At 40.3% G+C, this 144,179-nt stretch overlaps 2 protein-coding genes and 1 long non-coding RNA gene across 5 annotated transcripts; 2 read left to right on the top strand and 1 right to left on the bottom strand.

Annotated features, from left to right (window-relative positions):
- Positions 1-27,831: 27,831 nt before the first annotated feature.
- TAB2 (TGF-beta activated kinase 1 (MAP3K7) binding protein 2) lies at positions 27,832-110,351 on the top strand. 3 transcript variants are annotated; one of them, XM_074896583.1, is made up of 7 exons: positions 27,832-27,934; positions 88,212-88,401; positions 93,583-95,095; positions 103,979-104,139; positions 104,795-104,888; positions 106,201-106,281; positions 108,305-110,351. In XM_074896583.1, the coding sequence occupies exons 2-7, from the start codon at positions 88,300-88,302 to the stop codon at positions 108,448-108,450; spliced, it is 2,097 nt and encodes a 698-aa protein (XP_074752684.1). In that variant the 5' UTR covers positions 27,832-27,934; positions 88,212-88,299; the 3' UTR covers positions 108,451-110,351. The 3 variants fall into 3 exon arrangements, with proteins under 3 accessions (XP_074752684.1, XP_074752685.1, XP_074752683.1); XM_074896584.1 differs by lacking the exon at positions 27,832-27,934 and adding an exon at positions 38,805-39,188 and having other exon boundaries at positions 88,215-88,401; XM_074896582.1 differs by lacking the exon at positions 27,832-27,934 and adding an exon at positions 38,805-39,188.
- Positions 110,352-116,093: 5,742 nt separating this feature from the next.
- Positions 116,094-129,894, top strand: LOC141969189 (uncharacterized). The gene is made up of 3 exons (XR_012635005.1): positions 116,094-116,256; positions 127,849-128,027; positions 129,647-129,894. It is a non-coding gene; the product is annotated as an uncharacterized LOC141969189 (long non-coding RNA).
- On the bottom strand, positions 125,118-134,862 carry ZC3H12D (zinc finger CCCH-type containing 12D). Its single transcript, XM_074924717.1, has 5 exons — positions 134,480-134,862; positions 129,730-129,869; positions 128,488-128,722; positions 126,773-126,879; positions 125,118-126,163 (listed from the first exon to the last, which is right to left on the bottom strand). The coding sequence occupies exons 1-5, from the start codon at positions 134,860-134,862 to the stop codon at positions 125,118-125,120; spliced, it is 1,911 nt and encodes a 636-aa protein (XP_074780818.1).
- Between the last annotated feature and the right edge of the window lie 9,317 nt (positions 134,863-144,179).

Here is a 144,179-nt window from a genome sequence, read left to right as displayed (position 1 = left end):
AATTCATGCTCACTAGTTTCCAAACTATTGTTAATGGCAACTTCTTTCTGGATGTCAACAAGGCAGGAATAGGAAGGCAGAAACCCAAGAATCACTAAACTGAACTTTAGTGTGTGTACACGTATAAGCATACATCCATGGACATACATATATACACACATGTTTATTTTTGTGAGTGAGATAATGCCATGTCCATTCTAAGTGATGCTTTTCTGCTGTTGTATCTGTACAGAGGGTTCTTAAAGCAATTCTCAAATGATACAGAACACAAAGGGAGGAGCAAGGGAGTATATGACCCAAGAGAAGCGTACAAATCATGTGGACACATACTGCGTGGGCAGTTTGAGCTGGCTCACAGGCAGCACAAGATGAATCTGTCTCACAAAGGATGCCACTTTGTGCTCTATTCCCTGGCTTTAATATTTTACAAACATCCTGCTGGCCCTCAAATGGCTGTAAGAATGGTTTTGAAAATATAAGCTCAAGATAAACAATACAAAGGTGTCCACAGGCAGGCAGAGCAAGATCTTCAAAGATCTGAACTTTTGCCATTCATCTTAATGGCATGTTATTGCTTAAGTCATACAGCAATATATAGTTTAGTATTGTTAACTATTTCATTGCTGGGTAAAACTTGTAAGGACAAACTGGAATTACAAGTAATGGGAAGATAGACACTAGTCACTCTCACTGGCATCTCATTTTGGCCTCACATCACAGTAACATTTTTATCTGAGCTTCATATTTGCATTATAAAAGATTCTTTAAACTATTTGATATTAAACAAGATGATATTCTGGCTGTTCTGTTTACCTGACAACCTGCCTTTATATCACAATTTGACACTACTGTGATCATAAGACAATAAAATTTAAGCTCCCAAGGAAAGAAAGGAAGGCAGGTGATAATCCTGGACTTTAGGAGAGTAGATTCCGTCTTCTTCAGGATATCACAGGAGACTGCCATAGAACAGTCTGAAGGAGGTTCACGTTTGTTTGATCTTCAAGAAGAGTCTCCTTGGAGCACCAGAATGGTCCACTCCAGTGGGCAAGAAAATGAGCGGTCCTGGCAGGGGACTGGCTTAGGAACAGGGAATTCCTGACTGAAACAAAATACATCCTTTGTGGTTTTCCAACTTAACTTTCAGGTTGCTCAAAGCTTCATCCAGTTATCTCTGCTTTGTGCAGCAGAGGTAGGGTAGTCCAGAGGTCCCTTCCAATGTAAATTATTCCGGGTTTTATGTTTATGCTGTGCCTTAATAGGTATGTATCAAAAAAGTATATTATTTTCAGTTAAGTGAAAGACTCACAGCTGTTGTTTGAACTGGATATGCTGTTGACAATTAAAAAAATAAAAGTCTGCCTGATACTCAAATATAATGGTGATGAGCCCAGTACAAATCACTCTGTGTTTGCAGACCAAGGAATTGTGTAGTGTATCAGGTAACAGTAATCATCCTTTTGCCTTTTTGTGCAAAAATAGTATTACAAGACCCAGTCCCTTTCATTTTCTGTAGCTGACTAATCCATTTGATTCATCTGCTCATTCTTCCAATGACTTTTTTTTCCTGTGCGTCTTATTCTGATTCCCCACTGCAACACAATCAAGATATAAATCTTGTGACAGCAAAGATCAGCAAAAGTCATGCATGAAATTTCAGACAAAAAGGTTGATGTGTGCTTTGTACAGTGTTGTATCTTAGTTATTCTGAAAGTTTTGAGCTATATTCTGCGTTCTGTTTCACCAGAGAAAGCAAGTAGCTCTTCCCCAAGTAAAAATGACATGCAGGTCTCTGAAGGTGGGATGTGGGTCTCTGTCACAATATTGCAAGGCATTTTGACAAAGTGTGGCATTTCAAAATGCTTATTTCTTTTTACTCCCTATTGAAATGAATGTGTTCTTCACAACTTAAGGTGACATGATGGGACTTTAAGTTGACTAGAACCTTGACACAGATCTACCAAACTTTTTTCTTAAGTTGGGCACTCCCAAGACTGCAAAAGAGCTTTTAAACTCAACCAAAAGTTTTATTTTAACAGAAACTAGATCCCATAGCTTTTAAAACAGATAGAATTTAAGAGTGAGACAAAACCGAAATGAAAGTATTTGGAAACTGAATTCCTTCTTGCCCACTATGTCCTGGCAGGAAGGGTCCTTTTTTCCAGGTTTTGTCTCAGTTCGGCAGCTCAGGAACTTTCTGTAATGCAAAAAAATCTCTTCTGAGAAGATCTTCTTTGAAACTCTAGGAAATAATTTTCACTGCATCCCCAAGGCCTGGTTATGGGTCTGCTCTTTTGAGCAGTTAGCTAGTCTCTGCTTTGTGCTTAGTGAATTCTACTCACACCCTCATCATGAGTCCTTACCCATTTTACTCACTGATGAAGTATTTTAAGTTGATTGCTATTTAACTGGATTCTTAGATTATACAGTATTTAGAAAACTCACCTGGAAAAAAGAGGCTCTGATAAGAGGGGAACTATCTGGCGAGGGTGTGGGGGAGTTTGGAGGATATAAAGTGTCAAAGGAAGTTTATTTTAAGACCAGCCTGGCATCAAACATATGAGGTGAAAGAACACCATGTAAAGAGAAGTCTCTGGCCAAGTTTTTAGGGTTGGTTTCTTTGTTGGGTTTTTTAATTTTTTCTTTTTCCTTTAGTTTCAATGCTTAATGCCATATAAATTGCACATGGCATGACTGGAAGAACTGGCCCATACAGAAGATTTCTGTGGTTGTCAGAAAAGGACAGAGTAATGAAGATCTTCAGAAACGTCTGTAGGAGACAAAGTTAGAAAAGCTACATGAGGTAGAGAAGCATCGAGTGCTGGCAGAAAGAGAAACTGAAATGGAGAAATGATTTTACCATGTGATAAGATGTTGTTTTGAAGAAATATTGTAAATATCATAAGACATTTCAATCTATATTGTATGTAGTCTCTTCTAGCAAGGTAAATTGCATGTAGGAAAGAAATTATCTGGTAAATATATGTTAACATAAGAAAGCAGCTTTGCTCAAAGACAATTTTTCTGTTTAATAGAAAACTGCAAGACGCATACAGATGTTTTTCAAACACTTCATTCAGTTTAATGCAGTGTATTGTCACTGGTTTTCATAAGGCTATTCTAGCCCCCAGTTTTGGCTCTTACCTATTTTTAATATGGAATTGTGAAACTAAACTATCAAGGAGTCTAACAGTAGCTATTTAAAGCAATAGTTCACGGATGGACAGAGAAAGAAAACTATACAAATACCTTTCTTTTCTTTTGCTTCTAAAAGGACTGTGCATAGAAAATGGTGCAGATAATTTGGTCATTCCACTCTGAGTCACAGACAGCTGTGCAAAGGAGAACCCAGGCCCATCTCTGAGTCTGCTAGCAATAACAGATCTGCAGTTGTACTGCTCACCGGAATAGATGCCACACCATCTGTGGTTGTGGTGGCAAGACAAAGACCTGGTTAGGTCAGGTAGATGGTGGGTTCCTGGCAGTTTACACCAAGATGAAGGTCTAGGTGTGAGGGGAGAACACGGTACCCAGCTGCTGGTCACAGCAGCAGGTTGGAGTCCCATAAAGGGCAGCGTCACATGGCAAGTATGCATGTAGGAAGCTCAGAGAGCTATTTCTTAATGAGTCTGCAGCATGCCAGTCTTTAGATTGGCATGAGTCAACCATTTGGTTTTTAATCTCTTCCTCTGCATGCATAGTGACTATTCATGAGAGGATTACTATGAAGTGCCCTGAAACTAAACGGCATGTTTAGGATCTCATGGCTACATGAATAAAAGTCACAGGCAAGCTTGGATAGCACAAAAAAGATGCAGCCTTGATCACATTTTCCAAAAAGAAATTTAAAAGATCGAACACTCAGTGTCATGCTATTACTCACAATTATCCAAACTCATAATGCAGCATCAGCTGTAAAAGTTCAATTGCTGTTGCCAGTATGTAAGCAAAATACCTCACATGGGTGTCACCTCTTCAGGATCACCTTGTTCTTATGGCTCAAGAAGTCAAGCAATGGAAGCAGGTGAACACATCAGCTGAGAAAGTAGACAAGCCAGTATCTTCTGCAGATCTAATTTTTTTTTAATATTCTAAACAAGCATGTGCCTGCCTGGATTTACCCTGTAAGACAATATAATACCCAGCTGTGTAACTACAAGGTTACTGCTTGCCAGAATAAGACTCCTGTAAATCTGAAGTTTTATGTAGATCCAGGTACTTCAGGCTCATCCTTGTCTCCAGAGCACATTTGCAGTGTTTCATAGTTAAAGTTACCCACATATGCTCAGCAAAACAAGGTCTCTTCCTCTGGGGATGAGGGGAACGGGGACATGGCAGCTGACTGCCAGCCTAAAGAAAGAGGAAAATGAGTCACGGTCATTAAATAGGTCACTTCTACTTTGTGTAAAAGTGCTCTTCTAGTAGTCAGGTTAACCTCTGAAATAAGGAACTGTCTGGGCTCAAGTTTCCTTCTGTGCTTGCTGTTTCTGCTCCAGATAAGTAGGGAAAAGTAAGGAAAAAAATTCCTTGGATAAAAATTGGTGTTTTCAGCTGATGAACGTATGATTGTGGATTCTAGAGAAATTATTTTAACTCCCACTGACTGAACATGTGGTTTAGTTTTGTATCATGCATCTATGTAGCTTCTTTAAAAAAAAAACACTCTCTGTAGCAGCTGCATTGGCTTCTGCTAATATTTGCTTTCCTTACAAAAAAAACCCTAAGCAGTTCAGTAAAAGATGAAAACCCTTTATTTATTTTTATTTCAAATCATGTCTTTGAAACGTGAGTTTCTGCTGGAAGACAGAAGACAAGCTTATCTGTAGTGAGTGGGAGGTTGTAGTATTAGATCTTCTTTCAGGAAGTCTCTTTGACCCCAAACAGAGGGTCAAAGCATTTTGGCCATCAAACCCCCCAAACAAGGGGTTTTACAGCATTTGAAAATTTAGAGATAAGAATGTTTTTTCCAATAAATTTCTCATAGAACAGTGAGGGGTATTATTATTGTTGTTGTTTTGTTGTAGGAATAGACTGCTGTCTGGAGACACTGTGCTTGCTGGAAAATTGATTACAGTTCAGTTTTGAAAAGTGGGTGTTTCCTCTGCTTTTAGTTACCATATTAGGTTTTCATAAGAAAAAAACCACCCTTGTTTCTCATGTTGCTGTTACTTCCCTGAGAGCTCTGTGTCATAACGACTTACTGCACGTGAAGCAAGCTCTGCTTTTTTTTTTTTTTTTTTTTTTTTCCCTCCCCCTCTAGGAAACAGTTGCTTTAGGACTGATTCTGGTAACCTGATACCACTTGATGTATTTTTGCTGGAATATGGAGCCTACATAAATTGCACCATAAGCAAATTTCTTTATAATGGAAGGATCGGGAAGCTGCAGCTTGGCAGGCCATTTCATTGGTGTGGTTTTTTTAAGGTGGATTTTCCAAATGCTTTTTAACAGATGATATTGGAGACTTTTGTAAAAAGTATTAGGGATATGCAGTTGTCACTGTATGTAGAGCATCCCACCTGTAGACAAAATGCTCTACATTTGGAAAAGATCCTACCTGCCTAACAGATACCACTATACGACCTGAAAGAAAAACTGCTGTTATTTGCCCTTCCCAATATGCCTAATTATTTATTAACAGTGTTACATGAGCCCGCAGGCTCCTGCTGAAATCAAGTCCAATCTTAGCACGGTCTCAAATATAGATGAAAAACTAGTCCTCCCCTCCCACAGAGATGAACTGGCAAAAAAATCCACAGAGAGTAGTAAAAATGTATGCATTCATTAAACTAAAATGTCATTCCTTTCTGACTGGAACACAGCAGTTAATACACGGACTTAGTAGATACAGGATGGGCAGTTGCAAGTGACTCTGAAGTGTGGCATGATGCAAACAGGGGCTCTTCCAGTGCTGGTCCTGAAAAGGCGCTGGAACAGAGCAGCTTCAAGCAGGGGAGTTTCCTCCCAGATGAGAAAATGCTCTTGTAGATTATGGCTAGAGTGAGATCAACCAAACCAGCAGGATCCACTACACCAGAGTGCATCCCAGGACTCCCCCTCCATTTAAGCGTGGTGTTCCTCCCCAGTAAGCTGAGCCGATGTTCCCAAAATTTTTCTTTTAAATTGTTTTCTTTGGAAGTAATGTTTATTAAAGGAGTCAGAGACTGCAATCCTTTGAGCATCCCAGGGGCATATATAGCAAGCACAGCTGAGAGAATCTTCCCCAGCCTGCTCTGCCAGCAGATATTTGGATCTTGCAGGGCTTCACCTCTGAGGGAAAAGGAGAAGTAAAGCTTCAAGGCACCTTTATTTCCTTATTCCCCCTTGGGACACTGTCAACAAGGCGCCAGATGAACCAGACAAGATCCAGTAACACTAATGCCATACCTGCTAACCAAACTCATGCAGGTGACAAGGCAGCGTGTAGGGGCAGCAGTCCTGGCCACAGGTCCCCACGGTTATGGGCTGTGCTTCAGCTGGTGAGAGCCTTCCTGTCCTCTTACTGATGTCCTGCGACACTTGGCACCCAGCACCTCCTGCACTGCGAGGGGCTGGCAATGTCTGTCTGAGCACATTAGCAGCAGCATTTCCTTTGCCTCGGGACTTTCTGGGGCATCATGCTGCTGATGCCTGTGTTAGGATTTCCTGACAGTTTTCAGAAAAACAATTCTTCATAAGGCCAAGACTTATTCCTGCTATCAGCAGAAGCTGCCATCCCTTTCTTCATTCAAACAACAGAGCAGGAAACCCTGGATGGAGATCTTGACATGGGAAGCACTTTCCAGAGAGTTTAAAACTTGTGTTCTTTGCTTGGTACCAGGGAACGCTCTGAACTATGCAGATCATGCAACCTCTGTCACCACATCATCCTGGCAGGAGAGCTCCATTACAACTCATTAAAGCTCCCAAACTATTCAGACTTGATCGTGTTGTCATTACAGTATTATCTGTCCCCAAGATATTGCAAAGTAGTGCACCTTCTGCCAGCTTTTCCTCTCGCTGCAGGGTGCGAACGCACGTTGCACACAGCTGAGCTGTTTGTCAGGCTTTGCTGTACGGGAATTTCTCCTGATAAGGTAAACCTTCATGTTCTGCCCAGAAATGGGGCCTAGCCCTTCAGAAGGAAGGAAAGAAGGAGATTCCCACTTTATTCCTTCCACTGGAAAGAATGCTGCCCAGTGATCAGATTGAAGTAAACATGAGATAGGAGGCTGGAATGCAACTCTTGCCTTATCGGCTCCTGGTCCCTGCCTCAGGAACCCTCTGTCATCTCATAACATTCATTATGGACTTACCAAGCATCAGAAAGGCTGCTGGGTTTTGGGCTTCTGCTGCTAAACAACTTGTGTGACGATGAATGAGTGCTTTAAACTTACAGCACATTGCTTCATTCATCTCCAAAATTCTTAGCAGGAATTTCACTGGGCTCCCTGGAAATTCAGTGTTCATAAATTGCTTTAAGAGTCTTTCCTGAAAGGCTGCAAAGACTCAAAATGTATCTTCTTGTTATGTACAAATAGCGTAATAACCTCAACTCCAGTTTATATTTCCACAGCCAAGTGGTGAAGACCAGCTCAAATTCACACTGCTTGGGAGTTTGTCTGCCCTGGAGCAGGGTGACTGCATCAATGCTGTACTACTGCCTTTGGCCTGTGTTTCCTCTGGGTCCCATGTAGCGTAATTGCAGCTGTGAAATTTACCTTTTCTTTTAGGGGTAACTTTTTTGAGTTCAAAGTCTCTGAAATAACCCGATTTCCTGATAAATTACCCAGTGAGGAAGTCCTTCAAAAACAGTCTCAGAGGCTCCTGTTTAAAGGAATGGTTACAAGAAACTAAGCCATGCATCATCACATAATAATTATGATAATTAGGTCTTATCCCTTTGTCTTATGCTTTAACTATTCAAAACTGAGGCTATAGTCTTAAAAAGCCCTCTTTTAAATATATGTTTAGAATATGTGGCAACCTGGTTTTGCTAGACAAAAGACCATTTCTGCTGCTTGCTAACTGCTAAGGAGGAGCTGCTCTGTGCCTGCAGGAAGGATTTCCCAAAAACTTATCACCTGGGAATCCCAGCCCTCAGACACTAACACTTTGCATACACCTCCAGCTCTGGGGGTTGCCCCAGGTCATCTCATCTTGCAGTTATCCATAGCCACTAGTTTCGGGATTATGATTTTTATCTTTCATTTGTATTTTTATAATGTGTAAAAAAGAGGGGGTGGTTTTTGAAACCAGTTTTCCAGATGATGTTAATTTTTCTCCCAAATTCTTAAGTAGTGGCTGCTGAGATCACGTTTTCCTCACAGATGCCTTGCCTCTACAAGGGCCAAATGCTAGATGTGTGGCAAGAGTCATAACTGAGGGGTGAAATGTGTCATTTTGCTGTAGCTGTGAAGAAAATAAGCAGGTGCTGCAAACAGGTATTAGGGAAGCAGCAGAGCTCTAAAGGGGTATATGGAGTCAGGGAGGTAACATACCTAGCATGGAGATACAAGCTCATGCCAGGGAAGTTCTTCAGCTACAGGAATTCCCAAAGATCCTTCATATTTGAAGATCTGTTGCGTCTGTGCTCTAATAGAAGGAGGAAATCACTTTGGAAGCAGTTTGCTTAACTGAATTTTATTCTTTACTAGAATTTTAATTTGGGTTGGGGTTTTGGTTTTACTGCCTTGGTCTATGTGCTCTTGTTACAAATGTAATGTTTATTTTTTCACTTTCATGACTTTTTCTTGGTGTGCAGAATTCCAAATAAGGGTTAAGTTATCCCACAGGGACACACAAAGGAAAGACAGGACAGAATAAATCTAGGGAGAGTGCATTGGTAGAAATATAGTGTATCTAACAACGTATAACTGGCAACAGAAAATTGATCGTGTGGGATTTTTCTGGAGAAGACCTTCCAAACAAGGCTCAGACGCCAGCTGAGGTAGTCACCTAAGGGTGCTTTGAGATATATGTGCTGATGATAGCCTGTGGGAAAAGCATTCAAGTGGCGTGAAGTCCATGCCCACTAGTTCAACTGGTCAATTCCCAATTAATAAATTATTACTGTTCTTGTTTGACATTGCATGGAACAGGTATACAGCACTAAAGTTTAATAAATATGGAGTAAAAAGCAGATCATCATGATATTGATCCCATAACTCTACGATGATGCTAAAAATTCTACATTATTTAGGTATGATAACACGTCCAAGTCTTACCTGTTTCAGATGGAAAACTGACTGAGCAATGTTAATCAGATTGTACTAGCCATTTTCTGTCTTACCAATAAAATATCAGTATGGATATACAAACAATAGGTTAGTTTCCAGACAGAATAAAGTGCAAGTTGTTCATAGTAGAGCTTGTAATATGCTGTGCAGCTATGCTGCTACAAAATGAAGCAATTCCTTCTGATCTGGGGATGGCAGTGAGAGATCAGAGTAGCTTTGTTTGCAAAGGTGCAGTACCTTATTCAGAGTAAAAGACAAGATGCATGTATGTGTATATCAGAAATGCACATAATATTTGTTCTTTCCCATTCTACATATTTAGGATTAACTTTTTCACTTTTTCACATTCAGAGTGCACTGAATGATGGGGGTAAAGTGGCAGATGAAATTCAGTGATGAGAAATACAAACCAGGGACCACAGGGAATGAGAAATTGAACTACCTATGCAGAATGCAGGATACTGAATTACTTACTGCTGCTTAGGAAGGGGACCTTGGAGTCACTGTGGCTAATTCTCTGAAAATTAGACTCAGAAAGAGTCAAAAAGTATCTAAGAAAGGAGAGTGAAACAGAAGACATCATTGTTTCACTGTGTAAATTTATCATCCATCTACACTGTGGTTACTGCAGGAAGTTGTGTTCAGAAGGAGCTGGTCAAATGAGAGAAAGGTCAGGAAAGAGACAGGATGCTCAGAGGTATGGAATGGGAAGGGAAGCTAAAGAGGTTGCCAGTTTTTAGCCTGAGAACAGAGATTATTGTGAGGAGATGTCATAGCTATAAAACAAAGAAGGCAGGGGAGAAGATACATAGGAAAAACTTTTTTATTATGTCTTATATCAGTAAAACTAGGTGTCAACTGAATAATCAGGCATTGGGTTTTAAGTCAATACACACAGAACACAGCTATGCTGTGGAATTTGCTCCCACAGGATGCCACAGCAACCAAAAGGATAAATTAATTCATAAGAAAATACTGGACAATTTATAAGGAATAGCTCAATCAAAACCTATTAATGCAACAATCCAGATGCCATCTCCTGCTCCAGAAATCCTCTACCTGTTGATTGCTGGAAGCTGGAAAGGTGTATCAGGGAAAGGCTCACCCTATCATCACTACTTCTGCTCTGTCTCTAGGCATATGCTATGGTCCATGATGTGAAATAGGGTACTGGATCAGACCACCTGGTACAGATACTCATACTGTCCAAACTTGCACCAGTCATGTGAGCCAATGTAATCTGAAAGTGAACATTATAAGAACTAAATTTTCCAAAGCATCAGCAGGTCTTAACATTGCATTAAGTTGAACAGAAGTGTCAGGAATAATAAAATTAAACACAGAAGCACAGGTCATGTTTTTTAAAGTCTTTAGAAATAATAGTAACCTCATTCAACCAACAGAAGAGTGATTCATTGGATACCTGTTTTCCTTACCAGGTTCTTTTTTTTCTTTGGGGATGCAGAACAAATATTAGAAACTGATCATCAGGGTACTTAATTTACACCCAAATTACAATGACATTATTTATAACAAGGAAAAGTTATTGCTTCACTCAAAGGTGGGAATGTGAAACTTTTTAAAGCCGGTGACCTATTGCACTTCAGGAGCAAAAGCACCACTCTAATAAAGCAGAGGCTGGCTGCTGGGTGGCCCCCACAGGTTTTGCTGCAAGAAAAGCTCCTTAGCAAAGGAGACTGAGGCACTTCCACAAACAGAGTGAAAAACCAGTAACTTTTGTTTCAATGTGGCAAAGCATTTCCTACTTCCTTTTCAAGACAGATGAACTTCTGACAAATAACAAGCCATTTGGGCTCTGTATACATCCGGATAGCCATAGTGCCGAGCAGGTACTGTATTTCCAGAAACTTTGCTTCAGAGCGAGGGCGGTGAATGCTGGCACCTGAGAGGGTCATGACATTTTTCTAAGGCCATGAAACATTTAAACACACATAGGTATTTGCATTTATTTATACACATACAAGAATACATGCTCACACACTTTTGTATGCAATATATTCAAATAGGTTGCAATTTTTTAGCAGAAATTGTGCAACTTGATCTGTGTGGCAGTATTCAGATTTATTAATTTTCAAGGTTTCTTCAGCATTTCCATAATTTTTATTAAACATTTTTTAAAGTCCTCTTTGAATTCCTATGAAATATTTGTATTTCCCTAAAATGGTTTGTTTCAGTAAATTAACATACCTGTGGATTGAGTCAATTTGAGACTCTGGTGGTGTAGAAACTTTTGTGTTTCTGTTGGTGAGTTTTCACTCTGATGAAAAAAAAGAGGCATCTTCTGCTGGAAAAGCCTTCTCACATACAAATTTTTGACTAACGTTAATAAAAAATCAAAGAAAAGAAAACATTTGAGTCTCTTGGTTCTTGCCAGCTCCTGCTGCTGCTGTTTGTTTTTAGTTTATTCCTTTATTTTTATTATTACTGACCATTTATTAGTACTGTAATGGTGCCCAGAGCCTCCCCATGACGATCATAACTACACTCTGCACCATGATTTACAGACAGAAGAGTTGATACCATTTCTCCCACCAAGACCTTACATTCCCATTACACAGTAAACCAACATGGAGCCAGGAAGAGCGACACAATAAAATTGTGTCCAGGCCTTGGGGTATGTGTTTTGAGCAAACACAACCAGGGAGGATTTTGAACAACTGCAGGCAAAGACAGTCTGGGGGACTCAGATCTGCATATGCCGTGGACACTGGTATATCCACCCTTCTTTGAAGAGGAAGGGGGCATTCCTCAGACACAATGAAGGCTCTCGTTCATCCTCCAGAAATGGCCAGTAGCTGGATTCTGGAGAAGGCTTTTCCTGTACCTTCAGACTGCAGATCTGGCTGGACCTGGCAGCTGCAGGTGCTGAGTTTGATGGCCACCCCACAGCACGTCACCCCCTCTCCAGGGACAGGGCCCTTGGCTGGCAGGACAAGGTACAGCTGCCATGCTGGGAGCCTGGGTGCATTGCTTCCCTACTGAGAGCTTCAGTAGGAGTCACCAAAAGGGGAGCACAGGGCCCTTGGTAAGGGAAAGGGTTTGTGAAGGCAAGAACCCATCTGGATGTGAAGCCTAAAGTAAAAAAAGTGAGGAGTTACATAACCAGTTATGGCAGTGGATAAAGTTTGGGAGGGCTTTGAGGAGAGAAGTGTGTGGTCGTGTACTATTTTGACAGTGTGGAGGGATTTAGAGAGGACTGATGACATTTAGTGAAAGGAGGGAAGACACTAGGACCACTAGGTCCACTGAGGCTGGGGAAAGAGATTTCCTCACCTACTCACTCCTGTGTGAGACAGTCTAGTCACTTGGAGGGAAAACAATCTCAGCTAGTACACCAGAAATGAAATCTGTGTTTTTTATAAATACACAGAGGTTGGGAGGAAGGTATTAAGAGGCTGCAGACACCCTCTGCTAGAAAGACAGTGGTTAAAAATGTTATAAAGTTGTCAAGTGGAAGGAATGCAGGTGGAAATGTTCAGGACTGCATAGCACAGAGGGGATCAATGACTTTGCAGTAAACGAAGCACTGGGCAGGACTGGGAGGGCTTGGCTGGTAGCACCTGAACCAACAACAAGGGGAGGAAGTAAGCCTGAAGTAGGAGAAAATGAAGGACTAAAGAAACTAAGGCTACTAGGGCACTGGAGTGAGACATGTCTGTCAGGATGCGGCAGGAGGGCAGACAGAGCTCACTAAGCCTGGCCGTCTCCTGCTATAAATAAAATTCCCTTGAAGCTAATGGACTCAGTTTGACATTCATTAGGTGAGGACAGCAAAGGGATGAAAGAAGATGATGATGATGCAAAAGAGAGCTCTGGAACATAATTCATCTCTAAACCTGCTGGATAATGTCTGGCTTGGGCAGGTCTGTGAAGTCAGGGATACCACCAGCAGGAGAATAATTCTGTGTCTGCCATGGTGGTGAGGCTGAAGGGAAGGAAGTGAATTATTAACTGTAGTTTTATGTCAACAATGGCATAACATTAATCCTGTAACAAGCTAAACTGATAATAACTAGTAAGAACTGTTTATGGCTTATTCAACATAAATTAAGCCAACAATGAGTAAAATATAATCAGATATGCAATAAATGTTAATTGACAAATTAGAGACAATCATTGGCAAGCATGATTATAAATGTTTAAATAATGTAATAGTTGCAGAGCAAGATGTAAATTAAGTTAAATGGACAGCCTTAGTGACAGAGAAGATATATTTAAAAATAGTAAAATCAGCAAGCAAAAATCTTCTGCAGTGGACTCAGAGGATAACACAGGGACTAGGAGAGCAGTATTGCATTGCTATGTATCAGATGTTTTGATTATACCATAGCCATGATTTTTGCCTCTTTATGAAAAAAATGGAAAATAAAACATACATGTTCAGTCTGTGAAAGAAACCATATATGCAAAATTTGCCAGGGCAAGTCTGAAAGATCATGGAAAGTTATCATTCTTTTTGATTCAATAATCTGGAGATACCTGCCTTGAGAAGGTATCAAATACATTATTTTCAACAACTATTAATACTGTATTAAGGGTTAAATCCAAGTAAACTCAGCAATTTAGTGCAAGCAAGGATAAATTGGTATGTTAAGTCTATAGATTGCTTACAGTATTTATATTAGCAGTCTCATACTGTGAAAAAGCAATTTGTTGGAATACATTTTGTTACGGTATGTTTCTTTTGGCTGTTGGGAATTGTCCTGTAACTCAGATCATGCCAACAAAGGAAAAAAGGACTCTACCTGAGGTATTGCTGTAGCTACACAGTATTTGTGTTGCTAATAAACAGGAAAATGTTTGCTCAGCATCTTGTTGTAAGTACATCGTGAAGCAATAAGTGGTTTTTGAAACGGAACTAAGTTTCTGTAGCCTGTATTTTAAGGCTAAAATCTGAAAAAAACTACATGTGAGATAGGAATTTTTTGTTCTTTTAATGTAGTCAGTCTCTTATTCCCTCCTGGCAGAACCAAGCCTCTGTGTGGGAGCTATGATGCTGAAGTCTGGAGCTTTGTACTTATCCTAGTCTTCTAGCTGGGGAGAGATATACCCTCTCACCATCCGAGTCCAGTTTTCACATGGCCACTGCAAAGCTGTTGTCTTTCTGCTTTCTCCCATATCCAAATATTTAATTCCTAGATTATACACTCAAGGATCATCAGTCAGGGTCTTCTTTAAAAACTCCTTTGGGAAAGGAGAAAGAGTTATCTTCCTTACATACAACACATCATGTTCATTTTCCAGAATAAGCCCCTCCTGTGTATAATTTGGTTAAAAATTTAAAAAAAATCTCTTCTGAAGACAGAACAAGTGAAGGTTCCTGGTTTGAAAAATGCATTTTGTATTCTGTATTTTTGGGAGAGATTTTTATTGCACTTTTTTCTGTTTGATTGTTTTGGTTTTGCTAGTGGAGAGGAATTCAAAGGAATGAAATTAAGCCTATGAACTAGTACCAGTAATCACATTAAACATGGGAGAATTGAACTAGCAATTTCCCCCAGCTGTAGGCAGTCTGTGAACTGCCAGGCGATAAATCCACTGCCATCTACCACAGAAAGTACTGTTGCCTGGTTTCCCTTCCCTCTGCCTTGGGATTTGCTTTGCATTCAGTGGATTGTTTCAAATCCTTGTCTGCATTTAGTACAAAGGCCGCAGTCCAAGAGCAGCCGAGGATTTCCTCCTTTATAATCACTGACCAGGCCCAGGCCTTTCAGTATTAAACATGCTTCAGGGGACAGGCACAAAGAAGTGATCAGGTGCTGGGGAGCCTCCTGTGTTGCTGAACTCAGAAAATAGGTCAGCTGTCCTTCAGCTGCCTTGAAAAAAAAAAAAAAAAAAAAAGAGGGGGGTGAGGAATAAACTTGTTTTTCTTTCCTTCCTATCAACCTTGTTCCAAACCCAGAGGGGGAAAAAATATCCATCTCCTCCAAGCTGCACAAATACTGATGTTCAGATTATTGGTTGTTTAATATTTCTTCCACTGTGAGTTCTCTGTTCCTTGGGCTGTTAGGGGGTGTGGGTGCCTAAGCAGTTCTGGGGCAAGCAGAAACAGTCCCAAGGCAGATCTCCCGCTAATCCCTCAGAGCACGATGGTGTCAGGGCACTGCAGTGCTCTGCTCCTACCACCTTTCTAAGCAAAATCATAGCTCTGTAGAAAGACCTACTTTCTCTATCCTGGCTTTAATTTCCTCACTAATCCTGAAAACAGAGTTTTTCTTTTCTTCTTTTCTTTTTTTTCCCCTCTGTACAAAGAAAAACCTCTCTATGAAAAAGAGGGCTTGTACTTGGCATGTACCATAGTAACATGAGCATAATAAACAAGAGTGGCCGTCCCCATAAATAATAAAAGGAATGTTTCTCCTCACATGGCAGCTTTTCAGAGGAGAAAAGGCAGGGAATAGGTAGTCCTGCTCTAATGCACACGTCGCAAACTCTAATCCCCACTTCTGTTGTTTGCTTTGGCAAGCCACCAGCTGGTGAAGCTGGGGGTACCTCTCTGCTCTGCATTCCCTTGTAACTTTTATTCGGTTTCTTATCTCTTGTGCCTTGTGCCTGCTGGAAGCTAGAAGGCTCCTTAAAAACCCCGTTATATTTCTTCCTTCCATGCAGTGTTTTACATTCTCACAACGATGGAGCCACGCTCAGCTGGCGAGGAACTTGGACTCATAATACCAACTCCAAGGTGAAAATAGATCATTCTCAGCTTAACATCTTCCTGATTTATGTTACTGCAGCAAAGGTGATGAGCTTTTGATACAAGTGAATAACTGTATCATTGGAAAATGTTTCTGATGTTGTTTCAGCTGCTTATGTAAAAATGTTAAGCTTTCTCACCATTAGGGACATGATTTACTGGCACATCAAAATTCCCCTTTTCTGGCCACTCAGTTCAAACTTTGAATATATTATAGTTGGCTTCAGTCTTCGGGGCCATGTGTGAGCTACTGCAGTAGCTGAAAATGCATGCAAATTATCCTTTTATTCTGGCTGAGATTACAACATCAGAACAACAACAACAGAGAAAGGCCTGTGCAGAGAGTATCATAAATAATTTAGCTTAAGTGAATGCTGAAATTAGTCAAGGCACCGCATTGCTTGGCTCCAAGCAGTCTATTTGCAGCCAGATATGTAGAGTACCCTCTGGCCAAAGCCTAGCCTTTCAAAAAAGGAAAGGAAGAAAAACAATATGATCTTCTTTTAAAGAAGCATGTTGGAATGATCCGTGGGGTTAAATATACCTAGACAGTCCTCCGTGCCATAGCTCCAGTGATCTCATGAGAAAACAGACCATTTATAAAGAGCCCTGAGCTGGGGAAGGAGATAATGAAATGTGCTCGTGTATTATTGGCAAGTGCTCTGAATGGTACAGGCGAGCTAAGTGCATACAGTATTATCTTGCATAATTATTGGGTCACTGTACTGTAAACTAAGTGGTTACTATACTTAGCCATACTACTGCGCTCACTGACTGATTAAGGACTAGATCCAGCTCTCACTCAAACCCGGCTGTATTTACACTGAGTTCAAAGGATTGAATCGGGGCCTAGCAATTCTTCTTGGGGCGGCCTTCATTTCTGAGTAGCTGAGATGAATGTGGTGATAAAACAGTGACAGGCATTTCTAATCATAGCAGTAGGTATGATCCCACTGCAAGGGTGTCTGGGGAGCCCCCAGGGGTTGGGAGCTGATTGTGGCCAGGCACCGCTCAGCCTTTCCCAGGGAGTCGAGGGCTTGAAGACACAGCGAGACGGCAGGTGGACAAACCCAAAGAGGTGACTTGGAGGATTTCAGAGAGAGAGAACTGATGTGAACTATGGACTAGACTTTTTCGCAGCTACTGCTTAGTCTGGATGGATCAGAAATCCCAGATAATCTCAGCCAGGGTGAAAGTGTGTGTTTCTCTTATGTTCCTTTGAATGTGGGTATTATGTGCAGGTAGCATTTGAAGAGAGACTTCTACCAGCACAGTACGGCAGATCAGGAAGCACTCACAGACTTAAAGACAGCTCTGACAGGCAAAAACTGTGTTCTGTGGAAGGGGAAAAGCTGAATGAGTTTTTTATTATGGGCACTTTCAGAACCAGCCTCCTTAGCACATTTAACAATCCCAAAGTGACTGTGCAGCTGAATTAGCCATGGAGAATGGAGGAGACCCCCAAGAGAGCCCAAGGCAATTAGTTAAGCATCAAAGTAAGTGACTCTGTGTGTGTGTGTGTGTGTGTGTGTGTGTGTGTCCCTGTCTGTCCCTCCGTCTGTGTCAAAACCACAGAGCTACCAGGAGTTTAGCAAGCAAGCTATTTGTAGTGACACAGAACCACGCTAACATCAAGGAGAGAGGCTGTGAGAACAAGGGGTGAGAGCAGGAAAAGAAACCAAGATCACAGACTGAGATGCGATGGCAACAAAGGCCAGGAACTGAGATACAGAAATGGGAAGTAGAAAGTGCAGCAGCAAGAAATGATCTGTGAACAGAAGACAAATGGAGAATAGAAAATGAAAATAAAATTAATATTTCTGTTGGTTAAAGGAAGAATAAATGGATTGAGCCTTGGGAAATATACAAGGTTAGAGAATAAACGAAACAGAAAACTTATGTACAGAAAGTAGTGCAAGAAATCACTGAACAATACTAATGTGGCAAAGGAGATGAAAAATCTGTCCCAAGGTGCTAGTGGCAGTATTTTAGCTACAGATGAAAAATGAGTTAGATTTTATATCCTTATTGCCCTTGACAATGCTTCCACTTTTTCTAAATGGCTGTGCTGCAATATGGCAGGCTCCTACCAGTCCTTACTCTGAAAAGTTTGCAGTTTAAGAGTGAATATAGAGAAGTGTGGGTTTTAGTTCTATACCTGTATTGCCTGACATATGACTAAAGCTTTTCAAGTCCCAGAGAAACATTTGGAATTACTAGATCATAAAGTCAGCTTAAAAAGATTCCTGATAACTGGGTCTTCTTTCAGTTGTGGTTTCACAGGAAAATGTAACAACAAACCCTAAACACTAAGGATTTCCTGCGCATACAGCCATCCCCCCCAAGGCAATCACTGGGTGTATTGCATTGGGTGACTGCTGTAATAGAGAATTTCCTCTGCTAGTCATGCCTGTCCTGTCAGTGATGTCCACCATCCAAACAAGCGGTTCCCTCCTTGGAGAAAGAGGAGATAGTGAATGTGCTTTAGTTAGCAGATAGAGGTTCTTTACCACTTTCACATCTAATGCATCCCTGATGCCACTGTCATGGAGGGAAGAAAAGGCAAAAAGAGTCTGCTTTTATCAGTTCCACATGAAACATTCATTTCTGGGTCAGATTCTTCTAACCATGTGTTTTAAGCTCTATAAAAAATATCTTTTCCAAAGCTTTAATTCTGTTTATAAACAATGTAAAAAGGAAGCCAACATCTGACATAAAACGTTAGAAAAACTTTGTTAAGATGTTCAGCCTTCATATGACCTGAAGAGTAGCAGTGGAAATAGAGACTTAACCCTTTCACCTCCCTTCCTAGACAAGCTGGGACAGGGTTTGCTGCAGGAGAAGCAGCTGGCCCGGCTGCGGGCGTGCACACAGAGAAGTGGCCTTCGCTGCATGATGATGCAGAGCATGCTACAGCTCACCCCTTACCATTGCACTCGGACTGGCTATGAAACTTGTGTACGGATGTGGTGTTGTGAAATACCGTGATAAGTGTGCTTCTATTTCTTTCTTTATCTTTTTTTTTTTTTTTTTTTTTTTTTTTAGCTGAATACTGCTGGTGTTGTCCTTGAGAGCCCAGGAGTATACCATTTTTATGGCACAAAAGTTAATCTTTCAACTGGAGTGAACCAGTCCACCTATGGTGGTTTTAATTCTTTGGATGAGCTTACCTGCTTCAGAGATGGCTAGTTATGAAAAGGTAGCTTGGTTTTTGAGACTGAACCGCGGTGCGGCTCTGTTACGCTCTAAGTGAAGCCTGAGGTACACTAGCAAAAAGCATTTCCAAAGCAACTCTTTCATGAGAGCTGTTTGTTTTTTTCACTTTTAAAGACATGAAATCTGCCTTATGTGTTTAAAAAACTTACCTTATAGCACAGGAATATTTGCCTTATTGTGTTCACCCCATGTATATAACCAGAGCACTGAACAAGATGCCATTAGGGCTAGGTATAGTTATTAGAAACTTGCAGCAAGTCAGAAAATCTCACAAGAGATGAACATGAACTTGGTGTTTCTCATCAGCAATCTTCACATCTTTCCTTGTGAAACAGGAGCCCCTCATGAATGTTAAGGTGAAGTCTAAATGGATGTTTCAACAAACAGAAATTATTTTGGTAGGTTTTTGATCTTCAGTAAGCTCACACATGAAACAAGATGCCATGGCTCAATAATCTTTTTTTTTTCTGAATCCTTACAGGGTTTGTTTGGTTTGTTTTGTTTTGTTTTGAGGAAATTAAATTATGTTTGCAGTTTAAACCTGCAGTGTGTGCATGCAAGGTAGAAGGAGGTTGCTTGGAGGGAAAGGGTTATACATTCAGTAATCTTTGTATATTTATTTGTTCAACATGCTAGTTCTTGTGCTATTTGCTGGGAAGGAATGCTTGCACAAAAGCTACAAGGTGGCTCAAATAAAAAAGCTTAGAATGTTTTGAAAGCCTCCCTCTTGACTTCTGATTGAAGGGATCTGTAGAGGCTTTGGCACGTTATAAATCTGTGTTTACTGAAAAGAAAAAAACCCAACCCAACAGCCCCACTCTGATTCTGGGTTTATGTCTATGAAAGTCTATGTCAGCCCCAGTTTATAGAATGTCAAGTGCTAATAATTCATAATAGATCCAAAACAAAAGGAGACTTTAACTACATTTTGGGTCAAAACATGTACAGTATTAAAATCAAAAAATACTATGCAATTCAATCTTAAGAGAATGGAAAGATCCAAGCTTAGTCAACAGTGTTCCAACTCTTCTAGAAACTTGAATGTAAACTTTGCGTTTAAATATAAACCCACCTCTGGGGCTAGCCTATTCTCTTTATTTATTTTATTTGCCATGCTGCTGAAAAGGTCATGCTCATAAAAAGAATGCCCTTCGCCTAATCTTTTTAAGCTATTGATGGGGTAGCTCATGCAAACCACATTCATTGTGTTTCATTGTGTCTCTAGAAATGGAAAGCAAACTCTCTTTCTAATTCCTCAGTCCCCTTTTTCACACTGCTGTATTTATGTTTTTCTCTCTTACTGATTCTGGCCTTTGGTTACAGACACACAGATTCAGGATGGGGTATAGATACATTTCGCAGTTTCGAAGTAATTTGGGCACAAAACTCTTCTTCTAACAAGGTAAAATTTTTCTTTATGAAGTCCTTGCTAATACCAACAGAATAAGTGGCATTTCATCACACATTGCTTGTAATCCTTAATCCTATCTGCTTCCTGAGAACTGGGGCAGAAGCACTTTGGGAATAGAAGACTGTGTGGTTACCTAGGGTATCGCCAACCTTGTGACCTAAATTGGAGCTCTGAAGATGAAATCCAGCACTCAGGCATATGACTTGTGTCATTTTCTGCACAGTGCCTTCTCATTTTTCCTGAACTTCTGTCTTCTGAATTTTTTTGGACATTTTCACACCCTACCTTGCATATGTGTCCCTCACCAATTGCACACTGGAAGAGGTAGAGCTGTCTGCTCATAATGGCAATGTTTGGCTACACTGTGGTGAACACCTTTCTTGAGGCACTGGATGAATCAAGAAGTTCAACGCTTTGCTTTCACCCTCCACCTGCCTTTTAAAAAATCATGTTTGATCACTCAAATTAAGAGTGAAAATATAATGAACAAATGCTTTATTGTATTATATAAGCATAGGGGCTGAATAAAGCCTTCGGAGCTAGTTTCTCTCACAATCTGAGGAAGGTTTCTCTTGCAAAGGGGAAGGTTTTCCACCAAATGTTGGTATCAGAATACAGCTATTCAGATAGATTTTAGAGGCAGAAGAAGCCTCTAAGACAGATAGGTTTGTTGGCATTACAAATGAGGACAATTTCTTTCACTGACACACAGAAGCTTATAAGCACTCAGAGATAAGCAGAGGTGATACAGCACAGCAGTGTCTCAGACATCCAACCTCCCTGAGACATCTTGATGTGTTCTGCTCCCATTGATGTCTCTATGGCAATGGTTACACCAAGGTCCCAAGGACAATCTTAAAAACCTGCAAGGCTTCTATGTTTGTTGGTGGTTAGTAATTTAGCTGTGGGTCAGAACTAAAGTATCCAGTTTCTCTTTGAGAGAGATGAGTTTAGGGTATCCACTGGGGACTGGACTGCTACACTTGTGGCACCACCTGTGGCTAAAATCCCCCTTGAATGCATGGCAGTAAATGACCTTCGAGGCAGGAGAAGACAGAGTGATACTGCCACCTTATACCTCACCTTTCTTCTGCAGTTCCCAGACTAGGTAAAACCTGCTGCTTGTTTGGAACAGTGCCACATACAAAAAAAAAAATCTAAAATATTACTGAAGTGGAATTTAATGAGCCATCTGCAAAACACACCTTGCTTTTTAGCACCTGAGGAGTCCCAGGCATTTCTAGTTTTCTGTTGACCCTCAAGTTCTGCTGCCACCTGCTCAGGACAGCTGCCCGTTCATGCAGCTGAGCATCTCCACTGTTGCTTCCACCTAATGCCAACCTGAATTCACCAAGTAGATATCCCTGGTCCTCCAAGGGCTTTGTTTTCATAAGGATATGCTGAATTAAGCACACCAGTGCCACGTCAACCTACCTTGTAGATCTTCTGGTCTGTGGCAAGGAATGTGTCTAGTACAGAGGTCAGCTAACAGTGACTTCTACCAGGAATGAAAGAATGTGAAAAGTCTCCTTCATCAACATGCTCCTGTATATTAGAGCATCCCTGCCCTGCCAACACTGCATTTAAATTACAGAATCGCAGAATCATAGAATAGTTTGGGTTGGAAGAGACCATTAAAGGTCATCTAGTCCAACCCCCCTTGCAATAAGCAGGGACACCTTCCACTAGATCAGGCTGCTCAGAGTGCCGTCCAACCTGACCTTCAGAGTTTCCAGGGATGGGGCATCTACCACTTCTCTGGGCAACCCGTTCCAGTGTTTCACCACCCTTACTGTAAAAAATTTTCTCCTCTTTTAGTTTAAAACAATTACACCTTGTCCTATTGCTACAGGACCTGCTACAAAGTTTGTCCCCATCTTTCTTATAAGCCCCCTTTAAGCACTGAAAGGCTGCAATGAGGTCTCCCTGGAGCCTTCTCTTCTCCAGGCTGAACAGCCCCAACTCTCTCCAACTGTCCTCACAGGAGAGGATTCCATCCCTCTAATCATGTGCTGAGGGCTCCAGAGCTGGATGCAGCACTCCAGGTGGGGTCTCACCAGAGAGGAGTAGAGGGCCAGAACCATCTCCCTCAACCTTCTGGCCATGCTTCTTTTGATGTAACCCAGGATACAGTTAGCCTTCTGGGCTGCAAGTGCGCACTGGCAGCTCATGTCCAGCTTTTCATCCACCAGTACCTCCAAGTCCTTCTCTGCAAGACTGCACTCGATCCCTTCATTCCCCAGCCTGTATTGATACCAGGGTTGCTCCAACCCAGGTGCAGGACCCTGCACTTGGCCTTGTTGAAGCTCATGAGGTTCACATGGGCCCACTTCTCGAGCTTGTCCAGATCCCTCTGGATGGCATCCTGTCCATCTCTCGGGTGGGTCAACCGCACCACTCAGCTTGGTGTTGTCTCACTGAGGGTGCACTCGATGTCACTGATGACAGTACTGGTCCCAGTATGGACACATGAGGTATCACTTGTCACTGATCTCCCTCCTTTGGACTCTCATCCCCTGTTCTAATGTGACCAGACAACTGGGAAAAGAAGGTGACCATAAAGCCTGTAGTATCTCAGAGAATGTAGGGAAGGGAATGGCCAGTTGTCTTCCCAGATCACTATGGAGAGGGAACAATTACTGCCAGTGACCACCTTCTAGAAAGGTGAATGGAGCTCTATCTCTCTTCATTTCTCTTTAGATACAATTTGTTTTGGAGTAGATCAAGCTATTTACAGGTGGTAAACTGAGCTGTGTTGTATGTTGTGAGGAAACATCCAGAAAGCTGTTTCTGCATATAGCAGCAGGAACAGGGCATGCATTAAGGGGGGAATTAGAGGTTGGAGACCTGTAAATAAACATAAAGGTAGTTACAAAAGTTGCCAGATTTAGAAGTTTGGAAGCCTTACTGATAACCAGAGCTTTACCAAGTTGCTTAAACAGTAACCCTATGAACTGCTTTATTCAGCTCTAGTGGAATACAGAGGCTTATTTTGTACTTTCTGGCCATTTTATATTTATATTGTGTGGATAAGGCAAAGAAGCTCAAATGAAGAGCAGAATTGAATCTTTAAAGCATGCTTTAAAACATAAACAATGTTTTGTTTATTCCTGCACTTTATCACTGCAAACTCGATCATCTTTGCTGGCATTTTAGACACTCCACAGTTGCTCGACTCAGCACTGCCTGATAACAGGACACTTGTGAAAATGTCTCTGTGCAAAAGAGAAGGGGGTAGACAGAAATAAAACTCAGAATTATATTAGTGGTACATTTAGAGAGAAATAGCTCTTTAAAAGCTCCTGCTGCCTTTGGAACAAATTGGGAGGGGGAGGAAACAGTATTCATTTACGTTGTAAATTGTTCATTTTTAGAAAGAAGGAAAGAAAAGAAATAAAAGAAAGAAGGAAAGAAAAGAAAGAAAGAAAGAAAGAAAGAAAGAAAGAAAGAAAGAAAGAAAGAAAGAAAGAAAGAGAATATTTACAGTGGGGGAGAATCATGTGGTTTTCATGGCAACACTTCACTTTCTACCAGTAGTTCTAGAGTTTCCATTAGACAGAAAAACAAATAACAAGGCTGCCAACCACAGAGATGAAAGAAACAGCCAACAGAGAGAAACAGATTTTTACAAATAGTACAGCGATGACAAAATACCAAGGCTCATTGACAGCATTGTCAAAGCTCAAAATTATAGTTAATGATACAGTAGTGGCTCTCTGACATTTTAAAACACCACCACACATGGATTTCTCACTGTATTTGCGGTTTCCTTCTTCTCTAGAGAGCAACAGACTTAAACTGATCCTGCTGCTAGGTGATAACAGTCAGTGTAAAACAACTACCGTCTCAGGCTATAGCATAAATTGGATCAGGCACTCCTTCATATACTTTGTTCTCAGGCTGCTGGGAGCAAATATAGCACTGTAGTATCAAGAGTCATTAGTTCAAGTCAGGACTTGGGTGACTGAGCAGGTGGAAGTTTTACATGTCAGATGGAGGAAGCTTAATGCAATATTGAGTAGCAGTTACATAAACTCTGCTAGGGTGTTACTGCTCCTTTACAGACAGGCAAGCTGCAGAGGTTAGGGAGTTTGAAGTGTTTAGAAAAGTCAGGTAGTCCACAGCCATAAAGCCTCTCTATTTTCTGTTGGACTCAGGTTTTATCAGCAAATTGTTGATAAAGAAGTAACTTTGTAAGCACCAAAGTGCCTTCATTCGGTTTAAAGTGCAATTTAGGTGTCTAACTGTAGCCATGCAACCTGCAAAACACCCAACCTGCTTCCTTACCGGCCTCTCCATCTAATACTAATACTAATTCACAGAAGTGGGTTTCTCTCCTCCACACCATCAGTAGGCACTGAAATGTGAATGAGATGCAGGAGTTCCCCTTCACTCAGGGTGATTTTGTTGTGGATCTTATCTTGGAGCACTCACCGCTCTGCATCTGATCCACGGAGAGCTGGTATGGACAGCCAGTGCTGTGCAGTACACCACCTCTGAGTGAAATGCACTAACAGCCTGGGGACTACACCTCAGGACTCACCTCTGCTCAAAACCCTGACACTGGGCTGTAGACGTAAACACTTTCTTCCTCCTTCCACTTTTGACCCCAAGAAATGAGTTTCTTAATTTGAACTATGTAGTAACTCAGGTTAACAGATGGGATCCAGGAGGTCCTACATAAGAATTGCCTGTAGTGGGGTGGGTGATCAGAACATGCATGTAGGAATGACTTGGACCCTCTCTGGTCGAGGCGGACTCCACATCCTAGTTGCCTCCTTTCTGATGAGTGCTTTAGGCCACCATGTAAAATGCAGCTAGTCAGAATATTGACTGGTGTCCTCTGGTTTAAATAAGTGCCAGTAACCGACCATTTGAGGAAAGATAGAGCAAGGAAACAAGTAAAGTGAGAGAAACTATAGGTAAAAAATGGTATTGCCTCTAAGTTACTGAGTAATACACAGTTTCAGAAGAAGGGTGTTTAACACCGAGAAACAGAAATGAGCACCCCTGAGATGGCAGCAAAGTTGAAAGACCTGAATGCATTCATTTGAAGGGTGGGACAGAGATAATACATTAAAATAACCAGTATATTGGAAGAACTAGCATGTGAAATGGAATCCAGAGGTAAAGATTTTTAATAGATATCTGAGACTTGGTCAGATATTGAGGAAAGGACATAAATAGCAAATACTGTGCCTATGACTAGGATGAAGCAAGACAACAATATAAGCAGTTGGATCCATTGATCGTATCTCAACCCTATGCAAGGCTTGTAAATATTGAAGGAAATATAACTGAGGATATTGAGAAAAATTAAAAATAAGATAAATTACAACATATACTTTAGGAGTAGATTATGCCATACTGATGAGGTACACCAACTGATCTTCTTGCTGAAAAGGAAAACATTGAATCCAATCCATCTGGATGTCAAAGAAAGACATCAAAGAAAACAAGAGTTAATGGAGCAAAGATGAAAATTAGTAGGTAAAAATCAAAGCTGGCTAAGGGAGCAGCTAAAGAAGAGAAAAAAAAAATAATCTAAAAGACAAGAGAGGATAGAATTTCTGTCACTGGGGGACAGAAAGGAGATATTTAAGGTAAAAATCAGTCCTGGCAGAATAGTGAAGTACTATAAACTGTCCTAACTATTTACATTGAAAACTTAAGTTCTGAAACATCAGAGGGGAGAGGTCTGGAACAGCTGCCCAGTCAGTATAATAGAAGTGACATTTTAACATAGAACTTTGTAAACAAATTTAAGCTTGATAGATTAGAGACTTCAGGGATGACTCTGATAACAGGGACCTGGGCTTGATGACCCAGGAGATCCTTTACAATCCTTTGTTTATAAATTGGAACACAAGAGCTGGAACATTCATGGACAGTCTTCGTAGTGATAATGCATGAGATGATAATTTCTCATACCAGACAGCATTAAAGAATAGTGACTAGTTCCTTTGTCACCTGTTAGTGTGATGGAAGAGATAAAGACGAGAAGTATAGCATTTTGTGAATGGTAGACATTGTAAAAATGAAGATATTTTTTCTGTTTACATTGAACAACATTTTTTGTCATGTCTCACATGGTAGTGTTTTACATTGATACAGGAGTTGATCACAACAGTAAAAACTGTGATAAACTAAAAAAAAAAAAGTTTGTATCTTAATTCAGATTTTTATTGTATAGCCAGAATTGTGTATAATAGAAATGGGCCTGGGGAGGGACTTAAAAAAGCAATTTAATACATCCCCTGTGGGATGAACTATACCCTACAGCATTCCCGACAAATGTTTATACATTAACCTGTTTGTAGAAATCTCCAAAGATGGAACTGTGTGAACTCCCCTAGCTATTGTAATGCTTTTGTTGCACTCACTGTTTAGAAAGGTTCACTTAAGGGCTAGCCACAAACCTTGCAGCAATTGAAAACTTCTTTTTTTAAAGCAGCTGTTCCATATCTGAAAACTGTTATTTTATCTGCCTTCAGCATTTTCTTCTCTTGATCAAACAGCACCAGTTCTTTCAATCTTTTCCTCATAGGTTGCATTTTTCTGACTTCTTGTTGCTCTTCTCTGGTTTCAATAAAACTGATCTAAAGCCATACTGAACTCCAAAAGTCAGTGCTGAGTAGGACAAGATTACTTTCTGTATCTTGCTGACTTTATTCTTGTTTACAAAGCCTAATATGACATTGTTTACTCAGAAGTTCTTCCTGTTTTAAAAAAGGATCATTTCATGAAGGTGAGAACACATGTCAGCCAGCCACTTTCAAAAAAAAGAACTGAAACAAACTAATGTGAACTATGACCAAGAACTGACTCTAGTAAAAATGTTTTTAATAAGCTGTGAATAAGAAAAACCCCTACACAATTAAAAGGCCTAAGTTTTGAGTTTTAAAAGGAAACACAGAAGCACAAATAACAAGAAGAGCTGCTTGTTCATAAGTTTAAATCTAAGAATTGTAAAACTTTGCTAAGGGAGAGTATGCTGGCAGACATGAACCAGTAAACATCAATAGAAATTTTGATTTCTTTTGTTTTAAGCATGTTGGAAACTAAAGGAATTCTAATAATAGAATTTTATCTAATACAAGGCAGAAATGTTATGTTGAGAGTATCATGGAAGAGAAAAAATGTTCATATAATGGAACTGTTCTGTATTTTGAAATACTTCAGTCATGCATTTGACCTATTTCTCAGCTGTTGTCAGGGTGAAGGGGTTCTGTGTTTTCATGTTGTTCTGTGTTGTATGCAAACCAGATGACAATGGCTCCATGCTCCCAGTGTGCCTCCATTCAGCCTGAGCTTCCTTCACGTGTGCCAAGGAACCTGTTCTGCACTAGGGGGAAGGACCTATCCTTTGCTCAGGTAATTCTGCTGCTCTCTGTGTTTTGCGAGAGTTTTTCCTACATGTAGATTTGTTTGTTACAAATCTGTTACAGTGCTGTCCTACATGCTCGCCTTTTAATTAAGACACTTGTCATGTCTCCAGTGTTAAGTGGATGGAACTTTTTTTTTTCCCTGACCACAAAAGGAAATAAATATTTTACAGGTGAGCAACTTCCTACAGAATTAAAATGTTAGGAATTACAGCGCTCAACAAATGTCTTTATTAACAGTGTTTCAGTCATTACTTCTGCCAGGAACCTCTTGCTCACTTCTCATTCTCTGTTTTTCCCACAAAAATAAGACAGAATTATCTCTCCCCATGCCCCCAGCCCTTTACTTTGCCAGGATAGCAATATAAACAGTAGTTCCTTTAGAGCACATGCAAACAACTGCTCTGCCTTATATGTGATTGAAAGACACATTGTACTGCTTTCAGTATCTGCTGATTACACACTCCTAAGCAGGGTGTCTTTACGGCACGTATTGCCATCACGGTCCAGGTACTGTGTGTTGAGTACTAACATGAAAGAACTCTCATACAATTATCTCGATTAATAAGGGATCTATTTCAAGCTGGGCTGCAGAGTCACCTGGGGCTGTAGCTGTGCTCCACAAGCTGCTGTCTGGTATTTCCTTGTGTCCCTCTCTCTACTTCTGCATAGGTTGTTATAAGCCAGATGGGAGATCTTCTGATTGCACAGATTGATTTGACATAGCATTGCATTGCTGCTGGTATGATGCTCCAAACAATTTTGCCTAATTTTGCCTGGAGTTATGTCATGAACACAGGATGTCACTACAATCTAGACTAGTCAGCTCCACAAGGTCAATGACCAAAAGCCTTCAGATTTACATTTGAAATGCTCTCCTAGCTAGTACTAAACTAAAAATTAATGGTGACGGCACCATAGACCTTGTGGCATTTAAAATGTTTGTACCAAAAACACAGTAATGAGGCCTCTTAAAATACAAAACTTATCTGTTAAACAAGTTCTTATTAACCGCTGATCTTTTCCTAAAGTACAAAGATTAAAAGCTATATTAACTTAATGCTTCGCCAGGTAACCAGAGCAGAAAGTATCTCTGCTAGCTGCATTACGAGGACCCTGGAACTGTGCTCAGAAAAACATTTTAAGTGTGCATTTGAACACTCTGATTATCCAATCTGTAGATTTAAAGCAGGGCACTGGATTATCTCAAGAAGATGTAAACTGATACAGATACTGCAACTCTCCTATATTTCAATAGCTATTTTCAGCCTAATTTCAGTGCCTAGAAGTGATACCACCACAATACTGCTAAAAGTACTTCCCAAAGTAATACATACATTTTTTTTCTTAAAAGTTTTATCAAATTATTGCTGTTTCAAAATTATCCACTTTTTATTGTTTCTCTATCATAAAATGGTTAGAGCAATTTCTAGGAATTATTACCAATCGATATGAATAAAAGGCAATGTTTGCCCTAAAATGTCCATGAAAGAGTTCTTCATTTTAGTGAGACAGCTGGAATATGAAACATCTTACAGGAAATGTAGGTGTACTATCTGCAAGCCAACTCCTTTATTGCAATGTATTATGTTTTAATGTTGTACACTATTATTTTATTGCATCATCTATGACAGGATGTCCTTTCATTTCAGCAGAAAATTACATACTGTACTGCAACCTTTTCTCCCTCCCTTTTACAACATTTCTGTTTGATTCATTCTGAAATAATACCAGGTACAGTTTTTTCATCACTATGTTGCTTCAGGGCGACTACATACATATAATTTTCCTGTACAACTCATCATATCTCTAAAAGAAACAGAACGTGCTTGTAGTTGTATTGCCCAGTTACATGGCCATGGGGTCTAAGTCTTTCCTTTTTTGAAGCTGCATTATCTAAGCTTCAAACTACAAATTTGTGTGTGCTACAGGTATGAGAAATAAAGTCTGTAGATTAAAGTAGATGGAATCATGAATCAAAATGAATGGCATTCTTAAGCTAAAAATCGGATACATTGAATGAATGACTTATCACAGATGAACAATCAAAAGGAAACCTGTTATTTAGGGCATCTTGACCTAGACACTTTAAAAATCATCTCTAGCCTCCTCTTGTACAGCATGCTGTTACTTTTTTTTTTTATACAGGTACTTTATGAGTCTCAGCTGCAGCAGCTTAACACTGTCTTAATTGTTTTCCACATCTGTTTTTCCTTCAGTGAGATCTTCCTTTGTTTTCTTTCAGGGTTAGAATAACCATAATCGAAACCTAACTTTCTTTTCTGGGCTCTTTATTGCATGTTGTTTTGGGGAGAGGTTCTCTCCTATATAAGCTGATGGGTAGAAGCTAGTTTAGATTTTAAAATATAGATTTGTAACCCCAAAGTTCTTAAGAGCACTAATCATACTTGAAACACACTTACTACTTGAATATTTATTGCCTTGGGAATGCACAGGTGCTTTTGTAACTTATTGCATTGCCTTTTTAGACCTTCATTATTTGAAACAGAAATCTGTGCATAGTACTGTAGCAAGATTTCTGGGCAGAAATATTACTCCTAAAAACAAAACTGAAACTCTAAATGAAAAACAAAACCTGTTTATGCTGTTGGACCTCAGGTATTTACAAGCAAGCCAACAAGTGACTTACTATAAAAAACCAGTTACTAACATTGGTTTAATCTTCTGTTTTTCTAAGGGTGATGGTCTCACTAAAATAAATGCTCAGTGACAATTATTTTAATCAATAACAGTTCAATGCATGTACAAATTTCAGATGACTACCAGGTATTGGATTTTGGTAGCTAGGAATTTGAACTGTATGAGACCTCTATGGTTCATTGAACATAGTTCTATGAAGCTGCAATAATATGTTTTTATCACATTTTGAAACTAGTTTTCACTCCCCGGTACTGTTGGAAGACTATTTCAGAGCTTCATTTCTGCAATTAGAAACTTGGTTTTAAGTTTTACTTCAACTGCAGCCTGTTACCCAGCACCAGGACTGATTCTGACAAAGATTAACTGAAACGGGTAGGAGTTATGCTTGGAGAAGGGCTGATGATTAAGCTTTAAAATATGTAGTGCATTAGGAAAAGGCTCCCAGACTGGAGACCTCAACCTGGTGGGAGTTTTTATGGTTGTATTACTACAGCTATTTAAAAACACAGCACTGTGTTAACTGTTGGTGAATCTGAACTGTCATTCTGGCCAACTCATATCCTAGCTTGGTATATGGGGCTGGTTTCTACATACAGGTTAGCACATCTTGGCTTAGCTGGCCAGCTTGACTTACCTGACAACAATCTTGCTGCTGTTGCCAATAAACCAAACTCTCCTTTCTCCCACACTTCTGGTCAATACGCAGGTGAGTGCCAAGGCTTCTTTGCAGCACCATCTTGACACAAAATCTGCCCATATGCAGCACGACACAAGTTCAATTAGTACTCAGGTCTCCTGCCTGTTAGTAGAAGATGACAGGCGTACAATGAAAGTGAGGTATGACTGGTATGTACTATGCGTTCCACAGTGCTGATTTCCAGCTGAACAGGTAGCACAGTGGTTTACTAGAAGTGTGCAATTTTAAAAACAATAAAAAACTTTAACCTGATTAATGGTATCCGACTGCATTCACTGCAGAAATCAAAACGGGACTTAAGTGTTGGTGAAAGTGTGAATTTTGAAGAAAAAGCAACCTCTGACATAAGAGGTAGGAAGAATGGGGGTTTTTTGACAACCGCTGCTATTTAGAGTCCCACAACTGTCCACAGGGATTACTGGAGAAAATATTTTCTTGGAGTCATTTTAATTCCCATCTGTGATCTCATAAATTTTATGCAGTCAATAAAATTACTGTTTAGTGCCTGTTTGTACTGTAGGGCATTGGGATGTTGACCAGGTCTTGACCAAGCAGTGGACTGTACAAATAATATATGAAAAGAGGATGAGCTTTGAATCCCAGTGAAATCAGGAATTTGGTGACAGTGGTGTGATGAAATATTTTTTCTGTGTCTCAAGGCTGTTTTCCAGTGGATTCTCTCATGTGTCATAAGAGTGAGGGAAGACCCACCTTTATTCTTTCCTTTGGGAGGGACACTACCGTTTCTCTTTGCACCCCAGACACTTGTTTTCTGAAAAACCTGAGAATTACAAATGTGTCTGCCTGGAACTGTCCAATGGGCTCAGAGGCTGTGGCCAAGAATGAGAATGAGCACAAGCACCTGCAGGCTGTGTACTCAGCATCCTTTGAAAAATTGGCTATAAGGAAGGGGCTACTGAAAATGGTAGAAAAAGCTAACTTGAAAACAAATTATTATGTCTTGTCTTTTGAATTAAGAATTTTCCTTTAGAAAATGTAATAAATGCAATTAATGCACATGCATTGCCTGGTGCTGGTCATCTTCAGGTGTGAAGTAATGTGAAAGGAATAATTGATGATGTTATTCTGAAAGAGTTTAACACATTTTCTGTGTAAGGACATTAGTGAGAGGATTTCCCATTGGTACAGCTCCACCGCTACTGGGAAGAGCCAAAGCTCTAGTGCAGAGGAAGCTGCTGTGACCACTGGCATCTCGATAGACACAACAGAACTGTTCTGAACAGGTCCAGGTATCACTGCACTTAAAATGCCAAAGGAGCTGTATCTACTCTAGAATTCATACTTTGCTGCACTGTTGTTAGCTACAGAATGTTTCTGCTGGAAAAAGAAAATTAACATAGGCAGAGTCTAATAGAATTGTATCCATTCTGGTTTTGCAAATGATGTAAGTTCTCTTTAAAGGCTAGACATACAATACCAAATATTTAGAGAAGTTCTCAGCATTAAAAATTAATGTGTATCAGTGCACAATGCATACAAGAGAATTAGTTAGCTGACATTTATTGTATATATACCATTATATACAATTACATACACTCAAATGAGCAAATTCAGGTGCATGTGTGTAGTGAAACTCAGTGTTTAAAAGGCATGGCATCCTGTCTGTCCTCTTCTCTAGGGAATGTGATGGTATCTCTGGAACAGCCAGGCTGTTACTAAACAGTGAGAAAATTGCTTTTTAAGTTTGTGCTTGCAAAACGTTTTTTTTTCCTTGATGTGTAGATTAATTTGCTTTTGGGGATGCAAGGATACAAAAAAAGTTTTTCATCAAATTAAGAAAAATGAGGGTGCTTCTGTAGCAGACTAATTAGATAGCTATCTAAAATAAATGTTTTGTTTAACGCCTGATTTCTTCTTTAAATATATAAATACCAGCTAGTGTTTTAAAGCTTCTGTAGCTGTGAATGGCTCTGCTGTCCCTCACTGCAAGCTGCATTTTTATTACTTCTTACCAAGAAATTTATTTTGCTGACATGGGCCCTAATCCAGTAAAGTGTTAAAACATATGCTTAATTTTAAGCGTGTGAGCAAAGACAACAGAACTTTCCTATGCCTAAATTGAAGCACAAATTTGCATTTGGCTTAGCTGGGGTTATAGTCATTGAGGATTGTGTGTATTTCACAGAATGGATGCCCTCCTGATCAAAGAACAGACTTCCATGGTTTTTTGAAGGTATTTTGTTATTTATCAGAAGATCTTGAAAAGAGAAAAGTACCAACAAGTAAACAGTAAAAGTTTTGGACATTAATGCATTCCTTTAAATATGCATGTTATCCAACTCCTAAGAAATGTCCTACAATTTCCTCTTCTACCTCTACATGATATTGTAGTAGCTGAAAACAGCCGAGATACTAGCTAATTGTTTTCATGAATGACCACCTGATTTTCTCTATTGGTTTTCCTAGTGGTATTGAGCATTTTAGCTTAGAGATGAGATGACCTTTCTTAATGCTAGTGAGCTGAGGAGTTAAAAGTTCAGTATTTCTTAATATTTTCCTTGTGATACTGAAACATTTTTAACTGTGGGTACATACAAGTGATCTTTCCCACAGAAAAGGTAAACCCTTGAGAGGAGATGACTGAAACACAGGTCAACTTGGAACTTGAAAGTCACACAGGTAGAAAAGGAGCTCGGTGATTTTGACACAGCTAGTAGATAGCTGGTTACATAGTCAAATGTATTCCTTCAATTTTCTCTCCTGTGGGCAATCTCAGACAGACCTAGGACAGAGTGGACCTGGAATCTGAGCTGCCTTCTCCTTACAAGGGCTTGCATGAGATCCAGGAGGAAACAAACTGGTACAGTGCATATATAAACTTATATGACTGATTGTTTTGTTACACCACTGAGTTTTCTACAGAAATGGAGAATCCAGTAATGCTCTTCATGAAAATTTACTGTTTGTAATACATGTCAGCATTAGAAAGCTCTGAGTTACCTTTTTTTCAATATGGGATGGCTTAAAGGCTTTGTGTGTTTCATTTGTACCATGCAAGCTGTCAAGCACCACAGCTGAAGAAAGAATGCAAAGAATCTGTACTAAGCTTTAATTTTACTTAATAACAGGCACAGGATTTGTTCAGAGAGTTTTATTATTGGGTGAGGAGTTAAGGTAATTACTGCAGTGGGGCAGAAGGCCAGAAGATGATGGAGAAATCTAATACCATGAACCATTTATGGTTAGAAGTACCATTTAGGTACTTCAGATTATTTTTTAAAATATACTAGCCACCTCCCGATAACCTCCTCCACATTTGGGGGAATTTAAACACAATATAGTTATTGCACCTTGTGTGTTAACATATATAATAAGATTAAGTGTATTGCGGTTTGCACTCTCATTCTCACAGTTACAAAGTGCATAAAGGAAAGGGATTTGGCTGAAGTCAATGAGACAGCAGAGGTTAAAATCAGTAACTGGAAAATGAAAGAGCTGTAGGACATTCTGCAAGGGTTTTTACTATGAAAACATTCATGCATGCCTGATTTGAATCTGGAACAGGAAAGTCATTTGTTTGGGCTTCAAGGTAGGTTTCCTGTCTCAGATCAGCAAGTTATACCTGTCCAGAAAAACACTTAAGCCCATTCTTTGCCTCAGGCTTCAAAACAGCGTAAAGTTTAAGCAAGTGGTTGAAAAGTAAGTACCTGAATAAAGATGGGCTTTAGCAAGAGACTAGGTGTTTTGCTGAATCAAGACCCTAAAGACATTCAGTGACTATATACTGGTATTATATAAATCTTAATAAAAGTAGAAATTAATTTGTATCGTTACTTTCTATTGCATTTCTCACAAAGCACAGGGAACAGTGGATTTGGGAAGAAACACAATCAGTATTTCTTCTGAAGTATCTTGGATCCTCAAATGGTCTTGGCTTTCTATGTTTTATGTCACTAAGTTATCAAACAATAGTTTCATAAAAGAGGTATATAGTAGTATTAAATAATAATTTGTCTCCATAGTAGGTATTGACTCAACTGTATGTCATGTAAACATATATGAGCTTTTATTCATACGGTTTTAATTCTCTTATTCAGAACACTGAAAGATCTGTAAATTACTGATGCTGTCAACGATGTACTTTTTCTGACTTAGTCAAAAGATCGATTTAATTTGGCGGTCCTTCCCAGTTTTAAAACAATTATTTTTAAAAACTTCAGAATTGCTTTGGCTAGGCTAAGATACTTTCCTTCAAGTATAAACATTCTTCTAAGACACTCATGATCAATATAAATGAGTGGGGTTTTTAAGATACTGGGGAAAAAAAAAAAAAGTTTTACCAAGTCCCCAAAAACATATTATTTCAGTTGTCAGATTAATCCATAGCCTACAGTAACTCTCCACTGTAACACAGCTCACTATGCTTTTAAAGTTGAAATGCCGGGTAGACTGTTTCTCAATGGATTTCCCTTATGGAAAGGCCTTATCCAAATCTTGCAAGGCTGTTAGAACTCGTGAACTACTAAGGCACCTCTTAATCATATCCTTATCTCAAATGTCATGTTTGCTCTCTACTCCTAAATAGATGAGCTGTTAGGAAGTAAAAAAGCTGGTGCTATCTTGAAGAAAGGAAGGGAGCAACCTGGAAAACCAGTGAAGTCTCAACAATGATAGTGGAGCTGTTTGCATGCTGCGGATTGAAAAGAAAAACATCAGGGAGCAACAGCTTTTCGTAACTGCCCACATGTGCAATCTAAGCAACCAGACTTCACTTTCTGAATCTCAGTACGCAGAACTATTTTTCTAAATACACTGCTATTTGATTTTTGAAAGGTGTGAAAAAAAAATATTAAAAAATTAGCCACTATAGAGAAGAGCAGCTTTAGCAATGGGCTCAGGCAGATGAAATGTGGAGAGTTTGGGGAGGCCGGGGGGGGGAAGGACTGTGCAGCTCACTCACATGATCCCGGTGCTTAAAGCACTGCAGTAAATACTGCTGATGGAGCAGTGAGAGATGGTCTTTCACTTTCCTGTGGCAAATCCCTGTTTTAGCTAGCAACTGTAGGCAAAAGGGTCAAATACTTAACTTGGTATTAAATTTAGCAAAGTAAACTCAGTTTCTAGGGCACAAAATGTATTCATGTAAATATACTATCCTATCTGTCTGAAAGGTCAGGTATGGCTTAGCAAAGTTTGAAACAGTTATGCTGGAAGAGTTGAACAGCAGTGTGCTTGAGCAGATGACTGGGCAGATCATGAGTTGCCTACAGCATGGGTCACAAAAGAGAAAGGTTTGATTAATGTACCTGAACAATTACAGAGGAACAACCCCAGTACCTCTGTGATCTGATGTTTCCATTGCATCTTCTTTCTAGATGCCCCATTACCCATCTTTGAGGGTCTATATTAATTTCTGGCTGGGTTTGGGGAAATACTATTTTGTTTACAATTAACAAACAAATTTCAACAGATTCTCAGTCCTGTACAACTTTGACACAAGATAGTTTGAGTAAAAAACTTTGGACATGTGCGTTTCATGTGCTATGCTGCTGACATACAAAAAACCTGCAGACTACTGTAGCTTGAAAATGACTGGTTCTTACTACAATGTATATACACACCTATATTTCCACATTTTGTGAGGGAAAAACCTGTCTTCCTTTTTTCCTTTTTTCTTTTTCCTTTCAGCATAACAACTCGCTATTAGACTCGGTGTCATGTTCTCTCCGTCCTTGCCTACTCCAAGCAAACCTCGTCTCTGCAGTTGCTTACCCTGGGATTCTCTCTGTTTGAGTTTTGACTAAATGCAGTTGAGAGTGGTTGTTTTCACTGTCAATACTTTCATTTGGAAAATGTATTTTCAATCATTTCTGAAAATATCCATTGTTGCAATGACAAAGTCAACTTTATTTTTTGTAACAGAACACTTAGCCTAAATTGTCACAAATAATTTAGGTCCTGCGTAGCGCATGTTAGGTTTTTTTATTAGTTTATGGCATTTTATCTCACAGTTGTCAACTGGCCAATCTGACAGCTGATGTCTTGTGAAGAAAGTGTGGCCATCCCACCATCAAAATGGAGAGTGCAGCTTTGAAGGTTTGAGATAACTATGGCCTGGTAGTTTTGTAGTTCCTTACATACAGTGGAACACACTGGAAACCACTGGTGCCTCTGGGAGTTAGGGTGGGGAAAATACATCTCTCTACTGATTTCTGCCCAGTACCACTGCTGTACGGGAAAATTTGAAAGACCCACCACATCCCCTTCCCTGCCGGGCAGCATTCCAGGTTGCAGGGTTTCAGCCAGTTTCCTTCTGCTACAGGTGATAAACATTACTTTTAAACAATTTTTGTTTCAGACTGTATTTCGCAGAGTAGGGTTACCCAAGAATGGATGGGTGAACTGTTAGACATCACGAGCACCACCTGCTCGCTGCAAGGAGGGAGGAGGATCTAAGAGATATAGGAAGAAAGGCAATACAAGGAGAGTGAGACAGAGTAAGTGGTGTAAGGTATCACACCCCCAAAACCCAATTGATTGACTGGATGATTTACAAACTCATCTAAAAGTTGTCTTTTCATTTTCAATTAAACTTCCTGAATTATGGAAATACAAAGACCTTCCTGAACATCCCACTAAAATCAAGGATGTTTGCCTTCCTATCGAAGGAGGGACTTGATCCCTATTTTCAAGTCTGCATGTTCGGACCCGTGGGGCAGGAGGGCTCTGAGGCTGGCAAGGCTTCCCTCTTACGGATCAAGGCCTGGCTGGCCCCGCAGACTGGCTGGGGGATCCCTTCCGCGGGTCCAACCTGAGCGAAGAAGGGGGTTTCAGTGACCGGCGTACGGCCCCGTCTCGCCTGTCGGCATTTTGGAGAGAACTAGGCCAAAATTTACCTCAGCAGCATGATGGAAATCACATATTCAGAGAGCGCACCAGCATTTGTGACAGAAAGCGTCAGGCAATTCCCTCTCAGGGCAACCGTTCGGGATATAGGGGTGGCTTTTTTAATGAATCCTGCTTTTCACAAGTTTTTGTTGTTTTTTTTTTTTTTTTCCCCTTGCAGATACTACCCTTTGTGGTGGCTGCCCTTCCTCCCTCCGCTCTCTTAAACCCCGCTTCGTTTCCCGCCGGCCTCCTCTTTCCCCGGCGGGCAGACCACCTACCCACCCCCTGCCGCCGCCGCCTCCCTCCCTTGGCGACGGGCCCGGCGGAGCGGTAGCCACGACCAGCGGCCGGTGTGGTGAAGGAGGGGGAAGGGACGGGGCTAGAGTGTCCGAGGGTCACCGGGCCCGGCCGCAGCTCCCCGGCAGCAGCCGTTAACACCCGCACGGCGGGCGCGGGGGGCGGCGCGGGCGCGTGGAGGCGGCGGCCCGCCGCCTCCACGCGCCCGCGCCGCCCCCCGCGCCCCGCGGAGGCCCCGCCCCGCCGCGGCGCCCATTGGCGCGCGGCGCATCCCGTTAGCGCTCGGGGCCCGGTCTCGCGATGCTTGTGCCGCCGCCGCCATATTGTGACACTATTTTGATTTGGAGCTTAGCGAGCGTGGGGGAGGGAGGAGGAGGAGGAGGCCGGGAGCGACGCGCAGCCGGAGCGGTTCCAGCTGAGGACGGGAGCGGCGCCGCAGGCACCCACCCACCCGCTTAGCCACCCGCTTACCCCCGGCCTCCCCGCTCCTCCTGCCCGCGGCGGCAGCACGGCCTCCCTGTTTCCCTGCCTCCTCCTCCTTCTCCCCCCCCGGAGCGGAACGGCGGCGGCAGGAGGCTGCGGAGCGGGTCGGGTCGACGGGGTCCCCCCTGCCGGGCGGAGGCGGCGGCGGCGCTGGTGGCGGCGGTAGTGGCGGCGGCTGCTGCCGTGGTGGGGGAGGCGGAGGAGGAGGAGGAGGAGGCGGAGGAGGAGGAGAAGCAGCAGGAGCAGCAGCAGCGGGGTAAGGCTGACCCCGCCGAGGCGGGCCTGGTGGCAGCTCCTCGGGCTGGTTTCCTGGCGGGGCTGGTCCCATCCCCGGGGGGCTGCAGGGAGAGGCGCGGGGGACTGGCCCGGCCCGGCCCGCAGGCCTGAGAGGGGCAGGGGGCCCGCGGCGCCCCCGGAACCTCTGTCCTCCTCGTCGGGCTCTGCGAGGGCAGCGGAGGCCTGTGCGCGGGGCGGGAGCAGCCCCCGGCACCCCGCTCATCCCGGCGTGGTGGGGCGGGGTGGGGGTGGGAGTCAGCCTCCCCGGCGGGGTGGGGAGCGGAGGGAGGGCAGGGACGGGAAGCCGCCGCGCAGCGGGGCGTCCAGCGAGAGATGGAAACTTATTTTCCTTCGCGAGTCGCCGGAGCTTCCCCCGCGCGGGGAGGGATCCGACGGGCCCGCGTGTCAGGGGGCGAGGGGCGGCGGCCCCGGCCTGCCCGCGGCGGGGGGCTGCGGCGGCCCGGGGGGAGCGGCAGGGGCCTGCCAGCGGACTCGCTTGGGGGGGGGGCTGGCCTGGCGCCTAGCAGGTGACAGGTGTGAGGGCGCTGGGCGAGGCTCCGCCATTTGAGGATGAGGAACAGCGCGTCAGAGGTGCGATTTTTTGGTGCCCGGTGTCTTTGCGGGGGCTGGCTGGGCTCCGTTCCATATATAGTATATTTGGGACGTTAGTTTCCATTCTTCGAGTCAGCTTAATTATTGAGTAAAAATTCTTGAAATGGTTTTGATAAGAGGGTTTTTGAAGGGAGGAGACGCATACGGTTTCTTCTTTTCTTCTTCTCTTGTTCTGTTTTGTCTCGGAGAGACCTGGGAACTCTACACAGAGGTGTGCAGTACCTTGTCTCATTCATTGAAAGGCTTGTTTTAAAAGTCCGGTTTTAAAAAGCTCCGTCCTGTTAGATGGAGCAAGATCTTAAGAGCAGGGACCTTGTGTTCTTTGTACTTTATCTGCTAGCTCAGCAGAGCTTTGTGCCCGAGACCTGTACGTGTTTCTGTATTAATGATATTAAGTACATACTTAAAGCAATTCTGAAGGAATACTTCTTAGCAAGGTTTCAGGTGTGGTTGTCTAGTTATCATAAGTTTAGGGTATTTGATACAGACTGAATAAAGCTGTTTCTGAAGTTCAACTGTAGAACAGTGAAAATGGTGTTGCATATAATTTTCAGTATTCTGAGTTATGTAGATGTTTTAAAGGCATATGTCTTTCTCTTACTGTTCAAATTGTTTTGTATCATATCTTTGGCCACCAAAATGGTACTGCACATGCACTGCAATAAGGAGGGCTAGTGACTCTATAGCAGTAGCACTGTGTTCGTGATTGGCCACGATTTGCTGAAATTGGGAATAATTTTCAGCATTTAGCTAATGATTTACTAGATAATCGGGCATTTGCATTCCATATACGCATTTCAATTATTTGTTCTTTATCTGTATTACTGTAATCGGGTTTTGTTAAACCTCAGAATTCTAGTATCTGCTTTTGACACGAGGGAAGTTCCACTGACAAATTAGGAGATGCGTGTCATCAGCTTTGTTAAGTTCTGTCCTTCAATTTAAATGAAAGTTTTAGTCACTTGTGGCTGTTACCCATACATTAAAGTTATAGATGCTCACCTGTAGGTAGTACCTCGGCTTGCACTGCAGCTGAGCTGACTCTCGATTTCTTTTAAAATCTGGCAAGATCTTGATGGGTTTTTCTTATGTTGTTTCACAGGAGAAAGGTGAAGGGGGGAAGAAGGCTGTTGGAGGAGATATTCAGTTTGGGTCATCCTAATTTTGTTTCTGAGAGATGTTTGATAAAGCATTGTCCCTATTGTTACATGTAGGGGCAGTGCCATCTTCTTGCTATGCTGTGCTACCCTTGCTTACAACAGCTTTCAAAGGCTTGATGAAATGTAAACCATGTTGCTGCTTCTCAACATCAAGAGAAGTCAAAGGGTTCTTTTCCTTTAAATTTGCTGATACAAAAATAGAATTCTTGAAAATGGGCATTGTTCCTATGTCAGCGCCCTGGTAGAAACTTCTCTTTTCCAGCAGCAACAGGATGAAAGAAGATAGTGATTTTTCTCACCATGGCATTGCTTTGAAAGCTGAGGTCCTCTGTTGTTGTTTTGTAACAGTCTTTGGCTTTACAGATAACTGGTGTGCTTTTCAAACCTTGTAGAATTAAACCTGTCATCTGTTGAAGAGATTATTCTCAGCAAACTTTTTTTTTTCCTAAGGAGCTTAAATAGTTTTTGGCAAACTATTTATGAGAGTATACTTTGAAATGTAAAACTAGATTGCTCTTCATCCTATTGCAAGTGCCATCTCCTTATCATAATCTCCATGGTTGGAAACACTGGAAGAAATAAGTTGGTCAGATGTGACCTCAGGTTTATGAAATGACTGTAAATTTAGGACTGAGGGATCAGGCTGATCTTTTCTGAACTGCTGCAAGCGGAATGCTGAATGATGTTGCTGTTGGTGCTTTTACAGGAAATAGAACAAAAATTCCAGTGATTCAGAACTGGATTTTTTAAAGCTATACTCAAAACTCAAATATTTAAATGATTGAAATGGAAGTTAACTCCCCCCCCACTAATGTATACAGTGATTCAAGTTGGGTTTTTTCTCTTTAATTGCATAGTAGATTATCTCAACTGGAAAAGTGTAGACTTTCTATTTCAAACAGGAGCAATGCTGGTGGATGTTCTAAACTATCTTGAACACTGCTTAGCAAACTGATTTAAATGTAGCTGAGAGCAAGAAAGCTGTCATATTCACAATTGGATGATTTTTTAATAAACTCTTAATTATAGTCAGAGGTTTCAGTGTAATAGTTGTTTCAGGTTCATCCTCTCTTGAGAACGCTTACCGAAAAATCAGTGATGTAATATTAATGGTTTCCCTGACAAAACTTTTTGTAGACCTTCATCCTAATTACAGTAAAATTAGGATCGTTTTATTGATCAGCGAGCTCCAACTCTCCCACAAGCAAGTGTTCCAGACAGTATACAGATGTTTACTGAGTTCTGTCTAGCTTTGCGTTATGCTGCCTTTGGATTTTGGTGTTCTGTAATCGGTAGTAATCTAGTGAAACCAAATGAAATAGCCTGAGATAATGGAAGTTGAAAGATGTGTGGTTTTTGTATATGGTATCCTGATATTATTGGAACACGTCTGTTGTTGAATAAGGGCATTGCTCAGGATGTTCTTGTTGCTGTAGGTGCAGTTAAGGTGTAGTTAAATAGTTAATAATTTTAGAATGTGTTAGATTTTTTGATGGCAAGAAGTTATGCATATCTTATGATAATGTGTTAAATGAACTTTGTTAGTATCTGGCCACAGAATTTTACAAAATGAAATTCTTTTGTTTAAAATATGCATTATATTCTTAGAAAAATGCTAGGTGTAATCAATTTCTGTAGCAATATGGAAAATTTATAGCTCTTTCCTATTCTGAGCACAGATGAAGATCAAATTTCACTCTTTAATGCCGAGTGCTTTAAAACTCATTCAGGTACTGGTTGTACTATGAGCAGAATTTAATTTTTCCATTATTTAAAAATTGGTGTTTCAGAATGGATGCAAAACTCATGCTCCCTTTGGTATTTAGAAAAGCATTGACTTAACACACAGTAGTAAAAACACCCATACATTTCTGTAGGTTGCATATATGAGTTTTTTATTTTTAAGAACCAACCAAACAAAACTGCACTTATTAGTCGTGCTATTGTTAGGCTTGCTAGAATTCACCAAAACCAGGACAAAGCCACTATGTATGCTCACTACTTTGATTTTCTTAAGTTAGATAAACACTCAAATACCAAGTATCTAAAGCTTGTTCCAGAATTAATCAAGTCTGGTGTTATGTGCATGCTGGCTGGTTGGACTGCTGGATCTGCCAGTGGGGAAGGCAGAGTTCCACCTGCTTTTCCCCTCGTCGAAGGCATGAATTCAAGTTTTTTTTTTTTTCTACAAAGCTGCCAGTTTTCACAAAAGTTGTAGAAGCCTTTTTTATCTTTGGGACTTCTACACCTTCTTGAAAATGCACGTGAAAAAAGGGTCAGAAGATGCAAATACTTACTAAAAGGACAAATAGAACGTGTAAATGCAATTTCTTCAAGCAACATTAGTTAATTAGACATGCTAGAAAAGAAATTTTTTCAGTTTGGGAGTTTAGAATCAACTTTTCACATGAATAAGATGTTGAGATGAACCTGTTTTCAGTGGGTTTTTTTTAAAGGAATAGAGTGGCTGTTGATTTTTATATATTTGTGTAGTGTATAAAACCATCTTTAATTCACCTTTCTAAAGACAAATCTTGAGCAATCATGTTTTCAGTAATCCTGTATCTCAATAAATTTTGAGTTCATTAGCTAACTGGCAAAGAAATTAGCCAAGGGACAAGGTTTCAAAGATTTTTACATGCTTTGTTAAAATTGATGGCTTCATTGGGTAAGATCATCTCTTTAGGGGGAAGTTTTGCATGAACTTAGCAGTTACCTGTATTTAGCCTGCCTGTTGGCCAGCAAACAGTTGTCTGTGGGGTAGGAATGAGATATGAAGTGCAGTACCTTTTTTTTTTTTTTTTTCAGTCAGTAGTTAAAGGACATGAGAGGTTAAGTATATTGTGGCTAGTGCCTGGAAGAGAGGGGTAAGATAATAGGCATCTGGGATAGAGGTGGAATGTGACTGCTTGGAACATGGGGGCATGGCTGAGATGATGCAAATCTATGGGAAACGGGGCTTTGTTGCTTCTGCTATTTATGGGACAGTGCCTTTAAGAGGAAGGTTAGAAGCAGCTGACAGTTTTTGGTTTACTAAACAATTATGTTAGAATAGGTTCTTAAGAAGATGAAGACTGGAAAACATTTTTAAAAAGGGTGAGGTATGTAGGTAGCTGAGCAGACTGCTGGGCTGCTAAGACTGTGTTTTAACAGCAGCATGCTTTTGACTACAGTGATAGAAACTCTGAGGGTGAGCTGGCTGTTAGATATTTGGTGATATTGTTGCTTCCACGTGTATGGAGCCTCTTCTGCTGTGCCTGCATTTGTGTTTGTGTGGCTCTGACTCGACACGATTGCCCGAAAACCTAGACTGACTTTACAGAGCGTGTAGCAGCACGGGGCAAGAATGTGCATGAGTAAGGGAGGAGTTACTTAAGTTGCATAAGAAATACATGCTGTTCTCAAAATACATTATCCAAAGTATTATTTTATTATGTCGTATATAGCTTCTTTAGATAATGTGACTTAGGTGTTTGTCTCATGCTAACAGTATAATTCAGTCATGCCTTTGCGGGCTGTCACATCCAGTGGTATATTTAATGTCCTCCCAAGTCCAATAGATTTGTGAAGATGAGCCATAGTAATATCAAATTGTTTTAATAAGCCTAAAGTTACTTCCCTTTTCTTACAGATTTATTACAGACTAAAGATTTTTATGGAGTTTGTTGAATCTTGAAATAAGTATTTATCTGGTATACCTCTGTTTTGTAGATAATGCTAAGTAAAAATGGATAAGAAATCTCTGGCAGATATGAAAGACTCTCAATGGCAAGCTTTTCATTTGCTGAAGCATATCTTTATTGTTCAAGAAGATGCTTTGTTGTTATCAGGTATTTTCATAGATGACTTTTAGAAAGATCAAGCATAAATATGTTCAGGGAGTGATTCTTAGGAAATTTCTTAGAGGCTGTCAAAGGGCTGTAGAACGCATTTTTCAAAGGAAATTACATTGCATGTGTGTGGGGAAAAAAAATCTCATCTGTTGATCCATATGTTTATCAATATGTTCTCAGAATGTCTTTTTCAGCAGGGCAAACTAACTGGATACATGAAGTTTCAGAATCTTAACCACCCGTTGAGACACTAGTACTTGTTACTGATCCAATGCCTCTGAAGCTGTGACTGGTGTGTACATCCAGAAAATCATCTGTTTTCCTGAAGCTGGTTGAGGGGGGAATCAATTTCTATTTTATACTGAAGTGTAGAAATGCAGAAAAGTCTTTATCCATGGAAGTCCTAAGTTTGATTTCCCCAGGTGGAAAAAATTATGAACTGTTTCACCTACAGAGAAAAAAGTGCACGCTAAAAAAAAAAAAGGTTGTAGTGTGGTATGTAATTGTATCCTTTGTCAATTCATGTTGTGTTTAAACCCTTAAGAAAGATCTCCACCTCCTGTATCCATGCTGTGGTACATACCTCTCTTTACGGTACTCTCTGGTCTTTTACAGCATTTTTTTTTTCTGTTTATTTTTTCTTGACTCTTTAAAAATCTGTCCCATGCAGAATTTATCTCCTCCAACCACTGTTTGACTGACATCCTATTGTATTTCTACGTGAGCTAGAAAAGAGGAGATCTGTTCATTCATATCCTTTTTTCACTCTTCCTTTCCCTTGCCTAGCCAATATATGATCTGTACTTTACAACAGAAATGTTAGTGCCCTTTTGTTTATAGTTCTCTTTGGCATTCTTTTTTGTTCTAATCTCTCTTCTTGGAAACTTTTTTTTCTTCTTAAGAGACCAGTTCAGCACTTGTAATTTCTTTCTCATTCTGTTTTTTCTTTGGAGTATCAGTTGCTAAGTTTGCCACGGCTCCATTTAGACTTTCCTGAGAGAGTGTCATGAGTTCTGTACTTGGATTTCGTTCAATTCATTCAACTGGTTCAAACTGCTACTTTCTATTTGTTAGACAAACATTTGTTTTTTGAAAGGGAATGGTAGGTTATCTTTCTTAGAGAGCTTTCTTTAACAGGTTTAAGCCTGGGAACAGGGAATCCCCAGGGGCTCAGCAAAAGTATGCTTAAATAGGCATTTTAGGTTAAGTACAAAGCAGTATGTTTCACACTGGCTTGTGAAGCTGCTTCTGTTAAAATTTTGGTGTCTTGTTCCCTTTTTTAAAATATTGGTTCTGTCTTTGGTAAATGAGAATAAGATTTTTTTTCTTGTGTGTATCAAACTGTGTATTTTAAACTGTCTTGCTGGAGTAATTGCCAATACAAGATTATTGTATTTTATTTATGCTTTGGTATTGGTTACAGATCTTGACTTGGATTAGGTTGTTTTGTGCAAGGCACTGTATAAATATTTATTAAATAAGTTAGTCCCAGAAGACTTTGAAAGTCTCATGAATAATTCGGTTTGTTTACCAAGATGCATATATTGGATTAGACAAAGACATTTAGCAAATTATCTGTGTTATCTTTCAACTATTATGTCTGTTAGCTCTTCAGTCATTTTAAACTCTGCCAGTCTTTTAAAATTAATTAAAACTGTCTTTAATAGCTGTAATTCATTTAGCAGTTTTGACACATGACTTTTAAGATTTGTCTGATTCATAAAAGAATTATGAAATTACTTGAGTTAGTCCCTTACCAGCTTGCATTCATTGGTAGCTGCTTAGGGTAGAGCTAGGTGTATCAAAGCTGGGAATTCTGTTGAAGGTTGTGACAGTGGATCACAACTATGATGCTTAGACTCAGGACTTCTGTCAGAATGAGAACTTTTTTTTTGTAAAATGAGTTGATTATAAGGAGAGATTTGACCACTGGCAAATTTTTAAGCCATATAACTTTGTTGCATATGTGAGTTAAGACTTAGCATGAATGTATGCATAAAAGGGGTTGCTAAAGAATTAGTTCTTGCTTCTCTACAAGTACATCATTTTGATCTTCCTTTTCCAGACCTAAAGTGCAATGCTTTTGGATTCCTGTTCTACAGTATCTGGTGAAGAATAAAATAAATTGTAAACAGCAGGAGAGAACTGTCGTTCGGACTGTGGAAATTTCTGTTCTCTCCAGTGTCTTGTTTCTAGCAGGTGATGTGTTAAGCAGTCAGGTTCAGCAAAAATACTCATTATTTGTTTCTTTTTTCCCCTGCATGGGGTTGAAAACCCCTGTGGTTTCCAGACTGAAAGGAAAATATCAGTTCTCCCAGTGGTGCTTTCATAAGCATACTGCAGAGGGAAAAAAAAAAATCTATATGATAATCTCTTATCTTTACTCTTCTTGTCGAAACTGTGAATGGTACCAACATGGCTGCATCATTTTGGAAGCATGAAAGAATGTCATCCTTCCATAATGTAGCTGTATGCATGCAGAGGTTGCTAGGGTAGCTGCACTTACACATGCAAAATGGTGTTATTTTTTTGGAAGAGCTTCAGTCTTGATTTGGGTGAGTAGTTTTAGTTTATTGATACAAAACATGCCTTTACTGCCATGAATGGAATGCTTTAACTCTTTTGTCAGTATTTCTATGTAAATTAAAAACTCCTGGAGTAATATAACAAAAAGCAAAAATGGAAGAATGCAAGCATTTGTGAGCATTGGGGGCCAGTCTGATAGTTTGCTGTGGCTGAACAGGGAAGATTTCTTTCATTGACACAAGCAGCTGGTCTCTGGTACTTGTCTCATCTGTCTGTGAGCCAGGTCGGCCTATGTACTAGGGGTTAGAAAACTAACCAGAAAAAGTTGATTGTTATTTAACTGTCTTAGGTGATCTCATGGAGTGAGACTAACCCCTCCATGCTGAGGAGCAGTTAGACCAGTTCAGTAGTTTCCTGTAACTTCACACTGAGGGGGATGTTTTGCATTACAGCAGTGACAGTGAAGGAGTTTGCCATCCTTGGCCATTAGTTCTTATTAGTGGCTTATAGTATGATCCCACAGGTACATTTTTCTGCAATGCTGAGGTATGGTAAAGAAGTAGAAGAAGAGAAAATAATTTATTAAGCTGGTATTGTTGATGAAGAAAGCCTCTTGTGAAACTATAGACCTAAGAGTGGTGCTATGATAGACAAGCAGGAAGACCAGTTCAAGAATTTGCCTGCTGTGGCACTGCAGCTGTTTCTAGGGTCACCAGCTGAATTGCCGAAATGATGCAAATTAAAAGCTAGCTCTTGAAAAGGTAGGACAGGAACTAGTTGAACTGACTTTACTACAGGACCCACATATGTGGTGTAAAATCTTCACTGGTGACCTACCTGCGTGGAAGATGGTAACAGTATTCTTTCTCCTGTTATCTGAAGGTAATCAAGGAATCCTAAATGCTTCTAACAGGCATGTTTTAATTAGTGAGCTTTAAGTGATGGTGCCAGTAAGAATCCTAGCAGTCTTCTCTTTGTCAGTAAGAATGGCTAGGTTTTTCTTGGGTATTTAGTCTTTAAATATTGCAGTCCAGTTTTGCAATGGAGTAGGAAATTCAGGACCCACTGAAACTGGTGGAAGTGGCTAATAGATAAGCATAACTGCAATGAGGTGTGTAAACTATGGAAAGAAAGATAGAGCCATTAGAAAAAGTGCAGCATTGGTTGACACTTGAGGAAAGATGCGGTTAAAATGGGATAGCAAAACATGTTCTCTAAAGATATTTTCATTTCACCTGTGTACTACAGGGGAGTATTATTTGAGCTGGCCTAGAGTTACAGTCTTTCATAACCTTTAATGGTTATGAGAGGAAACTGGTGAATCTATTAAATTATAATCTACTATTCAGCCATATTACTGAATATAAAGCTTCATTTAAAGATGAGTAAATTAAAATTGTTTGTAGGTGTTCTCTTTCTTTAAATTGCAGATTTTGGGTAGACTTTGGCAGCTACTGTGATGTTCCAGTCTGGCCTGTGTGTTCAGGTTGTAGGCTGGCAGATACTAACAACTTTTTCAAGCTAAAGCTTAATGTAAATGTCCATCTGTGTACAAAATGCTGTATAAAACACAAGTGTTTCAACCTTATCTAAGTGCTGAATTTTGACGTTACTTCTTTCATGGTTTTTGGTTGTTTTGTTGTTTTGGTTTTGCTTAATTTTTTCTTGTGAATTTTAGTTTTAATTCCTTTTGTGGCAGAGTATCTTAAAGTCAAAGTACCACCTAATGGTGTTAGCAGAGTTGATGGAGCTACAGGCTTCCTTCCTGTTGAAACTGGCCAAAAGAATAGGCCAAACTGTAGCTTGTGTTTCTTCAGTGTAGAGCCAATGGCAATTCTCTGGAATGTTTTTTCCACTCCCCATCAATGAGAGGGGAAATTCTTGCCAACACAAATGAGATCGAGACCTGCAATTTGCCTCAACATAATATAGTTCATACTGAAAAAAATACTTGCTAGAAGAACATCCAGAGTTATACTGGTATGGGATCTTGTTAATTAAAAACTAGTTATCTTCTGGTTTGAGGTTTTTAGGAGTCTTGGAGCAAACTAGTATTTCAGCTTTGTCTGTGTGACTTCAAGCTGCTGCCTTTGTGATAAGGGCAAGTCATCACCTTACACTGTCAATGAACGTTGCAGAAATGCCTACAGTGACTTCTCAGACTGTCAAAATTCATCGATTCCAAAAGGACTTTGTCGTTTCATGTTTTGCCAGTTCAGTACAGCTTCTCTGGCTCTTGTAGCTTTGTTTTCTGATGTACATGTATTGGCTAGGATTTTAAATTGATTTAGGAGAAGCCTAGCAGTGCAGCTTTACCTTCTGAACTTAACAATGTATTGTCACTGCTTTGGCATCCTTACTGAACTTATTGTGAGAGTGGAACTGTATGTAATTGGAAGAAATATTAGTTACTTTGCTATTCATTCATGGGGAAAAAATTTGTGCTTTTATCACAAAATTAAAGCATAAGAGTTTTTTTGTATCTGTGTTCTTTCCAGCTCCTGTGAAAGGTCCACATCTGCATTTTTGAATTATGCCTGCTTGTAACCTGTGGCTTAGTATTTTTGCAGGACAAGCATTAGAAAATTGGAATGGGTGAAAAATTGAATCTGAATCCTTCTGAAATATGAAGCGAAGTTATAATAGTTATGAATCCTTTGCCACTTTATCTTATAACAGTGTTCGTCTTAACTTTCCAAAGTCAATCTACTTCTGTTAACAGGCCCCTTATCTTTGTTGCAAATGCAAGAAATGTATTAGTACATCTAAGATGTGAAGAGCTATCCAGACTAGCAGTTATTTTTCCTCTGTGGAGTTGTTTGATAGTTGATGGGATCTCAGCTCTTACTTCAGTTTCCTTCGAAAATACCTGGTATCTGTCTGTATCTGTGGTTAGAAGATAAACACTGAGGCTTAATGATTCTTCTAACTTGTATGTACTTTTTATATTTTCAGTGTTTAACTCCAGTTGTAAAGAGAAAGCTAAAACACAGCTAATTTAAAGGCCATAAGATGATACAATATCCAGAAAGCAGGGGGGAAGGTCAAAATCTGAGTGGGAAGATTAAGTATTTAATAAAGGCAGGGGGGCATTATCTCCTTTTTAGAATGATTGGCATGTTAATAACAAAATTTGTCATTTTAGTAATTAGTTACGCATTAATTCTTTTACTTTTGGCATGTGTTAATGTATCCAAAATACTGGTGTTTCTGTAATTAAAAAGGTTTGTTAGATTTCATAGCTTAATAATACATGTATGTTAGTTTCAGAGAGAACCCTTTTCTGGTTTTGCTGCTAGATGCTAGTGTAATCTTGATTTCTAGCTTTTTAAGCAATGGTTTATCCCTGCACTTCCCTCTGCCCCCTCTCCCCTCACCCCATCCATAGTTTGCAAGAAAGGGCCTTGGAATAGGGAAGAGACAGGAAGAGAATCTTAGTTGCAAATATACTGGATTTTTTTTTTACATGGATTTTAGTCTAATGTAATGCTGCTGTTGTGGTGGTCTCTCTTCGTTCTAAGCGGTGTGACAAAGTGGAGGACTGTACAAGGTTAAAAGGTCTTTACTTGCCTTATGGTATGAGGCATCTTTTCTATTTTTTTCTCAACTTCCCTCTGTTACTTTCTTCATCTGCCTTTTTCAGAGCAGGTTATTTTTAATTTTTTCCTTTTGAGTATCTAGTTGTCTTGTTAGTTTGTATCTGGCATCAAGACCTTTGTAAGGAGATACTGTTTAAGTAGAAAACGTAGAAGATAGGTCCATTTATGAAAGGATTAATGGCCATCTTTTAAAGGTTGTAACGGCAGAAAACTATGTATTGAGAAGCCTTGAATACTGGAGGCATTTGAACTCTTCTCAGCTTTCCTCTTTCCTTGTTAAATGTCCTTTCCCTGAATTCTGTGTGAAGTAAACTGCAGAAAAACGGTTGGCGGTGTTAGTCTCGTTGCATAGCAGGCAGTGCAGCGATTGCATCTTTCTTTCCTTTACAGATGGTTAGAGTGCAAGTAGCATTCTTCTCTTTTAAGAAAGTTCATAGTGAAATGTGGGAAACATAGAGGAAAAACTGAATTTTAAAATTATGTATTATCAGTTCTTAGGTAAGAAATCTGTATTCTATTCTAGAAGTATGGAAATCTGATTAGGAGCTAGAGAAACAGCTGTTCAGACATCTGTCTGTTACTTTTTCTTCCTTGGGTGTAAAATATGTTCCTTGAAGAAAAGCAACAGGAAAAAAAAGTTGTACTGGCACCACCATGAGTATTTCTATCTGACTCTTGCCTGTCAGTGTCTGTTACCTCATCTTGGTGTAGGCTTTTTTTCCCAGGTTAATGGATTTTTGTTTATTTTTCCCTATTACTATGAAGTTGGCAGAAGATAAGTGGAAACTAGAGGCTTCCCCCAAAATGTTGCAGTGGTGGTCTTGGTTTTGTCCTTACATATGTTAATTTGGAACTAACAGAGAAGAAAGATAAAAGAACTCATAGTTTCTATGACCATGCTTCTCCCTTTCTTTTCCCCTGGCAACTATTCTGTCAAAGAAGTCCTGAGTTACCCTAGGACCTTCAGCCAGTGTACTTTCCCAGGTGAAAATAACTGCACTTAGATACAAAGTCAAGATCTGTTATCCTAAAACTATGGCAGCCCAACTGTAGGCCTCCATCTGATATGGGCACCCTTCATGTCTAGGGCCTTGGCTCCTCTTCTGGAGAAGAGGATAGACAGAAAATGGCACTTCTGTGGCCATTCTCTTCTTTATGGTACTGTGTTAAATAGCTGATGGTCTTTCTTTCCTACATCTTGGTGGTAGTGTCTATCCTGGTGGTGTCCTGCTGGTCTTTCTGAAACTTCTTCACCTGCTCTCACTTCAGGTGCTGTCTCAATACAGTTGTTTCCAGTTAGCTGCACACAACTCAAGGAAGTGGTTTGCTGTTATTAACCCTTTTAGTGTTGCTTCTGTAGAACTTAAATGTCTCTTCCTTCCTCTTACCCTACAGGCTCACATCATTGTTTGTTTGTAACAGCTGCCAGAGACAGCCTTGTGTGGTTGGGCTAGATGTTTAACTTCCTAAATGTTTATTCTAGTGCTAAGGTAATGTAAAATCAGAAAAGTCTCTTTCAGTGTTTGAACCTTGGTTTCTTCCCTCTCCTGCAAGATTGCCCTCAGGAAAAAATACAGGTGTGATTTGTAAATCAGTGTTAAGTTGGCTTTGCTCCTTCCCCTGCATTCATACTGGCATTCATCTGACTCAAAGCTAAACTAGCAGAAAGCTAACACTACTTCCCTCATCCCCCGCCCCCATTTTGCTCCATGAACTGGCTTGCTGCAGGATCAGATGAGTGCCAGCATTGGCTTAGATCACAGAAGGGAGAGGGGGAATGCATGCCTGGGAGCAGGAGGAATGACAGTGGCAGTATTGAATTGTTTTGAAGCTACATTTTAAGGAGTGGCTGAAATACCCAGCCTTACTGTCATTGAAACGTTATGAGTAAATGATATATTAGTAAACAAGTCGAGTCCCTCACTAAGTTGAAAAAGGAATTATTTTTTTCTTGCTACAGTCTGGCTTTCAGTAGGTATTTACCCAAACACTGGATTTACCTGTGACACCTATCAATTAAAGAAATGGTTTGATTTTTTGTAAAGAGGGGAAGAAGGGAAAAGAAAATAATCAACCAGCCTGGAAGTAAAAGTGTGTGTGTACACAATCCTCTGTGCTTCTTGACCAGGAGAGAGTAATGTGAGGGTTACTGGGGAATTAAATCTCATTCATGATATAAACTGAGGTATGCTCAAGGTGAGTCACGGAGGGTAAATGAGAAGGATGTAGAAGTTGCCCTATAGTTGCTTGGTTTATAATTCAGGAAGAGAAGTTGGAGCTCATGATACTTAGCTGCTTTGTTGTCTGACTACAAGCCCACTGGTCCAGTTGCTTCAGACCTTTCATTCTGCTTGCATCTAATTCAGTGGGAAGTAGGACATGGGATTTAGTCACTTAGGGATTGATGGGAGTGGTCACACATTTTACTCTATTTACTAATCTGCAGTGATCAGTGATACTGTCATTACAAAAGGTGGAAGTGTTTTGAAAATGGGCAATTTATTTTAAAGGACTGGGTGCATTTTTTTTCTTTGCTCATTAACCTCCTTCTACCTACTAACTTCTCAGCTCCCATTCAAATTGCTATGGAATGGGAGTTAACCATAAGAGACTTGACCATTTTGAAGGCTGCAGGACAAGGTGTCACTGGTCATGCATGAGGAGAGGAAGAGAGTTGGGTTTGATAGTTCCTCAAGGCTTGTCCTACTATGCCAGTTCCAAGTGTAACTGGAAAAAAATTTAAGTGTGGCAAAATGAAAAAAGGGTGAGTTCAATTTAGATTATAAGCCTAGCAAGGAAAGTTCAAGTATTTTTCTTTAATAATTGTAGTTGTTTTCTCAGGAAAGTGTGGGTGAAATGAAGTACATCAACGGACAAAACTGAAGATATGTTTGATTTGGTCTTCAGATGTATCTTTTAATCATAAGTTTCATTATTACACTATATCTTTAAGCCTGCTGTTCTCAGAAGATGACCTCTTTGAATAAACTCTTACATGGGAATTTTCCCCAAATCCTTAAAATAACCAAAAATTAGAAGAAATCTGCTTTCACTTCATTGAAATGAGAGAAACAAGAGAAACCTGTGACTGATTGCTTTGGCCAGTTGTTTTCTACCTCAAAAAACCTTAACACTTCAAAAATTTTTTTTCTGACTTCTGCTTTTCAGTTTGATAAAGATTTAGACTGACACGTACAATAATTTTACGTGGTATACTTTAATTGTGTAAAACATTTTAATATACGTGACTATTTACTGGATTGAACTAGTATGAGTGTTTCAAAGTGGTATGGTCTGTAACAAAGCATTTTAATTGAAGCTCTTCTGGAGCAGAAAGGAATATGCAGTATGGAATAAAGAAGAAGATGGAGACTACTTTCTTTGAAAAGCTGGAGAACCTAATTTTGTGTCTGGATATTCTGAACAAACTTCGATTTGATTTTTCGATTTGACTTAAGTGATTCATTTAATCTCTCTTGCAGTTAGATTCAGATCTTGATGCTTCTGATTCCGGGTTCTTTCTTCATTTTTTTTTTTAAATGAGGGGAAGGAATTGGTAGCTTTTTGTCACTGGTATGTTTATTTTTTATTTAAAAGAAGCCTGGTGATGACATATGTTCATAAAGGAGAGGTTTCTTATTTCTTCCCTCTTTTTTTTCAGCAGTTAGGAATAGTGATGTTCTAAGTATCTTTGCTCTGTTAAGGGACCATGATTCTAGTTTTCAGGTATTTGTGATAAAATTACTTAAATGTCTTAGTAATATAATTAAAGGTTATTCCATATGCATTGTTTATTTTTACCTTTAATGTCATGCATGGAGAACAGACATTTGCTGTTACCAGTATTTGAGGATGTAGCAAGTCAGGAACATAAGACTGCACAACTGTGTATGTGTGGGGAGGTCTTCTCTGATAGTCTGTTCGGAGACTCTTACTGCTCTTGGTTATGATTGTGGGTGTTTGTTTTTTCTTTCCTTGACAATAAAAGGGGCTTTTTTTGTTCTTATTGTCCCTTCATGTTAAATCCATCATCCAACTTTAGGTAGCTGCTGAGGCAATTTTCTTTTTGCAGCGCAATCACCTCTTGAGCTGAGAGAATGAAACTTAAAATGTTGAAGACTGCTGGAATTAGAGGGGGAGAGACTGAGCTTTGAGCCCTAAAATCATGCTGGTGTCTTATGTTTTCAAGTAGATAAGAGTGTTAGCAAAGGAGCCGGTAAAATTATCTTTCAAGAGCAGATGCAATTTCTAAGAACAGGATCAGCAAGTTGTAGGCACATGGACTTCCATGTTGTGGACCTTGCAGTTGTAAACAGTACTTGGTAGGATTTATATCAATAACACAGAAGTTGAATACTGCAGAGGGTAGTCAAAGTCTGTTTCTACTAGGCATTATTAACTCGTCTCCCTCCAAAAGTCTGCATTTCTAATTGTGTGCTGTGTGAGGTTTTTTTCTCATTAGTGTTTTTTTCTTAGGACCTTTCTCTTCTGTTCTTCATTTTTCTGAGTGTCCTACAAGAGCATCTCTACTGTGCTCTTTCTACAACTGTTTTTAACCTTTTCCTCCAGCCTGTAGTGGCAGATCTGTTTCAAACTGCATCTGTAACTGGTTTTGTCTTGCTCATTGTAGCAAGTGGAATTTCTATTGTGATTGGAAAGTGAAATTTCTTGTTGTGGTTGCACGTTAACAGATGAGAGAGTGGAGAAAAAGGGATGTAGGGTCATTCAAGTGTTGGTTTCTGAATATATTTTTTCTGTGATTTCTGAATATATTTTTTGTTTATTGGTAGGATGTGTGTTAAGAGATGACAGGAACAAGTAGCAGAAAAAACTCTGTACCAGCTCTGGTGGTTTTTCAATGAGTTGCATGATACTTAGTGTTCTTTGAGCCCCAGATCCTGAAGTCAGAATATGAATGTTCTTAAAACACAAGCTTCTGTCCTTCAAGGCTCTTGAACATAGCCTGCATGTATAAAAATTCAAGGTTAAAAATTTTGGGGGAGAATTTCTTTAAAAACCAAAAAACCCACAACACACCAAAACCCGCAAGAATTCAATGTTTTCTAGATTGATTTTGAATGCTTCTATTTTTTTTCTTTTATCTGGATATGGAAATGAAAGGGGAAAACAGGGGAGAAATGAGAACAGGGCTGCAAGAGTAAAACAAGTTCCTTCCCTTCCAAGTCCTTCAACCAGATTAAATTGTCAGAACGCATTGCTGCTGAATGTGAAACTGAAAGTCTGTGCTGAGTATATCACTGCTCAGAGCCCTAACCTTCTAGAGTGATTTTACTCTTTTGCCTTCCATGCTGTCAGGCAGAGACTTGGGAGACTAGTGTCTTCCCATATACCTTAGAATTTTCCAAAATTTAGCTTCTAATGTGTAATCTGCCACACTGAAGGGTATAACTGCTGCTTGTTTTGAATGAAAGTGAAAGAGAGAAACAGAAATTATACTGATAAGAATTCCTTTCTTCTTTCTTGCCTGAAGCCTTTCAGAAAAGCAAAGTTCACTTTTATGTGGTTGTGGCAATCTTTTTTGAGGACTGTTTCTTTTAAAACTGGAATTTCAAACACTTCTAGGCAGCTTCATGCTGATGATGACTATAATCGATGTAAAATTACATTTGTTGTAAAGTTACAATTGTAAAACTATCCAGTTGAAAATTTGATGTTCTGAAAAGTTTTCACAACTGAGTGATAAAATATGGATCTGAGCAAAAGTATCACCATTGCATGTCTGGTGCCAAGCTTGAAACTTATTTTTGTGAATTATTGGATTACTTGTACAGCTCAGTTACTTGATATGCTTTGTTCTTCATGATGTGGACAACAGATTTATTTTTTTTTCATGTTGGGGTAGAACTGTTCTATGGGTGTGTTCATGAAATATCTGACACTTGGGCTGACTTGATTTGTGTGTTTTTGCCTTAGTTCACTTGCAGCTTCAGGGGACGTAATTCACATTTTAAGGAGATTAGTAGAAAGTTGAATTGGTGTTCAGAGATTACTTTCTGTTCTGTTACCAGGCTGGTGGGTACTAGCCCAATTGCTGACAAAGTAATAGTTTGTCTTAACTCTTGGGAGATTCACTGAAAGCTTGGGATCAAATATATGTGATCTTTGCTTCATATTAATTCAGTACTTCAGACTACATTTTAATCACAAAATGATGCAAGACCAAGAATTATAGAAGGTACCTAAAGTCAGCTTAGCATTTCTTTTTAAAGGCTCAAGTGACCTTAAATGCGTGTGTGAAAGTGATGGGCTTAAGAACCCAACTTTTTATGGCTTCTGTAAGCAATATTGCTATGGTTAGATATTTGTTGATGATAGCAGTAGCAAGTGGTCACTTGATTTATAACTAGCAACATGCTGTTTGGCTGTTCAGCAGTCATTCTGCTTGCTCCTATAATTGGAAATACTAGAGTGCCAATCGAGCAGTCCCCTCCTGTTAACAAGGGCAGTGCATCCCCGCTCTCTGCCCTCCCTCTGCGTGTGGGCTTGTACTGGCGCTTCTTAGCTCCCGCTTCTAGCCAGCTCTCTTTGCTGGAGACTAATCCAGACTCCCCCTCACCCACCAAAAAATACCTTTCTGCGGTACAAGCAAATGTCTTTGCCTCTTTGAAGTGTCGGGCGAGCAGAGGAGCCGGAGGAGGAGGAGAGCGAGGCCGCTTCCGGCAGGTGGCAGCAGCGACCTGCTGAATTGGGCAGAGCGGGGGGGGGGGGGGGCGGCAGAAGAATGAAGACAGGTATGTGATAAATGTGAAGAAAGCTCACTTAAGATGACTTGCTATCTTTTAGTAGACCGTGTCCTGTTAAATGATTTATTTCTGAACTCCGTTTGCGGAAGTTGTTGTGATGCAGAGCACTTCACCTGGGGACACTTGCCAAAAGAGCTCTGTGATAGTATTTGGAAAGGAACCCCTTGGAGTGACAGCAAGCTGTTTGCTCAACTACCTGCTCTAGGATCTTCTGAGAAGGCAGATTAATTTAGGTGCATCTGTGTTAACATAATGTTATGGTAAGACTTATGTAAGAGGAAACAAACATTTTTAACTAATGCGTTTTGCTTTTTGTGCATCAAGAGGTAACACTTTTGTGTTGAATGATGTATTTGGGCACATCAGAAGTCATGACTCCTACCTGGTCTTATACAACAGTGATAAGTGGCTAGAACGAGTACCTGAATAAAGTTGTGTTCGTGGGCTTTCGCAGACTACGGTTTAGTTTAACTGTGAGTTTATCTGAATTCACCCTGTAACTGAGTAGTGGGGTGAAACTTGACCCCTGAAGAGGTACGTTCAGACCAGATGAGAAAGCAGCCTGCTATCTCAGGACTTCAGTGCAGTGTTTCCTTTACAGTATAGACTGCTGTGGAGTTATGCTACAGGATGATCAGTAGTCTGAGATCATTTTGTCTACACCTGAGAAATACACTGATGATCATTATTCTGTGCCTCTTAACTGCTGAAGAATTGCACACTTCTGGCTACTATTTTTATCTGAATGAATTTGGAATATTGCACAACCTTAACTCCCAGGAGTATAATCATCTACGGTGGGATAAGTTGTAGTCAAGACAGAGGGTAACTCAGTCTTAACCTGAACGAAGCCTCTGTCAGTGTTTCATGCTAAATTAATTCTTGCTTTTTTTAAAAAAAAAAAAAAGTCCTGAGTCACCAGATTTTCATCTATTATTGTTACTGTTTTTTGGAAGGTAATAAAAGGTCAAAATACTGAACAAGATCTGTTGCTCATGATCCATCTGAGAAGCACCCTCTGCCCAGTGATGTCTGGAAAAAGTACAGTGTATTCTTGGGATTAATAGTAATTCAGAATAATTTTTATAAGAATCATTCTTGAATTACAGTATTCCTCCCTTGAAATTCTAAACTTTACTTTGAATTAAATCCGATTATAAACATCTGAGGTCAGCAGGTGAAAAAAGTGCATTCTCTTATTCTCTAAGTTTTGATAGCATTAAAATGTCTCATAAATACTTTTAAGCAATTTCATAGAAAGAAGCTACAAAAGTCAGACTTAGCTGTTTGGTGTATTTTCAATTTAAACATTTGTAAAGATACATCTCAGAAGTTAATGTCAAATGTACACAGAAACTTGCCTAAGCGTGAAGCATGTATGTGTGAATAAGATGTGAACTTCAATAATACTGGGTGGGGTTTTTTTTCTTTTAAGTAAAAGCATATACTTTCTTTTGGGTATCAACTGCAATCCTTTTAAAAACTGTGCTGTAGCCAGGAGGAAGAAGATTATGTGCCAGCGATGCTGCTTTTGAACATGGTTTGAGACACAGGCGTGTGTGCTCCCTGTGTCTTGCATGCTATGCTAATACAATATAAACTAGCTTCTGTCTGGAAGCCTTGTCCACATAGTGATAACTTGAGTAGTTTGTATGCCAATAGCTCTTGTCCCCAAGAGTAGAAAGCATTTATATCAATAGAGTGCAGCCAGTAAGGGTTCATACCTTTTCATGGCCTTGTAGACATGTTTATTAAGTATTTCCTTTGGACTGAAAAATTTGAAGTAAAGCAGATCACTAAAAGAAAAGACTGGTCCTGTTGCTGGTGAAGGTTAAAATCTTACCGAGGAGTTAGGGTATAGCTCTTACACAAACAGTGTAGTTAGTATTGTGAGATGAGTTGTATTTTTTTTAGTCCTGCAGTTACTTTCTCATAGCACAGAAAATGTGCTTACATATAAAGGTGCTGTAAACAGATATTACTGTCCTAGCTTACAGTTTTATTTTCTCCTCCTTTTCCGTTGTCCAGGATTTGTTAAGAGAACAAAGGCAGTAGCATCTTGCCTGTTCTTGAAGTGCAGAGATCCAATACCAGGTTTTGTGTGTGAACTAGTGAAGGAAATGGTAACTGGTAGAATACACTTGTTCTACACAAACAGGGAATGATGGGAAGTGGGGCAGTTTGCAGCTTCTAATTTAAAAAATTATTACTTTCTAAGAGGATTTCTTATAGCCCTTGCATAGTATTTCCTGAAGGTTGGGTGCAAGTCCCCACTTTTTTTACACATTTGTGAGGTAGTATTCTTCTCTTTTAATCTGCCCTATTTAGATAATGCACTTAATCAGGGAATGCCAAAACATTTAAAGACCAAGGGTGTGGTTTCATGAGCATTTCTTTCCGTGTCAGCACTGGCACGAGCTGCCCTGACCTTAGCTTCTTATTCCTGCCTTGCCCCTCAGTTGCACTAGTATAACCAGTTAATGTTCCAGGTGGCTATGCAGCAAAGCAGATTGTGGAATTTACCATCAGAAAAATATTATTTTTAACCTGGATCGATTCCCTGACTGGCCTTACTGCTCAGCTGCGCAAACAGTTGTGCCAGCACAGCTGAGGGATGAGGATTGCTTAAGCTGGTACTGCAGTGGAAAAAGTGTTGTGAAACTATAGCCTATGGCTTAATCTGTGTATTCTAGGTGTTTTGTTGGTACAGTTATACTATGCTGCCAAAATATTCCTCACACAGATGCAGCTTTCATCAGTACAGTTTATTTTGATTGTGGAATGGAGAAAAGGATAATTGTGGGTTCTGTTCTCATACTTCTGTGTTGTCAAAATATATAATATATACAATATATGTCTGTTAATTCTTTATAAAAGTTAATTTTACATAAACTGAGTTGAACTAGTATGGATCATTAGAAAATAGAACTATAAAATCAAGGCATCCTCTGTTTATTTCTACTGTCTACTTGGAATACATGTTATGTTGAGATAGTTGCTTCCATCTTTAACCACATCAGTATTCCTCCAGATGATGAAAGATTAATACCAATCTTTATATTTGAAGGTGAGGGCAATAGGAAGCCTTACAAGAAATGAAATTCACAGTTCTTGAGTATATACAATAAGAAGTGAAAAGCTCTGGAGGTTTAATATTTCAGGACATAATATGGGTTTTCTTAAGAATTCCTTTTTTTGACATACACTTATAAAGGTGGTTATGTATGTAGCTGTGTATGGGTCTACTTGGGAAAGAAAACATCAAAATGTTTTGATTCTTTGTCCAGAAACTTGGGCTTGCCTGTTACTTGTCAAATGTCCTGCACTCAGGCAATTAGATTCTTTAATTTCTTTTCTGATCTGGTGGTTCTGTAATTTTAGGTGTCAATTTACTTCAGTTCTCAGTCTCATGCTGTAAATGGGGGGCGGGGGGGGAAGGCAAGTATTCTCCCTTACTTGGAATAGTTAAAGAATTTGAATTTTTTTATACCTTGCTTTTAAAATTTGTAATTCTGCATATCACTACATATGATACACAGTATGTGATACAATTTTAAATTACACAATTTAAAACTGTTGTTACATTTCTTTGTATTCAGGTACCATTCAGCTAAAGGGTTCTTCCTTAAATCCTATTTGACTAATAGTGTATTTATAAGATTAAAAAAAAAAGCTACAGTATTTTTTTACTCTCTCCAAGTTAATAAATATCTAAGCTCACATGTAGCTATAAGACAGTTTTGTTGATTTAATTTGGTAATTAGTGTTTGGAATGCCTTCTGCCCAATTCAACTTCCAAATATCAGTCTGGAATGGGCTTTGTAATATAATTACCATAAGAAATTTTAGGTTTTGAAACAAACTGGTGTTCTAAATGTTTTTATCAGATGTTACTTATGTATGTTAATGGCAAGCAATCACAAATTGATTGAGAAATGTAATGTGGTGTTACAGTAGAAATTCGTGCTTTGCATATTTCTTTAAGAGTTCATTATCCCTATGGCAGAAACTGGAAAGAGCTTTTTCTAATTATGCAAAGTTTAAGGTTTCATTAAAATGGGGGGGGGGGAGCGGAAAGCAGCTCCTAAACTTCTGTGTTTTGTGGCTTGGAAAGGAAACACAAATCTGTTCTTCGTAGAGAGTTTTTTTGCTGACTCTTTGTAGCTTTCCTAAGCAATAAAGAGAAATTTTAATATGTGGGTAAACTTACTGATCTGTGCTAGAGTGAAATTGCTAAAATCACTGATGTTTGAAAAAATTGTGCAGCAGTTCGGAAGCTATGAAGAAAACTTACACAGAATTTCTTCTAAAGTTGGAAAAAGGCATATGTACAATGCATTTCATCATAACAGTAATTTCCCTTGCTCTTGAACCAATAAGAAATAGATTTCTAATTTCCACTGTTGTTTGTCAGGGAGTTTTCTTTATAGAAATGGAAGTTAGGAGAACAACTGTCTTTTTGTCTCATAATACAAATTGAGATACAAGAAATACTTTTTTGGAAAAGCAAGTTATATTTATTGTTGTAGAGGTCAAGTCATTTGTTAAATTAGTTTTTACTGTGAAACATTGTAGTGGATAGGGTATATTTTAATCTCATACTAACATACTGACTTTACTATTAACCCAGGCCTAGGAGCATTTCATAATTCTTTATTCTGAATTCATGTAACTGAAATGGCAGTGTTCATGGTAGAGTTCATCCTAGAGTATGTTGATTTATTTTGTTCATGAAAGATATTGGCATGTAGCTTGCCTCTCAAGTTGGTAGTATTGGTATTTGCGTTTAGTTTTGATTTGGCTGGAACAATCCTGTTGGGACTCACTGATGGTAAAAAGGGATTGAGTTTACTGTAGCTGAAACAATGAAGTGTGAATATTTCGGAATATGTTTTAACATTGTGAAATGGAATGGCTGTAGGTTTATTGGTTTTAAATGATTATGATAACCTGTGTTGCATTATGACAAATTCAGTGGATTCTGTGGAATGCTTTCTTTGTGTTCTACTTGCTTCCTTGGATGCTGTCTGTGGTCAGTGTCACTGAGCCTCTCTTACAGGGGCTAAAATTAGTCATGTATTTTATACCTATATAGCTCTCATTGATGTGAAAGAGCACAGTATGATCAAAGTTCATGCTGCACAGTCTGGAAAATTTATCCAGATGTGGTTGAGTTACTTATTGTTACACACTAGTCAATCAAGCTGCTGTATCTATCTCCCATGGTTCCCAGTGAAGTGGCTAATATGTCTTAGTGTCTTTAATACTATTATATAATAACAGACGGTGGGGGACTTCCTCATCTGCAAACTGGGCCAGGTTCCAGGGATGCCTGGAATTTTATGCTGTTTGATTCCCTCAGTGGCCCAGTCACTAGAACTTCTCCTTTTTGAAAACATGTATAAGGGTACTCTGGCATTGTCAGAATGAGGATGTGACATTTCCAATGGCAAATTACTGCCTTTACTGCTTGAACATAGCTTTAAGGGTAAGGTAGAAAGATGTTTAAGCTCAAAGGAGGTGTAGTCTTTCAATATTACTTCATAGACTGTTGTCTTTGCTTTTGTTCTGAGGACTTCTCATTTTCTGACCAAAAGTGATTGCATGTCTCTGTCTCAAGACTAATCTAATCTTTCTGGGAGATTTGTAGGATAAGAGGAAGCCACAGCATTTCAAAATACTTTTAATCGGGGTTTTTTCCACATAAGGAATTAACTATACCACCTCATTTAAAATAACCATTCATTTGCAACATGGTGGTAATTTTTATTTTATGGAAAGTGTAGCAGTTTCCATTCCTTATTGGAAAGAAGCTGCTTTTCAAGGCAGTGGGGGAAAATGAAGTTTAAAAGTCCATCTGAAACCATTTGGTTTTGGTATCTGTATGTTCTTTCACTTATGAGGTTTACTGTTCTCTTTAATCACTAGATGGCCATCCTGCATTTATCCACAAAGGCAGAGCTAGATCTGCCAGCTGCTGTGACATGGGAAGATGTGGGGCTTGACAATTTTTTCTGAACTTCAGTATATGATATTGAAAAGGGTTTTCCACTGTCTGTACTGGCATCTAAAACTTCCTACTGTGAAAATATTGTTAGCAGTGGAGTTGATTTTTGACATTTTGAAATGTGGATTTGAGTTCTCTGTGATATATAGAGAAGACATTTGTCTGGGCTAGAGAGGAATAAGGCTTACTCAAATGGAGCTAAATTCCATTGAAACATGTAAACATCTAGTTAGTGGAAAAGGATCTAAAGGTCTCTGGAAAAAAGAGCTGGGGTTCACATAAGCTACTGATTAAAGATCTGCATAGAGCCCAACAGTAGCAGCTAAACACTTGGCACAGTGGTTTGAATTTAATTTGGGCTCAGCATCACAAAATGCATTGAGGCTTATAATTTTTCCTATAGCTCTCCATAGCATATTCAGTCCCATAACTTTCCTTTTTCTCTGCGTGTTTTTCCCCCACTTCAGTATCTTAAGTAGGCAGCTGTCAAACTGAATTCTTTTCTCCAGGTTCTGCAGGTTGTTTGTGTGTTGACAAAATAATCAGAAGTACATTAAAATGTTGAAAGTATTATACATGTAAAAGTAGAGAGAAAGTATTCCTATACTAATTATTCTTACTTTACCTATTTTAGAATACAATTGCTGATACAAAGGTGTTGTAAAAGTGTCAATTTAATCAACCTTGCTTTTAAAAATATTTCAGACAGCAGCTGTGAATCTAAATGGACTTTGAAGTACTTTGCAATGTGTCAGTCTTAAAGCACAGGCAAAAGGGCTTTTCAGACTGAACATAAGAAAGGGCATAGCCCTTCTTATGTAGGATATTTCCTTCTGTTCAGCACTTGTGAAGATGCATCTGACTGCCTTGAGCCTGCCATTGCAAGAAATGCTGATAAACAGGAGCAAGCTCAGCTGAGGGCAACTAAGATCGTTAGTGATATATGTGGAGAGGCTGAGGAAATGACATCTTTACTGTGGGGAAGAGGGCTAAACTTGGGTTTATATATAGTCTTTAATTGTTTTAATGGGAATTACAGTCAAGATGGGGGAGGCATACTCTTTCAGGGGGTGAGCAAAACAAGATGTAAGTCGTAGATTGCAACAAGGGAAATCCCAATTAGACATAAGGAAAAAGTTGTTCTTAGTGGGGGTAAGTAAACATTGGAAGAAGTTTTCCAGAAACCTAGTGGAATCTCCATCCTTGGGGATTTTTGGAATTTGGACGGCTAAGGCCCTATGCTGTTGACCTCCAGAAGTCCCTTCCAACCTAAATTTTTCGGTGTTTGTATGAAAATTGAGAAGTTCTTTATTGCAGAGGATTCTAAACTTGGACCTACAGCTCTGGAAAACATTCCAGATCAATATTGCTTTATCAGGGATACTGTTGGGTGTGGTTTGAGACAGAGCAGACTTAGATTATGCAATACCAGTCTGTCTGAAGCTACATAAATCGAGACTAGTGTTTCCTAGAATATGTTTTGCATGTTTTCCAAATGTGTTTGATTTTTTAATTCTAGTTGTAGAATTGTTTTAATATGCAGTCTCACAGGGAGATAATAGGAGTGGAATATACAAATGGTGCAGTCATGCCACTAATTCGATGCTGGCTGCTAAAATAATAAAATACGTGGCTATCCGAATTCAGCTTTTGGTGTAGCAATGCTTAAGAGGATCTGTAATTCAGATTCTTAATTACAGTTCTTGCAAAGTGGGTGTAATCTATGTCAGCCTCTTTCATTGTTCCTCTCAGTTTAGCAGTGAAATTTTTGATTTCAGAATAATGCAATTCCAGACTTTTTGCAAGGCAGGATCTTTCAGTGTGCCCTAGTATCTGCTGGATGTGATATGGGTGAACGTCCCCAAGACTGTTTGAGCTTATGCAGCAGCTCATTGCTACTAAAGCATGAAGAACAATCTCAACAAAATGAAAAGTATTGTCTTCTAATAGGTTAATCACTTGATTTTTGACCTGGAGAAGAGGTCAACAAATACCATGGCCAGAGCAAGAAAGGTGACAACTGCAGTGTCTGGGAGCAGAGTGGAGGGAGAAGAAAGGATACATTCTTTCTGAAGCTTTCAGTCTTTTCAGCTTCCTCGCTTAGTTTCATCCTAACTCTCCAAGAACTTCATTAGTAAAGGAGCATGCAAGGTTGGCTATTACTGCTAGACAATTAACTTGCAGTGCAGATCTCGCATCTCATGAGGGAAGATTCACTTAATCTTGCCCTCACAGTGAGCAAGAATAGTGATAGTGGATTTGTTGGGTGTTCCTCATAAGCAGTCTGGAAATTGAAGCTAAAAAAAAAAAAATAAAATCAACTCAAGATGGCTCTGTCCTTTCCTGGCTAGGGTAGCTTGTGCTCTGGACTTGGCCTACAGGAGGCAGCTGACAGATCTAATGTTAATACTGGAGCTTCATTGTTTGCATCTGCAACAATGAGTGGCCTTTGTACTTGGTTTGAAAAGGTTCCTAGAGATTTGGGTCATATATATTCAGAGGTGGTTTTTTTTTCTATTCCTTCTCCAAAAGCAAAGTAAGCTAGAGTGTTAATTCTGAAATTACTTTGAAGAGTTGAAAATCAGAAAACTCTTAGGACTAGCCAGCTTTCATTTCTTTTGAAGCCAGTAGATTTTTAGCTAAAACATTTTAAAATCATGTTTTCTTTTGAGGGGTAAAGGGGGAATTACTGAAAGGCCTTAAATAGTTTGTTTTGATAAGATTTGAGATTATTATTTTGCATTAGTTTGCTCAAATAAATGTTATTTAATTAAGAAAGAACAGGAAAGTTGTAAGTCACTTTTTGCATACAGAGTAGGGAACTGAGAGCACTTTCTGAAAGGAGTGTGTGGAAAGTAGAGGGAATAATGTCGAAAGTAAAGAGTATCTTGGAGTTACTCTTAAACTTTTTGGATTCCTTGTGGCTTTTTGTGACACATGCATTCACTGCTTGGTGAATGCCAGAGAAAGTGTAATTTGATCATTGAGCCACATTTGGTAAATACTAGTTTTGTGAGGACAGCCTGTTCTGTCCATAGGGGAAACGCTCACTGCCAAAATCTAAAAGCTTTGTCTTTTATTTGATTCACTGATCTTTTGCTCTAAACTACTGAAACACAGATATGGGTTACTTGTGACACTAACAGTATCAGTATTTGCTCTAGTTGTAGTGTTTAGTCAATACATTCTCAAACTATACTTTTATTGAAGTCTGACTAGATAGTTACTTTGAGAAAATATTTTGATAAATGATTTTGCAAAACTTCTCTAACATATGATCATTGAAACAGTAAAATCTGATGTGATGCCTGCTGCTGCTTAGCAACTATTTGAATACTTTTTCAAGTCTGGTATATCTGAAGTAAAACTTCGTGTTGTGTTGCTTTCTTCAACAGCCCAAAGCTACCTCCAGTTTCTCTGTAAATGGTAGATTTTAAAAACAATTAGCTAATCTTCCACACATAATGTATACTGTGGGTGACATTGAAAACACTAGCTGAAAGCTCTTTGTGTTGTGTTCCTTTCCTTTGGATTGTAAATGAGAATAAAGTACCTGTCTTGCTAGACTTACTTTAAAAAAAACATCCCACAAGCTTATTTCTTTGGCATTAAGTAATATTTTTTCCCCTAGGGAAGAAGGCAAGTGTTAGCATTCTGTGAAGTAGTTTTTCATCTTCAGATGGTAGTTCTGAGAATGGCTTTAGCTGGCACAGCTTCTACCAGCCTCTGTTGCTTCAGTTGGCACAAGCGTTTGATTGGCAGTGATGAACAAGGCTGGGAAACTGATTTAAGTTAAAATTAACCTAGCTAAAAAAAAAAAAGATCACTAAATAGACTAAGATGTATTCTGAATAAGTTATCTAATTTTTTCACATAAGCCCTTGCTCAAGGGAGAAAGGGGAAGTGCCAGCCCAGGTACTAATGGAGAGAAAAGCAGGATCTTATCCTTGAGAGAACCTGGACCTCAGGCTGTCCTAAATGCCTCTTACCCTAACCATCATACCATGTCTGGTATAAATCTACTTAAATTACATGAATGATTTTGATATTAGTGTTTCATAAGGAAACTTTGATATACCAGGAGTGGTAGTTCAACAGTTGAATCTTAATTGACCAGTTAATAATGATACTGAGTTATGACTACAAGTCAGCCAGCTTAAATGAGTGAAAGGATTTGGTTTGTGGTAATGAAGGCTTAAACTATGGATATGAATTCAGTGGCTTGAAAAGCAAAAACTTGTCTGGTGAGAACTATATATGACAACTAGGAGGAAGTAAAACAGCTTGTTCCTTCTTCTAGTGCAGTGCACTAACAGTGCAAACACACAGCTGTGGGTTAGTGATGATCGATTTTAATGCTTTGAGCAATGACTTTCATGTAAATGGAATCACAGATTCCACTACCAGAGCTTCAAACTACACTTGTATGTGGTGTATAACGTACACTTTTACATACAGGTAACTGTTTATTCTGTATGGGAAAGAACACTGAAGGTGATGTGTGATTAATTTATTTTGCTCTTAAATTACACAGTTGCTAACTTTTAATAGCTTACAGACTTGCTCAAAATACTATTTCTCAAGCTATCCTTGGTATCTTTTTTTTCTTTGAGCAGATAACCTCTCTAAAGCCAGTAGTACTGCTCAGGAATTTTTTCACTTCCAACTCTCTTTTCTTTTGAGTGGTGTTTTGTATAAACCAGGCATTCTCAAAAGTAGTCTGTGAATCAGTGAAATGCTACATGACTGTGGCTCAAGCAAGCTGAATGGGGTGTTTTTGTGCACGTTGTATACCAGTGCTGACAGTCCCTGGTTGTATGACTGCCACAGATAGGAGATCCCTTGCTATAAAATTTTGCAAAATGTTAGTATTCTTCTCTAGTTTCCTGCTTAGGATGTGAGGAATCAGAGATTTTGACCCCATGACCTGGAAAAATTCTTGTTTCACAAGTTAGAATTGCTGCTCTGTTTTAAAATGAGATCAGCAAAGAGTCTGCGTTGATAAGACTGTTTGAGAGATATCATAGTTCATAAGTGTAGTGTTTTGCCTAGTGAAATGCGAAAGAAAGATGATGAATGAGCTGGAGTATGAGAGAAATTGTCTCTTTGGTTGCGTTCCAGTATGTTAAAATCCAGTTCTATTCCTGGCATTACTGTAGAGTTATTGCATGATGTTAGGCAGGACTTGAGTGATATGTGTGCAAATACACGTCATGTGGCTTAATTGTGATGTTGTTAATTTTTTCACTCATCTTAACTTCCCAGTGCTTGATTGCTGGTTGGTTGGTTTGTGTTTTTTTTAAAAAGTAATGTTATGTGGATGTGTATTTAAAGTCTTTACTGAGTTAAGTCACCATTAATACAGTCTGCTCTGCAGTAGATGTGTCAACTGTTGAATACTACACACCAATTTAAGATACATATGAAGAATAATTAAAAGCAAGATATATTTAAAGTAGGTACTATTTCTGGAGTTTGACTGTCATAAATTTAAGGGTGGATCAGTCATAAGTAATACAGAGTATCACAGCTAGATTTAATTTACCTTTGGTACATTCCTGCTTTTTTGAGGCCTCTTACTTGGTTATTGCATTGGTCTGGCTTTTTGTAGAATGTGCCCCTCAACATTGCTGTGAGGGCAAAGACCCAGCAGGAATATTCTTCATAGCAATTTTCTTGTTCACAGTAGCCTTACTGTAGAAGGCAATGAGAACTTTAAAGACTTTTTTTTAATTGTTCTTATTCTAATATACCTATTGACAGAAGCTCATTTTTAAAACTAGGTAAGGAGAATTCCTCAAGCTAGAGATATCTCTTCCTTGCCTTGTGAAATTTTACTGCATCTCATTGGCTGAAACTTAGTAAAATAAGTTTCTCTCTTAATTGTATGGCTTAAGGAGATTTTGACACTGTGCCATGACACCTGCATTTAAAGCACTCGCATTAGTGTTGCCCTTGCTGCAGTAGTAACAACCCTTAGAGAATAGAATAAATGAAGGATAGAGAGATCCCAGACTGGTTAACTCTATTCTGGGAGCATTACAAAGAAAACAAGATTCTCTTAAGTCTTACAGCAGAGGTGGTAGTTCCGTCCAAAACAGTTCTCCAGACCTAGCATTTTTGTTTCCTCAGCTTCTGCTTATGGCAAGACTTAGCCTTATATCCTTTATACTCTCTTATACCCTTACAGTTACCCTTATATTCATCCTCAGTAAGAGAATTGAACTGTCAGCCTTTAGACAGTCACTTGCCACGCTTACTGTAACTCATATGGGACTGTGCTAACACCTTCTAAATTGATTTCATCTACTTGTCTAAATCACAGCTAGTTACTTACTTACCTGGTTTAATCAGATTCAGCAGACCTAGGGGGAACAGAACACGCACACACACACTTGCCAAAGATTAACATCTTCCATATAAGAACATGTAAGTTTTGACTTGGATTAGAAAGAATTGGAGAGAGTGTCAAAGGTGCAGCTAGTCCTGAACTTGAAATATGTGCTCACCTTTGTTTCCTTCTATAGTCATATAAACATTTGAAATTTAACAAAAAAAAAAAGTGAGATGTGGAAGAAGGGGATAAATCATATCTTATATTTTGGCAGTCAGCGAGAATAACATTTTGTATCTTGCGGCTTGGCTTTCTCCCTCCTTCCCTTCCCCTTAGTCCCATCCTGGGTAGGTCAGTTTGTTAAAGATGAGACCAGGTTTTGCTGAAATAGGACTTTCAGATCTTTGCTTCGTGTACCGTTGTTTCCTGACAGGCAACACCACTATCTTGCTGGGCCATGTTGTAGTGGCCAGCTTGTGCCAAAGTGAGTCACTGTCTAGGCTTGGGTTGCACAGAAAGAAACAGAAATTTAAATTAAAAAGCAAAAAATGGATACTGACTTAATGAAATCAGGGAAATAATTAGAAAAAACTTCCTCATAAAACCAGGAAATGGCCTGTATGTAATGTGTGCCTAAGAAAGATGCAAATGGCTTACCATTTTTTTTCCCACAAATTAATGTTTTCAGGCAAAGCAGTGAGAAAATTTCATCTTAATTTAAAAAAAAATATTTGGGGTGAGCTTTTTCGTTTCATAAAATTTTATTGTGGATACACTAGGTGTGCTATAAGCAACAATTTAGTCAATATTGAGGGCTAACTTTGACCTGTTCAAAAGACTAACAGAATCCCTTGGGAGGCTGCCTTGAAGGATATGGGAGTCCAGGAAGGCTGGACATACTTCAAGAGAGGAGTCTTAAAGGCACAGGCGCAGGCTGTTCCTGTGTGCCGAAAAACAAGTAGGCGGGGAAGGAGACCTGCCTGGCTAAACAGGGACCTTTGGCTGGATCTCAAGAACAAAAGGAGAATCTGTTGCCTTTGGAAGAGGGGCCAGGTCTCTCAGGAAGACTATAAAGATGTAGTGAAGTTATGCAGGGGGAACATTAGGAGAGCCAAAGTGCAGCTAGAGCTCAGCTTAGCTACAGCTGTTAAGGATAACAAAAAATGTTTCTGTAAATTCGTTAACAGCAAAAGGAGGATTAGGGAAAATCTCCCTCCTTTACTGGGTGCAGAGGGAAACATGGTAACTAAGGATGAGGAAAAGGCTGAGGTGCTCACACCTACTTTGCCTCAGTCTTTAGCAGTGGAACTGGCTGTTCCCTGGACACCCAGCCTCATGAGCGGGGAGATGGGGAGGGGAAGCAGATTGAGGTCAGCACAGTTGAAGAGGAGGTGGTCAGAGACCTGCTGCACCACTTGGATGCACACAAGTCTGTGGGACCGGATGGGTTACACCCAAGGGTGCTGAAGGAGTTGGCAGATGTGCTCGCCAAGCTGCTGTCCATGATTTACCTGAAATCATGACTGACTGGGGAGGTCCTGTTGGACTGGAGGGTGGCAAATGTGACACCCATCTACAAGAGAGGCGGAAAGGAGGATCCGGGAAACTATAGACCTGTCAGTCTGACCTCAGTGCCAGGGAAGGTCATGGAGCAGGTCATCTCGAGTGCCATTAAAAGTCATATAATGGGCAACCAGGGGATCAGGCCCAGTCAGCATGGGTTTATGAAAGGCAGGTCCTGCCTGACAAATCTGATCTCCTTCTATAACAGGGCGACCTGCTCATTGGATGAGGGAAAGGCTGTGGATGTTGTTTACCTTGACTTTAGCAAGGCCTTTGACACCATTTCCCACAGCATTCTCCTGGTGGAACTGGCTGCTCGTGGCTTGGATGGGCACACGCTTTGCTGGGTAAAAAAATGGCTGGATGGCCGGGCCCAAAGAATTGTGGTGAACGGAGTTAAATCCGGTTGGCGGCCGGTCACGAGTGGTGTCCCCCAGGGCTCGGTGTTGGGGCCACTCCTGTTTAACATCTTTATTGATGATCTAGACGAGGGGATCGAGTGCACCCTCAGTGAGTTTGCAGATGACGCCAAGTTGGGTGGGAGTGTTGATCTGCTCGAGGGTAGGGAGGCTCTGCAGAGAGACCTGGACAGGCTGGAGCCATGGGCTGAGGCCAACTGGAGGAGTTTCCATAAGGCCAAATGCCGGGGGCTGCCCTTGGGCCACAACAACCCCCAGCAGCGCTACAGGCTTGGGGAGGAGTGGCTGGAGAGCTGCCAGTCAGAGAGGGACCTGGGGGTGCTGATTGACAGCCGGCTGGACAGGAGCCAGCAGTGTGCCCAGGTGGCCAAGAAGGCCAATGGCATCCTGGCTTGTGTCAGCAATAGCGTGGCCAGCAGGGACAGGGCAGGGATCTGAACCCTGTACTGGCACTGGTGAGGCCGCCCCTCGATTCCTGTGTTCAGCTTTGGGCCCCTCACTACAAAAAGGACATTGAATGACTCGAGCGTGTCCAGAGAAGGGTAACGAAGCTGGTGCAGGGTCTGGAGCACAGGTCGTACGGGGAGCGGCTGAGGGAACTGGGGGTGTTTAGTCTGGAGAAGAGGAGGCTGAGGGGAGACCTCATCGCCCTCTACAGCTCCCTGAAAGGAGGGTGCAGAGAGCTGGGGATGAGTCTCTTTAACCAAGTAACAAGCTATAGGACAAGAGGGAATGGCCTAAAGTTGTGCCAGAGAAGGTTTAGACTGTTTATTATGAAGCATTTCTTTCCAGAAGGGGTTGTTACGTGTTGGAATGGGCTGCCCAGGGAGGTGGTGGAGTCCCCATCCCTGGGGGTGTTTAGAGTCGACAGCGCTGCGGGATATGGTGTGGTTGGGAACTGTCAGTGTTAGGTTAATGGTTGGACTGGATGATCTTCAGGGTCTTTTCCAACCTAGGCAATTCTGTGGTTCTGTGATTATAAGCAAGCAGTTTCTTTCCTCTTAAGGAAAAATGTTAATGCATGGATTAGAAAAAAAGAGCACAGCATTTAATCGGAATAAGAAATTAATTGACATACCTTGTTACTAATAGGATTTTTGTGAATATTTTTCTAATATAATTGCATAGAACTTGCTGTACAACCTGACTTAAGCAACATCATATAATTGTAAGGACAAAAATTCTTGAGACGTTACTTAATGCATTAATTTTTGATGCTGTTAGCTGCAATTCTTTTATCTTTGGTTTGGATGTCACTGCTCTACAGATTCATAAAATGGTTTAGGTCTGAAGGGGCCCTTAAAGATCCTCTAATCTCAACCCCCCTGCCATGGGCAGGGACACCTTCCACTAGACCAGGTTGCACAAAGCCCTGTCCAACCTGGCCTTGAACACTTCTAGGGAGGGTGCATCTGCAGCCTCTCTGGGCAACCTGTTCCAGTGTCTCACCACCCTCATCGTAAAGAATTTCTTCCTTACATCCAACATAAATGTGCGCTCTTCTAGTTTAAAACCATTACCCCTTATTCAGAGTTGTTTGTGTGTAGGTATGGGCAGTTACTGAGATATTTTGATTCTGGAATGGTACCCCTAAAATGTCCCTCGATCTCTGATTAGCTTCATTTCTGGCTTACAGTTGTAGGATAATGGTTCTTAGCATTTTTTAGGGGTACTTGCTTTAGTATCAGTATGAGACACAGAAGTCTTTCAAATACCAATCTAGTCATAAGCAAAACCACTGTAAGATCGGTTTACATAATGGAAGCTTTGAGGTTTGTAATGCTTTTCCTGACTTCTATATTGAACTGCTGAAGTTCAGATATTTGCCTGTGTATAGAGGCTTTCCAGAGCTTCCTGCTGTGAACTAACACAAAATACATACCAGAAATGGAACTACTGGGCAAACAGCTAAAACATGGCACAACAAGGCTTGTCTTGTTTATTCTCATATGAATTTTGAAGCAATATATTAATACTGTCAGTGGGAACATATTAAAAGGGCACAAAGTTCATTCTCAGACTTTGTACTGTTGTGGAAATGTAACAGCAGAATAATTTTACATGCAACACTATAAATGAGAGCAACAGCATTATATTATGCATGTAACTTAGCACTTCAGCCTTTTACATTCTTTCATCTTTAAATTGACAGTACAGGAAAAATGGTAATGTACTTTCAGTTATGAAATTGAAGATTTTTTCCAAATTTTTTTTTCATAAATAAATCTGATAGTTATTTCAATTTCAAACCGGTTGTATCTGAAGTACCTTTCTGATATAGTCTTCCCACTGAGAAGGGTAACAGTACTTTTAGTTTTGAAGTGATGACACTTTGCTGTTTGGTTTGGATGAAACCTAAGATATGTGAAGTAATAGCAAGTTATGCATAACTGATTTGTGAGAAACTTTGTAGCAAATGAGTAGTAAAAGGTAATCTCTACAATGATTGTATGTTACGGCATAAATATGTTGTTTCACAGACTCTGGCTCTTCAATATGAAACCTGGAGTTGTTCTTTACCTAAGTATTTTGATGTGGATTTGATTCTGTGTACTTTTTTAAAATCCAGTTTCAAACTGTTTCCATCTAAATTGGTTGTTACATTTCCATCCAATTCCATCTAATTGATAAGTTGTATTTATGTCTTCTAAAAATCTTCATATATCGTTCTGAAGAAAGCTTTACATTGAGGAAGCTTGAGGTATTCCTGGTTGTGTGATCTTTTAGGAGAAAAAAGCATCATATTCTTCCTGTGTACTGCAGCCTATATGGTGATGTCTCATGGTGGGTCTTCAGCTAGTAATCATGTGCATCAGTCTCCTCTGAAAGGTTTGATATCTAGTTTGTGTACTATCTTGTTTTTAAAGTAGGAGATCACTACCAAAAAGTATGTAAAATATCTAGGGTTATGTCTTTCTAGAAATGGTGATTCTTTTTTCATCAGACATCTGTTTCTGAAGATTTTTAAATTAAATATGGGCTTAGCAAGCATAAACCGAATCTTACCTGGATTCAGTGCAGCTACCATGGGACTAATGACTCTAGAGTTCAGATTGACAGCTCTGAAGCAGCCAGTCATGCTGGACTGGTTTTCAGTGGTGGAGCCAGAAGTCTGAAAGCTCTGCAGCTCTAAGTCTAATTGTAATGTGGTTTCATACTATTGAGAGGGTCTTTGGAGCCAAGAGGTTTTGAGATGGGCTTTTGTGTACTTAAGCTACAGGGTAGTCCCCTTTAGCCCAGAGTCAACTATTGTAGAGGCTCCTGAAGGTATTGAATGAACTTATCATTCATGTCCATTTTGTTGCTGGTGTTGGCAGCAGGTTACTGGCAAGTTCCCTCACCATCTACAGCCTTTTAGGGGGCAGCTTGTTCAGACGAGGCTTTGATCTGATTTGGACTGAAGTTAGATATTAAAACTGGAACTTTACAAACTGCTCAGGAGCCAGCTCTTTTTAGAATTGTTCTGTGTGTAGTGATAAAAATTCATGAAAGCAGGGGGATAGAAATAAACTAATGCTTTCAGGTCCTTGTTAGCCTACTTGTTACTGTGGTCATAATCAGCATGTACAACAGGCTTTGTCACAAGCTTAACACTTTTCTGACATTGAAGTACTAAGGACTTTGTTGACTGTGACTCTGACTCCTCTTTCTGTTGCAGCCTTTACCAAGCTATCTCCTACTCAACAAACTAGGAGGCAGTATAACATTGAAAAACATTTTAGGCTTTCACAGCTAATGACATTTAGGGAACTAAATATGAAGAAGGAAGAGCATAGGTGGAGCAAGGGGTAGGAATAGGTGATTAAAGTCCCAGTATCCAATGTTGTGGTGATGTGAATAGGCTCGGTGATTTTCATAGGTTCGATATTATTTTGCCAGTTATTAAGCCTAGCATAAAGGACACAGCCAGCATAAAGATGAACCAATAACCAAATTGTATTTGATACAGAAGGGTCAGTACATGGGTGAGTGCTGGGTGTACAAACAGTTCAGTCAGATTATACATAATCGACATCAATCCCACTGACCCCAACAACAACACCGCACGACCAACAATGGGTGGAATAAATGGTGAAATGCAGTTGCCCATAGAAGGGATGGGAAACAACTGAGCCAACTAACCAAATACACAAGACCAAGGAAGCCACATACTGAATCTCTACACAGCCTGTGTTTACAAAGGCCAGACCTGACTGGAGCCCAGTTCCAGGGAGGCAGGAGGTCCTTCCCCAACAGGAAACTCTGCAAAGTCCATCCACCTCACAGACAGACACTGCCACTTCCTGCAAGTGCTCCCAGCTTTTATCCCTAAGTGGGACACCTGACCTTTGCTTACTGAATGTGGGACACCTGGGGCTCATTCACCCAATGGCTCTCCCTGCAAGGCAGCCGCACCCTGGAGGGAAGCCTAAAGGCAAACTCACCCCTCCTTTGTGAAGGGCTGTGGGAATCACCCATATGTCAACCTTCATTTGGGGCTTGGGGTTGAAACCCCAGCATTTCAGATATTCAGAACTTTCATTACAATTCAGAAGATATCTCTTGGATTCATGGCAGTTACTTGAAACTATTGGCTCAATGTTCAGCAGCAGCCAGAAAAGCCTGCAGAGGTGTTGGGCATCATCAGAAAGGTACTGAGAACATGAGAAATAGTGTCTTTTTGTTCCTATGTAAAGCCATATGGTGAGCCCTCTTTGACTACAGGGTGCTATGGTCCCCATATTTCAGGGAGTATATATTAGTATTAGAAGGTAGCAAGAAGATTATTTTTTTTTCTGTTTGTTTTTTAAATCAAGATGACAGCTCTTGCCTTTCAAGGAAGGACTTAAGACAGACTTACCAGTTTGGAGAGGTGAGAGAGTTATTGGAGGATTTATGAGTGAGCCTTACAAATTCATTAAGATGGTGAATGCAGAAAGAGTGTGAGGGAGATTTTGTGTGTTTTATTATTATTTTTACTTTTAAATGCATAGAGTAGTAAGCTTCTGGAATGCTTTGCCATAGGGTATTGTGGAGGCAGATGACTTCAACAGGTTAAGAAAAGGAATTTGATAATATGTTGTCAAAAGGTCTGTAGAAAGAATAGTCAGGGATCTGCTCTCTAATTTCCGTAATTGCTCAGTTGTATATACTGAGAGAATGAGAGGAATGTACTACAGAAAGGCTGAGGCCTACATGTTGGAGTATCACTTTTTGTTGCCCCTGTTGTAGACAATACTGAGCTAAAATGACCATCTGATGCATTGAGATTTTTTATGTTCTTTTGTTAGTGTGCATAGTAATCAGAGAATCTGTAAGAGATTATAGAATCTAGTTAGATTTAAACTGGTCGTTCAAAATCATCACTTCATTTTAGGAAGGCTTTGAATTTTTTCTATTTGTCAGTCATCAGTCAACAGATTTTAAAGAAAATTTAGTCAGATAAGTTGAAAAGAGAAAAATAACAAGCAAACATTGCTCTGTGTAGATTGTATTTGTTTTCAAACTATTTTTAATAAAGACTAGTCATATAGGTGTGTGTTTTCCTGCCTCTTTCTCTGACTGGCATTTTATTCATCTACTTTATTTTCTCTTCCTCCAAATCTCAGAACAGCTACACTTGCATACTCTTAAAAATAGCAATACCTGCATTTGACAGGAGACTCCAGGAAAGCTCATAGAGGATTTTCTTTATGAAAGCTGTATGTTGCAGCCATAGCAGAAACTTGATGGTGCAAAAGGGAGGAAAAAAAAGTGAAACATACTTTGCAGCACTCTCATGTTATTAATCTGTGGAAGAAACCTGATAGAATCATAGCTGGGGATGTTGAAGGTTCATACTTGCTACTTCAACTTCCCCTGAATTAATAATGGATTTTTCATTCATTGGGAAGCTGACAAATGGAAGTAAACCTGTGTATGTGTGGAATAAAAGGGAATAAATCTGCTTAAAGGTGGAGAGAATTGACTACCTGAGTAAGACTGATATGAAGCATGCTAAGACTGGACTCTTAATACAGACAGAGTTTAGAGTTACTATGGAGTTCATTAATATAATTAACTAAAGTACCTGACCGGGTTATGCAATGCAGTTTTTACTTTGTCTGCTTCATTTCCATATGACATCATACCGTTGCCATGAAACAGGTGCTGCAAGACATGCAAAACATACCATTGCTTCTGAGGTGGAGAAAACGCTTCATCGAGATAAATTGATACAATCTGAGAATTGGAAGTTTCTGTCTTTCAGATACTGTATTTATGATACACATGGCATTCAGTCATGTTGATTTTTTTTCTTCATGCGTATTCCTGGTGTAATTTAATGTTTTGATTCATGTGGATACCTAACAAATCATTGGTTATTTGATGGCAATTAATTGCACTGTCACTGTATCGGGGAATAAAAATGATGAAAAATAGTATGCTTAGATTTTCTTCTTGTGACCTTTTCATTTCAGCTTGGTGAGAATAATTTGATTTGTGGAGGACTGGTATATTCTCTTCTTAACCAGAAGGCTAACTTGTGATTCCAAGATTTTAGTGGTTTTGGAAGAACTGTGTGGACAGGAGAGCACACTGTGGGAAGTATTGCTCTTAAACAGTTGGGTGTGCCCTTGAGAATAAGCATAGAAAATTCAAAATGCCTTCTCATCCATTTTAGAGATGCTTTTCTTTCCTCACCTCTACTTCATCTCCAGTAAAAATGAATTTAAACCCTATTTACAGATTTCAAAGCTTTCCAATCCAGATTTCTGTTGTTAACATGCTGTGCAGAGAATACAGGTCAAATTTCAAGCTGCCAACTGCAACAATAGCTAGAGTCAGGCTCGATAACTGTTGTGATGTATGGTTTCATTAGAGAAAACTTCCTGATGAATTAGTGATCTGAGAAACCTCATTTTTACAGTGCTTATGTATGAATTCTGCTAATATATTGCTGAACTATGAAAAAGTCCTCTATGCTTTCGTAGAATCCATGGAATGGCCCACAGTAGATTAAGGTGGCCTTGTTTTTAATTAATTGTCTAAGAGGGGAGAAAAGAAAAAAAGAAAACAAAACCAAACTTCTGTAAAATCCATTAATAGACTCCCTTAATGTACATGTTGGCATGGCTGACCTAGCAAGAATTAAAATAATTCACAGTAACAAACAAACAAAAACCACACCTATTTTTTTATTTGTGAAACATGAAAAAAGTACAATCCCAACTAACTATTTTCCTTGAAAAATAAATTATTTAAGTGCTCATAGTTTCCAGGGAAGTATCTGGCAGATTAAACATCTTTACATGTTTTGTATGTGCTCACTTTTGCTGTGGAAGCCATTATAGTACATTGTTATTTGGGTCAGGAGTTAAAAGACATTATGACATTTGCTAAATAAAAGTTAATTTCTAGAAGTTAATATTTGTAATTAATCTGGAGGAAGAAAAAATACCAACTCGTGCTTCAAGGTGTATGAGTTACTTCCAGGTATGGTCACTTAAAATAGATTTTTTTCCATAGGAACAGATTATTTCTTTGAACTGTTGCAGTTTACCATCTTCCTCTGATCTTGCTCATCATTAGTTATTTGATAGGAGTCTTTTGATCTAATCCAGTCCAGTAGTGTGTTTGGGGGAGAACTTAGTCATGCTTATTTGTAATTTCATTTTTTTAAGTTTTATGGTCATGTGATGAAATCTGGTTAATATCCTCTCTCATATTCTTGTTTGGATTCAGAACAACACAGAGTAAGTTAGAACGAGACCAGAAACTAATCGTAATAAGCTGAGTTTTTAAAAAAATTTTATTTAGGAGATTGATGGTAGTGAGTGGAGGATAACTTGTGGTTCTAATAAGAAGATTATTCTGTTTTAAATAGAAATACTGTTGAAGGACTGTTGAAATGGTTCAAAATAGCCATGGAAAAGCTGAGTAACGTATTAGAAAAATTCTGCTAGGACTATTTAATAATCCTGTTTCCATCATCTAGTTCTCACACACTTTCTTTAAAAATAAATATTTAAAGCATTAGCGATGTTAGTGTAAGCTTTTATATTCTATAATTTCACTTGCTAATCTTTTTCACAGAGAGAATATGGACTCTGTGATAGAATGTTCTTGGTTTTGTGTTTTCTCCCTTACAAAACTACTCTAAATTTTAATTTTAAGAAAAAAAAAGTGTGTGTTCAAGCATTTGACTCCCTGTAAGCATTCTAAAAAATTGTATTAGGGTTAGATGGAGGGGGGAAAGGCTATTTTGTTGTTTGTTGCTGTTTAATTTCTAAATTTATGTTGTATTGTAGCTTCTCATATTCATACAATTTTGGTGTTACTATTCTTTGGTTTTTCTTTTTTCCTGCCTGCAAGTTGTCACTTTTATATTTAAAACTGTGTAGTCTTCCCTATAGTTAGGAACCTATTTCTTTAAGGAAAGTTGGCCTTACATGCAGTGGTAGCTCTTGGTTGGGTTTTTTTTTTTCTTCATTTACTAGGCACATATAGTGGGAGTTTCTAGTCTTAACAAAGACTTGGAGATATAGGTGAGGAAGGAAAAGAAGGACTAATAGGTGTGGAAATCAGTATGTTAGAGGTTGGAGAGGCAGGTTACAAGAGAAGAATATGGCACTTATAGTCTGATTTTTTTTTTTTAATATATATATTTTTTCCAAGCAATAAGGATAAAAAAATATGCACCTAACCTAATTCTGAGGGAGAGTGTTGACAAACTTGCAATGCTTTTTACTGCCAGGAGAATGAGATCCCACTTAGGAGGGGTGTTTTATTGATAGAGATTCATAAGTTCATAATGTCATTACCAGTCTTAAGTATAGACCAGAGACATCATTATATTCTTGAAATAAATGCCAGTAATATCTGTATCAGCCATACCTGTGATTTGATCTGGTTGGTGTAAGGAAATTCTCAATGGCAGGTAACCTAAGATTGGCACACGTTTGAATAAGCAAATTCATAGAATCACGGAATGGGTTGCTTTGAAAGGGACCTCAGAGATCATCTAGTCCCAAGCCCCCTGCCATGGGCAGGGACACCTCCCACTAGACCAGGTTGCTCAAAGCCCCGTCCAACCTGGCCTGAACACTGCCAGGGAGGGGGCAGCCACAGCTTCTCTGGGCAACCTGTTCCACTGTCTCACCACCCTCACAGTAAAGTATTTCTTCTGTATATCTAATCTAAATCTACCCTCTTTCAGTTTAAAACTGTTACCCCTCGTCTTACCACTACACTCCCTGATGAAGAGTCACTCCCCAGCTTTCCTGTAACCCCCTTTAAGTGGCTTGAAGTGATACATCAGAATTGAGGTCTGGCTGAAAAGCAGGATCCATAGGGTTTTAATATTTGTTAACCCAGTGCTTGGATAGATGTTTGGATAAGATAACAGGAAAAAAGTAGCTGAATATATGAGGTGAGGTACTGCTCAAGACAAAGCAAGGAGTGGAGAGGGAAGAAGACAGTTTTCCTGTTTTGAGCTGTCCAGTGGATAGGTGAATAGTTTGGGAGGATTGGGGAACTACTTTGTCCTGCTGAAGGAACCAGAGATAAGTGTAGAGGGTGGTTGTATTCTTGTTTTTTGTGGGTTTGGGGGTTTTTTCAATCATCTTTATAGTTGCTTATCTGTTTCTGCTGTTTCTGCACCTCTTGATCCATCAAAAGAAATGACGGAAATCCCTTGGCTGCTGTCTCAGCAGGCACTTTAGCAACCTCTACTGGTCTTGCATTGCAACTAGTTGCATCCAATTTGCTGTCACTTACAGCAGTCTTTCTATGCACAGTATCTGTAATCTGCACCATTAATGTTACAAGGAAATGTCCTCTTTTTTTTTTTTTTTTTTACATTCACAACACCCTTTTAATAAATATTTACAGCTAGGTTTCTAAAATAAGCTTTTACATGGATTATTTTTTACAGCACTTTCAGCCATGTGAGTAAAACACAGATCAGATAGGATCAGATTAAAAAAATGGAAAAACATGAGCAATTTACTTATTAGATGTAGCTGAAGTATAAAGGCAGATATAAAGGTTACATTTATTTGATTTGGGGGAAGGTGAAGCGCATGCAGTGTTCTGCATATTTCCAAAAGCTGTTCTCTTGAACTCAAAGTCAGTTTCCAGAGTGGTAGCTGTCCATAAATGCAACTACAGTCACTTTGAGTGCATCATAAGATCAAGTGGAATTGATCAATACAGCAGTTATGCTAATACTTGCACAGTTACCTTTGATATTTCTTATGGCATGGACTGTAAGTGAAGTTGCAGTAAGAAGAGATTAGTAATGAATGAGAGATGCAGATAACATTCTAGACTGTCAGCTGCTTTGTTTAGATTTTGTTAGGTATATTTATTTCATAAAATCAGTTTTGGTGGAATTTACTCTGAAGAATGCTTGCATTATAAATGTTTTGTGAAAAGTCAGCGTGATATTAAGCTTAAGGTTTGTACTGAAAATTCTCTGATCTGTTGAACATGTACTCTGTTAGAAGAAAGGAGATGTTAAAATGTATTGACTAGCTATTGGTCCAGCATTAAAACAGCCTAGTATTTGGCATCTGAATCATTTCACATTGTCATCTTTGAGTTTTTTAATAAACAAGTAAAGCTGTTTGTGTCTTGTACTCATGGTTTTTGAGTAGCCTTTGGAAGATGACAAGTTGTTTATTTTCATATCAATAGTTTTCGTAGAATAAAGCTTCAGCAGGAGCTCCAGCATGTTACAATTGCCAAGTCTTTTAAGTTATCTGGGCATCTTGCCAGTAGTCTTTAAAAGAACACAGCTAATTAATTCTTCCAGTTACTTAGTATGTCTGACATAAGTGAGCACTAAGGTCTTCGTTGCGCATGTCTCTCTTCAGCAGTATAAAGTCACACTGAATAGTGTTTTGAAATAGCTAAAAGCAGTATGTAAAAGGATTAGTAAATGGACATTACTACAAAAATAACTTTATATTGTACTGTACTTCAGTATTTAAAAGTTTTCCTCTGTGAGTAAACTCTGCTTGTAATGGTTTTAGGAAGAGTTCTTTCTTGGTCATCATTGCTGGATTTCATTTCTGCTGATGATTAATTTCTTGAACAGATTTTTCAGTTTACTTCTATAATGCTGTATTGCCCTTATTTTATGCCTGAGTCTTTGAAGTCCAAATGTTGCTGCCAGCAGTTTTCCCTTACCTCCTATTGGTACCCTTTTCTTCTACAGTCATGGCTGTTCACTGTTGCATTCGTGTCTTTTATTTTTCACTGGTATATATAACTTTCTAACAATATTCTGGAACTCCGAATATGGCAGCAGGACATCCATGGCTGACAACAGCACTACATTTCTGTTCCTTAGTCATGCATCTGTCAAAATAACTTTCAATGCCTTTAAGCTTTCCTCTAGCAAGATAGCTGCTGAGTTCTTTTTATAGTTCCTTTGCAGCATCAAGAATTGGGGAAAAAAACCTTTTAATCTGTGTACTAGAGAGGTTGCATAAGGTCTCCTGGCCTGCCACTTCAGACTTCCTTAGGGTTAATTTGAGTTTATTAGTTATCTTTAAATATCTTCGAGCTCTGTATAAGATTTTTCTTAAGTGATGATTGGAGTGAGACGTTAATATTCATATGATACAAGTGCATTTTTCATATGCTGTATTGTCAGTGAAGCCATATTGGTCACCTATTGTAATTGAAACTGAAGGAAAAAAAGCCTTTTATTGTGAATGTAATGTAGTGGATATACTCAGTCCTGTAGGAAGTATATTTCTCTGTGAATCAAGATGGGGGGAGCAGAGCCTTTTGTGTTTCTTTTCACCCATACTGCAGTAAATATAATCATGTTCCACCATGTTGAAACAGTTGATGCATGTGTACAAAAATTTCGTAGTAACTTTAATAAAATGATAGAGTAGATGTTAATTCTAGCTCTTCCTGCACTAACTGCATGCATCTTCTTGGTGCAAAGCCACCAAAATTTAAAAGTACAGTAGTAAAATAAAAATAAGCAGTTTCTCGAGTATTGTATGCTACCAAGAAATAATTGGATTTTGAAAGCAATGGGTGATGCCAAATAAGTCATTTCATGCCTCATGAAGATACAGTAAAGCTTCTCTGCAGCATTTCTTCAAATTTGAAGGTAATTATTATAATACTTTATTGGAGTAATAAATGGAAGGTGTGGTCATTGTGTATTTTGTCAAGACTACAGACACTAAAAACTAAGCTAGAATGCAAGGTGTTTTATTGAAATTAAGCACTGGCAAATGTTCTTGTGGTTTTAAATGTTTTTTAATCTACTCTGTTTTTCGTTAAAAGAGTGGACGCATGAATCTGTTTCCATGCAGCTTTTGCTGTAATTGCTGTGAAGGTGCTGTTTTGCCAATCTGATACATCACAAAAAAGATGGAAATTTATATAAAGAGTAAATACAGATTTTTTTTAGTACTGCGAAGGGAATTTAAGATGGAGAGTATAGAGTTTACTGTTCTGATAATGTAGTGTATTGTGGTAGGGTTTACTTTAATGTAGGTTAGAGAAATTGGAAAAAAATAAGAGGCCTTAGAAGGCTTGAGTGGGGGTTAACTATTTAGCGGTAATTTTACTGGGCTACTTGGTATGAGGGGTAGGAAAATGGCGTTTGATACTGAACTAAGGTATATCAGTTCCCTTCTTGTTAATAGACTCCTGTGTTTTTCTGGACTTGCTGTGATCTTGCCAGCTTTGAATTTTACTCAAAGGAGCACTGCAGTACTGATAAACAATTGCATTATTTAGTTGCTTGGTTTGTTTGTATGTTTTCTCTGCTGAACAGTGTTTTTCTTAATAGTTTCTTAAAAGAAAGTGTAACATCAGTACTGATTTATCAGTGTTTAGATTTGTCTAGCATTCTAAACCATTGAAGAAATAACAAGGGTGTGTTTTTAGTGAGACATAGATTCATTCATTTTTAAAACTGCACTACCACTGCCACAGAGTTGACTTTTTCAGAGTTTAAAAATGTAATATTTTGGAGCAGCGTCAACCCAGCTCAAATTTTCTGTCCGAGGGCGTGTATTTTAAACAGTTGGGAGTGTGATCCCCAGTCCCTGTCAATCCAAGCTCAGGGTGCTTTCAGGGGAGTGTGTACAGCCACGTGCTCCAGGGCCTGCTCTCCTGCCTGGATGGTCAGCTCTTCCTTCAGATCTGCCGTAGGGACAGCTGTTTGCTCTGAGACTTCAGGGACTCTTACAGTATTCTTTGTTCCCATGTATAAATTGCTTGCTTTAAACCTGAATAAACATGAACGGGCTTTTGCATTGTTTTAACAATATATGTACATACTGATCACTGTACTAGCCAGTGCATGTGAAGTGGGAGGGAAAAGGAACTCCGGTACTTGAATTTGTGTTTAAAGATGTGTTTCATCACTTCATTTTAACTTTTGCAATTCTTATCTCTTATTTTAACCATGTTAATATTATGTTTAATGTAGTTTGTAACAGAGTAAAAGCCTGACGCTTTTTCCAGTAGAAAATAAATTACTGCTTTTTGTTTCAGATGAGGTATTTGCTTGTGTTTCTTTCTGGCCAGGGTGATTCTTCTCAGTTGTATAAGCCAAGATTTACTGCTTCAGCTGGCTTTTGAATGTGATTGTTTTTCAGATGTATTGCTTGAGTTGTTCAAAATATTTTGTTCCTCTGCTTGTCCAGTGTTGCAGTTCGAGGCCTCTAAGGTATGTCTAAATTTCAGTCTAAAGTATGACCACAGCTTGTTTAGGCAAATCCATGCTACCTTTAAATTGGTGATCTTGAGTACTGATAGCAGCAGCCACAGGGCACCTTATGTAGCCTTTGATATTTCTCTACCCCTTTGAGATAGCACTCTTGGTATATGCAGAGTAAGTTTGTGCAGGATTAGTGCTGGTGTGTATCTAATCAAACTGTAATTATACTGTGACTGTTAGTGTTAAATGTGTGCTTGCTACTTCTAATTTACTTGTGTAGGACTCTCAGAAAATCCTGTCATGCATGCAGTTTTCACAGATGTTCATACTGGTCACCTCTTTTCAGTGTTTTGTGGGGGTTTTTTTAATCATACAGGTCTGAAGGGAACCAGGCTTCCTAGCTCCTAAATAAAGTACATGAAGAGAAGGGAAGTGGAACTTGCATAATCAGATAAACAGAATGTGTATTCTGGAAAGGAATACCATAACCTGAGTTTCTAGTTCTAGCAGTCTTGGCTGATACTTGCATAGGTTAAGGATTTTTGAAGTAGTGGTACTGTTTTCAGTAGTGGAATATTGTGTTATGTACATTAAATACTGTGGGTAGGATTGTGGTCTATGTTTTATCGAAGAATCTCTGTTTATTTTAACATGTGTTTTTAATTACATATTGTGATTACATCAGAGAAGATGGGATTTATGGGACTAAAATGAGCAGATGTTTACTTCAATATTTCAGTCTTCACTATTTTGTTAGCTAACATTGGTTTTTGCCTATGTGTATTGCATATAGATGAAGTCTCTAGAGTAATATGTATTTTGGGTTGTTTTGGTTTTTTTCTTTCTGTCTTCAGAGCTTTTCTTAAATTGTTGGTGAAAAGTTGAACTAGTGAATGTGTTGGTTTTCAGATCATGTTCAGCTATTATTGCAAGTGTTGTGGTTCAAGGCAATTGCTAGTTGACTGGTAATTGTATCATTTCAGATCAGAGAAGACATAGAAGTTGATAAAGTCTTAGAGTGGTTCAGGACTAGTATATAATATAGTGGTTCAGTGGTCCTGGAATAGTATTATTCCTGTCTTGTCATCCCTGCTGATGTGCTTTGTGTTTTTCCATCAATTCGTTGCAGGTTTTTCTCCATCTTTGCAGTCTCTAGATAAGTTGTAGTGTTGCACTATGTTACATTTGAATCACAAGTGGTGTTAATGCACTAGAAAATTGTAATTAATGCTCCCCAGTTATCTTGCCACTAGTCCCCTTTTAGTGCACAGAAGTACAGAAACACGAGCGCGTTGGCTCACTGACAAAGTGAGTGTGCCTGTGGGATTGTTGGGAAAAACCTTGGGCTGATGGGATCCAGGGTGCAGCACATACAGGTGTACTGGAGGCAGTTTTCTGGTGCGGGTTGCCCTGAGTCGAGTCAACAAGTGGGTTAGTAGGCTGTGCTGAATATGAGACAAAGAAAAGAGCAGCAGGTAGAGAAGGGAAGGAGAAAGTGAGTAAGTTGATAGAGATGTTTGTATAAGGTATTCAAATTTAAGAAGTAAATGAATGTTAGAGTTGACTGCTTTGGGATTTTTATAAAACTGATACGTTGGGTGTGAGGGGAGGGGTGTTTCGTAGTGGGGAATGGGGCTACAGAGGTGACTTCCATGAGAAGCTTCTTGAAGCTGCCCCACTCCAAGTCGGACACATTTATATATGATAGTAGCTAATACAGATAAGATACCATTTCATTACTTAACACATAGGTACATTCTTCCAAACTTAATTGTTAGGAATTCTCCTTGATTAAAAGCCTATGGATATCATATGGCCAGGACAGATAATTTGTGTAAGTGTGTTGATTGGGTGATTGTGATGTAATCTTGTTATAACTCTTCATTATTTCCTTCAAAGGAGAAACAGAATTAGTTGAAATCTGAGTTGTTATAGGTTTATTTTCTTCTAGTCATCATCTCAGAATATTTAAGTATGCTGGGTTAAAAACAAGTAGACTATTGCTCATAAATCCTGAAACTTAGAAACACTGAGCTTCTAGCCACAATAGCCTGAAGTAAACAATAACAGTGCTGGTAAAGGTAACAGTGTAGGTACACTCAAAAGCTGAATGAACAATATCCTTTTTTTTTTTTTTTTTTTTTGATGTGGACCTCTTCATGTTTACTTGTGTTTTAAATAAGTAAAAATGGTGTTCTTAAAACCATGAATTTTAATACTTTGATAAATCAATTGTTTTTAAAATTCTTAATATATTTTATAATGTCAAAATGAAAAGATAGAAGTTTTGAGACTGATCAGGAGGTGTGTCTATAAATGGGTCATTTTGAAGGTTTTGAGTGTGTGAAGGACAGTTAGCCAGAGATGTCATGTGGGAAAACATTGACATAAAATACAGACATTTCATAATTGGAAAGGGGGTTTGTGTGTGTGTGTTTTGGTTTTGGGGATTGTTTTTCGTTGGTTTTTGTTACATCAAAAGTGCCTGCTTTCAGTGTCTTAAGGCTTTCCTTCCTCTTCCAGAAGATGCTGGGACAGAAGAGATGAATACTCCCTTTCCTAAGGCCTAAAACTGCCTGTTGAAAAACAATCCTGACCAGGCAATATACGAATGGCCCAAGGAAGCCAGCAAATTGATATTCAGGTTTTACATGACCTGCGACAGAAGTTTCCTGAGGTACCTGAAGGTGTTGTATCCAGATGCATGTTACAGGTCAGTGTTCTGTTAATGACTGTACAAGTAAGCAATGTTATTTATCTTAAGCATTGTATATGAGTGTCTCCTTTGATAGCAGATTTTTCTCTTTCTGTTTTCCTTTTTGAGTGAGACAAATATATGTGGCCAATTTCTTTGCTGCACAGTGTTAAATTGGCCTCTTTTTCCATGTCAGATCATGGTTGGCCCAAGGTAAACCAGCCTGTAAATCAGTGTGTGCATGGAGACTACCTTCTTGCCAGTCAGTATGCTCATGCCTTTTGGCCATCTCAGGAGCCAAAACTAATTGTGGCAAAAGGAGGGATGCAAAGCCATCTTGAGTCCCGCAGAGACAATTTAAGGTAGTGCTACAAAAATGCAGCTGGTGGGCTTATTATTATTATTGTTATTCTTTTGCTTTGTGGGTCAGGGCAGGTCCAGAAGCAACTTTGCTACCTCTTCTCCATCAGGCTTCAGGGTACTTAGTGGGCCCTCACCTGCAAGCAGGTTGGCCCTTCTGCAGCAGGGAACCTGGGAGTGTCATGTGGGCACGTCAGCCTGAACTGGGCAGGAGCAGGTGGGTGTAGCCTAGCATCCACTGGATTAGACCTGAGTGGGTGTGATGCACTGGTGTGCTTCTGCCCAGTGCTTCCCAGGGCTTTGGCAGCCAGGTGGGCCTCGTTTGTTTTGTTGTAGCTTTGGAGTCCATGCTGCTAATCTGTGGATTTTTACTGGGCTTGGAAGTAACAAAAGCATTTTTGTCTGGTGCTGCAGTTAGTGCTAAGGCTATATCATCAACTTCTACCTCCAGCTGTTTTTATGCTACCACTATAAGAATACTTATATGCCCATAAGAATACTTATATGTCCATATTTTATATCAAATTCCACTCTATAACATTGTGTTAGTTACTTCAGCAAATAGATTAATATACCCATCCAAAGCCTGACATAGGGACACTAGAATGCCTAGAGTTAACAAATGCTGGTAGACTTGCTTAACTGTGTTGCTTAAACATGTTTGCTTTGCATGTTTCAGTGATCCCAGAGTATCCATACTGATTGGATTTTTTTTCATTACCTACTGTATTCAAACTTTGAGTACTCTGGATAACAGGATTGTCTGAATATTCATACAACTTGATTGGGAAAAAGATGGGTCATGAGTTCCCAGAAGCTAGCTGTCTCTGGACTATGGCTAGGACATCTGTAGTTATGATTCAGTGTTATTTATAACATAATTGTTTGTCTTGCTTTTTATATGTATATTTATAAAATACATGTGTATACTTAACCTATGTATGTGTAGGCACACACATATACATCTAAACACAGTGTTTGTATTGTTGGGGGTAGAAGTGTGACTGTGCCAATTTAATGTTCCTAGTTTTAAGACTTTATCATGACTCTCCTAGAGCAAGGAGCTGTGAAAAGTGCAGTTCTTTGAGAGATTTGTTTTTGATATGCAAGAGGGCAAAATTCTGCTTGGGTCTTATGAGGGTTTAAGCTTTCCCCAGCCCTTTATCTCTAATTTGTTTAGCTGAAGAGGGAACTGAACCAGGCTATAAATTGCTTGTATTTGTTCTCAGGATTGTACACCACCGTTTTTATATTGGTTCTCTGTAGAACTAATATAATTCTTATATTACAAGTGCAGTTTTGTTCAAACAGGAGAACTGCTTGTTGAGCAAGGTCAATAGACTTGACTGAACGAATCAGCAATCACCCTTTGAAATGTAATTCTTGATAAATTTAAAAGCTAGTGCTTGGCTCTTGAGAGGCTCAGCAGTCTTCATAACATTGAATACAGTGGATTATTTTTTTATAAAAAGACTTTCAACTGTGAAGAAAAGATACTGTACATCCTGTACGTTCACATAGATATGGGAGAAAGGTTTAGATTTTGAGGGAGCGTTTTAGGTCAGCTTTCATAACAGGATCTTTCAGAAATTCTGTAGGGTAATTTATGTTCCATGTGTGCAATATTGTTATGCTAGAAAGCTACCTTTTTTGTTAACTGAGAGCTTCTAAAACTCACCACAGAATGCTGTCATGTTGGTGGTTCTCTGAATCTGGGATGGGGGGGGGTGTGGTGTGTGTTTGTGTTGGTTCGTGGAGATTTTTTTAAGAAGCCTAACATGACCCATTTAAACCAACAGATTTTGTAGTTGGACTGGCAGTAAAGATTGGAAAGCAAAATTTAAGAGTACTTTTGCATGTGTTTGCAATACTGTTGGAACAGTGTCTGAATCCTGAGTTCTGCTGCCTTGTAGCTGAGCATAGTGGAACGAATTCCCAATTAATGCAGTAACTGTGGTTTAGGTCAGATAAGTATTCCAGTTCATTATTAGATATCAGAAATGATGTGTTGACCTTGCCCACACAATATCTACTGTGCAAGCATCATGTGTCAGGGTGAAGTTGTTTTTAAACCAGGAAGTAGAAGATATTCCAGGAGAGAACCTAAAAAAGTTTAAGCAGTTATGCTGTTGATAATTATATTGACAAGAGGCTTTTATAACAAGAAAAGTTTATTCAGATCACTGTCAATTGTGCAGGAAAACTATACAGGTACTTCAGTCCTCTTTTGAATTTGTTTAGTCACTTTCAGCTTGTTTTTAAAAGAAGGTTTATAGCATTATAAGCATATAATGCAAAACAGTATACAAATGTCTTGAGGTGAATAGCCCACTGTTGAAATAGATAACAATATAGAGTATGCTAAAAACAGAGAACCACCAAAAATCCAATAGGATGAAACTTAACCTTGTGTAATCTAGGGAGTAAAAAGTTTTATTGTTTTCTTGGGCAGACAGAACTGAATGTTCCTGAAAAGTTTTGCATCCCTCCATTCTTCCCAACAAGCCTCCTGCATTCAGCTGTCCCTTCCTCCTCATTTGAAGGAGTCACTGAAGCATGCCATCTGTGGACATTGTCCCCTTTTGTTTTTGTTTTTTTTGTCTGGAGCATTCTATAACCTCCTGCTCCTCAAGACTACGTCCTCTCCTTGCTTCCTCATTTCCCTCCAACATTCTTATTCTTTCTTTTTTTTTCTTTCTCTTTCAGGGTGTCAACATTTTAAACTCAGTTGGGACATGGGCAGAGCTAAGATGAGGGGTATTGTTTTGCTGGAATATGCTCAATTCTGCCATCAACCGGTTCTCTGATCTATAAAGAGTTAGAAGCGGTTGAAACTGCCTCTGCCAGCCAGAAGATGCCAGGGGTTCCATGTGCCCCTATTTCCCCTTTGAGTTCTCCAATTCGTTCATTGACGTCACTGAAATTTTGGAATTGATTGGATGCAGTCTTAAAAAAGAAAAAATAAATTGTCCAAAGAAATGCATTCAAGCTGAATGTAAGGGCCTTGCAAGCTTGGCCTGTTCCTTTTTGGTTTGGTATTTTTGGCCTCTCTAATAATTTTAATTCACTTAAATTCATGCAAAATCTGCCTTTAAGATCTTTCTAGCTTGTTTTTCTGTGGCATCCTATCTTTTTCCCTTTTCTGGCTCCCTTTTCTCCTTTGCAACAAATGCAAGGCTATTGTTATCTTTTCTTACCCACTGTTCTGTCCGTGTGTGAGTCCTTTCTTTGCTACTAACTTAATTTGATTATTTTGTCCTCTGGTGCTTATTCCAAACTAGAGCCAATATGCATACCATTGATTTTAACCCATTTTCATATCTCTCAAGACTTTTCTGCAGCAATCCTTATATACAGCTGGCTAGTTAGATAGCCTTTAGGGAATCCTGTTATTTCAAAAGGTTTTGTGGCTAAGTTTTTTTTGTGGGATTATTTTTTTATGAATTCCAAACTGTATCTGGCCTGTATGAACATATAGTTTCAGTTTTGTGGGTGTTTAGCCTTGTCTCTCTCCCACTTCAATCATGTCTGTCCTTTTTTCTTTTTTGGTAAGTCTAAGGTTGAGACAGTCTTGCTATGTCAGCACAACACTGACCTCTCATCCTGGTTGAAGGATAAGAACTACTGTCTGCTAGATTAACAAAAATAACTTGATATGAAGCATGTAGCATGGATCGATTTATCTTGCTTGTGTTATTCTTTAACTGATAATGTTACTACTTGCCATATGCAATTATTTTCCTTGATATATGCATTCTTCCTAGTAATTGTTTCTGTGTGCTGGATTAATTTGATGCATATTTATTTTTAATAACATCTGGGCCTCAACAGGTGCTCTTCTGGCTAAAAACGTTAACCTTTATTTTTGGGGGTTTGGGGTAGGGGGAGTTCTGTAAGAAAAGTGATATGGACAGAGTACAATATTAAGAAATTATGCCACTGATGCATGTTCATGCTTTTTTAAAAGTCCTTATGTAGGAAACTAAACTGTGAAGATCAAAGTACAATATTACTGAACATGGAAAGAGATGGATTAGCAGTTTGCTTCTGAAATGTTCTTAAAAAGAAAATTAGCTAGGTTGTGGTTTTTGTTCTAAGTCATCTTATTACAGATTTTATAAAGTATCTCTGTACAAATTTAAGTATTTAAAAACTTTGCAAGCAGTGGTTTAAAGTGAAAGTACAAATGTCCCCTGGGTTTTCCATTAATAGTTTCATCTTGCAAAAGAGTAATCCTGCTGCACTTGTATAAACTGAATTTTTACATTTCTTCTGAAGTCATGTACAACTCCTTGGGTCAGCATGTTCTTCTCTGCTTAAGATTCACTTTCCGCTTTCAGCAGGAGAAAATAATGCATAACTGGTAGTGAAGTGTTTGGGAAAGCGTTTAAAATAAACACATATTTTGATTTTTCTGTTTAAGCTGTTAACCGGTAATATGCAGGTATTGTGAATCCATTCCTTCTGTTATTTCCCCCCTCAAGCCAGAGACTTGGTCATTGCTGAAGGTTGTTCTGAAATAGAGAAGGAATAGCAAAAGTATTCATCCAAGGTGTATCGTACTGCATGTTGTTAGCTTGTCAAGGTCCAGGATCTCTTTGTCATTACTTCAGCAGCAATGCTGACCTCTACCCTTGATGCCAGTGACCGAGTTGCTGTTCTCAAAATAGTAAACTTCACATGCAAGCCCCTTGTGCATGTGTAGCAGCTATGTGAGCCCATGACCTAAAGCTTTGTTTGATGCTATCACGTTAATTTTTCAATGATGATTGAATGCATATATATCTAACAGTGACAGTATTTTATCAGTAATGTCAAACTTTCATCTGTCTTTTATAGAATAACAATAATCTGGATGCCTGTTGTGCAGTTCTCTCTCAAGAGAGCACAAAGTATCTCTACGGTGAAGGAGACCTAGGTTTTTCGGATGATTCTGGGATACCTGGACTACGAAATCACATGACATCTCTTAATTTGGATTTGCAGTCACAGAACGTGTATCACCATGGAAGAGAAGGAAGTAGAATGAATGGAAGTAGGACTCTAGCTCACAGCGTTAGTGATGGACACCTTCAAACCAGTCAGTCCAACAATGAACTGTTTCAGCAGGAACCACAGACAGCACCTGCGCAAGTTCCACAAGGATTTAATGTCTTTGGGATGGCAAATACAGTTAGTACTCCTAATCCAGGGCAGCATCTTGGATTTCACCTAGGCAGCAAAGGAGTTTCTAACTTGTCTCAACAAACACCCAGATTCAACCCCATTATGGTAACTTTAGCCCCAAATATTCAGCCTGGTCGCAATACCCCTACGTCTTTGCACATACATGGTGTACCTCCTCCTGTACTTAACAGTCCACAGGGAAATTCTATCTATATTAGGCCTTACATCACAGCTCCTAGTGGTACCACTCGACAGACACAGCAGCAGCCAGGCTGGGCATCTCAGTTTAATCCCATGCACCCTCAGCAAGTCTACCAGCCTTCGCAGCCAGGTCCCTGGACTACTCTTCCTACATCCAGTACTACGCCACATACCTCATCACAACACTCGACGCAGCCAAATCAGCAAGGCCACCAGACTTCTCATGTCTATATGCCTATCAGTTCTCCTACTACTCCACAAGCACCTATGATTCATTCATCTGGTAGCTCACAATCCTCTGCTCATAGCCAATACAACATTCAGAATATATCCACAGGACCTCGCAAAAACCAAATTGAAATCAAACTTGAACCACCACAGAGAAACAGTTCTTCTAAGTTGCGTTCAACTGGCCCTCGCACCTCCACTACTCCCTCTTCCCTCAACAGCCAGACATTAAGTAGAAGTCAACCCACTGTTTACATATCGGCCAGTCCTCCAAATACTGATGAAGTGATCACACGCAGTCAGCCCAAGGTCTACATTTCAGCAAATGCCACAACAGGAGATGATCAAGTTGTGCGGAACCAGCCCACGCTTTTCATATCGACAAATCCTGGAGTATCTACCACTTCTAGGAATATGTCTGGTCAAGTAAGCATGGGTCCTGCATTTATTCATCACCATCCACCCAAGAGTCGAGCAGTGGGCAACAGCACCACTGCAACCTCTCCTCGAGTGGTGGTTACGCAGCCTAACACAAAATATACTTTTAAAATTACAGTTTCTCCAAATAAGCCCCCTGCAGTTTCCCCAGGGGTAGTGTCCCCAACCTTTGAACCTACAAACCTTCTAAACCTTCCTGATCACTATGTTGAACCAGAGGGTATCCAGCATCTTACTGACCCTGTTTTAGCACATGTGGATAGGATCAGTGATGCACGGAAATTGAGTATGGGATCTGATGATGCTGCCTACACGCAAGGTAATATTCTTAATATAAATAGTAGAGATTGCAACCAGGTTGTCACTTCAATATGTAGATTACAGAACAGGAGACAGTTGATATACTTTGTAATGTTAATGTAGTATCTTCAACTTTAGCATTCATGAGCATTTCCTAAATAAAAAAGCTTTATAAGAAAATCATAGCTTTCTTTTTATGGTGAAGACATGTAACTGAATACTTGGAGATAATTCCTTTGTTTGTCTTAAGTAGATATGTTATCTGCTTAATGAAGTGGAGTCATAACATCTTCATTTTTATGTTGTTCTGAAAGAAACATCTAAGCTTGTTCAGTTTGTCCTAAAGATTTAGTTATGAGTCTACTGGCGGATTTTTTAATTAGTTGAGATGAGATACTGTTCTCATTGGATAATGTCCCTGGGTTTTTTCTTTTTCTGAGTGTTATTTAAGAAGCAAGAAAAGCAGACTTTAAAAGCAATCAGTGGGACGAAGCGTTGGCCTTCATGTTTCCTGTGTGCCTGATAATAAAATTCTTAAAGTGTTGATACTTCTGTTATGTGAGAAGGAACACTGCACTAAAGAAAGCTATTTTAAAGGATCAGTGGTAATGGGAGGGTAAAACTTAATATGTGATACAGCAACCCAACCTGTTAATCTTTTTCTTCCGGTTTTATGTTTTTGCATGCTTTTATAGCCAACTTGATGGTTTATTAACCCTTCTGTGGACTTTTCATATATAGATGTCAAAGGAGTCTTAGGATATTTAAGCAATATGCAGGATAGGTTGTCAAAATAATTTTTTGTTGGCCTTATTGGTCGTCGTGGACTTAGCAAAAAATCCAGCATTTAATAAAATGGTGTGTTCCATGATCACTCTAAACATTCTTCAGATCAGCTTAGCCATTTTGCTTTGTGCAAGTTAAGTACAGTGATCAGGACACTGGAAGCTTGGTCTTCATCTGGAGTGCTATAGTAATGAAGTAGAACAAGAATTGAATATAGCTTGTGCACTATTTCTGGATGTAATTATATCTTTGAGGGAACAATCCATCCTGATTCAAGTGTCTAAAGGTTTAGGTGTTTACAAAGATGCTGTGAGGCTATGCAGGGCAGAAATCAGGTCTAAAGCCCAGCTGGAAATTAATCTGGCTTCAGCAGTCAAGGACAACAAGAAGGGTTTCTATAAGTATGTCAGTAGCAAAAGAAAGACCAGGGAGAGACACAGGAGGAAACATGCTAACAAGTGATGAGGAGAAGGGTGAGGTCCTTAATGCCTTCTTTGCCTCAGTCTTTAATAACAAGAACTAATTGTATTGAGGGAATCCAGCCTCCTCAGCCAGAAGACAGAGACAGGGAGAACAACCCCCCCCACAATCCAGGAGACAGTCAGTGACCTACTGCATCACACAGACACACACAGGTCTATGGGACCAGATGGGATACACCCAAGGGAGCTGAAGGAGCTGGCTGGGGTGCTTGCCAAGCTGCTTTCCATCATTTACCAGCAGTCCTGACTGACTGGGGAGGTCCCGACAGTTTGGAAATTGGCCAGTGTGACACCCCCATATAAGAAGGGTTGGAAGGATGATCCAGGAAATGACAGGCCTGTCAGCTTGACTTCGGTGCCCGGGAAGCTGATGGAGCAGCTTATCGTGAGTACTATCATACAACACGTGCGGGACAAGCAGATTCTCAAGCCCAGTCAGCATAGGTTTATGAAAGGCAGGTCCTGCTTGACAAACGTAATCTCCTTCTACAACAGGGCGACCTGTTTATTGGATGAGGGAAAGGCTGTGGATGTTGTTTACCTTGACTTTAGCAAGGCCTTTGACACCGTTTCCCACAGCATTCTCCTGGTGGAACTGGCTGCTCGTGGCTTGGATGGGCACACGCTTTGCTGGGTAAAAAACTGGCTGGATGGCCGGGCCTAAAGAGTTGTGGCTAATGGAGTTAAATCCAGCTGGTGGCCGGTCATGAGTGGTGTCCCTCAGGGCTCGGTGTTGGGGTCACTCCTGTTTAACATCTTTATTGATGATCTAGACGAGGGGATCGAGTGCACCCTCAGTCAGTTTGCAGATGACACCCAGTTGGGTGGGAGTGTTGATCTGCTCGAGGGCAGGGAGGCTCTGCAGAGAGACCTGGACAAGCTGGAGCCATGGGCTGAGGCCAACTGGAGGAGTTTCACTAAGGCCAAATGCCGGGGGCTGCCCTTGGGCCACAACAACCCCCAGCAGCGCTACAGGCTTGGGGGGGAGTGGCTGGAGAGCTGCCAGTCAGAGAGGGACCTGGGGGTGTTGATTGACAGCCGGCTGAACAGGAGCCAGCAGTGTGCCCAGGTGGCCAAGAAGGCCAATGGCATCCTGGCTTGTGTCAGCAATAGCGTGGCCAGCAGGGACAGGGCAGGGATCTTACCTCTGTACTCGGCACTGGTGAGGCCGCCCCTCGATTCCTGTGTTCAGTTTTGGGCCCCTCACTACAAAAAGGACATTGAATGACTCGAGCGTGTCCAGAGAAGGGCAACGAAGCTGGTGCAGGGTCTGGAGCACAGGTCGTACGAGGAGCGGCTGAGGGAACTGGGGGTGTTTAGTCTGGAGAAGAGGAGGCTGAGGGGAGACCTCATCGCCCTCTACAGCTCCCTGAAAGGAGGTTGCAGAGAGCTGGGGATGAGTCTCTTTAACCAAGTAATAAGCGACAGGACAAGAGGGAATGGCCTCAAGTTGTGCCAGGGAAGGTTTATACTGGATATTAGGAAGCATTTCTTTCCAGAAGGGGTTGTTAGGCGTTGGAATGGGCTGCCCAGGGAGGTGGTGGAGTCCCCATCCCTGGGGGTGTTTAAGAGTCAGGTTGACAGTGTTGAGGGTTATGGTGTAGTTGGGAACTGTCAAGGTTAAGTTAATGGTTGGACTGGATGATCTTCAGGGTCCTTTCCAACCTAGATGATTCTTTGTCAAAACCAAAAAAAATAATCATCCTAGACTGTCTGTAGATAAGCTAAACAGATTGCCCAGTAGAAGTGGCATTCCCTTTCCTTACTCTGAAGGGAGAATTGGCTCACTGGTTTAGTCCTAGAAGACTTTAGATACCCAGAAACTAAGCAATCAAAATCTTGTTCTTAGGCTCTAAATAATCTTGTAGATTATGAACTTGCTTCCTAGGCATTCTGCATTTTAGGTACTTGTTGGGGAAAGTGTTCCTTTCTGATGGGACTGACTTCTACCAGTTATAGCTCTTCCATCTCTTGTACCCCTGGTAGTGATGACTGCTGTAATGTGAATTCTGCACAGTCTCTGCAGGCTGCAGGTATCAGTACCCAGTTTATCAAGCTGAGGCAAGCTTGCAATGCACATTCCGGCTATGCAGCCTGACGTTCAAAAGCGTTGTGTAGCTTATACCTGCTGTGGACCACACTTGTTCCTGAAGCCAAGACAGAATTGAAGCAGTTTTTAGGTGAAGTGTAGGTTTATGATGTGGGCTGGTACAGCTTTAGGGACCTTGGGGAAATGCCAGCCTGTGTCCTTCACTAGTTCATATAAAGTACACTCATGCTCTGAAATTCTTTACGTTTGGAAGTGTTTGGGATTTCTAGCATGTGTTGCTTCATTTCTGCTGCAACAAGTACAGTATTTTTAAAATTTAACTTTTAGAAGGTTGAGAAGTGTGTGATAGACTTGTATGATCTTGATATCTGAAAGTCCTAGTTACTGCTTTTAAACTTGAGTGTTTTACTTAGGTGGGATTTTTTTCTATTACATACTGAAAGAGATTTGAGTTACTTGATGCTTTCTGTTGTGAAGCCATGTTTTAAGTTGCTTATAATTTAACCAGACTGCAAAAAACCTTCCATTCTAGGTGCTTGTCTCATTTTAGCCAGGACAGATGAGTAGTTTCTCTGGACTTGATCAGAGTAAAATGTATTTTCATCAGCTTTTCCATTTCTGCCCAGAATGCTCCTTATCTTGGCAGGGAGAACTGAAACTGGCTTGGGGTAGAAGGAATGTGGAAGGTGGAGTTGCTTTGGTGTCGAAGGAGATTTCCTTTACTTTGTTGCAGTGAAATACATTCATATGCATGGTCCAGCCCAGGAGAATAGAAGGTGTGTTAGACCTATCTGCAAGTGCTGCTGCCTGCCACCTGAGAAGCTTTACTTCGGTTATGGTGTGTGTAGGCACTCCAGTCTCCTTCTGTGATTAAATTTCTGGTTTTCCTTTCAAGTAAGTCACAGTATACAATAGAAGGCTGCCAGAGATTTCTGTCTGGTTTGCTGCCAGAACTGGAGGTTATATGATGTGAAAAGGAGTAGGGTACTGCTCAGATAAAATCACTGTAGTTACCCTGGGATGCTGGGCTGTATTACTGACACTGTGATGCTGAGAAACTCACTGTCACCAGACATTTCAGAAGTGATTGCTAATTGATGTTTCTTGGTTTTGAGGATTCCAGTTTGAGATACTGTGGACTTGCTTGTGGAAGTGTTGAGAGCACTCATCCACTGCTGAAGTCAATAAGAATTAATAATTATAGGAGAAAAGTAATGCTAGATGTATGTCCAAGAGGAACAGCCAAAAGAGAATGCAATTTTATGCTAATTATTTAGTATCAATTCTGTCTGTGTACGGGAGTATCAGTTCCCATTACTTAACAGAGCTTTCAATTTATAATACAATTAGTTTTATTAATATGAAGTAATTGCTTGACATTTCAATATTTAGTATAAAGTGTCTTATGGATGAAAAAAGGAATAAAAATTCTGTTAGAAACTGAACATTCTGTACTTCAAAATATTTGTGATGTACACTCACTATGCGTGAGTGTCATATGTTGAATAGTGAGGCTAAACAATTAATAGTTGCTCTTTCTGTGTATAGCTTTTCTGTGTAATGGGCAGACATCCTATCAAGAAAATACATAATAGTATAATAAAAAGTTTAGGTTGATGTTTTAATACCGGGGATCTTAAATCCCTTAGTTCAATACTAGTTGGCTTTTGACTGACTGATTTTTTCATACTATTCTCTTTAACTTGAAGAGGGGATGGTATGCTTAGAGTTAATCATTTGTACCAACTATAGGTATGTATGTGGATGTATGTTTAACTCAGCAATTCTTGCCACTCTTTTTAATGTAAATACATTAATTAACTAGTCTACTTGATGTTTTGCACAGTTCTTGGTTTGGTTTCTTGGGGCTTTTTTAAATTTAAAAAGCTGCAGGAAATAAATTTCTTAAAATCGTAACCATTCCTTGCAGATGTTTAAAAAAAAAAAGTCTTGAATGAGATACAGCTGTGCCCCATGCTCCAAGGGGCCTTAAGCCCATTATATCATGTGATTTAAGGAAAAAAAAAATCCTTATATTTGGCTCTGTATATCAGCCCAACTCTTGATGCTCTTTTTAAAGGATTAAATGACAAGAATACTGGAAAGGGAGGACAAAAGATCAATGTGAACTGTTGAAATTGCATATTAAATGTGTAGTAAATAACTTAACTTTGTGCCACTTCAAATACAGATTTTGAAAATGTGCATGAGCGTGTATCCTGAGAATTTCGTGAAACTCCTGCACAGAGTAATTGCATTGCCAGAATTTCCCTTTCCTCCATATTTGGCATACTAAGACATTTCAGAAATTCATAAGGCCTGTAGAATAGGGTTGAAATCATTGTGTTCCTAGATTAGCTTTTTTCTTAGAAACACTTATGATAACAAAAGACATTCTAAAGCAGTAATTGTTTAAAGTTTGGATTCACAGAGGCTTTGGGAAAACAATTGTGCATATGTTTTTCAGACTTACAAGTATATTCAGTACCTCTTTGAGTATATCTCTAGGAAAGGAAGAGTGAACTTTTGTCCTCTAAGACTTTCATGCTCCGTGTAATTATAATGATTTACGACCCTTTGGAAAATGTGCACTTTGAATGCCAGAGGAAACAGTGGCATCTGCCACAGCATTGAAGTGAACTGTTCTCGCCAATCTGCTGAATGTGAACATGCAGAAGTTGAAAAAATTGCAGGTCCATAGTACCCTATTTGCATATAATGAAAAGTTAGACATGAAATCTGCCGTGGTTGTGGTATAATAATGACAAGTCAAGGAGGCAATCTTTGTACTTCTTTTGCTAGGGTGATTACAGTAAATAGCTTCTTTTTGAGGATATCTGACTAAACAAGTACAAGCCTGAGGCTTTCTGACTTGTACTCCAGGTTTAGTCTATGTAGGGTAAACTTGGGTGTGCCTATGCTGCTTGTATAGGTGGAATCCCTTTCCTGCAAAAAGCACAGGATTATCAAAAAGGCCATTAAATGTCTCCTCGCGGACAGTGTAAACTAGATCTAGTAGCAGAATTGCATTCGATTCAGACATGCACTGCAGTTTTTTGGAACTGTTTCCGTTGCTTTGATCAACACTAGAGGGAGCTGAACACTTAAATTACTGCTTTCCATTAATAAATACTGCAGTGGAATATGGGGAGATTTTTATATTCATCACCCCGTTTTTTTCTACAGCTGCCAAATTGGTATTTAAGCGAAATTACAAATTCTATGTGAAAGCCACCATTTAAATCAATGTCTTGCCAGTTCCATATACAAGTTTTTTTAATAGTAGAAGTTTAGCACAGCAATATCAAGTGATTCTTCAATCATAATGGTAATTTTGTAATGAGTGTGCTTAAAATCTGTTGGGATTTGGATTTATAAAATGGTGAAGTAGTCACAGAGCTGCTAGGAGAATAGATTGGATTATGCCTAGAAAGTGATGTGCAAATTAAGAGCATGCAATAGTGCTCTGGGCATCCATCACTGCCTTCCGCTCCCTGTGCGGTTCCGTAATGACAGCTTAATTACTAAACCACAGAAGTGGGCAAACATTGAAATGAGAAGTTGTGGGCTTTTTCCCTTTACAAGAGTAGCTTAAAAAAGAAAGAAGAGTGGGGCAGGGCAGGCAAAGATCTCCAGAGATTCAGTCTTGCTCTTGAGTCCATGCTGTGCCATGTGTCCTGGAGATACTCTGGTAGCACTCTTCCTTGCTTACCCCGTCCAGCATACTGGCTGCTTGCCAGCAGCCTGCATCCAAGGTTTGACAGGTTTGGAGAGTTCTGAGTCTGATTGATAGAGCACATCTGTATTGCTGCAGGTCAAGTACAAATAACCTGAGCTTGGAGGAGTTGCCCCAGCAGTAATACCAAGGCAATGAAAATGGAAGAGGCTATCTTAAAGTAGAAATAACAGTGTGTGTTCTCCCTGCAAGAGTAGAGGCAAAGTAGTCATTGATTTCCTTTCTTTATAGTTGCAACCACATTTGTAACTCCTGGAGTCTGTAAATGGGAAAAAGTTCCTTCAGCTGTTTCTAAAAGGCTTTTCAAGAGAGAGGACTATGTTTTTATATTACATATGAGCACAGCTCAATGTATTTATAGTGTGACTATTGGCTACCCCCAAATAAAGGTGCCCATTTCTGCAAACACCTCCAAATTGAACAAAACCAAGCAGAAGCTCAGGCAGCTTTGTCATTTAAGTATCCTTTGAACCTGTGTGACTCAAAAGACTAGGCTGAATCTTAGCAAGGCATTGCAGTTCTGTAACACTTTTACAAAAGTAGTTTGGTATGGTTTCTCCTTTTGAAGAACCTCTGAAAGACAAAATATGGTGCATGAATAAATAGACAGGAATTGCAGCAGAGGGCAGTTCTGCTTGCTGAAGAAGTGAAAAGTTGCATCTTTTTGATGTGCTTTTTCTTTAATTCTGTTACTACTCAGGAAGCCTAACTAACCAAATTGAGTGCTTCTGATTTTTTGGTACTTGAAGAAATGGTGGTGAATTAAACATTTTATTCCAGCCAGAGTTTTGCTTAAATGCTTTGTGAGGCAAATCAGTCTTTTTAAAATACCTTAATATTGCTACTTTTTTATAATTTCCACAGTGCTGTAAAGGTATCCATAGTCTGTGAAACTGACCCCGGTTTTTATGAATTAGTGATTTAATGGATGAATGAATTGCTGTGCAGAAGTTGAAATGATTGTTGGGTTTATTTAATTGAAATATTTCATTTTCGTAGAAGGTGATTACTGCTTTGAGCAGTGTTATCTGCTCATGTGGTGATATTTAATAGTATGCCTACCTTTAACAAAATAAACTCCTTAAATTGTATGCATTTGATTGTGTCTTCTGCTACTTATGTTCTTTATAGTGTTAAAAAGCTGTGGTTTAAACAATAACTTCCATCATTTTTAAGTTAGGTCTTTCATGCCATTTTTCTTTACAAATAGTAAGCAGCATTAGAAATTTGAATCTGAGCTAATGGTTCTAGCCATAGTTTAGAGATAAAATGGTATACAGTCCAGCCTCTGTGATAAATATGACTGGTGTTTGCCAGCGGTATTGCTTGTAGTACTTCCTGGTTTAGTTCCATTTGATGTCTCCTGCTATGACAAGAACACTGGATTATATTCCAATCTAAATAGCAATAAAAAACTTGATGTTTATGTAGCATATGTAGTGCTCTGTATTGCAGTCATGTCTCTGAAATCCTCTTCACACTACCTGTTTTACAGTGGTTGGGCTGAATGCAATGCAAAGAAATGTTTGTTGATTTCTGGTAGTCATTCTTGTAGATAGGTTGGGTTCTTGCAAGAGATTTTTACAAATTACAGCTGAATTTTGCATGGTCATTGTTACATTGTATGACTTTCTCTTTGTATTTGCTTGTTGTTTGTAATTGATTTGTGCTGTTTTAAAGAACACAAGACTTTGTCTTATAGCAGAGGTCATCTTGTGAGAAGAGGAAAGCAATCTGTAGCAATGTTTTTGTCTGTATTTTCCCAAAAGAATACTAACTTTCATCTTTATCTGATGTTGCCATGTGAAGGATAATAAAGTAGATAAAATGGGATTTTATGTATTGCAGCTTTACTGGTACACCAGAAGGCCAGGATGGAGCGACTTCAACGAGAACTTGAGATTCAAAAGAAAAAGTTGGATAAACTAAAATCAGAGGTCAATGAAATGGAGAATAATCTAACACGAAGGCGCCTGAAAAGATCGAATTCTGTTTCCCAAATTCCATCAGTAAGTTGAAATGTCTGTAGGCTATAAACCTAAACCACAAGTGTGGCCTGTCACAATAAATTAAAGGAACAGTTGCTTATATATTGACAGTATATTAGTGAGCAGTATAGCTAGAATTAAAGTGGTAAATAGTGTAGTTTAGAGTAAAGGCTAAATATGCCTTATTTAACCCCAGCCTTTAAGTTCGCCAATTGCTTTGTGAAGTGCTGCTTTTAAAGGCAGTCACAAAAGGTTTGATCTGGCAGTCCTTCCAGATGTTCTTAAAGGTGTAATCACTTAATGTTTCAGACTAAAACTTAATACTCATACTGTTTTCCACACAAAGTCTTTTTTGGTCTTCATGCATATACCAATCTCAAAGAAACTGATTAATGCACCAGATTTCAGTGCCGGAAGATCAGCCGTTGATCTGGTGGACCATTGGCTGTGTCCTAACCACAGTCTGGAGTTGTTCATTCAGCTCTGAAGTCTGCGAGAGAAGAATTCAGTGGGTCTGGAAGATTTTTGTAAAACTAGCTGACAATTAAAAGTCATTATAAGGGAAGATCATTTTATCTTCATTTCTGAAATAACTAAATGCTGTCTACCTACGCATGAATGATAACTGATAATAAAATGGGAAAATTTAGTCTAACAGGCAGATTTATTTTTTCAGCTGGAAGAAATGCAACAGTTAAGAAGTTGCAACAGACAGCTGCAGATAGACATAGATTGCCTAACCAAAGAGATTGATCTTTTTCAAGCAAGAGGTACAGTATGTCTAAGTACATCAGCAACTGCAAATGTTAATTTTTTCCTTTCTTCTTTCACTGTCTGCATGTATCAAAAGCATCTGTGTTATAAATGATGGGTATACACACTACTTGCAAAATCATCACATTAGTTTGAATAAAACCATGGAAATAATTGTCTTCTAAGATTGTTGTTTTTGCTGGCTTTATGATTTTCCTAATCCCATGGCCATTCCTATTTCATACTTGGCTAAGAAAGAAACTTGTGATGCCATTTATTTAATAAATGCTGGGGGAAAGATCTGGTTATTTGAGTATCAAAGAAGAGGAAGAAGTTTTCTAAGTGATACAGCCATACATATGTGTCCATCTCTCTCTTCCATCTCTTCTGTTTTGTATTCAGCTGCTCAAATTAGCAAATATGCAGTTGTGACTTCCAGTGTGCTGCTCTCCTTCCACTTCCCTTGCCTTCAGGGACACAGCCTTTGGTCATGAGCTTGAAATTGAGACAGCTGAGCCAATTCAAGAGCTGCCAAAAAGCGGTCCCACTCTCTTCCTGCTTCCCTCTTTTGCCACTTACTGTGCTCTGGCTCTGTGTTAGCTTTTTAGACCCTTTGCAGAGCTGATTCTGCTCACTAGCCAAGCAAAAAATGTTGCATTACTGGAAAAGCTTGCTACAGCTGATCTGAGGGAGAGGCACTGGAAGGGAGAACTGAGACAGTGAGAGGGAAGGGACTAATGCTTTCCACTTTCCACTTTCCACAGCAGCGAGCTGTTAGATCAGTCCTGAGCCATGGAATTACACCTTCAGATGATGTACCTGCAGATAAGGAAAAGGTAGACAGGTGTACTGAATGTAATGCTGCACTAAATAAAATGCTGCATTAAATAGAATATTCAAATCACATGTGATTTTTATATCTGTTACAGTAAATTAGTTAGGAGTTCCTCTAAGTATTATATCTAAGCATATATTATATACTGCGTAATAGATAGCACATCTCTTCCAGTATAGTTACAGTTTAGAAAAAGTATCAGATAAAAGATGCTAATAAAATGCTGTTAAATATTTAAGTGGCAGAAAAAAATATATTTAAGGAGTTCAGTCTGCTGGATTCTCTTTCTAACTTTATATTTTGGGCAATAAGTTTCTTCAGCTGTGTTGTTGACATTACTAATATCTCACTTGGGTCTGTATTGACACCTTGATACAAAAGGTGATAAGTGAATAATAATAGTTTCAGAATTACTGCCAAAAAAACCTGATATGCTTTCCTACCCAAGTTTATTTTTAAAACTGCTGTACTTTCTCTTTTTCTATTATTTTTAGGACCACATTTTAATCCCAGCGCTATTCATAACTTTTACGATAATATTGGATTTCTTGGTCCAGTGCCACCAAAACCCAAAGGTACTGTACTGGTAAAATTTGGATTTAATACTAGTATCTGGTTTGCATCTAACAGCAAGTTCTGTTCTATGAATCTAGTTTAAATGTTGATTATGGAATAATTACTTCAAAAGCATTTTATTTGTATTGGCAGTAAATATGCTTCTATTTGCTCTTGTTTCCTCTTTTTATTCATACATTCAGGAAAGGGAAATATATTAAATGGAGTATGTTTAAAGGTGGATAATATGTTGGGAAGTAGTTTAAAGGAAGCATCCCATCTTTTTTTTAAAAATGAGCATGAGAGACATTGCTTAGGGGTGAAACTCGCTTGGATGTCTTCATTGTTTTACTTGGTGAAGAGTGGATTTATTTACATGTTACAATAACTCAGTTTGGTTACCCTGCCTGGGTACTGTCTACTCCAGAATTTGTATTAACGATTTACATAGAAGCCTCTTCTGACTATTATTATATATAGTTTTAGATAGTTGGAAGAGAAAGGGGATGCTGCCCAATATGGCAGTCAATATTGCGGAATTTCTTGGTCTTGAACATTCTGCTTATCATTAAGTTTCATACGTTACTTTTTTTTTTTGCCCTAACATGATGTTGAACAAAACTGAATAATTACCTCTTGTGTGTTACATAAAACAGAGAATGAAATTAACTTGTTTGCAACAGCATCATACTATGGCCTATAGGCAGATGACCAAATGATATAGATAATCCACTAATGTTTCTGTGCAGTCTTTCTGTCATCCAGATATTTGTAACTCTTCCAAACTGATAGTGTTCTTTATGCTTTATAAGGTTCTTTTGTCCTTCATTATCCAAGCTGTTAGTGAAAATACCACATAAAGTTAAATCCATATGCAGTCCTATTAGACACATTTTAAAGCTGAGCCATGAAGAATTTATCAGAAGTTCTGTTGATTACATAGTTCCCTTTACAGTTAATAAAAACTAACATATCAAAGAAGAAAATTAATTTTCTGTGACTGGTTGTTGACATTTGCATTGACTCATCTTCTAGAAACTCAGAAATTCAAGTGTTTAATAATTTGAAACAACCTATCTTGAAAATGCAAATTTAACCCTGAACTGGTTCATAAACCTCTGAAGTCCATCTTACCCTTCTTCCTTGCTTTCTTTTTAAAGAAGTATCACTACTGTATCTAAGTCCTTCATTAATTTTAAGTTTCAGTTTGACTACGATGTTGACTGTAACTTAAACCAGAATTACCACTGTTCACAAAAATTAAAAATAGATCTGTTTGCAGTTGTGATCAATAGCATTGTGCTTCCCGAAGCTCTCACTGTCATGTTGCAATTGGCTAGTTACTAACAAGATGTTCTCCCGTTGAGATCATTGGCTAAAAGACTTTGCAGTTGCCTAAACCAGGAACCCTTAACTTGAGAAGTCACTCTTCATCTTTTTCACCTCTCTTTGCTTTTCATCTTTTCTCTTTTAAAATAGTTGAAGATTGTTGTCTAACACATGCAAAAGAATGCACTTGTATCCTGGGGAGGATTACTCTGTAGAATGTCAGAGCTAGGCATTGACTTTTCTTTGGCGTATCTGACTGCTTGTGTGGTTTGAAGAAGAACTGCTCACATACATTCATTCTAGAGTCAAAATGTTAAATATGTCAAAAGGTTACAGAGCACTTACTTCTTTGTTATAATGAATTTTAGACTGCTCCACAGACCTCAGACTTCTAAATCTTGTGCATGTTTCCTGTGCTGATTAATTTCTAAATTTTCTTTCTTTTCACGCAACAGCTTTGAACTGAGACCAGAAGGAAAGAAAGCAGAGTGAGGGGATGGGAAACTTGCTTTTTATAGTTTCACCTTGTGCCATTTGGCTGACTTACAATCAAGCTGTAGTCAAGGGGGTGGTAAAAAGCTGCCTCTGTCACTTTTAACTGTGCTGTTCTCAGAGGAACAAGATAGTTCTCAGTTACTGAAAAAAATCATCTCAAAATTCTTTCCATGCTGTTCTTGGTTAGTAACTGCTTATCTTATCTCTTTCATGTCACAGATCAGAGGTCCATTGTGAAAACACCAAAGACTGTTCCAGACACAGATGAAGATGAGGGAGCTCAGTGGAGTTGTACTGCCTGTACTTTTTTAAATCATCCGGCCTTAAATCGCTGTGAACAGTGTGAAATGCCCAGACATTTCTGAGCCAACAGGCCTATTACCTTTTGTAAAACCATAGCGAACGTACAAGGAACTATCCAGTCACTGGGGGGGGGTGAAAAAAGCATTTATGCGTAGGATTTTGTAAAATTGAAGGTGTGACGAGATGGTATTTTGCTAATGTTAAATGTCAGCCAACAGAGCTAGTAATACCTCAATGTTGTGTCACAGGCAGTTGAACTTGATCGGCTGAAAGGTAATCTGCTGAAAGACTCAGTTGCCAGCTGCCTAAACCATGTACAGTATTACCAGTATCCCAGTAACACACCATGTTCAGTGCCTGGGTGTTGCCCATCCTCTTCTCTGCCCCGATGTCACTACTGAATTTTGACAGGGGAAAGGAATAGAGTGCTAGCATTTTTGTTTTCAGAGCTTTCAGTGAAACACTACATGCACAGAGGAGATCTAAAAGGAACAAGGTTTACCTGTTTAAACTGTTTGCTGCCACATAGTGCCTTCGATAAAGGGAAGAACTTCACAAATCAGTGGTACTCTTTGCCTTGTCTTCCCTGAAAACATCTCTGTGAAGCCAGAAATCAGTACAATCACATCTAAAGATGAAAAGGAAAAACTGCATGCGTTGTCTGTACAATACACACAGTGAAATACCCCAAAGCTTTTCCTACTGTACATAGCTCTAGAGCCTGCTTTAAGTGATTTCTTTTCTTCACCTTTATTATTTTCTTGTACTTCTGTATGTATAGTGTAATAGTCTTTTTGTTAACTTTCTTTTTTTCCCTTTAAGTGATTAAGCACGATCATGTCCCTTTTTTTAAGCTTTTATCTGAGAGAAGCAATGCCTTAAAATAAGAGCATTAATAAGAAACTATGCACAAAATAGCTTTCCTCTGATCGTTCTGTACATTGCTCTTGTAAATGCTGATGATCTGTGAAGACCTGCAGATGCAGCGTGGTAAAAATGCAGGAAAAGTTGGAAGAGTTATGCATATAGTTCACTCTGTACACTGAGTTTTACGGTGGGTGACACAAGGTAGCATTTTGTCTGGCGTGAGGAAACTATACTAAGAAACTTTCAACCCACCAACAGATCAGCATCCGATTTAAGCTTGCTTCATCTGCTGGGTATCTTGCAGACTCCTGAAGAGAGATTCATTGGGGAAGTACATACAGTGCCAAAATCAACAGCAGCAGCATCGTACAGCTTTGTTCAAGGACTTTAAATGCTTTCCTGTTTTGGCAGCCAGTTTCTAAACCTGACTTTGTGGTGAAGTCTCATATTTATAGAAAACAAGGATAGCAGTATTTAGGACAACTGAAATAAAGGCTGGAAAAGAGAAATCAAACAGACTTGAACACTGAAGCAACCTCAAGCATCTCTTTATTTTGATTATCTATTTTTTTTAAGGAAAATATTCACATGATCAGGGATGTATGTAACCGAGATCAAGAAAATGGAATTCCAGTACAGTATGCATGAAAGACGGCACGCAAAGAATAATGTAGCAGCACTTAGTGTGAGGCTGGAGGGAGTGCTAACAATGTAGCAAGAGACAAAGTAGACTGTCACCCACTGTAAACATTTGCCAGTGGACACTTTTATTAGGAGTTTTACAAGTGATCTATGTGAATGCACAGAGGCCTTTGTTTTGAAGGCTTTGCATTTTTTTATGTGGGAAGAAAATGCCAATCCCAGGTAATTAGGCAGTAGACCCAAAGCACTTGCATTCAATGCATTTTGTTTATAAAATGAGGCCTTGTTTTTCAGCTTCATCTGCAGTTCTATGTGAAGATTGACAAATCAGTTTTTACCTGTTTATTAATAAAACCTAATTTGGATATCTTGAGTTGATGGTTTTGTGATTTAGCTGGGTAAACTGCCTTTGTAACAGATAAGTTATTTATAAAAATTAAAAAAAAAAATTATATTCTAACGTTTGGTTTTGTGATTTGTTTGCTTTTCCCATGCTGTGGAGCAACAGAATACTCAACGGAATGATAAGCATTAACAGTATTAAAAGTAGGCTGATTTCTTATGACCGGAGATTTTATGTAAACCTTCGTTTTGTGAATCTTGTGTCTTTCCTCCCATGCATTATTCTGTTTAATTCAGTAAGGATAAGGAATGTATTCCATGAAGTTGCGCTGACAAAATTGTGTCCTGAGCAAAGAACCATTCACTTATTCATAAAGTAATAAGCTAAACACAAGCCCCATTTACATCATGCTTTAAGGGTTTATGATTTTAAAATATTTTTCTAGTTCAGAATGGGCAGCCACTTTGCCCAAGGTAATAATGATGTACTTTGTGTACTGTTAATATAAGCACAGTTTAAGGATTACTATGATTAAACTGTATTTTGGTGCTATGTATATTACGGTGCTGAGATGTGGAGTGTTCCTGGACATGTCTTTCCCACTTGGACCCTGTCTAGACAGACATTTGGTGCATGGAGTTGGGCTTTCCTGAGACAGTGATGCCATGTGAAAGCCCTTCAGGAGACGTCTATAAACAGATTAACTACAGATCTAGCAAAAAACATTCCTTAACGCAGATTGATCAACTGGAATGCCTTAATCTGCTTATGAAAAATAGTGTTTGGAGTGAGGAGGGCAGCTGTGTTTAAAAAGCAAACAACAAACTCCAGTCAGCTGTGGGGTGGAAAAAGCATATTTTTGGGGAAATAGGTAAAATGGAAATCTGCTCATCCTATTAAATGTGTAATTGATCTTTTCCCTGTGTTAATTTGAATGTTTGTTTTCTGAAGGGAAAAAAAAAAGAATATTTACATCCCAGCTCCAGCTAGCTGTGCAGAGCCATCAACACATTACTATGAAAATGTACCAGGCAGTATTTTCAATAACTGATCCTGGAATAGTGGGACAAGAGAATTGACATTTCCAGTGTTGTCTGTTCCACAGACTTTTACCTTCATGGGTTTTATGTTTTTCCTGTATTTCAGGATGTGTATCATAAGCTCTTTCTTCAAGTTGATACCAGTATATTGGTGTATCACTATTGTATGTTTTTAAAGGGTGAGTTTTTAAGGGTTTAAATTTTGAAGGATGAAATAGAACTAGATTTCACTACTGAAGTTTTATCTTCTGTGAGGAAAAAGAAAACTATAAAAAATGAAACATTTGCACTAAGGTTAACATTTGTATTGTGAACATCAGTAGTTTATCTTGGATGCTGATTTATGACTTTACATTTCTTGTACTGCCTTTGTCAGGGTTCTCTGTAGGAAAAACAGATTATTTCACTCTTTAGAAGTACACTTCTTTTAGAGATGCTCCTGTTTTATTTTTTGTGAATATGTGAAATATTTATCATTTGGTCAAGCTTCAGAACTGGGATAACTTTAGAAGTGCAGAGTGAAACTGAGACAAAGAGCTGCTAACCAGGCTTCTGTGTCATGTCAGCTCTGTGGAACTGACTTCAGTTCACATTGCTAGCTTTCTAAACAAATTAGAAAAACGTTTGTCTTCTGCAGTTTCCAGTCAGTAGAGCTGTTCTGTTGCCCAGGAGTATGGTTGTGTGTGGCACCCCTGAAATTCAGATTAATTTTGAGATTTGATATCTTCAGTCTCAAGCTAATGGTAGATCTGTTTTAAAACTGCATGGTCAGTATTTGTGCCTGTGTATGTGTTTTATTTGTGTGAGCTTAATCAGTTTTATGATCTTGAAATGTCTACCTTCAGTGTATTTTGTAGATGCCCAGGGAGAATACATTTTTCATTGTAAGGTAAGTATCCTTATTAGTGCTGCATTTCTTCAGTCAAATAACTCTTAGATGTATATTTGGAGCCTGGACACAAATTAAAGGAAGACTTGATTAAAGATGCAGAACAAGCATTTTTTTTAAAAAAAGAGGCAAATTATTGAAATGTGGTAGTATTTTCAGTACTACTTCAGTATTTGCTATAAAACTGGCAGAAATTTTTCAATACGGTTAATTAACAGCATCTATAGTGTAGATTGTGAAGCCATGGCAACTCTTACTAATACTTAGTTCTAAGTTCAGCAGGGAAATGCTTTTGACTTACAAGGATTTTTTTAACAAATACGAGAAGTTGAACAGAAAATACAAATTAGCTTTACATTTTTGATTCTTTTTCTTGGTATGGAGTAGAATTATTAGTGTGTGCCTTTTTCAAGCCTGACTGCTTGAATAGCTCCTTTATTGTTAAGTTTGAGGAACAGTCTTTAATTTTTCATGTAGTAAAAAATGCCTTGTGAGGTGCTTATGTTGTGTAAACCGAAAAATTGCTGGAGGGTGACAGAACAGGAATGAGTTAGTATGAATGTTTGAAAGCTTCAGGCTCCATTGCGAGCTACAGGAACACTTGGGAATGGTGATGAACACTGATGCAATCATACTAAATTTGGACATTTTTTCTTTTTGGTACCATTATCTATGGTTTTTATTTGAGCAGTTCTCTATCAGTAATATGCTTGCTTCTACAGTAGTTTCTCAAATATCTTCAGAAGCAGCACTGGTAGAACTCACAGAAGTGCTTGCTTCAAGTCAGACTTCAGACATGTGAATCCCCAGCAGTGTAAGTGGATATAATTGATTTCATTAAGTATGCAGATATTCTTAATATTTAACCAAACTGTAACAATCTCTGGCCAGTGCAACGCTGCTCCAGGCATGAGTTCAGATGACTGTTTTTCCCAGTGTCCCAGTCTTTTAATTGATTTAAGTTGCAGATATCTACCTGTAGTTACAGAGGACTTAGAGCCAAAATCATTGTCTATGTGACTTGAAACTGCCTATTTTATTTGCAAGTTTATTTAAAATAATAAAACACTATCATATTGCATGTGAATGCAGATTTTGAAGGAGAATAGTAATATAGCAATTTGGGTACTAAAATGATCAATTTGAGATGCTTGTATAAACCTAATTCCATTTTTTATGGATGTGCATTGTGTTACAGCTTTAAATTCTGTGATTGCCTGCCACTTTTTCCACACCATTTATAGGAACACAGTGCCAATACAGTTTTGATGTAGTCGATTTGATAACAGTTGAATGAAAGAAATTTATATTGAACATTTTTAATGTAATTTCTGTTGCAAGTGATTGAGATGCAGAGTTAAGAAATACAGTGATGGAGACATAGAGGAAATGGACTAAGGAATGCTCTGTCTGTTGTTCTTCGTATGCAGTTGCTTTTCTTGCAACCCACTATAACATGCAGACTAAAATGTGGCAGACAGAAGGCCTGAAAGCTGAAAAGACTGTAAGTGTTAGAGTTGGGAACATGGAATATAACATCCATAGCATGCTTGGCCATGAAGACTCATCACGTGCTTGGTCTGTGGTACCTCAAGAGTCTGTTGGTACAAGTAAATGCATTTATCACATCATGTAGCCAGTCATCAGGGATGATTCTGTGGGTTTGTGGTGGTTAATTGAGTTGGTTGGCGTGTTATGTTCCTGGGTACGATGGTCAGATGTTTCTATCCCACAATTTCTTTGCAGGCTTGTACAATACAGTGCTAAGTAAGGTTAGGGAACAGCAGTATCAGGGTATTCAATTTACATGCATTTGACAGGAGAGGATGGCTGACTTGTCAGGCTTGCTTCAGAGGCAGCGGGAGGTGCAGTCTGTGTAGGAGGTACCCAAAACCAGTTCAACACAAAACTCCTTTCCCCTTACACAAGAGAAATGCAGATGTACCACTGCATATTGGCTCACGTGACAGCCACGTCTCCGTCGTGTGCCAGGGTCTCCTGCTTTGGTGCGTTTGGTTACATGCCAAGGAAGGGTTCACAAGGCCCTTCTAAGTAAAGGACAGTGGGAAGTGAGTCCCCAGAGTGCCTCATCTGGCTGGTACGCAGCTGCTTACCCGCTTCTGACGGCAATAACTGGCACAGTTACGAAGAGGCAGTCATGAGGTGTCTTTTCTGTCTGCAGGAATCATTTTTTGGTAGCTAAAGTCTATAGATTAAAATTGCTGTCATAGAGAGAGGATGTTGGATGCTGTCACTGGGCATCCAACTTGGAAGTCTGAATGTGGTCACAGACTTGTTTGGTGGTTTGGAGAAAGTTACCCAGGTCCTTGTCTGTCTGTTCCACAGCAGCAACATGACCTTCCTCATTTTTGCAGTGTTTCTTGTGCAACTCTCCTGTGATTGGGAAAGCATTTGGAGGTGCTTACCTCTTTGCATGTCTTCTATCCATGTTCCTGCTTTTCAAGAAGCGGAGCTGTGTACTAGAGGTTCATACTGTGCCAGTGCAACTAAGCTGCTGCTGCTGTACTTAAGTTTAAAAAATAAAAAAAAAAAAAAAAGACATCATAACTCTTGGCTTTATAAACCCTTCCTCACTCTTGGCACAGCTGCCCTGTACATGAGAATGTCATCTCACTTTTCTTTTTTGAGCTGGAGGACATGACAAAAGCTTTCCCTCCTTAATAATGATTACTAATGTGGGTTGTTTTTTTTTTTTCTGCTGAGCTTGATACTTTTAAAATTGCTTAGATTTTTTGAACCCCTAAGGAGACCAGGTGCTGTGCTGCCTGGCCAGTGTTCTTCCCCTGAGAGCTTCACTTCTGGCCCTGGGACTGGACTACATGAAATGGAACAGCCAGCTAGCAAGGCTGAGGCTAAATTTCCTTTTGTTAATGGACCCTACAGCTGCCCCAGTGGATCTCACCAGGGAGTGCTTTTCTGCCAGCCCTGCAACCCTGGCCATCAAGCTCCACCCTCCAAACTTATCAGTAGTTCTGTTCTGAAAAACAGACTTCACCATTTTTCAAGGCAGCTGTGATGTGTTCCAGTTCTCAGTGCTTCCTGAAGCACTGGTTAGAGTCAGGTGATGGAGGGAAATACTTTATTATTCACATGATTTACAACTGCACCCAAATCAACAGGCATAGCTGTGCTCAGAAGCTTCCCACTTTGAGAGGCCAGCTGTGTTCAAAATGGATATAAGTAATATTCAAAGGTATGTCTTATGTAGCTTTGAAAAGTATATCATCCATCTCCTGTTCTATTGCTTCATGTTGGTTTTCATTTTCTTTCACTTATTTGATACTCTCCTATCTTCTCATCCTATTCTTTTCTGGGACCAATGCCTATGTCCTGATACTGGGATTGAACCTGTTAATTTTTTGATTGCATACAGCAGTTTAGTTCAAGACATGAATCAGCATCTAGACCTAGCTTGAACGTGTCTGTCACCCCATGGCAACTGTGCTTTTCTCTTGGTTTTTAAAACACTTTTATTAGTTCTGCTGCCCCAGAAGGTGATTGGCTGCTATGTGGTGATTTCAACTCAATATCTTTTAATTTCATGTGTGAAATTCATGAGGTTTTAAGACTAAATGCATTAAGAATGATTCAGAGCAGAGATTGCATCACACACACACACCCTACCCCCCTACTCCAGGAAGCAGCCTTATTACTAGTTTACAGGGTTGGGCTCCGTGATGCTCCCATTCCTGGTGCAGCTGTTAACAAGCTCTGAATCCTGTGTTCTGGCATTAGAAGGGCACACACCCTCCCGACAGGGAATGGCTAATCTCAGCATTGCCCATCGTATGGCCACTAGTGTGGAAGGGCTTCTACTTCTGAGGGCAAAAGGAAGATGTTACCAAGCATTGATTAATTTTTTTTCTGAATTTTGATTGTATTACACTAGCCAGGTCTCAGAAAGGTGACGCAGCTTGTTTCACAGCATAATTGGATTCTGCTGTTACTGCCATAACCTAATTGTTTTTCTTTTCATTTTTTTCAGAGTAAAAGCGTTTAACTTCAAACTTATAAAAGACCTACAAGTAAAACACAGCAGTAAAGAAGTTGTGGATAAGGGCCTGAGGTAGGTGGCATAAACTGAATCGCTCAGGGGCTTATTTTGTCTGTCATTAGTCATTTGTTAGCAACTCCTGTGTGATCCTCTAAAGCAGCAGCCATCGCTGGTGTTTTAAAGAGCTCGCTTTCCGTGGTATTCTCCACCCTAAAACCCTGCTCTATTGTATTTAGCTACAAAAGCAGCTCCGTACCTGCAATTTTTGTTGGCTGCTTCTGGATGTTTATTTGGTGGTTTGAGAAGGTGCTTGCCAGCTGTCAGGATACAGGCACAGTTAGTTCTCTGTGTGTCCTCAGGCAGTAATGCAAGCCAGTATGCTCACTGACCTTTTCCAGATGTGTTTTCATCAGCCTCCAATATCTGGATTAGAGTTTGCTTTCGCTGCCTTTTTAGCCCTTTCCAGTCTGGAGCAGGTAAGCCTGCTGCAGTCTTGTGAGGGCTTATGCCATGGTATGGGCTCAGGGAGCTCCCAAACCCTGTGTTTTCTTGTTCTCTCTTGACTTTCCTGCTAGTGTGCTTGATGGTACAGAATTTGATATAATGCACATGAGCTGCTGAGTCAACCCTGAGCTGGTAATGTTTTGTTGTACTCTTAGCCCCGGGTAGAGCTGTCTGGTCCCTGGGCAGGCAGGAGAGGGGCCAGTGGTTCCTACTTCATTCACAATCATGTCAAGGCCAGCCTGTGGGAACCTTTGCTTTCAGCTGTGTGCAGCTTTCAGCAGATTACTCTGCACTTCAGATGCTGTGTACTGGAGAGCAGTGTTTCCAGGCAGGGTCACAGCAGCACCCCCTGGGAATATTCCAGCAAAACCCTGCGTGCAGCCCAGGTTGTGGGTTCTTTTGCATCCCAGCCCAGTATCAGTGTGATGTAACATATATACATCATAACGTTGTCTGTGTCCTCTGGAAGATTTGCTTTAGAAGTTGCGCAAGAAGAATGGTGATGGCTTTTGGTTTTGCAGATTCTTGTCCATACAATAGTCTAGAAAGTATGTGTAACTTTTGTAATATTCTAATGGCTATGATACAATTGCCTTGAAATGGAACAAACGGCTTTCTCCAGACATAAAGACTACAGAAGGAGCCCTGAAAAGCCAAGAGCTGGATACCACAGATGCAGTATTTAAAGCAGGCCTGAAAATGAGGATGGCACAGCACTGGGAATCATCACTGGCCTGTGGGCAAATACAGGCTCCATTGGGAGGCTCAGGAAATCCTGCCTTCAAGCCAGCGTTGCTGCTGCGCTGGTGATGCGATAGCTGGACCCAAGGGAGTTTATTTGTGCCTCTGGCAAGGAGCTTAGAAACAAGGCTACAAGCAGGTTTCAGATAGCTGTGAGCTTAAGACTCTATATGCTATGTTGCAGAGCACCTGGCTAGCGGAGAATTTTATTTAAAGTTTTATGGAAGTGTGAGTGTACAACCCAGCTACCTGACCTTGGGCAATTGTACAGCTGTGGTGACCCTGCTCCCCAAAAATGTAAGGAAAGAAGGTATAAAAGGAATGCAGTGGGAAATAGTGCATTTTTAATTGCTTTGGAAGAACCTTTCCTCCATCCACCCCTCCTGCTTAATGCTGCCTTACAGTTGAGTTGTATGTCTGGAATGCTTGTTGTCTATCTGCCTAATTCTTGATTTGGCACATATACAAGATAATAAACCTAATTAGATAAAAATCCCCTGTGTTCAGATTGACAGGTAATGTCCAAAGTATACCTGGAAAGACTTTAGAGATAACATTTGTAAGACAGTGCTCTCTGGACTAGAAGAGAAAGCATTTTTTCCAATTAATTTCTGTCTAAGGGTTGGCTGTGATACTTATCCAATTGGCAAACCTAGTTTCAGATTTCAGCTTTAAAATATAATTGGCAGCTCAGCAAATTCATAAAATTGATCTCCATTCACACTTATTTTTGGCTTGTGTTAAGAATGTGCCAACCTGGAACTCTAAACTTAACCCCGAGTGACTTTCCCAGGACTGCTGCCCTGCAAACGAAGCCTGGCAGCAGCTCCTGGGCCCCAGCCAAGATAAATCCTGAGCCGCCAATGTCCGGGCAGCCATAGTTTGAACTGCAGGTGAGGGGAGAATAAAAAGACGGAATAAGCGTGGATTTTGTAAAGTGCCTCCTTTCTGAAACACGTTATTCAAGTGATACTGTGTTTACCTCTCACTGCTCCATGGTCGGACATGATGCTGCAGCTTCCAAGACCAGCTGAGCTGCCATGCACCCTTTTAGGGCTGCTTAAACATAAAACACATGCTAAAGTTAAGATGCGGTGTAAATGCTTAACAATGCAGTGTTTCAGCTCTGTGTGGGAAGCAGCAGCTAGCAGAAGGTGGCAGAAATTAATTCAGCTGGTGTGATCAAGCCTCACCTGAAGGTACATGAATTTCTTTCAACCTGCATGAGCCTCTCTAGCCCGGGAAAAGCTGTCTTCATACAGAGCAGAGCCAAAACTGCAGCACAGCCCTCCAACGCGTGCTGTCGTGTTGTGCTGTTCGGTTGTGTTCGGTTGTGTCTGGCATACTGATGAAGTGCACGCAACCCCTGTTGGGATTGCACGAGCTGATGGGATTTACACGAGTGGATGGGACTGGCTTGTGGAATTCAGCCCTGGAGCAGCAAATCTTGTTTCTAGTGCTACCACATTGACACCTTGTGGTAGACTTGGCCATCACGATTTTTAAAAATACATTATTGGTGTATGTATTACAGATGTCAATTGCTGGACATTTCCTAGAGGCATTCCACTTGGCTGTTTATACTTTTTCTTTCAACAACTCTATTTAAGCTCCCTTGGACAAATACAAACATTAGAACATCAAAGAGCAAAGTGCAGAGGCTGACCTAAACCAGTGTCTCCTAAATACAGTCCCCAGTTGTGTATCAATATCATAAAAGATGAACAGAAATAGCCACTGGAGAGTATTTTTTTTTCTACTTTTCTACTCATCTAGAACTTGGATTCTCTGGCCCTTTTTTCTGTAAAATTGTTATTTTTACTCACCTTTTTTTTTTTCCTTCTTCTGCGAGGCTTAAATACGACCTGTGTAACCTAAGAAAGATGGCTCTAAAGGTTTAAAGATCTTCAATCTGCTTCTTTAAGTGAAGCCAGAGCTCCAAATCTACCACATGTCATATATTACGTTATGAGCAAAAGGATATTCACATGCTGAAGTTCTTCTCCAAGAATGTTTCCCTGCTGGAAATAACATTTTTACAAGCTTCTGTATTCCCTTCAGTCTCTTCCTAACAGGACCTCCTGTGGGGAAAACTCAGTATTTCTCATTCCGATGATAGTTTTGAGTAACATTTATAATTGTCTGCCAATAGCTGTGTATTTTTTGGCAATAACAAATCATAGTCAAGTTTGTTTCCCTGCTAAAAATTTCTTTAGCACTGCTTTTAGAGCAGTGATCTGGTGGACTGCAGCCTTTGCCAGGCTAGCGTGGCATTTATGCTTTCGGTTTCCCTGGAGCTGCAGAACGTGTTTTTATTTATGAAGTGCATTCTGCCATTTACCATTGAGTGGTACAAGCCATCATGTTCCTCTGTGCTCCTCCTGCTACCACCCTCAGCAAGTGTCGGTTGCCCTTTAGTCCTGTTAGGCAGTTCTCATCTCTCTGCACCTTTTCTGCTGACAATTTGAGGAGAACGTTATTCCTGTAGTAAAACTAAGTGTAATCTGGAAACCAAATTGCCAGATGGTGATGGTATCTTTGTCTTGTCTTTGTGTTCAGTGATGTAGTTCATTCAGTTAACATGGTTAACTGCTAAATAAGAAGCACTATTTTCTCAGTTGTTTGGAGTCTCTACAGATATTAAATTTAGCAAGCTAACAGTCACAGGAGACCCCGCTTTGCTCAGTGTTGCAGGTGTGCAGATGGATGGCAGTTACCCTTTTCAACCTTACTTTGCACAACAGTAGCCATCCAAGGATTATCATACCGTACAATACTTGCTTCTACCAGCTCTACATTTCTTCCCTTTGATTTAATACCCTTTTGGTCTTCTGTGAGAAAACTTACTTCCATTTGTCCAGTTTGACTGCGTTCTATGCCATACATGTTTTGCTGCCTGCTTCTAGTTTATGGTTTTGTTTTGCCATTCAGTGTCCCAATGCTCATTTGTCTTCCATATGAAACCAGTAGTGCTAGTAACTCCCTCAAATGTACAGTCCTGGTGATGGCAGGTGAAGGATGAATGTTGCTTTTATAGTAGAATTTAAGATTGGTTGAGTTTCTGTTAGCATCCTGTTTGATCCTGAGAGAAAAGAATGCTGTGTGAAGTCAGCACAAGCACCTGTAAATGTAATTTTGCTTCCATTTCCTTCCCCAAACAGCTTTTACTAGGAAGGCTGCTTTAAGGTATGATGGAAAGACAGCCTGGGCATACTGGATATCTGCCAGGCTAAAGGTATCTATGTCATGGTTTTAACAACAACAAACCCAAACAATATTAAAAAAAAAAAAAAAAAAAAATCCCTAAAAAAACCCTTCAGCTGGAGGACAGGGGTGATGTGAGAGGGAGGATGCTATCTGGGCTTGAGTGGGAGGAGTATGTGACACGGCAAGGGAGGTGAGCACCTAGGTTGGTGGGGGGGGAGTGGGGAAGTGAAGGGAGCATGAATGAAACAAGAGTCTGGGGTGGCAGTGGGTGGGGATGTGTGTTTTTGCTACCGACTCCATACAGAGTGTGATGGAAATCCTGAACCCAGCAAGGATGGGAGAAAAAAAAAGTGTAAAAATCAAGGAAGCCAAGGAAATTGTGTGACATGAGGGTGAAAGCCAAAGAGGAGGAGCTGGCAGTGAGGTTACAGTGAGCAATTCTGATGCCACCATTCATCAGCAGGGGTACGTTGTTTAACTTCCTTACTGTGTTCAAAGGCCTGCCAGCCCTGCATGCGTTATCCTAACCTTCTGTCTTGCTGCCTTGCATATGCTGTCCCCACAAATCACTGTGTTTGCAGCTTTGCTCCATTTGTATGTCCATTTTGATTGTGTTTGCCAAGTGGGTATATCAATACATCTTACTAAAGAGTTCCTCTGATCCTGCTGCAAGACTTCAAGGCAGTGAGCCCAACTCAGGGCGGAGAAGGGATGTGGCTAAAATGCTATAAAAATCCCTTCACTATTGATGAAAAGTCATAGCACTTTATTAATAAATGCTAATGACAAGTGGTGCTGTAATATTAAACGGTTCTTCTCAAGAGTTCAAAGCATCCCAGCCCACCAGCACGTAGGAGGTAAATAATACAGTGGTCTTGCATGTGAGTGAATGCAGAGCAGCGTGGCAGAGTGAATGAGTTACCCTGGAGTAAAACTCAGATGTTCTGACTCCTGGGTTGGGGAGAGTCCATGCAAAAGGTGAAAGATAATATCTGAATTGTTATCTTAGAGATATGTATGTAAAGGACCTGTGTCCGATGTAGGAGTGAGTCTGTTAAAAACAATAAAAAGGCTCTAGTGAAAGCCTTTATTTTTACTTGCAGAGGTGGTCTGTCACCCTTGAAGTACAAGGCTTGTTCTTCCCTAGCAATCCAATGTTTTTAAGGAGGAGAGAAGCCATGAAACCTGTCTAGTTCTATTTAGTTGTTTGTGATAAGTTCAAATGTTTGCCTATAAATTGTGCCAGGTCTTATGGGAAGTGAGTTAAAAATATTAGTAAAATTTCTCAGAATAGTTGGCAAATACAAGCGTTTGATATGGAGCAAGATTATTATCTACTTCATAGACTGTCTTGTGGCACTAATTTTTATGGTATCTAAACTCACCAAATTAGTGGCTTTGTCAGCAATGTTCTGAGGGAGAAATTTCTATATTTAAGAAGAGGCGGGAAGAGAAGTACTGAGAGCTGCCCAGGACTGCATTGGGTGCAGAGGACAGCCCTCTTCCCTCCTTTTTATGCTGAGGAGCTGTTGCAGGAGTGACTTTCACCCAAGACTTTTCAGTGAGCTATTTGTATCTAGTTCCCTAGCCTCTCACAAAAGAAGGCTTCCTAACTTTTTGGGAAAGGGTGAGAGTAGAGAAGAGGAGAGGATTCTCTTTTATTACTTTTTTTAAATCTTAAAATGAACTTGGCAACTCTGTAAATCTCCCTTAGGAAAGCAGCCTGTCTCCTGAAGCATTGCTCCCACTGCTTCCAGCTGCTTCTAAAGGAGTCTTGACAACCAAAAAGCAAAGAACATCAAGGGCTTTTCAAGCCTGTTGGGATTTATGGATTCATTTTCAACTTGGCAGCAAGAGCTGGACTCAGATGCATCTCAACAGAGATACCAAATAGCAACAGCCTCCTACCCTGTCTGTGCAAAAGCTGCTGCCTCCTTTCTCTTAGCAGCCCCTTCCCTTAACTCAGGAACTGACAAAGCCAAAAAGAAATCCTCCTGTCTTGGAAAGTGTAAAAGGCTCTGTGGCAGAAACTCCTAAGTCCCAGATGCTTGTGCTGTGGTGGACTAACAGAACAGCCTGTGCTTTCTGTGGGCTCTGGGCCAGCGGTAGAACTCCTCTCAAGCAGGCGGTGTGACACAGCACTGCTGCTGAGCTGCCCTTCAGACAAAAGCTCCATGAGAAAAAACCCTCTGGTGAGCAGAGGAGCCAAGAGAAATCAAGTTCTGTTTAGTGCCAAAGTCTGATTTATTTTCTCAGACACTTTCTCAGCAGAGTGCACATTCTATGTATTTTCCTGAAAGGTTCCCCAGTAAATAAGACAGAAATAAAAGAAAAATAAGTTATTAAACAGCAAGAGAGGGTTTTGAACAACCACAAAATTCCTATGCATCCTCAAAGGAAAAGGAAAAAAGCTCATGCGCATGTCTCCAGCAAGCCAAGGGCACTATATAAAGGCAGGGTGCCAATTTTCCTATAGATTTTAAATGCTTTTTGTATTGAAATATGTAATGTACATTCCAGACACAAAAATAAATGTTGACAATGTACGGTTCTATCCTGCTCCATTGCTGTGTGTATATTTTCTGAATGCTGTCATTTGGGACTTACTCAGAGAGCGTGTGGAAGGTATTTTTCCACTCCACATGGCACTTTCTCTGAGCGCATATATACACCTACAGCAGTAGTTGGGACAGCTCTGGTACAGGTTGTTAGGCAAGTGAATGAGCCCAGCCTTGCACAGGCACAAGATAGGCATTTAATCTACGAAATGACTCAGGTCATTTCAGTGTGTTAAGTACAGTGCATGGCATATTTCAGTGCAGCTAAGGAGGGCATTGCACAGGGCATTTATTCCATAGTTCTGTTTTAATGTCATTTCCAATCTTTATGTAATATGCAGTGGATAAATTTATAAGCCATTTTGGTGATCTGGTTATATATATTATGACTATAATCAGAGGAAAATTCATGACATATGGAAAAAAACGTCATGTTCTGTGAAGATAAATCATAGTTCCAAAAGCCAAATTAGCATTTCTTGGAGACAGCCATATGGCCGTAAGAGATTGAACTGATACAGTTCTCAAGATTCTTTAAATGCCACCACCAAAAATCTTCTGGTAGTTTCCAGAGGGAAACAGGTCAAAAGCTACCACCACTTTCAAAAAATATTATGTGATAATGTCACTAAAGGTAAATTACTACTCCTTAGTCCCCTTTTTGAAAGCAAGAGAATTCAGAGCTGTCACTCAGAGCCATGTTTAATTCCTGCCTGGGACCAACATCACCAATTGCACTTTAAAGAAGAACCTAGTGGAGAGACTGCAGGGTCAGAGTTTTAAATTCTGTGTGACTTGGCTTTGGTGAAGCAACAGTGCTAAGAGGAATAGAAAATAAAAAATACGACAACGTTATTCAGAACAGTGTTCTAGATGACCATTTTATAATGTGTTAAAGCATTTTAAAAACATGTCATACTGACGTACTTTAACTTTGGTATAATGCCAAAAACCTTAATATTTGAATTATAACCTTAAGAATTCAGTGGAATAATGCAGAGATTAGCAGCTTTACAGCTTACTGGAAATTAAACATGTCCCAACAGAACACAGTTTAATTGTAATCATAAATCAGCTGTATAATTGTTACGAAGGCCATGTTTGATAATTAAGGGTTAAGTCACCAATAGTTTTCTTGTTCAGTACAACAGAAATACTTTAAAGCGTGCTTTTTTTTTTTCCTGTTGTCAGCATCTGAGTTTGTTCTTTTTTGGATTAACAAACCTGAGCACTCAGTCCACATCAGGACCTATGCTGAAGATGACTTCCCTGCTTTGACCTATGTTGTGTGTGATCCCTGAGAGGGGTACCTGCAGCTGTCTTCAGGTGCTTTGGTGTACCTCCACCACCTCTGCTAGTGACTTTCTGTTCACAGCATTGGTTTATAAACATGGGATGTATCTTTGGAAGCTCATGGGTACAGGGCTGGGCTTGTATCAGGCAGTAGCATGGGCCCAAAGACACTTTCTAGTGCAGAGCACAGCTCTGTGTTAGGGAAAATAGGCCAAATTACTTTTGTTGCTAGCTGAGCAAGTAGTCATGGGGGATCTCTGGAGATCCCTTTACTGGGGACAGTGGAGGATGGTCCTTCTATAGTAGTTGAACAACAGGTTAGAATTTTAAAAACATGTCTAGTGTTTTAAGGCATTAATGAAGATTTATGCCATCCCAAACCCAGTCACCAGTGAGGTTCAAATGTTGACAGCTGAGTTACCCTGAGCCCTCCCATTCACTTCCAGGGGAGATGAATGAGATCCCATGGCAGGGAGCAGCAGCCTTTGCCTTGACTTGCTACCCCATGCAATGTAGCTGGTTGATGCTTATGCTTGTGCTCCTGGAACAGCTCTAACCCTTGCTATAAAGTCCTTTAATAACACTTAGTAGCATCTTTGTGCTTGTTAGGAAAGATTTGATCTGGATGCTTCACAAGTTTCTGTGTCTTTGAATCAGTAAAGTCAAGCTAGCACTATCCTTGACATCAGGGTACAAAGCCATAACATGGTTCACCTCACTGTAAGGGAAAAGGGAGCACAGCTCCCTGTGTAGGTTTGCTTGCTGGGCAGAGGGTGGCCTTGCAGCTGGGGTGGGCCAGTAGTCACTGTAAGGGGCACTGGGGTAAGCAGGGGCTTTCTGGAAGAAGCCCAGTCCGTTGCTGGTGTCTAACAGAAAGGGCTGCTGAGGGGACCGGCTGGGGAAGCAGTGCTGCTGCTGGTGCACCTGGTGCTCGCTGTACAAGTGAAGCGGCTCAGGGGGAAGAGCTGCAGCCTGCGGCAAAACATGGTGCTGAGGCTCCAGGGCCTGTTTGTGCTGAGTGCCATCGCGGCCGTAGGGGCTCCTCCGCCCCATCCCGTGCATGCCGCAGCCCTCCTGAGGCCAGCTGTGGCCTGGGCACATCCCGCCCCGCAGAGGCGGGAGCACCCTTCGCTGGAAAGGGCATCCCGGTAAGCAGGTGTGGTCCAAACCCTGGGGGTGATGGAGCGAGTAGGGGCTGTGCCTGAGGTCAGCACAGCGATGAGGGCTGTCTGCCACCTCCCTGTCCTCAGAGGTACGGACGAACCAGTCGTAGCCGTAGGTGTTGTCCCTGACAGACAGCGCTGACATCTTCTCCAGCAGCGCCTGCTCTCGCAGCAGCTCTGGCTGGAGCAACCGCTGGTCCAGCCCCAGGTCAGAGCCAGCGCCGCCAGCCCAGGCACCGCCCGGCCGCTCGGGGCAGCTCCCCTGGGACCGCCCGGGGTAGCAGGAGGCCCCTGCGCAGCCGCTGGTGTCTCGCAGCGTTCCTGTGCAGGTGTCGCAGGGTGCAGGCTCTCCTCCAGTCCTGTATGGCGAGCGGTTACACTTATCTTCCTCTTTCCCCAGGCTTACCGGGACCTTTGTTTTGGCCCTCAGCTCATCAGCAACCGAGAGCTGAGCTTGGTGTGGTCTCTCTGGGTGGTAAAATTTGCATTTATTGCCATAGGTGCATTTTTTACCTGAAAGAATCAGAAAACAAACAGGATATTGTCACTAGCACCCTGTCGATTAACATACTCACCACTTCTCCCCAGCACTGTGCATTTGCATGGGTGGGGTGAGGACAAACATCAAAGAGGGGAAATGCTTTTTTCCAATTCTTAACTTTCGACCCCAGATTTAAATATTGCTGACCTAAATAGCAGGGTGAAGCAGCAGAGAAAGTAAGTTTCTGCTATTTCGGAAGCGTCTGAAATTCATTTATGTTCCGGTTGCTGCACTCAGGGAGACCTGCTGCTACAAAGGGTTGCTTTAAAAAATGGCACAGGGACTTACCTCTGAGAACCCTGCACATGACTGGAAAGCTGTTGGGAGGGGAAGTGTTTGGATGGCCTTTCCCAAGACCACTCCACAAAGTGAAAAGCTGCTGCCTTTGCTGAGGCTGGAGCCACTTAAGCAGGAGAGGAAAACAACATCACACCTTTGAGCAGCCCTACCCCAAGTCTCTACCACACAAAGCAGGACAGCACATGGCACCGGTGCTTGCCTGTAGCTAAAGAAAAGCCCTGCTGGCAAGCAAGGGGCAGGGGGAAGAGGGGTGACAGTTCACAGCAGGGGAAGAAACCCACCATAGGGGCAGGGCTGCCACTTTGGTTCAGGAAGCACTGGCTTTTTGCTGAGGAAGTTATTAAGAGTGGGTCCGTGCCGGCCTAATGGATCATCAGGAGGCATAAACCTGAAAAAGGAAAAAGTCACAGGGATATCAGAAATACCGCAAGCTTTTGGAGCTAAAGTGCCATCACAGCTTGTGGCACAAACTTAGGATGGAAAATCCTTGTAATTCTTTTGTGGCCTGGCCTTCATGAGTCAGGCTGTGTTACTAGACAGAGTGCCCTGCCTGCCAAGACAACAATGCTTCAGCTTCGTGTAGTTTTATGTCATTAGGAAAAAAACAACAATTGGAAAGGGATGGTGGCTTGGCCTAGCTCTGGCCAGCCAGCAGCCCCAGCTGTGGTACCACCCCTTCCTTTTTCTCTGAAAGAGCAGCAGCAGCAAACTGTTCTGTGGTCCCAGCACTGCAATCCTCACCATCAGCTCCCTTCCACAGCAAATTCCCTTTTCTTTTACTAAATACTTGTAGGAGAATGACATTTAAGAAGCCAGCAGTTAATTCAGAGCTACAGCTGATCATGTACGTGGTGTACATTTTCAAGGATTCAGTAAAGGCTTCCAGCTATAAGGCCTGCAATATGCTCAGGTAAAAGTGTACGTGAATGCGATGCTTCATGAAGAGAACTTAGCATTTCTGGACTTATTTGCAACCCACCCATGGAACAAGTCTCTGTTGGATGAAGGGAGTTGTGGGCAGGAGGGGAATACAGACACTCAGGGAATTTGGTTATGCACATAACAGGACTGAAACCTCCAACTTCAGGCTGTGGTTTTAGAGAGGTTCCCAAAGCTGTGCAAGAAGGTCTTGCTGAATCTATTCAAACGGGCTTCACAGTAACAGCTAGACTTCTGAGGGAAGGGTTCTGAAAAGATCTGGCAATCTCTATGAAATAGGAAGGAGAATATCATATAAATATTTGTAACCCATTAGTAACTAGGGAAGAAGCCCTGTGGTAGTTGGAATTAATGGACTGAAGCTTCAATAAATACAGTGTGCTGATGTTCAGCAACTACATTTCTGTGAACATTACAGGGAAACAACCCCAGTGCCAAGCACTCCCATCTGATTTTGGTGGCAGAAGAGCCAAGTCTCCATCCTGATCCATGGAGGCTGCTTCTCCACTTGCACTCGTCCGTGATACTGGATGTCTCTGAGTATGTTTCCCCAGCCGAACTGATGGCTAATGAACACCTCTGCTACTAGGAGACAAGGTTAGTACATACAGACTAAGGAGCATATGGCTCAGCCTCACAGGCACAGCACAAGTGCCCTAGGCAAAACCTTCCCCAAGGGGGATGGTTAAGGGCCAGACAGACCAGCTTCTTGTCTCTTTTCTTCTAGAAAGTTATGATTACAAAAACATAGGGAAGAGTGCTGTTCTGCCTTGCAGGGGAATTAAAAATACTGCCAGATAGAATTGGAAAGAAGCAAAGCTGGTCACTAGTGCTGCCATTCAAATAGAGAAGTTCATTGAAGAATGATGTGGCGGGGTGGGGGTGGTAAGACCAAAGGTTAGGGAACAGGAACTAAAGAAATGAGATAAGAAAAGTTGTGGTGGATTCCTTCAGAAAAAGGCTTATGTACTCTGCTAGTGGTGGGAGGTGCATTGATGTTGGAGTTGACTTGGCCCATAATGTTTCAATTCAAGATTGTTTAACAACTGTCTCTTACCTGTTACTGACAAAAGAGTACATGAGTAGTCGCTGCTCAATAAACCATTTCCACTCAGGGTTTTCATTCTGGAGATCCCGGTAATGGTCATTGGAAACAATCACTCCGTCTTTCTCATAAGCGACTTTCACTATATAGCGATCATCATAGCAGACTACCCTCTTGCCTTTCACCTTCCGGGATGGGGTGTACACAAGGATTGATTGCTTTTCAAGCTCTTCAAGAATGTGCTGATCTGGTGGCAGAAATAGAAAGGCAAAACATTTTTTAAAAAAGATTAATTAATTGATAATGACCAGGTCTCAATCGTGTGTTAGAAACCTACAGGAATCTAAACATGATTCAGCACATCAGGCAACTTAGAGTAGTGTGATTTTCAGATGCACTGATATCTGGTGGTTATTTGGTAACTTGAAAATGAGGTCTTTTACAAAAGCATCTGCTTCTAAAATTGGGGAGACCCTTTTTTTGATTTTTAAGTCTTATCTGTAAAAGGATGGCTTGAATACTACACCAGAGGCATACTGAATCCCCATAGTGCCCTTTTTACCCTGCTAGATGCTAGAAGGTTCATAACCAGCCCTGATATGAGCTTCTCTTGGAGATAAAATGTGCTTGATAAAATAAATAAACAAACAAACTTCTGTTGCTATTAAGGACACTCTTGACTTATCATCGTTCCTGTGATGCAGAAAGGCAGATCCCCAGCCACCACATCTGCAGACAGCAAGCTGCTGGCACAAATCTCACAGATCTGTTTCCATACAAACTGAATCTCACTGCCCTGCACGGACCTAAGCTGATGTATTTCCTTCTCCTGGAAGAGGAACCCATGTACCTCCTGTATCGAGGTAATGGGCTAACAGATAATAGTCGTGCAGGAGCGAATGTTTCAGATACTGCCACATTTGGATAATGTGTGCAACAATGATGATGTCTCCTGGCTGGCCTTAAAAGTTCTGCAGACTCATTGCAAGCTGACAGGCTTCTTTAACTCAGCTGGCAGCAACTTGTGCTTGTAAAGCAGAAGGCTCAAAGCAATGTAACAAAGCCTTGTAAGCAGTTTTAGCTGCTAGCCTAGAGAGTGCGGCAATAAATTAATAACTAATTTAAATGATGGAAACCTGATACACAACTTGCACTGTGCTTGTCTTTACAGGGCAAAACTGTACTGGACTCTTCACACCCCATCTCCAAATTGCACCCAATGGTTGGCAAATTATGCCCAGGACTGTGACCTACCTGCAATGGGACTGTCTTGTCGAGAGGGCTCCTTTCTCCAGAGTGGAACAAAAACCTTGATGTACGTGTGCCCCCTCTCTCGAAACCAGTCCACCGCCAGCTGGATCCCCCAGCAGGAGAATATCTCTTTGTTTCCGTGACTATAAGAGGAGAAGGGTGGTGAGGCAAAGCTTCCAAGAAGCTTAGAGTTCTCTTTAACTGAGTCAGTAATTAAAAGGCAAAATAAACAGCTTTTGTGTCCTTCACCAGTTTTCTAGAAATCAACCTGGCAGGGTGTCCCAGTTGGACAGATCCAAACACCTCCTCCAGCGGATCCAGAAACTTGCTATCTGAAGCAGTTTGGATATGTAAGAACAGAGGTATCCTATCCCCCATTTCTATGACCTGCCTGCTACCCAAGCCTGTTGCTTCCATCTGTATCTGGATGAACTTGGGGCCTAAAGTACCAGCAAGATCTTAGGCTGTGTCAGAACCTTTGTGTGCCTTGTCTGGTAAAGATTTAAAGAGTGAGAGTTTCTTCCAGCACAAGCAGAAACCAGGGGTGATATCCTTCCTAAGTTTCTCCCCCCCCCCCCCCCCCCCCCCCCTTGAAATTTCTTACTGCTTGTCATTTGCTTATCTAAAATTTTACTACAGTGCAGTGCACCTGTAAAAGAAGGTAATTTGTTAAGTACCTCTGCACAAGGAAACAAAAATAAACTCTACAGAGTCCTAAAAGGGATAAGTGCCCTCACATTATCTACAGAAACCTCATCCTTGTACTTTGAGCTTTCTGGATAATATCGCCACAATCTCACTCAGGCTTTCACCTCTGCAAAACATTCTTGTAAAGGACTCTCTTGGTTACTACACCTGCCTGCAGTGACAGACCAGTCAAGGACAGTGCTGCAGTCTTAAATGCCTCTCCCGCCACGCCCCCCGCCCCCCCCAGGAATTCATATCTAGGTTCTGCATACATCAGCATCATAACCATTTTACACCTAATAAAAGTTTCAGTACTGAAATGGTGACCACAAATTAAAAATAGTACAATTTGGAGGAAGAAATCTGGTTGGTTATTAATAGATACCCAGGCAATAGGAAGTCTTAAGAAACCCTCACCAATAATAAATGTTCTGGAGTGCTTGACATATCGAGTCTCCATTCTAGACCAGCTGTTTTGTTTGGTTTTAAAGGATGGGCTCTACCCAGGATAGGTATAAAGTCACATGGACAGATGACTTGGAAGTTCAGGTGACTTTTTCAGATAACTGCCTTTAAAAGGAAGTCTAGATACATCTTTAAAGCCATGACCCCAAAAAAGTTCAGCAACAGCCTGCTTTAACATTGACTACTCATGTTATAACTCTGTCAGCTTTAGAAAAGTAATTCTAGATGTACCCCTGCCCAGTGCAGAAAGTAAAGCACTCAAGCACAAGTCAATTTGTCCAAAAGGCCAAGCAGAACAAGTGAAAAGAGACACCTGGAATTGTGTCTCAGCATTATCACTTAATCCAGTTGCTGCCACATGGCTGCAGCCAAACCTGGAGAACGTGTACCTAGAATAGTATGTACACACGTTGTGCGCTGCGGTGTTGACACAACTGAACACCAACGTCTGCCATGCAACGGAGCAGGGGCTTTAAAACCTTATATTGCCCCTGCATGGTGAGTTTGTGTTGTGTGACAACGGATTGGCTCCTGTCAGTCACCTTTCCCACACACCCCCATAGTCCGTGGACCATAACTGATCTGTCATAACTCAGTCCCATCACTCTCCTGCCAGCAACAGGGTACATTGCACTTGGGTCACAGATCAGCAGGGCCCTTCTCTCAAACTGAAGCAGAAATTTGGCCTCATTGTGATGCTGGCAATTAATCCGTAATTAGCACACAGTGATTCCTTTTTAAATTGTGCAATTCCAACCCCTTTGAGAAAAGGTTTAAAAGCAACTCCTTTTGAAAAAGGCAAATTCCCCATCTGCACCTGGTCATGACACAGCATCAGCCACAGCTTTGGCAGAAGGGAGAGAGCATTGAGCCAGCCCTACCCACTGGCCTAGGAAAAGGCCACTGTACCTATCACAGCTTTAAAACTAAGTGTAAGCGCAAGCACTAGATTAGATAGCCTCTTCAGTGTGCAGTGAATAGGTTATGACATTTCCCTTTTCATATTAGCATAACTCCATTTATTTTTTTCCACTAGCCTTGCTAAACCGTCCTGCCTGGCTTTCTGTGGATAGGCTGGCAGACAGCTAAGTTTCTCATTCTATCCGATGGAAATGCAAAGTGCACTGAGATGCTTGACTAGTGAGACTGGCTGAAGGCAAGGTTATTTTCCATTCAGCTTCTATGGATAGGCCGACCGAAGCCTGGAGACTGCCAACTCACTCACTTGCTTTATTACCCTGGGGTATATACATCCTTTTCAAAACCTCACACCCCGCAATGGGCCCTCAATGCCAATTCTGAAGTACTCCAGAAACACCAACCCTAAGATAGAAATACAAATACTTGAGATATTTTTCTCCACACAGCCAACTGCTTCTCCAAGCTCCACCTTTTTGACAGCTTCATCCCTAAACTGCTGCTTCTCCTGCACTTTTATGGTTGTTAGTGTTGATGATGATGAACCTTTCCCAGCAAGGAAACCTAACATCCCTTTTCCCTGAATTCTGAAGACAGCCCTTCTCCCTCTGACAGCAACAAACCAGAAAAATTAAAATGAGAATACCAAAAGCACTCACCCAGCCTGTCCCATTAGCCAAAGTAAATGCCATTTAGAACAACCTTGACAGGCATCCAGGAGAGGAAAGCAGCTCCCTTCCAGGCTGTGTCAGTTCAGTACAAACTGAACTGACAAGCTCAGTAGTCTTCTCCATCATCCAAGTAAGTCTTTAACTTTATCAAGACAGAGAGGCTGGGGATGTCTGAGAAGAGCTGTAAAAACTTTGCCTTTCTGAAACTCAAAAGTACGTCACATTCCTCTAATTCTTTTTAGGTGAAAGATGAGGAATCCACAGCAGAACAACCAACCATCTCTCTCACTCACATTTTGGAAACTATTTGACAAAAAGATTTAAATTTTACATGCCAAAAGTACGTGACTTCCTAAAAACCCATTTAGGTGGGCATATGGTCTAGGAAAGCAATACAACATGCTAGCTCAAGCCATCTACTGTACATACCTATAATGACATTTGTTTTAAATAATCTCTCTAGCAAGCTCCTGTGTGCAGGCTGGCACAGTGGGATGATCTCAGAGCTTTCCCGGAGTACTCCAAGCTCAAAACACGGACTATCTATCTCATTAGCCCCCAAACTACTCTGGGCCTCCTGCTCCATGGCAAGGGTGCGTCTTCTGCCACCTTGGAAAAAATGCTGTTCTCCGCCTTGTCCGCCTCTGCCTGCTTTGGAAAAACCCTGGTGAACTGGCAAGAACAAGGTTGTGCCAGGAGAATGGAGCACATGCCTAGTCAGGGGTAGTGTTGCCCCTAACACAACGAAAGGGTAGTTGCTCAGCTCAGCCACTCTGCCTGGATGGGTGCTCATTTCTTTTGAAGTGAGGCAAGAAGGACACTCTAAGGAGGGTCTAGGATGAAAATACAAATGGGAGCAGGAGATCCTATCACCTGGCTACCGGGCTCATGGCCCAGCCAAGGCTAAGCAATTTAGCTCTGTTGTGTATTTCTCACTCCTCATGAGCCGCCCCGACCTAGGAGACCCTCGTTTTCAGATGGGATTTCTCCCTTCATCCAGGAGATGGCATAATTTGCTTAGTCTCCAAGTTGCTCTGGATGGGCTTCTCCACTTTGCCCTCTAACCGGGGAGGATGTGGTCTCATCACCTCACCTCTCACCTCACACCAAAGCTAACCGAAGGAGGAAGCCCTCCCTGCTCTGCCCTGTCCCAACCTACAGGGACAGGCTTGGCCCTGATGACTGGACAGGGATGGTTACAGGGAAGACCCGTGGACAGCCACCACGTCCTGGAGGCTTGACTGCTGGCGCCTCTGGCTATTCGTATTGCCCTAGTAAACAGAGGCCAACCCACTCTGTCTTTGGGCTCCCCATCAGTAAGTGCGCTTGCACAGTGGCAGGACACTGCTTAGGAAATGTAATTGGCCAGGATGGGTTGCTATGACATTAAGGAGGAAATGAGACTATTCAAAACAAGTCAACTATCAATTCCCTGGTATTTCCATTAAAATGAAGCCAACCAAAAAAACCCGACCAAAACATACAAGCCTGGAACACTGTTGGAGTTTATTTGCAAGGCAAAGCAGTACAACTGTGATGTTGTTAGGACCCACAGTCACCCATCTTTATTCTCCCTCACTTTCTTGGGTTAGTTGGGCTGTCCTGTCTATCTGTTCACCAGTTTTTCCCAGAAACACCTCAGCATATATGTTTAGAAATCCCGGGTACCCATTTGAAGTCAGGGTAATATCAATAGTGAACTAAAAGGGAGACAGAGCTGCTGAATCATACTGCCATAAATTGCAGTGGTTAGCTAGCTGTTGGCTTATAAAAGGTCAAAATGCAGTGCGAGCCAGTGATTGCATTTGGCATGCGCATTTACGGGCATAGAGACAGCAGGTCCCTAGAAGCTGTGCCTCAGCCAAAGAACAGGAATAAGCAATGGTTCATACATTATACATCAAAGACATCAATGCACCTCTCACCTGAAGAAAAAACATACTTCAAGCCATCAGCTTTAAAATTCAAAAGCTTCAGAGGAAGAGAGATCCCTTTTAGGAAACAGAGCTTACCTCATTGCAACATTGCTGCCATCAATCACAATGGGTCTCAAGTAATTGGAAGAATCACTTTCATCTTCTCCAAGCCACTTGGACCCTGGTGTAGTGGTACATGATCCACGGGCAACAAGTTTTAGCAGGGAAGGCTGTGCCTGACTCTCCAGAGCTTGAGGTTTGCTCCCCATCCGAATCAGCTCTTTCAGCACATCATCCTCCAGGGCCTCTTGGCCCAGGCTCTCCAGCACTTTGCAGATGTCCTGCTTACCATAGCCCAGCTTGCAGAAAAAATCCAGCTTGCTCTGGTGCACTTCCACTCCGGCCATAGCAACTTTTCTGGAGCGTGGTGCTACTGGTTTGCTAGGAAGCGAGCTGGCTAGTGCCATCTTAGCAGGCATTTACGTTCCTTTAAACCCAGTGCTCCTGTCTTCCCAGCCTTGTCCAACAGGCATCAGCTTTAGGGAGGAAAAGATCAGAAAAAACAAAACATAAGTGTTAAGGAAGAACACGCAATCCCAGTTATTAACCTAGTGCACAGCAAAGAGGCTATCTGATCAGCAGTCTTCTCTCTGATGAGACTGTGCAGTCTTCTCTGAGCATTAAAGTGTTTTTCTGGTCCACTCTTCTTTATAAAGCATTGGCGTGTCCCCTGCAATGTTTGTCACTCTCCAGGCGTTATGTCAGACAGGTGTCATCCTACTTCATGAGCTGTGCGAGCCTGCCTGTACACAGACATGCTGTATGCGTAAGTTTGTTCTTCAGACTTATCTCACAGGAAATGATACAAAGGACGGTGTAACCGGGGATTTTCAATTTGCTCAGTGTGGTTTGTGAGCCACAGATAAAAATCTGTCAAATGTTGTTGGATGAGCGCAGATGCCATAGCAACTTAACAAGTATAGCAAATTTCATCAAGTGATTTAAGGGAACGTTGTTTGCAAAGTAGCTGGGAACTCTTCACTTTTTGTTATAGTTTTATCTTTCCTAGTATGTGTCTGTCTGTGTGTATACACAGACATACCTTATGAAATTCTGTCACTCATCTATTCCAGTGATGCCTGACTTACTCCTTTCATGTTATTTGCTATTTCAATGAGGACTTTTATATTCAGAGAAAGAGCTTGTTTTTTTGAAAGCTGTCGGGGCAGTGGCTGGAAGCAGGCAATCTGAAAAGCAGTTTTCAATTTCACTTATGCTTATTGTCAATAGAAACTGATAATTCAGAAATGAGTGTGAGTAGCAGAAAGCTACTTCAAGCTTCTCCAGAACTGCACTGTTTACGTTTCTGGTCTACCCAGTAAATGAAGGTGATGAGCAGCATACGCAGGCGTACCCAGAGCTGCTTCAGCCCAACAAGGGTGACAACAGGACGTACACGGTCACCATTCACCCATCAAGCCAAACATCTTTGGTCACAGTTAGCATGCTTGCACCAAAACTTCTCTTGCCACATCTTTGCAATTATTGGTGCTACCTGGATAAAAGCTGTGGCTGGTTCATTTACCCACATGTAGGACGTAAAGGTGGCCCTCTTCCCTTCACTGATCGCAGTCAGCAAATGACACAGAATTAGCTAACCAAACAACTGCGTCCATGACGAGCCCAGAGCCAAAACCACATTGCACCCACCAGCTCCACTTCTCAGCCCATCCTGCACCCTGCCAGCCACTCCCTGCCCAGCAGTGGGCCACACCAGGCACCCAGTAGTCAAAACGATCTGGAGGAAGGCACAGAGGTACTGGAGATGGGAGAGGAGTCTGAGTGCAGCTCCTCCCTGAGGCATTATGAGCCCCTCCAGGCTGTAGGGAAGAAATCTGCATTGGGTTCAGTTAATTTAAAACCGATTAATTTAACACTGATTTCCTGATCAGCAGGAAAACCTGATAAGTTGTTATAACCCCACCTCATACAACTTTGACCTTTACTTTTCTATGGAGCCTTACAACGTCCAGGTATTCTTCTGTGGAAGAAATCTGTCACTCTGTAAAATGTGGCAAATAGCATCAGTAAAATACCATAAGTATGTATATACGTTAGGGGAGAGCAGTTACCATGTGTATTTTTCCATCTAAACCGAAGCATTGTTTATTGTAGCCAGTGGGCTTGACTGTTTTTACTCAAAGTACAATCCACAAGTGTAACAATTTTTACATCTAATCCTTGTTTTTAAATTCATGGAGTGAAGATGAAAACATATTTGCCCATTTTTTCATTACTGAAATGGTTTCTCAGCTTTGAAATAACTACTCTCAGAACTGAAATTCATCCATGTGTCTTTATACCGAAGCTGTCACACACAACTGGGCTAGCAATGTAGCAAACCCTGCTTCCAGATGTGCAGTCAGTGGCTCTAAACACTTAACATGTACTACTTGAATGGCTTTTATGTCTAGATTATTTTAATAGATTATTGTAACTGAAAAATTTTAGTTGCTATCAGTCCTCAGGTTGGAAATATTTAATACATATTTTAATAATCATCACTATTATTTTTTAAACCTGTACTTCTATCTATTCTGGCACCTTTTTATTTTTTTTAGTATCAGAGCAATTTCCCACATTAGCATCACATTGTGTTGTGTGTATGTTTGTCCTGGATTTCGTTGGAAAGTAGGCTCAAATCAAGCCTTCAGAACTTTACCAAAGGCGGCGTCCCAGCTGCAGAGGGTGTGGAGGCCACATCCATCCCGCAGTGTGTAGCTCGCAGCCCCAGCAGCAGCACACGTGAGCACACGCTGGATGGAGGCTGCTCACCATGTCACTTTTTCAGCCCCATCATAGGAAGCCCCAAGCCTGTGACCCACCACAGCTCCATGGCTCCACACTTTGCATCCTGGCACGCAGAGGCAGCACTTGCAAAGCTTGGCCTTTGCGTACACCCTGTGGCTTGGCAAGCTGGGGCAACATGTGGGAAACACCAAGCTCTGGGTTGCTGCCCGGGGTTGATACGTTGCAGTATCAGCCATCACCAGCAACACGCTAGTTTTGCTAGTTTAACCGCTGGCTTTCTGCTTGGTCACAGCCAACACTAAGGTCACCCTTCTAAAGAGAGCATTAAAGCATTATAAAATCACTAGCTTACACGTTAGTAAACACTCAGGAGCGTTCTCAAGTCCAACAGGTCAGTTGGTTGCTTATAACCAGCACAAAAACATATGAGAACAGGAAAAACTGTGCATCACAGAGTCCAGCCTTTTCTATCACAGACAAGCAGGTTGTGAAATCGCATTTATAAACTTTATGACTTTCCTTTTCAAACTACTTAGATTTCCTCTTGCCACTTTCCCCTTCTTACCTCAGCAGACCCTGTTGGGAAGCTGCTCTTGTTTTCCCCCCACTGAGTGTCAAAATCTTCTCATTTCCAGAATAAATTTATCCACAGATAATCGTGTGCTCATCCTATGTTCTAGCTTAAAAAGCACCCCTCTCTGTCTGGGGATGTGCCCCCTCTTGCATACTACACACACACCCACACAGGGAATGGTTTTAGTCATGTTTCCAAAATTCTATATTAATGTAAACATTTTAGGTATCAAAAAACAAAAATTACTTTTGACCAAGAAATTGAGACACCTGTCAAAGTATTCTGTCTTTTTTATACTTTGACAGATTTGGAAAATCAGAAAATAATAATTTGAAATTTTTGTAGAAACTCAGAAAAAAAGTAGTGGTTATATTCTAATTCCTCATTTTGAATGCCATTAATAATTTTTGTCTAGTCCCTCCACGAGGTCTCTGCTCCACTTGTAAACAGTGAGAGCAGGCTCCGGTGCCCTGCGGGTGAATGTTCCAGCAGCACTTCCAGCAGCCTGAGGCCATAGAACCACGATAAGGACCAGCTTGATTCAGAGGGAGCTGAGACTCCTCAAAGCTCCCTCCAACATCCTGTCCTGCCACAGCAGGGGCAGAGGGGACATGGTCCCAGCCAGACCTAGCACTGGTCAAGGCAGAGCAGGTTTGAGTCTTCTCTAAACTAGGCGCGCATGCCAAGTATCACCAGAATCACAGCTCCCTGCCACAATAGTTCCCCTCATACTCTAAGTCTGGGCCACCCCTTCTTCCTCCTCAGTCCCTGAGAATCACACTGCCAACCACCTGAGCCTGCCAGCCCACTTGAGCCCTTCCATGAGCTGTTTCTCTGAAAGAAGACGGGCTGCTCTGCTTTCAGAAAAATAAGAATTTTTACTTTCAGAAATTAAAGACGCAAGCAAGCTCTTAATAACAAGACCAGCCATTTGTTGTCTTGATGACTAAGATTTGCCGTTTTCTTCCCCACCTTCCCTGTGCATTTGCCAAAAATAATAAAACCAAACTCCCCAGAGAACGAGCTGTACTCACAGGTAGCCCCACTTGCTCTGCACCTCACCTGACAGCTGCTCTCTCTGCGTCCCAGCAATATCGTCCCACCATTCACAAGCCTGAAGCTGGATTCAGAGCAGTACCAGGCTCACAAGGAAGTTGTCAGCCCGTATTTAGAGGCTTTATGGCAAGGCTGATGTCAACTGAGAGCAAGCAAGTGCAGTGAGCAGGTTAGAGCTCATTCTATAGGAAGGTTTTACTTCCTCATTTGACTGGCTGAACTCTAATTTAACTGTACAGGTTGGTAAACTTTCACTTCATTTTTTTAAAGGAAAAAAAAATTAAAAAAAAAAAAAAGAGGTTCCCAACACATCTCAGCTCTGAGTCACAGACAAAGATTAGTCAAACTCATTCTGGCAGGGATCCATAACACCAGGCAGTAAGAAAATGGCATATGAATTCCAGAGCAAGTGAAAAGTTTTCCACTAGGGATGCTTTACCAAGTTATTTCAGCTTCATTCCCCCTGCATCTGGCAAATTTCTGACCTTCAGGGACATACAGAAAAAAAATATTTTAAAAAAATCAACATTTTGCTTAGGACCTGATATTTCAAAGTCTGATTCAAACACTTCCACATCTGAGGGAATCTGCTCTGGGAGACTACAGTAAAATATCAAAACCCAAACAAAACCCCCAATTTACTGGTGCCTTGATCAAAAAATACTTGAGAGACATGCAGCCTATCCACAGCAAAGACCAACAGGCACTTCCCAGTAGAAACCTGAGGTTTTCCTCTACTTGTTCCTTACCTTGCTGCAAACAAACACACCCCAAATCCACTTTTAGGCAGCAAGAAAGGTTTGAGACTCAAGGAGGGGTTAACCTCTGGGCCCTTTGGATGCTGCCGACAGCTCTGCAGGCCAGTGCCCTCTGCCCACAGGGCCAGGGAGGGAGGGGGAACCCCGCTGTGGAAGGAGCGCACCTCTGACACTGTCGAAGGTGACACTGGAGCAGGGCTACCCTTTCCTGGCCAGAAATTCCCCCCTTACTTGCATATTCCATGGGAGGCAGCAGGGTGGCCAAACCCTTTGTAGGGGCATGCTGTTTAATCCAAAGGCTGGTTGCTGGTAAGCCAGCCTCACCACTGCTTGCCAGATGGTTCCAGTCGATGTTTATACCTTTGCATCACACCCAGGCTCTCAGGAACCCTTTGGGACCCAGACTGCCCTGCTGCTGTGTAAAGCAGTGCCCGGGCAGGCACGGGATGAAAGGGCAGCACACTGCCTCACCTATCCTGCCTCTGGCACAAAACTTCCTCTGATGCACAAAGGTCTGGCTGAGCAGGTTAGTGGCTACAGAAATAGAAAAGCATTCCCAAGGTCACAACTAAAGAAACATGTTAGTTTTCTGCTGCCGGAACAGCTGTAAGAGGAGAACACCCAGAGCCTTTGATTCCACATCCCTGGAGAAGAAGGAGCTGCCTTACTCCATTTAAACTTGCAGAGTGCCACATGCCTCATCATAAGACCACCACAGAGTAGTACTATTAGAAAGGAAAGAGAAAGTTGCTGTGTTATTTATAATCCGGGAAGGCAACAGACCAAAGCATACGACATTGCATAGTATCATTTTAACTCCTACTTCTCAGTAATCTTTTTTTTTTTAACTGCATAAATAAGAACAAACAAGAGCTTATAAAAAGAAACGAGAACAAAATCAGATAAGATAATTTTGCACACATCTTTCATTTGTAATGAAATTACTAAACCCATCTACTGTAAAAAGCCATCAGTGAAAGATTCAGCATCATTCAAAGAGTAGTCAGGCAGGAAGACCCTTAGCCAGTTCCTGAAATCTGTTAAAACCCTTTACCTAGGTGATTGCTAGCTGAGAGACGGAAGATCATGAGAGATAAAGTCTGTTTAACTTTTCAGATGGCCTTAAACCCTTTCGTTCACTCATGTGAGCACCAAGTCTGTGCTCCCTTGCACTGACAAGCACGCTGAGTTTTCTCAGCACAAAGATTTATTGTGGCTCAATGGCACTGTTATGTTCAAGAGGGAAGGAGCTGCAGTGGGAGAAGTTTCCAGAAGGAAAGATCCCCCCACTACTGGATGTTCCTATGTTGAGCTGAAGACTGAGGATTTACTGGTTTGTGAAACACCTAGACCTTCATCAGAAATAATCATTACCAACCTCAAAGCAAGACCCCCTGGTTGTGGCAGCTCGTGGAGGCTATGGAGAGAACCAAGCTTGACTTTCAAGGAGGCTCCCTGTACAAAACCACTTTGACTATGGTGCTAGACTTTTCTGTGGAAAAAACATTCTCTTGAAACTGGTAGTGTGGAACACCACAGCCGTTTTGGTCTACATACCCCCGTGAGCTATTTGCTTTGCTAAAGGAAACAGTCATTTATTGCATCAGCATCAGAGAAAATTGTTATTATAATCTTCCTCATCTGAAAAAGTTCACCTGTTAGGAAAGCCAAACAAGCATAGGTGGCCACAGTATCACCATGAAAAATCTTTCACCCCTAACCAGCAGAAGACTGTCAGGACAGAGCAAGTGCTTAATCAAATGCAGGTCTACTGCCAGGAATATTTTAAATAGTTCCTAGAACTAATGCATTCCACATCCCGCCTGGAGCAAGAATATCTCCCTACTGCCTTCAGCAAGGCTTGTCTCAGACCCTCAAGCCATGCTCCCTCGATCCAATCTGCTGGTTCGTGAAGAACAAGTCACCGTTACACAGTACGAGCTACACTCCCAATTTTAAATATGATTTTTAAACGTGGTTAGGCCAAGTCTAGATGTTTTCTCCCAGTGAAATTCTCTCCTTGTTGGAGACTGGAAATTTTGACTTGGAGACAGGTGTTCACCCCCCAGATTTTATATCACTAACTTATCAGGTCCTGCTAGAGTGCCAAATCAGTTATTGATAGACAATCCTGTATTCAGGCTGGTCAAGAGCCAGTATGTTTGGAAGAGGTATTTTTATATGCTTGGCAAAATGACAACCTTTCCTCCCTCCCCAAAACTGTGCCACAGCAGTGAGCACTCCATCTGGTCACAGAACAGGGAGAACAGAGAACCACTGATTTCAATAGTACAGCCAAGGGTAACTTCTTCCTGGAAAATTACAATCCCCTCTTAAGATCTGATGTAGCCGGATCCCAACCTGTTTTTGCCTAAAACACCTATTTTTCCTCCGCCTTTTATATAAAAAGATACTGATATTACTCAAATGTTTTCCACTGGGCTTATAATAAAAAGTACCTTTTACAATCAGAAAGTCCCAACCAAGTTTCAAGTTCAAAAGTTTACTGCTGTTCAGTTTAAAATTTCAGAAAGCTCTTGGAACCGTCTTTCAGCTTCAATGATTTATCACATGCTTGGAAGACCTAAATCTTAATACAGTTTACTGATGCCTTTTAACACAGTTACTACATTTAACCAAGACGATACTGAAAAAAAGCACATTGGGTCAGTAACCACACCAAGAGTTTTACACAAAAATACTGCCCTGCAGCAAGTATTTACATAAACCTTAGTGTAATTTAACATTTTTCAAATGCTATTCTGTGTATGCATCAGGTGACTGATAAGAGACATTATCCATGCTCTAGGAAGCTTACAAGCAAAAACCTGTAATCCTGTTGTCAACGTACAAATTTTACATGAAAACATCAGGCTATAGGACGGTGAGATGAAAAAAAGGTGAGAGCAGCAACAGTTTCAGAAATGTTTCTGAACTTCTTGAAAATTTTGAATGTAACTTCTTAAATGTACAATTAAAATGTTTGTCCAAATAACAAGGGGGGGGGGGGCTTTGCTTTTTTTGTTGTTTGGGGTTTTTTTGACAAGTGGTCAGCTTTACCTGCAGAGAGCAGACTCTTGGCAGCCAAGAACCAGAGACATACAACACACTCTTCCATCCACGCATGGGGCTACGCAGAACTCCATGGGCACACATCCTAAAGGAAGAGCAAACACACCAAGTCATCGTGTCAAAACAGGATTTTGATGAAGAACACTTCCATGTTGCCAGGTCCCTAACCCACCCAGAGCACAACCTGGGTTCATGCTCAGGGAATTTCATGAACACACAGTTTTTGAGGAAAGAAACAGGAAACCATCAACAAGGCAGCTGACAGCCATCAGGGAGAGCACAGAGGATGAACACAGGGTTATTGTGAATGGTTTTGGGTAACTGCTTACTGTGTCACCCATCCTGGAATGCCAGCCACTTACAAGAGTTGTTGTATACAACTCTTATGCTACTTCCACTGATGCGTCATGTCTGTGGAATTAAAGAGTTCTCTGTTGCAAAACCCCAGCCTCTCTCACTTGCCTTTAGTGCTTTGAGGCCAGACCCCATTCATAGTATGGTTTTGGTCAAGCCCACTGCAAGTCTAGAATGCTACAGTGAACTAAAGGAACTGCAACGCATGACTACAAAATAGGTCTTTAACTTCCATGGAATACAACAGTTTATAGAGTCTACATTTTATTTCATAGTTGTTACAAATAGGAGAATCCAACAGAAAACTCTAAGGAGCTCGTTTTTAAACCTTTAACCTCTGAACAGAGAGCCTAAAGCATGAACAGTTCCCCTTCAAACAGGCTCCAGCTAAGTGAAAGTGAAGAAGCTGATCTTTCTGGTGCAACATTTTCAATGTAATTCTCAACATTATAGAGGAAGGTGGGGTTTTTTGTTCTGTTTTGTTTTCTAACTACCACAAGCACCAAAGGTCAATACTGAAACTGAGGTTGGAGATAGCACTGACGAAAAGGAAATGAGGATAGGGAAGTGTGAACTCTCATTAGAACAGAACAAGTCAGCTCCCCAACTCCAGGGTAATAAAAAGTCCCGTCTGCTCCAACACCTCTGGCAGGGCAGGAACAGCAGGAAACGTCTGTGGTTTCAGCTCATCATATGACCTGTTCATGTCATTTCCAGAAGAGCCACAGGTACACAACCATCATTTCCGATGATCACAGCACTATGTCCCATCTAACCTGGAGTGCCCAGGCATCCATGTGTGTAACCAGGAGAACTGTGATGCCTCCACAGTGTTACAAGAGCAGCCTAGAAAATCAGACTTATTTAGAAATGCAGTTTTATTTAGCAGTACCTAACTTGCCTCCAAATAGGGAGTTTTTACACCATCATTTAATCACCTATTAACATCACCTGATTTTTGAACATCCACATTCAAAAGTTTCACCTTAATATAAACAGGTAATTTCATCAATCTGAAGATACTAGGTATATTTTTAAAAGCAATAAGACATATTGAAAATCAGGAACTTTAAACCTTTTGGATGTATTTTACCCCTTTATTTTGAAGACTCTTTGGCCACCAACATGGACTGACTATTTCCATACACTACTCTCAAACTTCCAGTTCTTA

The sequence above is a fragment of the Athene noctua genome, chromosome 1 (assembly GCF_965140245.1).
Source record: "Athene noctua chromosome 1, bAthNoc1.hap1.1, whole genome shotgun sequence".
Classification (NCBI taxonomy): domain Eukaryota; kingdom Metazoa; phylum Chordata; class Aves; order Strigiformes; family Strigidae; genus Athene; species Athene noctua.
This window is presented reverse-complemented; position numbering and strand designations above follow the sequence as displayed.

Coding starts and splice junctions, on each gene's coding strand:
- ZC3H12D (XM_074924717.1), bottom strand. CDS start 134,862: ATGCCTGCTAAGATGGCACTAGCCAGCTCGCTTCCTAGCAAACCAGTA. Junction 126,880..128,487: donor TACTCTTTTGTCAGTAACAG/GTAAGAGACAGT, acceptor TTCCTTTTTCAG/GTTTATGCCTCCTGATGATC. Junction 126,164..126,772: donor GTGGCAGCCCTGCCCCTATG/GTGGGTTTCTTC, acceptor TGATTCTTTCAG/GTAAAAAATGCACCTATGGC.
- TAB2 (XM_074896583.1), top strand. CDS start 88,300: ATGGCCCAAGGAAGCCAGCAAATTGATATTCAGGTTTTACATGACCTG. Junction 88,402..93,582: donor TATCCAGATGCATGTTACAG/GTCAGTGTTCTG, acceptor TGTCTTTTATAG/AATAACAATAATCTGGATGC. Junction 104,140..104,794: donor CTGTTTCCCAAATTCCATCA/GTAAGTTGAAAT, acceptor TTATTTTTTCAG/CTGGAAGAAATGCAACAGTT.